General features: G+C 39.7%; 1 pseudogene; it reads right to left on the bottom strand.

Moving 5' to 3' along the window:
- Positions 1–31,369: 31,369 nt before the first annotated feature.
- LOC149207927 (protein ASPARTIC PROTEASE IN GUARD CELL 2-like) lies at positions 31,370–85,951 on the bottom strand (annotated as a pseudogene).
- Between the last annotated feature and the right edge of the window lie 58,228 nt (positions 85,952–144,179).

Genomic DNA, 144,179 nt, shown 5'->3' with positions numbered 1-144,179 from the left:
TTTTTCTCTATAGAGTTGATTTTACTGGGTGTACAATGTATGCATCTCAAAATTTTTCTTTAGGAAATCCTATTTTTATTATTTCAAAGAAAAACTCTCTGGGGAATCCCAATGGATGTTTCTCCACATTCATGGATGGCATCCCTGGTAAACCCATTGGCATTGACTAGTGCACCTCACCCAAGGGATTTCGAACAGGACACCAGTTAGCACAGAACTAGCCAAATACCCAGTAACTTTAATGATATTCTGTTGGGCTAACCCCTTCGGCTCAATAAATCATAATCAAGTACACTATTTCCTATATTAACATATTGATCCTATTTAACATTTTGTTAGAGTAACGATAACAATCCAAGTCTGTTGCCCACGGGGCTTTGGATTGATGGTGAATGGGTGCATTGTTAAGGCACTCCTTGCGATAGGTCACCGGTTCAAATCCCCCGTGGGTACTTAGGTTAGTCTTAACTAGAAAAAAAAACAATCCAAGTCTGTTCCTATTTTTATTTTGGTTTTTAATTCCTTTTTTGGTGTGGTAACAACTTTAAGTGACTGTATAGATGTTTATTTTTGTCAGAGTATGTGTTGAAAAGTATATACTCTCTTACATTCTACCTTGTCTGTTATGTATTGATGGAGTTCAGTTTCATTAGTCGTGACCAAAGAACTGTGTCAGGCATGTATACAAGGATTCTTGTATCACTATTTATAAATTGAACATTGTCCTTAAACAAGCAAAGTAGATCCCTAATGCTATATGTTTGCATCTTAGGGAGCTTCCAGTCCTAATAAATGAGGTGAAATTTAAGTGTTTCCAAAATCCCAATCTCAGGTTTTGTGAATTCACTCATATATGGTCCTGGAAAAGCTAAGTGAAATTTAATTATTTCCAAATCTTAAGTTTTGTGATTTCACTCATATTTTGTGGATTCTTTGAGCAAACGGGAAGAATTTATTTTAGTTGCATTCAAATTTTCCAAAAATAATACTAAATTTCTCCTTGACTAAAATTCTCCCTAAAATGGCTTTGGGATTGAAAATTTTGTAAATATTTTTAGGGAAACAACCCAAAATACTTTTTCCAGATTAGAGTTTTATAACACTAGGTACTAAAATAGTCTTCTATTTTCTGCTGCAAATGTCTGATAGAGTATGCCCAAAAATTGATCAGAAAATTAGGTAGATGCGCTGGACGGACTAAATAATTTTGAATGAATAATCACTTAACATAAATGATATATTAGGTTCCATAAATATATAACTTAGAAGCATGAACTGAAGAATAAATCTCAACGAGATTGACATATTCTTAATTGAGTTGAATGAGGCCAAGAATAACTTTGACTAGAGGGTGTTGAAAATGGCAGAATTTTGTTCTGGTTAGATAGATTTAGAACTAAAAATGAGCAGTTTTCTTTCTTGCATAACTTGGGAAGATTTTTGTATCTCAAGTCTCAACCTTACTGAATAGTATGATGTATGCCTTGCAATGTTGAGATATGATGTGATACCACTTGCTAGTAACATAAACACTTTGGATGAAAATTTAGTTGTGAATTTTACTTGCAAAAGATATAACTAAAAATATAGATTAATTGTCCCTTGTGTAGAATTTCCTTGAAATTTTGCTACTGCTTGAATGAATAAATCTGAAACTAATTGTTGCACCAAGACAAAAAATATCTCTACCAATTTGTAGTGGAATAGAATAGAAATAAAACATAGTCACACTATAACAAAAAAAAAAAAAAAAACAAAATTTTCTAGGGAACCCAACTGGGAAAACCCTCTGCTAGATATAGAAATTTAAAATACTATCCATATTAGACTTTGAGAAACCTTCTTCAAGACCAGGTTCATCGATGCTTATTGATTTCCATATTCATTTTCATAAGCATTAGGGTTGTTGTCCATCAAATTAGAGTAGCTAGAAAGTGTCCCTTTGATTTCAGAAAGCAGATCAAGATCAACTTCATCCAAGAATCCCCTTGAAGGCTCATCAGTAGCAAGAATAAAGGTCTTTTTTTATTTTATTTCATCATATGCATCCATCATAATCATTGATTTTTCTTCATTTCTTTCACAACCATTTTCAATGTTAGATGCAAAAGGTAATTTAGTATGATATAATCCTTAGGTTGTTGGTTAATTTATGTTGTTTGAAGTTTATTGAGTTTGAGTTTTATCATGAAACTACTAGAAGCGTACGAGCATGGGTGAGTTGATTATCTTGGTAACAATGTTATGGTTTGATCTAATCCTTAAAACTAAATTATAGTTGATGGTCAAAATTTCACATTCCTTTCATTTTTTTTATCTTCACATATAACAAATATCTTTATGTTATAGCCTCTAGCTAGATATATACAGTAATTTCCACTCAGAAGTTGGATGCCATCATTTTGGACCTTGAGCTTAATCAACTTACGTTTGTTTGAGTTGAAAATGTCATTAGATCTCATTATATTGTCTATTGCAGAGCATGAATCCAATTTACCTTTGTTTCAGTTTAAAATGTAATTAGATCTCGCTATATCATCTTTTGTAGAGAATGAATCCAATTTCTCATAGTCCATTTGCTTGAGGTATAACAAAGCTACTTTAATTCATTAAACTTACTTTTCATATTCTATTTATTGATTGTGATTCTGCAGGCCACATCTGCATTGGAAAAGGGGCATATTTAATGAAGTGTGGAAGGAGAGGGAAGCTTCAGTTATGTCCTTTCAAACTTTCTAAGGTATGTAATAAATTTTTTTAAAAATTCTCCATATAATGTTGTGCTTTAACTTTTTCTTTTGATAATGGATTATTTATGTGATCTCCCCTCTCTTACACACAACCAGAGTCTAGACATACATGGTTTTTTGGGATATGTGGACAATGGACAGATTTACGCTAGCCATTTATCTAGAAATTTACATTGTAGAAGATCAAGCATTTACAATTGAATATTTCCTTGCCACTAAATTAGAGTTGAAGAGTCGGACTCCTATTTTTTAGGAATATACCTCACTTTTAAATCAATTTATTGTTGAATCTGTATAGACCTTCCATGGGAGGGCAAAGAGTGATCACTACCATTGCTTAATCTTTCTATAGACCAAGTAAAGATTCCACATGTGTATAAACTAGTGGCTCCTTGGAGAATCCCAAGAGTGGCGCCATTGTAGCAACAATAAATTTGTTTATTTTGAGTTCTTCATTAGTGCATTGATAGTATATTGTTTATTCCATACAATACCTCAACAGTGTATGATCAAATTACAGTTAAGGTTGTCATAATATTTTGACTTACTCTCTTTTAGAGGGAAACTAGAGTGTGTGTCAAGCTTGCACGTCACAATTGTATCATGGAAAGTTTACCTAGGACAAGTTTTGTGGATCTAAGTAGCAAGATACATGTTGGAATTCAAGAGGCAACAATACTACAAAGAGGGAAAGAGGTTTAATAGTTAACCTGGCTTTCACATTATGGTTGGAGTCGGTTTGTTGGCAAGATGCTGGATACCCCAACTTCCTTTTTATGGCTGATTGCAAGATTGAATCCTTCGACATATTCCTCACTCAATTATCATTAATTGATGGGTTTTCTTAGAAGTGCTTCATAGCTATAAGCTTTACTAGAGTTGTTCTTGAGTCTTTGGAGGTGGTTAGCTTTTCAAAGCACACACGTACAAGAAGAGGAGAAATAATATGCCTGGCTAATTTGAAGTTATCTACCTATGAATAGGGTGTTCCCATTCATAAACCTGACGACTCTCTCTACTTATTTCTACTGAACAAATTTGGGACTTTCCATGAATCGTGAGACAATTTCAACCCCATAACTATAAATTTTTTATTTAAATCTATACCCAATATATTAGAATCTGCACAAGGAGAACTCCATTCTTGTTTCGAAAGAACTTGCAATCAACTTGTACCATGTTATTTAATCTTTTCTATATTTATTTGCATCCTTGGTCTATGACATAAAGATGCAATAGACTACCCTGAATTTTCTATACTAACACTCCTAAAAAATAATAAAGTTTGCCCAAATCTATCATTTCAAATGATCTATGTAGCTCACCTTTTGGTTTTTCAATTATCGAAGTTGTTACCTATATTGATGAGATATTATACAACCGATACCACAGTGGCAATATATGTTATAGTTTATCCATTTTTCTTTGAAGGTGTTTCTCCTTCAGTAGAGCAGTAATACACTGCAGTTTCCATTTAGGGGAGAAGTGTACCTAGTAGCAACCTTGGCCTGTTTGGAGATGGGTTGAATGCACATTAGTCTCTATCTGTTGTGTTGAAGGTGTTTCTCCTTCAACAATACTTCATCTCAGTAGATTCTTTCGGTCTACACCTTTAGTAGATGCATCCAGCCTTGGGATACATGTTGTAGATTATAGTTTTCCTATGAGGTTGTAGCAGCAATGAAAGAAGTGCATCAATTTTAGGCATCTTGTGGTTGTTGTATGAAAGCATGTTTGTTTAGTGTTTCCCAAACTTAGATACAACCATATTTAGTATGCTTTTATAGTTTGACTTAGATGCTCACTTTTCTTAATTTAGGTGTTTTTCTTAGTTCTGTTTTATGCACAGATTTATCTTTAAGAAAAGTGCACAGTAGAGAAGGGTTCTATATTTTGAGTAGGGGACACACTTCTAGGTAGGAGGTACCCTATTCTGAAAAGATTTTTCCATGCAGGTTAGGTGCTTTATCCAAGAATCCCAAGAGGCGCTATTGTAGCAATAATAAATTCATTTATTTTGAATTCTTCATTAGTGCATTGATAGTATATTGTTTATTCCATGCAATACCTCAATAGTATATGATCAAATTGTAGTTAATATTGTCATAATATTTTGAATTACCCTCTTTTAGAGGGAAACTAGAGCGTGTGTCAAACTTGCACGTCACAATTGTATCATGAGGAGTTTACCTGGCATGAGTTTTGTGGATCTAAGCAGCCAGATACCTATTGGAATTCAAGAGGGAACAATACTACAAAGTGGGAAAGAGGTTTCGCAGTTAACCTACCTTTCACATTATGGTTGGAGTGGCAAGACTCTGGATACCCCAACTTCTTTTTTATGACTGAGTGCAAGATTGAATCCTTCGACATATTCCTCTCTCAATTGTCATTAAGCGATGGATTTTCTCATAAGTGCTTTACATCCATAAACTTTACCAAAGTTGTTATTGAGTCTTTGGATGTGGTTATCTTTTGGAAGCACACACGTACAAGAAGACGAGAAATAATATGCCCAACTGATTTCAAGTTATCTTCCTACGAATAGGGTGTTCCCTTCCATAAACCTGACGACTCGCTCTGCTTCTTTCTAGTGAACCAATTTGGGACTTTTCATGAATTGTGAGACAATTTCAACCCCATAACTATTAGTTTCTTATTTAAAGTTATAACCAATAGATTATAACCCGCACAAGGAGAATTCCATTCTCGTTTCAAAAGAACCTGCAATCAACTTATACCATGCTATTTAATATTTTATGTATTTCTTCGCATTCTTGGCCTGTGACATAAAGACGAAATAGGATACCTTGCATTTTCTATACTAACACTCCTAAACAATAATAAAGTATGCCCAAATCTATCATTTCAATTGATCTATGCATCTCACCTTTTGGTTTTTCAATTATCGAAGTTGTTACCTATATTGATGATATCATCGATAACCGAGGCCACAGTGACAATATCTGTTAGAGTTTTATCCGTGTTGCATTAAAGGTGTTTTTTCTTTAGCAACACTACAATACATTGCAATTTCCATTCAGTGGAGAAGTGTACCCAGTAGCATCCTTGGTATGTGTGGAAATGGGTTGAATTCATAGTAGACTTTATATATTGTTTTGAAGGTGTTTCTCCTTCAATAATACTTCATCTCAATAGATCCTTTCAATCTATACCTTCAGCAGATGCACACAGCCTTGGGGTACATGCTATAGATTCCAGTTTTGTTGTGAGGTTATAGCAACGTTGAAAGAATCGCATCGATTTTAGGCATCTTATTGTTGTTTTATGAAATCATGCTTGTCTAGTATTTCCCAAAATAATATAATCCATATTTATTATACTTTTATAGTTTGACTTAGATGCTCACTTTTCTTAATTTAGGTGTTTTTCTTAGTACTATTTTATGCACAAATTTATCTTTAAGAAAAGTGCACAGTAGAGAAGGGTTCTATATTTTGAGCAGGGGACACTCTTCTAGGTAGGAGGTACTCTATTCTAGGGAGCTTCTGTCATGCATGTTAGTTGCTTTATCCTAGACAGAGTTCCAAGTCCTTACCTCCTTGAAAAAGTCCCTACCAGACAAGACGCCGGTGGATAGAGTTCTAAGTCGATAAATTTTCCAAAAACCCACCTGAGCCTAGCTATCTAGCCTAGAATCCTTTACATTCCAGTCATCTCTTGGTTGTGATTTCATAGAGAGCGCCCTCTCTAGTTTGCTAGGTCTAACTACCAAACTAAAAGCTTGTTCCGTGGTTACCTTCGTTGATCTCCTCATTAGCCTGGGACATTATGGAGGATAACAAAGGGCATGACAACTAGGGAGTGCTAAGGTGTTCTAATGAATGTAAGGTTCCTAAGTCATGGAAAAATGAAATGCTAGTTGTGAGGTCATGACTACCAAGGTGTGTTAGGGAATGCTAGGGCATGCTAATATGTGCCAGAGAGTACGAAGACATGTCAAACAAGCTAAGATGTGCCAAGTGCTAAGGCATGCCAAGATGTACAAGGGTTCCAAGTCCCTGCCTCCTCTTCTTCCATATGTTATCCACTTATGACATTTCCTTTGCAATCTTTGGTGCATTTCATAGTTATAGGTCATTTATAGGTTATAAATGTCTTGAGAGTTTCACTTCTAATTGAGTATTCAATTGAACATATTGATTCTCTTATACATAACCATTTTTCCCTCCACCCAATTTTCATAACTTCAATAACCATTAGGTAGGGACCTACAACTTCGATGTTTCTTTGCTTTTTTAGTAAAATATTGCCTAGACTTTAATTTATTGAAAGTAGTAGAATTTACAATTTATGAAGTTTCAAGGTCTAATTTTTAAAAATATAATTCTTTAAAGGGTGCTAGCTCAATGGAAGAGCACCTGCTTTACAAGTAGGAGGTTGGTGGTTCAATTCCATCGTGCCTTGACATCCATATGGAATGGCGACGATCAATTTTTGGTGACAAAGGCTCTTTTGACCATCACCAATGAGCTTTGGTGACATTTTTCGACCCTCACCAAAAATATGAAATGGTGACGGTCAACGAATGCCACCATATATACGCATCAATAATGACGACCCTCAAAGGTCCGTAACCATAAATCGTTGTTGTTGATATGAAATGGTGACGGTCGTTGTCCATCATTATAGTCATTATTCATGACAGACCTTGAATGTCACCACAAAATCAATACTTCTAGCAATGTAGCTTTTCATGACGGCCAATGAGCGTCACCATATATATGCACCAATAGTGACAGTCATCAAAGATCCATTACAATAAATCATTATGGTTCATATGAAATGGTGACGGTCACTATCTGTAATTGTGACGGACCTTGAATGTCACCATAACACCTATACTTTTGGCAATGCCACCTTTGGTGATGTTCAATTTTTGGTGACTGAGGCTATGGTTCATCACCATTTCTCATACGCAATGCTGACGGTCGCTATATGTCATTATAAATCATTATTGGTGACAAACTTTGAATGTCACTACAACATCTATACTTTTGGCGACGCCACCTTTGGTGACGTTCAGTTTTTGGTGATGGAGGCTATGGTCCATCACCATTGCTCATATGAAATGGTGACGGTCGCTATTGGTCATTATAAATCATTATTGGTGACGAAATTTATATGTCACTACAACACCTATACTTTTGGTGATGCCACCTTTGGTGACGTTCAGTTTTTGGTGACGAATGCTCTTTTGATAGTCACTAATGAGCTTATGGTGACATTTTTTGCCCCTCACCAATGTCCTTTTTTCTTGTAGTGCCACATGAAGCTCCAACCACTAATTACACTTTGAGTGATGTGATTGACAAAATTGGGAGACTCAATATTGATTCATCCCCAACTAAGTCAACAGAGAAGCCTGAGCCATCTCAAAAAGGTCCTCCAAAATGGCTGACATAGGCACTTGAAAGTGTTCATCTTGATGAGGTTGGAAAGACAGGAACAAGGAGCTTTACTAGAAAGAATGGAGATGATGGAAATGATTCTCATTCACTTGTTAATATGGATGTTTCTTATGATTGTGAACTGAATTTATCTTCAGATTTTGAACCAACTTCCTTCAAAGAAGTCGCTTATCATGATGAATGGAAAGAAGCGATCAAGGATAATTTTAGGGGCGAATGTTCGCCCTTTGGCGAAATTAAGGGGTTTTAAATTTTTAGTGGGCGAATATTTTGTATCATAGTACATTTTTACAAATCACCTCAAATAGCCCACCTTATTTTAAGGGAGAGGGTAAAAAAGGTAAATTTAGCCCTTGAAATTAGGACTTACAACCTTCCATTCGCCCATTTTCAAGAATAGGTTTTATTTAAGTGAATCCATTCGCCCATTTTCAAGAATAGGTTTTATTTAACTGAATCCTATGGGCCAAATACCATATTTATAAAAGAGGTATGGTAAATAAATAAAACATTTTTTATATTTACTCCATAAGTCACCTTATATACATGTAAGGGTGTAAACAAATAAAAATATAAGTAAAGTTGAGGTATGGTAAATAAATAAAACGTCTTTTTATACTTACTCAAAAGGTATGGTAAATAAATAAAAATATAAATAAACTAGACGTATCGTAAATAAATAAAACCTCTTTTTATATTTAGTCCATAACCCTCGTTCTATTTATGAAGGCTCAAGAAAGAGGTTTTATTTAAGTGAATCCTATGGGCCAAATACCATATTTGTAAAAGAGGTATGGTAAATTAATAAAAATATAAATAAACCAAAGGTATGGTAAACAAATAAAATATTTTTTTATATTTACTCCATAAGTCACCTTATATTTACCAACACTCAAAAAATGGGTTATATTTAGGTGAAACCTATGGCCAAAATACTATGGGACAAATACCATGGACTAGTTTGTTATTAATACCATGCAAAAACCATTATTAACCCTAATATTAGAAATAATAAAAATAAAAATGGCACATGGTATTGACCCATGGTATTTACCAAAATGGCACATGGTATTGACCCATGGTATTCACCTGGAATGTAGCCTATTTAAATGGGGGAATTAAACCAACATGTAGCCTATGCTAAGATTCACTAGGACTTAACAATGTTTTATTATTTAGTGAAAGACTCGCCAAGATCTTACAAGATTTTATAATTGAGTAAAATATTCGCCATGCCTGGTGAGAGATTCACCAAAAAATTATATATACATATTATATTATTGATAAAATCGCCTTCCATTTTTCCTATATACCATGGAGATTCGCCCATTTATTATATTTATAAATTTAGGGGGGGTTCTTAAAATTTTCCCTGGAAGCGATGCAAAAAGAGTATGATGCCTTGATAAAGAATAACACTTGGAAGCTGGTTGATCCTCCATTGGAAACCAAACCAATAGGTTGCAAGTGGGTATACAAGAACAAGTATAAAGCTGATGGCTCAGTGGCTCACTTGAAAAGCACAAAGTCGGGCTTGTGGAAAAAGGTTTTGCATAGAAGGAAGGGGGCGACTATTAGGAGACTATTTCCCCCACAACGAAATGGGATACCATCCGAACACTCTTTGCCTTGGCATCTCAGAATGGTTGGAATTCCATCAAATGGATGTAAAAAATTCTTTCTTGAATGGAGATCTGAAAGAGAATGTTTTTATGTCCTAGCCAGAAGTATTTTTTGTGAAGGGTTAAGAACATAAAGTATGCAAGATTGTAAAATCCTTTTATTGCCTCAAGCAAGCACCACGAGCCTAGTACGAGAAGTTAACTGAGCATCTTCTGAAACTAAAATAAAACATTATGATCTTGATGATGAAATTTTTTTTGTCAATAAAGTTGGCTAAACATTTGTATATATTATGGTGTATGTAGAAGATATTTTGATGACAGGGAACAATGATAACTATATTGCATCCATAAATAAGGAATTGAGGAAAGGTTTTCGAATGACAGGCTTGGGGTATGTTCACTACTATCTTGGTATTGAAGTAACTCAACATCCGAAGTTTATATTCCTCTCTCAGAAGAAGTACATTGGAGATTTGTTGAACAAGTTTGGCATGGCTGAGTGCAATCCTTTGACTACTCTAATGGAATAGAACTTAAAGCTCACATCCATTGAAGGAAAATAATTTGAGGATGCAAAAAAGTATAAACAGCTTGTAGGAAGTCTCAACTACTTGACTACTACAAGACTAGACATTTCATTTGTTGTTGGAATCCTCTCCAGGTTTATGCAAAATCCTTGTGAGGGACATTGATCTACTGCGAAAAGAGTTCTAAAGTACTTGAAGGGAACTCAAGACTTTGGACTTAAGTATAAACAGGTAGGTGACTTCAGCTTGATTGGATACTCTGATTCAAACTTCGATGGAGATAAATAAATTGGGGTATCTTCTTCAGGTTATGCTATGAGTCTTGTATCAGGATCTGTCTCCTGGAGGTCACCGAAACAATCAGTTCCAATAGGTTCCACAACTGAGGCAAAATATGTGGTAGTAGCTCAAGAAACAAAGGAAATTGTGTGGCTCAGGATAATTCTGGAAGATTTGTAGGTGAAACAAGTGCATTCAACTCCACTCATGATTGAAAAATGATCTGAAAATCACCCTTTAGTGACCTCAGTTAAATAATTTATGAATGAAGGTATTACAGACTCCTGTGCTGGTGTGTGTCTATGTTATTTTAGGCAATGGATTGATCATACTGCAAAATACACAGACACTAGAAATATGGAAAACAACAAGAGAAACACAGTAAGCAAATACAAGAACACAACAAATTAATAAGGAGTTCACCCTATCCTCCAGGGCTACGTCTTCGGTCCAGCTTTCAGTGATGGCCTTCTTTTATTGTGTCTTTAAAGCAGAGATTTACAATGAGGAGCTTGATCTGAGTCTCCTGAAACATAATTGCTTGGTAGGGTGGTCACTGGATTCCCCAAGCCACTAGAGTGCATAGACTCTTTTCCTTACTAGCTCTTGACCTCTCTAGTCTTCAATGGGAGGAGCCCAATGTGGTGCTCAATTCCTGATAGATCCTCTTAGGGATTGCTCGATGTTTCCTTATGTTGCAGGTCAGCTCGACCCTTTGTCTTTCTGCTTCTTGCTTCACTGTCTTTTCTTCGCTCTTGCTTTTCTTCCTTCTCTCCGTGTTTTGTTCTCTGTTTGTACATGGCTAAAAGCCAGTCTGTCTCATGACTACTTGCTTCCTCTTCCACCCCCATCGGATTGCCTGCTGCTGCTCGCTTGGAGTTCCTTGTCTCTGCATCTTCATCAACAGCTCACAGGGAGTGGCCACTTGTCCTCTTACGAACTACGCCAACTCTTCCTCGTCAGTTCGGTTTTCCAGTTTCACCGTGGAATGACTCATCCGCCACCTCAGCAGTCAAATCGGACATCAAACTTCTCTCTGTTGCAGCTTAATCCCATGTCAAATTTGGTTTCTCCATCGGGTGCGATCTCAGCCGTTAGATCTGGAGCCCCCAGATCCTACGAAATTCGCTCATTTCACGCGGTTGACTTGCTTGATCGTTAGCGCGCGATGAGCGGTGGTTTTCTCTCTCCTCTGCCTGCCACGCATCGGGCGCTGAGTGGAATCACTCATTTTTCTCCAAATCCACTTACCACCCGAGGGTGCCCCCCGATATACTGCCGGTTTTTGAGTGCGGGTCTCGCCTTTAGCCTTCAGCGCTTCCCCCATGGTTTTCCCGTCTTCCATGCAACTGAGCGCTCGGGGCCTTTCCTTCTCGAGGGGTTTTTCCCAGTTTAGCGTGATAGCGCTAAGCGCTAATCGCGCAACAGAAATTCTCTCTGTTTCCCGATTCGGGCTTCCCAATGGCCAGTTTTTCCTCCTGCGCGGTCTCCATGGGCCTCGGTCAGCGTGCTTTGACCGAGGTCCTCGTCGTTCCTCGTTGGCTGCAAACTGCCACTGTCAGAGGTCTTCCTGATCACTCTGTGTTCATAAATTTTGAAGTCTGTCCTATTTTGATACAGTCATGGCTCTCTGATTATTTTCATGGATCTAATTCGGATCACGGCCTTCCCACTGAAAAAGCTTTTGGACCACCAAAAGTTGGTTTTCAAGCATCGACTAAGTGAGGGTACAATTGTCTCACTTGTCCAATCTCTATCCACTTTGCACTGCTCGGCTTTGAACCTTTGAGCCCAATTCTGAGGTACTCAACATCTCTTCTGTGTGTCGTCCTCACCTTCCTGTCCAAAACTATGTCTTCCTGCAATTCATTAAGATATTTAGGTAGAAGGTCATCAATAGAAGGCAATTGACTTTGCTCTTCGGGATCTTCAATTAGAGAAGGTTCAAACAATCTCAAGCAATCTGCATTTACGACTGAGTAGATGTGCATGTAAGCTGGTAGATCAAGGAGAAAAGCATTTTCACCAATCTTCTCAAGTATTTTGAAAGGTCCATACTTGATAGGCTTTAGCTTTTTACCTTCACCTTGCATCCTATCCTTGCTGATATACAGCCAGACTTGGTCACCAATTTGGAAACTATGCTCCATTCGATGCTTGTCATGCCTTGCCTTGTATTTGGCTTGGCTCTTTTCCAGCTATTCCTGTAGTGCCTGATGGATCTCCTAGATTTGTTCAATGAACCTAGTTGCCCTGTCCACATCACTATGTCCCTCAACTGTGGTATCTTTACCAAAGACAAAATCCAAAGGAGACCTTGGTGTGAAACCAAAACACGTCTCAAAAGGAGATCTCTGTGTAGAAGAATGTTTTGCTCTGTTGTAAGCATGATGCACATAACACAAGTGTTCATCCCAAAGCTTAGGATGTTTGCTGCAATATCCTCGAAGTAACTGGATCACTGTCCTGTTAACTACTTCTGTCTGGCCATCAGTTTGTGGATGAAAAGCGATGCTTTTCTTCAGTTTGGTGTCCATCAGTTCCCACAGATTTGACCAAAACTTTCCCACAAATCGGATGTCTTAGTCAGATACAATGGAAGTGGGTAATCCAAAATGAACCCATACATGTTCAAAGAACAATTTTGTAGTTTGTTCAGCTATAATCTATTTATTACAAGGTATCAAAATACACATTTTGTTGAACCTATCCACAACAACATATAGATAATCATAACCTTTCCTAGATTTAGGCAGTCCTCCAACAAAATCCATGGAAACACTTTCCCAAGGGTGAGAAAGAACTGGTAATGGAGAGTACAAGCCTAGTTTTGTATTGTTGGTCTTGATTTTAGCACACATAGTACACTCTCTTACATATCTAAAAACTGTCTCATTCATTTTTTGCCAATAACAAAATCTTTGCAGCTGTGCAACTGTTTTACTTACCCCAAAGTGACCTGATATTAGAGAAGTGTGTGCTTCTTGAATTATCTTTACTCTTTTAGTTTGTGGAATGCATAACTTCCCACAATGGTATAAGAGTCGATCCTTTACATGATAGTCCAATTCTTCTACTCTTCTGCCTTGACTTAAAGTTGCATATACATCTTTAAAGTCTATGTCTTGAGCATATTGTTCCATGTAACTTTCATGTAACACAGAATTATGCTTAAGTATAGTAGATGCACTTATAATGGGTCTTGATAACATGTCTGCAACTTTGTTATGTATGCCCTTTTTATATCTGATGAGTAAATGAAACTGTTGTAGAAAACCCATCCATATGTAGTGTCTTGATTGCTGCAACTTAGTTTGGGAGTGTAGATATTGAAGTGGTTGATGATCAATATGTATTATTGTCTCTTTGCCCATTAAGTAATGTTTCCACTTTTTCACACTCTGAACTAATGCATACAATTCTTTATCATATGTAGGATAATTAACTACTGCGGGATTAAAAGTCTTAGAATGATAACATATGGTTTTACCGTGTTGTGTCAACACTGCTTCCATGGCATAGTCATTGGCATCTGTTTGGATCTCAAATGGCCTTTGAAGATCAGGTAGTGCTAGTACAGGTGTTGTACTAATCTTTTCTTTCAAGGTGTCGAAGGCTTTCTGATGTTTGCCTCCCCACTGAAACACTTTGTTCAATCCTATTAAAGCATGTAAGGGAGCTACAATTGAGGAAAAGTTAGAAATAAACTTTCTCCAATATTGTGCTGCCCCTAAGAAGCTTCTCACTTCTGTAGCAGACTTGGATTTAGGCTAGTTTACAATGACTGCCACCTTAGAGGGATTTATCTTCAATTCACCACCCCCTACTATATGACCCAAATAATTCAGAGATGTTTTGCCAATTTCACATTTTGAGAGTTTAACATAAAGGTTTTCTCTTTTCAAAACATCTAGTGTCTGCTTAACATGCTTTAAGTGTTCTTCCCATGTTTTGCTAAATATCATAATGTCATCTAGATACATAATAACAAAATCATCAAGAAAAGGTCTAAGTACATCATTCATTAATCTCATGAAAGTAGCAGGAGCATTAGTTAAGCCAAAAGGCATAACCAACCACTCATACAATCCCTGCTTTGCTTTGAAACCAGTCTTTCATGCATCTTGTTCTGCACTTCTGACCTGATGGTATCCACTGTGCAAGTCTAGCTTGGAGAAATAAACAGCTTCCTTCAATTGATCCAAAAGATCATCTATGCAAGGAAGGGGATAACGATTTTTTATTGTTATCTTATTCAGTGCTCGGTAATCAATGCGCATTCTCCACGATCCATCTTTCTTTCTCACCAAAATGATTGGTGACCCACATGGTGATGTGCTAGGTCTGATGAACTCTTTCTCGAGCAACTCATGCACTTGCTTCTTGATTTCAACATTCTCTAAAGCAGACAACCTGTACATTCCAATGTTAGGCAATGGAGCATCTTGCTGCAAAATAATATCATGCACTATTTCCTTTTTGGGTGGCAGACCTTTAGGTTCTTGAAACAAGATATCATACTCTGAAACAACCTTTTCTAAATCAACTTGCCGTTTAGCATTACAGCCCTCAAATACATTGGTTTTTTTAGGTTTCTTTTCCTTTACAACCATCAGTAAGAATTGTCTGCATGAATTTATCATTCTTTTCATTTGCCCTGAGTTTATGAGAGTATAATTATTCTTGAGCTTATGAGCTCTTACAAAGTATTCGATTCCATCTTTGACAAGAAGATACTTGTTCTTAACTCTATAGAAAATAGCTTTCCTATCATACAAGTAAGGACTTCCTAAAACAATTCCACATATATCCAAAGGAATTATGTCTAACTCAACCTCATCTACAAATGTTGACCCAAAAGAAAACTTGAGTTTGCACTGTCTAGTCACTTGTAGTTGTGCTTTATCATTCAACCATCCTAATGGGTATGGTTCCTTGTGAGGTGTAGTTGCTAATCCCAACTTCTTTACAATTGCTTCAGAAATTAAATTTACTTGTGAGCCACTATCAAACAAAGTATCAATATTTTGATGTTTGAAAATAACTTGAATATGGAAAAGCTCATGTCTTTTTCTCTCATTTTCTTCATCAATAATAGATTGTGCATAATTACTAGTAGATGCTTCAGAATTCTTACCTTTTATACCTGTGGCTGCAATGGTTGTTTCATCTCCTGAGTCTGACCCCAAATCTTTCTGAATGGCTGCAGCAGTCTTCTTCTTCTTGCCTTCGAACTTCTTAGGTCTCAGCTCTGGATGCAGAACCAACAATGCTCATCATCATGACCATCCTTTTTACAGTGAGTGCATGAAGCTTTGCTCTTTTGTGAAATGTTAGCCTTCCTTGCCTTCCACTTCTGCTTTCTTTTCTCCTTGCTCTTGCTTGCAGTGGGTTGGGATGGTCCCCCAACTTCTGGATTTCCATTCTTTCCTCTAGCTTCTAGATGAGTAGCTTGTATAGATACCTCATCTATACTAGCAGGATTAAACATGATGATAGTGTGCCTCATGTCGCTGTGTAGACCACCAATGTACTTCAACAGAGTCTCAGGTGAGTCTAGTGAAATTCCTAGAATCAATGCTCTCTTTCTAAATTCTTGAGTATACCCTTGCACACTTTGCCCTTTCAACTGTCGAAGAGTTTGCCAACTCATCATGGCTTGTTGCATGTAGGCCAATGGATAGAATTGCTTTTTGATTACAGAAACAAATTCACTCCAGACAGAGATAGTCTTACCATGTCTTTTCATGTCAACTTGGGTCCTGCCTTCCCACCAAAGCAAGGCAGTGCCTCCTAGGCGTAGGCTTGCCAGCTGAATCTTGCTCTTGTCCGAGTCGATGTTCTGTACTCTGCAATAAACATCAATTTGTCTAATCCAATTGTCCAACTTTTCTGCATTCAACTCTCTATCATATCTAGGTAAATCAAATTTAACATCTAGTTTGATCAAAGATGCTTTCTTTTTGTGTTCAGGGCTATTAGGAGGTGTGAGAAAGCTTTCCTCTTTCCCTTTTCCTTTTGAGTGGTCATGGAAGTGAGACTCATCTTCTCCTTTGTCTTGCTTGAAGCCTGATGAATCTTCCTCCTTATGTTTTCTAAAGTCCCTATACATTTCTTCTACCATGGACTTTATGGCTAGGAAACTATCTATGAATTGAGGGTCTGGTCCTACAAAACCTTCTTCTGACATTGTCTTCTGAGGATAGACTCTCCCAATTTCAGGATTAGTTTCAACCAACTCTCCTTCTCCTAACTTGAGCTTTGATCTAGTTAGCATTCAACAACTAAACCAACACAAGCTTGTCTAACCTTAACAACCTAGAGCTCTGATACCACTTGATCTAAAAATCACCCTTGAGTGACCTCAGTTAAATAATTTATGAATGAAGGTATTACAGACTCATGTGTTGGTGTGTGTCTATGTTATTTTAGGCAACGGATCGATCAGATTGCAAAATACATAAACACTGGAAATATGGAAAACAGCAAGAGAAACACAGTAAGCAAATACAAGAACACAACAAATTAATAAGGAGTTCACCCTATCCTCTAGGACTATGTCTCCGGTCCAGCTTTCAATAGTGGCCTTCTTTTATTGTGTCTTTAAAGCAGAGATTTACAATGAGGAGCTCGATCTGAGTCTCCTGAAATAGAATTGCTTCGCAGGGTGGTCCTTGGATTCCCCAAGCCACTAGAGTGCACAGACTCTTTTCCTTACTAGCTCTTGACCTCTCTAGTCTTCAATGGGAGGAGCCCAATGTGGTGCTCAATTCCTGATAGATCCTCTCAGGGATTGTTTGATGCTGCCTTATGCTGTAGGTCAGCACAACCCTCTATCTTTCTGCTCTTGCTTCATTGTCTTTTCTTCACTCTTGCTTTTCTTCCTTCTCTCCTTGTTCTGTTCTCTGTCTGTACATGGCTAAAAGCTAGTCTGTCTCATGACTGCTCGCTTCCTCTCCTGCCCCCATCAGATCGCCTGCTGCTACTCGCTTGGAGTTCCCTGTCTCTGCGTCTTCATCAACGGCTCACAGGGAGTGGCCACTTGTCCTCCTACGAACTGCGCCAGCTCTTCCTCGTCGGTTCGGTTTTCCAGTTTCACTGTGGAATGACTCATCCGCCACCTCAGTGGTCAAATCGGACATCAAACTTCTCTCTATCGTGGCTTAATCCCCTGTCAAATTTGGTTTCTCCATTGGGCGTGATCTCAGTCATTAGATCTGGAGCCCCCAGATCCTACGACATTTTCTCATTTCACGCGGTTGACTTGCTTGACCGTTAGCGCACGATGAGTGGTGGTTTTCTCTCTCCTCTGCCTGCCATGCATCGGGCGCTGAGTGGAATCACTCATTTTTCTCCAAATCCACTTACTGCCCAAGGGTGCCCCCGATATACTGCCGGTTTTGGAGCGCGGGTCTTGCCTTTAGCCTTCAGTGCTATCCCCACGGTTTTCCCGGCTTCCATGCAACCGAGCGCTCGGGGCCTTTCCTTCTCGAGGGGTTTTGCCCAGCTTAGCGCGACCAGAAATGCCTTCTTTTTCCTGATCCACGCTTCCCAATGGCCAGTTTTGCCTCTTGCACGGTCTCCATGGGCCTCGGTCAGTGTTTTTGACCGAGGTCCTCGTCGTTCCTCACTGGCTACAAACTGCCACTGCCAGAGGTCTTCTTGATCGCTCTATGTTCATAAATTTTGAAGTCTATCCTATTTTGATACAGTCATGACTCTCTGATTATTTTCATGGATCCAATTCATATCAAAAACATTTCTGCAATAAAGTTGGCCAAGAACCCAAAATTCCATGATCGAACGAAGCATATCAATAAAAAATATCGTATGATTCGACATCATGTTGAGGCCAATACAATCCATCTATGCCATTGTTCCACAACTGAGGAAATTGTAGACATATTCACCAAAGTGCTTGGAAGAGAAAATTTCGAAAGATTCAGAACAATGCTTAGACTCACAAACATCCCCTCATATTAAGGGGGGGGATTTTGACACCTAATCATTGGGATTGGGTGAATATATGTAAAATAGTGTAAATAGAAAATAAGGAGAATAGGAATATGAAGAGACACTGGGAGATGAAGTCTAAGAGTCTCTCCCTCCATGTATATATCTATGATCAGCCTCAATGGAAAATCACAATCCATTTGAGGAGTTACCTCTTGGCCTGACACATTATGAGAGTTAAACCCAAAGTATGTCATAAACCATGCTTATAACCAACATACTAACAATGATAAAACAACCATTAAAATCACATAGTAACAAGCACATTTACTTATAAAACTTAAGAGAAAATATGCTTATTATTCATATGCAAAAGCCAACCAAGTTAGGGACTTCCACGTACCACTCGACCATATATGGGGTTGAACCAAATATTTCTTTTAGCCAATCACCCCCATGCCATATTCCAGGCATGAATGTGGGACTCGTAACAAAAACTACCATGCTTATCAGGATTTACCGCATATCCTGCCAAATTGTTCAAGGAGTTATAGGCCCGGAACAAGCACCAATACAACCAAGATTTACTGTATATCCCGCCAAGGGATTCCTAAGCCCAAACAAGAAACATATGCTACCAGGATTTACAACAATCCCACCATATACGAGTCCAGGGATCACTAGGCCTACACAAGCATGGATGCCTCTGGATCTCTCTACCTAATCTATGAGGAATTTGTTCACCTCCCCCCTTTAGGATTTAACATATATCCCACCATTTACTTGTGAAGGATTCCTAGGCCTAACGAGCGTATACACAACCAGTATTTACTGCAATCCCATCTTTACCGCTCTAGGGATGCCTAGGCCTTGTGATTTTTCCCGAGACCAGACTTAGTTTCGAAACCATCTGACAATCGAACTCGACCAAGTAAGAGGAAACCCCATCACACCATGACTATTCGAAAATGGCAAGGAAACGCTGAAAACCACTGTCACACTTGGAAAAGCCCATGCCACTGACAAGAAGAGAACCAAATACAAACATGCGCGTGCCATGCATGCCAAAACTAGCAAGGAAATCATACATGCAACTCGATAACTGCAAGTAATCCCATTGTAGCCGCTTGATCCAACTATTCCTTGCTTGATCTTTACTACCCTTTGATTTCTTGCCATCCCTTTGCTTTCCTTCCTCCAATGCTAGAGTGCTCAAGGAAGAGTATGAGAGAATGGAGAGAATGCTCCAAGCTAAAAAAGACAAAAGGTCATGAAGTGATCCTCAAAAGCCTTTTTATTAATGAGGCCTCTATTTTCTTCAATTTCCTTTAACTTTCCTTCATTTTTCTCCTCACATGCGACATGTGACCTTTCACATTCCTTTTCTCCTAATTTCCTTTATTTTCATAAACAAAATTCCAATTAATGCCTATTGTCTTTCCAAAGCCTTTGTCAATTTCCCTTAGCCATAATAAACCAAATGAACACCCACTAGGATGTTTTTCCTAACATTAAGCATGGAATACGTGTCCCATGACCTTGGTCTTATTTTGCCTTTATTAATTTTATTTCATGGTTTTTTAACCCGGGGTTGTTATAAGAAATTAGCTCAAGGTTGTCGAGATGTGGTCATAAAGAGCATTGGCAGTGAGGATTCAATGCTAGTGAGAAGAGTTGACAAAATGTGGGCCAAATTTAGTCCACACATGGAGGTAGTCAACCAATTGTTGCCAGAGGATTGAAGTCCTGATGATTTCTAGAGTATCTTTCTTTTTGCATTCTTCTTGACTATTGTATAGAGACATGCATTTTTTTCCACTGTTTTTTAATTTTCAAGAACTATACATATATTCTTAATCTTTACAAGCATTATGCATTTACAAGAATTTCTAAATAAAATATGGAAACATTTTGTGTAAATGTTTATTGAAAAGAATTATGTTTACAATTGTATCTTCAAAAATTATGTATACATTCACTTTATATCTTTATCTATGAGAATTAGTTTTTAATCTTCTTACATTTCAATTTATATTATTTCTTTACAAGCCTTTTCTTAACAAAATAATATTCCAGCCATGTTTTATTTAGTAAATAATTTTAATCCTCAAAATTCTTCGTTTAATTTTAGGTTATCTAATTCATTTTTTTAAATAAATAATTTAATGAGAGATCCTCTTTATCTAATTTTCAGTTTTTTATTTTATTTTATTTTATTTCTTAATAGTTTTTAATTGTTACAAATATTTTTTTGTAACATGAACCGACTTTTTATATATTTTAAAATTTGCAAGCAACTTTTAAGTAGGTTCATGATTTGAATGGAGATTTTGTTTGTACTGGTATTCACTAGAATTTATGAACTTTCTTGACTCAAATTTCTATATATTTTCCTTCTCCTTGAGCACATTTTTTTTGGTTCTCTTTTCATGTATGGACTACTTAATTTAATTTAATTTTCAAGAAATTTTTTATTTTCTTCGGATGTAAAAGAATTTTCTCATTGTTAAAGTGTTTATATGAAAAACATTTCTTGTTTGTAGTTTGTAACATGTGGTAACTTTTATATGGGTGATATATCTAGCGAAACAAGTTTCTTGAGGCCTTTTGTGTTTGTCACCCTAGAAAGGGTGTTGGAAAAATACACTCCTGAGACTAGAATGGACACAACATCTATTGTGGAAGAGTTGGAAAATGATAGAAATTATGCCCGAGTAATTAGATCAAGAGAAGGAATCACAAATAGATTACCAAAGTTGTTTCAAGAGGAAGGAATTATTTCATTTGTGTACCGTGCATAAGAATAGAGCCAAGGTGGCGAAAGTAGGCATCGTTCCTAATTTGATTGAGATTCTTCAAGTGTATACACAAACATGGTAGAGAAATCTTTGGTGATTTTGGAGGCACTATCCATCATTTCGTAAGGCTAGTCTTCCATAGTTGGCCATGCCCTAACCATACCCATTGTTGCTAGAAGTTTGTCGGTCGTGTCTGATATTGCAATGTTATGTAGTTGGGATTCTATTGGGAATTTTCTACTAAGAAATTTTTTGAAGATGGGCACCCTTGAAAGACTAAATTTGTAGTTGTAGATGGAGTGTTCACCAACGACGAAGCAGAAAGCTAGATGGAGTGTTTCACTTTAGCTTTTTCATTTATATAAACTTAATAGGCACGGTGTTTGTTTCATCTAACATCACTTCTTCCTCTCTTTCCAAAATATCTAGCTTTCTTTTGGATAGTATACATCCACATTTAATGTTCTGATAATTAACTTTATTTATTATTTTCATAAATATTTTTTTTTCAATTTAATTTATTATTTATTTTTATTATGTTGTAAATTCATTTAGTTATTATAGGTGTGATAAAAGAATTATTATTTTCATTTGCCAAACTTAAATTTGTGTTAGGGAAAATAACAATTATTCATTGTTATTATCGTTATTATAAGTGTGATAAAAAATATAGAAATAAATAAAGATAATTATTATTTTCATTTGAGAAAACTAAATTTGTGCAGGGAAGATAACAATTATTCATGTATTGATCGTCCTAACAAGACAAGAAAGTTCAACATTTTGAAACTACTTGTGCCAGCAAGACTAGAGCTTCTTCTTTTTGAAAGGGACTGGCACCTTAAAATCAATCGAAGCAATTGGCTTTACAAGCTAATAATCACATTCATGCTTGAACGAACGAAAACTTGCAGACTGGATTTGGAATGTAACATTGTTTTACGATAAATTACGGATGGGACAAATCTAAATTAATGTAACGCATGCGTTTGCGGAGATATAAATATGCACGCTATTTTTATTATGAAATTTTATTTAATAGTATGTTGCAGACTGATGAGCCCCATAAATGGGTAATTATATGGGCTCATTTGGCTTCCTAAATTAGCTTAATCCACCATTATCATTAGTTTATTGCATGTTTTTTATTATATTTATGCTAATAGATTGAATGGGGTTAGTCATTATGCCATGAAGTCTAATGTGTGCTTTATGTAGATTTTTTGTCAATTTTGAGACAAAGTCAAAGGTTTAATGAGCATTTGGCAGCCAATATTCGAGGAAAAAAAGGGAGAGGATTTGTAGGAGGGTGTCCCCCTCATTTATGACCCCCTACCTTGAATCCTCCTTCAGAAAGCTCGGAGCACAAGCAGCCACATCAATGCATCAATGGGGTAGTCAAGAAAGTGAAGAAGAACTGTTGTCTATCTCTAGTCTTGGGAGCCAAGCCTCCTTGATTTTAGGAGAGCTGTTGGAGGCTCCAGTTGTATAAATAGGAGAGCTTAGGTGCTCAGTAGTTTAGTTGGTGGTTAGTCAAATTTTCACACTTTTGTTGCAGCTCTTGCTCAACTCATTTTCGAGCTTACTTTTGTGAACAATTTATGTAATGTGACTTTTATTTTGATAATGAAGATGAAATATTTTATGAGCCAGCACTAATTTCTTTTAGAGGGCTGAAGCTCTTGGGTTAGGGCCCAAACCAAGTAGCCCAGCACCTCTTGCTTTGTACTTATATGTTTTTTTTCTTCAGTTCATGAATTAATTTACGTTAGATAGATTCATTTTTCCTTAGTAGAATAGGTTTCTTTTGGTGGTTTACATAGCTGTTTCCATTTCAGTTGTTGAAGTAGGTTAAATAGTGGTAAGAGAAAGATACAAAAAGGCCATCAATAGAGCCTGACCTCCTTTCCTCCTTTGGGGACCATGAATTGAGGTCAAGATCTGTTTGCTGCCATAAAAACACAGTTTTGCTTTCCCCATGCAATTTCTAGTGTTATAGTTTGATTCAAAGGTTAATGTTTTGCTTCAGATCTAGTTTTCCATGCTCATTTATGTTTCTACAATAGGTCTCTTTACATGCTTTCCTTTTCATATAGCATTGTTCAACATTTTATGTTTCTAGGTCAGAATTTAGGTTAACATGAGTTAATTCTATCTTTTGGTACAACTAGCTCTTTTCTTGCTCAGTTTCAGTGTTTTGACTTGCAGCTCTCTTACAATACATATCTTCTCTTAATAAATCAATAAATCAGCCATCACCATCTCCTTTGCTACATGTTTCACAGGTCATTCACAACCCTTCACAAATCTCCCCTAATTTCTGCATTTTTCTCATAAGCTCTCCTCTTGTCTCTTGAACAAATCCAACCATCATTTTCCTTCCTAATCACCCTTGATGAACTTAAAACACCTTAACACCTCCCTCTAATCTTCAGTTACCATTTCCCACCATTTTTCCACCTTTCAAACCTCTAAGAACAACTCTCGACATCCTTCTTTAGATCCTCCTGTAGATCCCTGTAGCCTCTTGTAGAATTTCGTGAAAGTGACTTTTTGAAGTCCAATTGTAGAGAAAGCATCCAGAAGGTTACCAGAGGCTTCTTGGGACTCCCCCACACCTTCCTACACCTTTGCAAACTCAAAGGTCACCTTCCATCACCACCAAATCTCTGCCACAACCACAAAACAGATAAATTGCAAGCATAACAATTCCACATAAAATACACAAAAATCCAAAAAAGATGTTTTTTTCTCATTTCCTTTCAAAAGTAGCTTGAATAGATGTAATTTACCTTCTCAGTAGTCAATGGAACTCATTTCATCAGTTTTCATCTCTCTTTCTGCAAAAGTAGGGTTAGTTGGAAGAATTAGGGTTTGCTAGGGTTTGCTTTACACTCCAGTCTCCTTTCTCTTTCTGCAAGTAGAATAGCCATTTTAGAGTTAGTTTTCTTTCATCATAGCTAAAAGATTCTTCTGAGAATTCATAAAATTTGGCTTAAGCTCATAGTGATCTTGTGCCAGCTGACCAAGTGATAGCCTGCAGTAAGAGCTAGTACTTGTGCATACAGCGTCGTCGCTTCCAAGTTTGTTACGAACTACCGGGTTGATAAAAGTAAAGTAGGAAGCCCCAAGAGTTGCAGCATTCTTGCTGCAATACTGGTGCTCACCAATTTTTGGCACCGTTGTCGGGGAAGCGTCAGAGTATTTTGTGATTACTGTTTTTCTTCTATTTTCTACTGCAACATTCTGCTAAGTAGTTCATTTAAGCAAAAGTAGAGTAGTTGTTTCTTTCAATTTCTGCATTTCCTTACTTTCATTTCAATTTTGCAATTTCCATTTCAGCAAAAGTAGATTAGACCTTTCAATTCTGCAATTTCCATTTCCGCAAAAGTAGATTAGTCCTTTCAATTCTACAATTTTCATTCCAGATTAGTCATTTCCTTGCTTTCATTTCAATTTTGCAATTTCCTTTCAACAAGTTCATTCCAGTAGTTGTAATGTGTTTGTTCAATCAATTTCAATTTTGCAGGTACAAGCAGAAGAAAACAAAAACCAACCAAAAAGGTTTCCTTTCATGCCTCGTAGGAATAGAGATAATTCAGGAAAATTCTTGCCCAACACCCCCACTACTTCACACAACCAACCTTCTCTCTTCTTCGGTGGCTGTGATCAAGAAGAACCCTTAGGTGAACAACAAGACATATTTGAAGAACTTATAGGGGAAGAAGAAGAAGAAAATGTTCCTCTGGAGCCAATGGCTGAAAACAGAAATGTTGGGAGCAGTACCTTTTCTCCCAACTCATCCATTAAAGGTGAAATTGGAAACATGCTGGAAGACTTCAAGAGTGATATGCTACAGATTCTTGCCATGCATATCAAAAGAAAACAAGAGGAAGCAGAGAGGGCTTTGGCCATTTTTTGCCCTAGATGCACCAAGAGGCATCCTAGGAATGAATGCCCATTGAACTCTATAGAGGTTCGTTCAATATGTGAAGAAAATCATTCTACAGACAAGTGCCCTTCCTTACCCAGACTTAAAGCTGTATACCAAGGGGCCGCAAGAGTCACTGAACAAATCTGTTACATAAACCAAAGGGGGTCACAAGGACCTAGACCATACCAGCAGGGGATGCAAGGGACATCTTAGGCATACTACAACTCCAACCAAGTCACATCCATACCTTCTTGGGGCCTCCCTGCTCATCCTTCCTGGTCTACACCTCCTCCTTGGTCATTCACATCTCCATATCATGCCCAACCAGCCATCCATTCATTTCAACCCTATGCTCAGCCACAACTTCAATGGAATGCATCTCATCAGGGGTGGAGGCCCCAATACATCTCTCTTACCGCTCTTCTGCCTCCACCACCTACCCAACCACAACCCCATCCACATCCATCTCAAATATACACTCCCACTCAACTACCCGTACCACCATTTCCAAACCCACATGTTGAAGTAGCTCAACCCAATTACAATGATGAGGTACAACACTTCCAAACAACTCCTCTTGAGCTCAATGATATTCACCATAGGTCAGGAAGAGTATTGCAAAAAAGAAATTATATTGATATCATTGAAGGACCACATCCAGCAGAAGAAGATTCAAAAGAGAAGATCAAAGAACTATGGGCTGCACTTGATGAAGAGAAGACATCAAAATCAGAGATCAAGAGAGCTCTCTCATGGTTACCATCAAATCCTCCATGTATTCAAGAGAAAAATGAGCAAAAATAGGAAGATATGAAGGTCATGGTAGAAGAAGACATGAAGAATGATCCAGATAAGCAAAAGGGCCAAGGACATGACAGCTATATTGAGATATCGTTCTAGGCAGTCACTAAGTTGCAGCATCACTGTCTTCCTCAACTATGCTTGATCCCTTCAAAGTCAAATCATTTGGTCTCTGAAATCTGGATAGATGTCAAAGCATACATTTCCAGCCTCCACATCATTTTGTCTATCATCCCGATGTGCACATGGATCCATTGGAAGTATTTTTATACATGAAAGTGATATTGTTTTTCAAGTAGGGTAGGGTAGAAAAAAGAAAATGAAAAATAAGAGAAAAAATAAAAATCTAAGGTGAAAACCTCCTTGCAAGCGCCTCATATTAGCTCATTGATTGAAAACCTCCATGAGGTGGTCAATGGGTTGGAAAGAAGAGAAAAGGAAAAAATAATAAGATCCTTGGGTGAAAACCTCCCTTGGAGGTGCCCAGGGTAGGAAATTAGGGTGAAAACCTCTATGAGGCGCCCTAGTTGTTGTAAAAAAAAAAAAAAAAGAGAGAAAAAAAAGAAAAATGAATTTCCAGTTGTATTCCAGGTTTGAAGGAGAACTTCAGGAAGCAGCAGCAGGTGCCAAGAAAGCTCTGAAACCAATAACAACACCTATCCTACATTCCCTCACCTTTCTCCATCATTCTTGACATTCTTTTCACCTCACTGTGCTTCTTTTCTGAAAACTGTGTTTTCTACAGGAGGCTCCTGTAGAAATTACAGAGAGCTAGAAATGGAATTTAAAAGCAGTTTGGGGAATAGGGAAGCTTCATAAAGGGTTTATGAATCCTCCTATGGTCTTGAAACCTCTCTTCCATCATTTCCAATTCTGCATTACAGCCCGAGCTCATTTTTTTTTACTGTCCAAAAACTGCAGGATGCTTTGATACAAAAATACATAGAGCATAAATTTGTTTCTTCTCTAACTTGAAAACCGTGCGTCCATTTAAAAAACAATTTCATGGGAAGTTGCATATGGATGATGGTAACATGCTCAAGTAATTTCAGCAAATTCCAGTGCACGGTTACCAAGAAATTGGCCTCCATCACCTTCAGCCATTTTTGCATTTTCTCCATATTTGTGAATCCATTTAAAATACTATTTCATGGGGAGATGCATATGGATGATGGTAACATGCCCAAGCAATTTCAGCCAACTCTAGTGCACAGTTTCCAAGAAATCGGCCTCCATCACCTTCAACCATTTTTAGTTTTTCTCGAAATCCATGCATCCATTGACCAAATTTTTTCTATGGGAGGTGCATAATGATTATGGAAACATACTCAAAAAATTTCAGGTCAATCCAGTCTACCATTTGGGAGATATGGACAAACCAAGTCATTGTCCCATTAAAATCTAGCATCAGCAGCATGAGGGTGCAAATCTGAAGGTTGAAGAAGACTCCTGCAGCTTAGATCCAACCAGAGGATACCTGCACAAGAAAAAAAGCCACAAATCAGACAACAAAAAACATACAGCAGAAGGGATACAGGCATGCAGAAATTGAGTATGAGCATGCAGAAGCAAAAGAACCAAGCAGCACTATAGCACAAGGATTCGACTTGCAGGTAAGTGTCTAACCCGTTCCTCTATCGCATCTGTATAATTCGAAACTGCATAAATGAATGGAATGGTTGGGATTAAACCAGAAAGGTGGCAAATTAACTGGCCACCCTCGTCCAGTTCGATTGCACTCATCCGGAGATCACACTGTACTTGTTTCTAGTAAACTCACGGAAAATCTAAAAAGACAGGTAGTGGCGGATGTTTTGAACTCCAGCACCAATGATGGGAAGTGATTGCGGGAAGAAATCATAAAGTCTCATGATGACATTGTAGTGGGGACCAATGGTCTGAATAATGGTAACGTACCCTTTCCGCCACCTCACCTCGTCACCGGAAACCTCTCCCATAAGCATAAGTACGCTCTCTTGAGCTTATTCACCACCTTTGTTTCCATTTTTATCGTCATGCCCTCGACTGCAGCGAGCTTCCTACCACCTCCAGAGCCTCGAAACCATCGCTCTCTGTCATTTTCAAAACTCCTCTGCTTATTGGGTTCTACAGGAACATTATCGGGTTCTACAAGAGCAGTAACAGGTCCTACAAGAGCGCCTACAACCAGTTCTACAGGAGGGCCAGTAAGCTGTTTTGGAGAGGAAAAACACAGTTTTTAGCACAATTCTTGGGCTGTAGAGGTAGGTTCTTGGCATACCTCTATTGAATACAAAAATATGATGATAGTGGTTTAGTTTTTGAGGAGAAAATAGAACTGTTGTGTGGAGGAAATTCATAAAAAAATTGTTGCTTATTGTTAAAAAACAAAAAAAAAACACAGTCTCTGTCTCTCTGTTTTTCTTCAAAAAAAAAATTCTCTATTTCCATAGTTGGTTTTCCAAGGAAGCATAAACAAAATCACAGGAGTTTTTATGAGAAGGTGAAGCAACTGATGACTTAGCAGGACAAGAAAAGGAGGAGGAAGAAACTAAGATAGAAGAGGAGGAGGATGAAGAGACAGAAAAGGAAGAAACAGAGCAAACAGAGATAAAAAAAAAAAGAAGAAGAAGAAAAAAGAAGGTGGAAGCTACAGAGCCACAAGAACCTGATCCCCAACCTAGCACACTAGATGCTTGCAAATAATCCTCAAATTGCCCCTAGATATATAAGTGATCAAGCACAGGCCATTGCACATTTTTAGGATATGGAAAGATTACTTGGGGATAACTGTATTCATGCTTGTATGAGGAGTTGGAATACCTTACCACATAGCTTGCAAAGCAAGGAATATCACTCCCCAATAGGATGAAAGAAGCATTGAGGAGAGTGCCTCTGTACAAGCACTTTATGCAGAGTTTGAAGGCAAACTAGATTGGCCTCAAATTTAGTCCCCCACTGCTGCTAGGACTGCTAGAGGGCACAAAGGAGGAAGAAGAAAGACAACAGTGGGAAGAGGTGGATAGAAAGGTTGGATTCCATGATAGGGAAGAGGATCTCACATCAGAGGCATGGGATGTCAGGGATACCATCAGGACCATCAAGGATGAGGAAATAGACTAGTTGCTTAGAGGATGAGCAACACATTCAGTAGGGGGGTGATGATGAGCCCCATAAATGGGTAATTATATGGGCTCATTTGGCCTCCTAAATTAGCTTAATCCACCATTCTCATTAGTTTATTGCATGTTTTTTATTATATTTATGTTAATAGAGTGAATTGGGTTAGTCATTATGCCATGAAATCTAATGTGTGCTTTATGTAGATTTTTGGTTAATTTTGAGACAAACTCAAAGGTTTAATGAGCATTTGGCAGCCAATATTCTAGGAAAACAAGGGAGAGGATTTGTAGGAGGGTGTCCCCTTCATTTATGACACCCTACCTCGAATCCTCCTTCAGAAAGCTCGGAGCACAAGCAGCCACATCAATGCATCAAAGGGGCAGCCAAGCAAGTGAAGAAGAATTGTTGTCTATCTCTAGTCTTGGGAGCCAAGCCTCCTTGATTTTAGGAGAGCTATTGGAGGCTCCAGTTGTATAAATAGGAGGGCTTAGGTGCTCAGTAGTTTAGCTGGTGGTTAGTGAAATTTCGCACTTTTGTTGCAGCGCTTGCTCAACTCATTTCGAGCTTACTTTTGTGAACAGTTTATGTAATGTGACTTTTATTTTGATAATGGAGATGAAATATTTTCTGAGCCAGCACTGATTTCTTTCAGAGGGCTGAAGCTCTTGGGTTAGGGCCCAACCCAAGCTTCCCAACACCTCTTGCTTTGTACTTATATGTTTTTTTGCTTCAGTTCATGAATTAATTTATGTTAGATAGATTCATTTTTCCTTAGTAGAATAGGTTGCTTTTGGTGGTTTACATAGATGTTTCCATTTCAGTTGCTGAAGTAGGTTAAATAGTGGTAAGAGAAAGATACAAAAAGGCCATCAATAGAGCTTGACCTCCTTTCCTCCTTTGGGGACCATGAATTGAGGTCAAGATCTGTTTGCTGCCATAAAAACACAATTTTTCTTTCCCCATGCAATTTCTAGTGTTATAGTTTGATTCAGAGGTTAATGTTTTGCTTCAGATCCAGTTTTCCATGCTCATTTATGTTTCTGCAATAGGTCTCTTTACATGCTTTCTTGTTCATATAACACTCTTTAGCATTTTATGTTTCTAGTTCAGAATTTAGGATAACATGAGTTAATTCTGTCTTTTGGTACAACGAGCTCTTTTCTTGCTCAGTTTTAGTATTTTCACTTGCAGCTCTCTTACAGTACATATTTGCTCATAATAAATCAATAAATCAGCCATCACCATCCCCTCTGTTACATGTTTCACAGGTCATTCATAGCCCTTCACAAATCTACCCTAATTTATGCATTTTTCTCATAAGCTCTCCTCTTGTCTCTTGAACAAATCCACCATAATTGTCTTTCCTAATCATCCTTTATGAACTTCAGACACCTTAACACCTCCCTCTAATCTTTAGTTACCCTTTCCCACCATTTTTCCACCTTTCAAACCTCTAAAAATAGCTCTCGGCATCCTCCTGTAGATCCCCTGCAGCCTCCTATAGAATTTCCTGAAAGTGACTTTTTGAAGTCCGATTGTGGAGAATGTCTCTAGAAGGTTACCGGAGGCTTCTTGGGACTCCCCCAAACCTTCATACACCTTTTCAAACCCCAAGGTCGCCTTCCATCACCACCAAATCTCTGCCACAACCACAAACAGATAAATTGCAAGCATAACAATTCCACATAAAATACACAAAAATCCAAAAAAGATGTTTTTTTCTCATTTCTTTTCAGAAGTAGCTTGAATAGATGTATTTTACCTTCTCAGTAGTCAATGGAACTTATTTCATCAGTTTTCATCTCTCTTTCTGCAAAAGTAGGGTTAGTTGGAAGAATTAGGGTTTGCTAGGGTTTGCTTTACACTCCAGTCTCCTTTCTCTTTCAGCAAGTAGAATAGCCTCTTTAGAGTTAGCTTTCTTTCATCACAGCTAAAAGCTTCTTCTAAGAATTCATAAAATTTGGCTTAATCTCCTAGCGATCTTGTGCCAGCTGACCAAGTGACAGCCTGCAGTAAAAGCTAGTACTTGTGCATACAACATCGTCACTTCCAAGTTTGTTATGAACTACTGGGTTGATAAAGTAAAGTAGGAAGCCCTAGGAGTTACAACATTCTTGTTGCAATACTGGTGCTCACCACAGACTTTGCAGGGTGTTAGAGAGCCATTATCAACATTGGTGGGGAGCAAAACTAATGAGAGAGTCAGCGAAATCGAAGGAAACACGAACTCCCTGCTGCTGAATATTCCCCATGATAGATAGATCCAAGGTGGCTGGTGCAAAGGCAAAGCAAAACGTGCCCATGAGGTCCACGGGTATCATATAGTTTTTACCCGGAAGAATTAAGCTCGCTCAGTTTGAAAAATGGAACCCCATGGTTGGAACCATCACGTACGGTTGGCCTAACAGATCGTAGCAGGTGTGGAAGATGGAGACGTCGTTGGCTCTTAGAAGTTAACAAGTGCCCGTGACGAAGGCATCCCTTGCGGCGTCATAGGCGGCTATCGGAAGGCATGTGACAGTGGTGCCGAAGTCGACTGTGAACCCTCTGCGACCTGATGTTTCATCGATGCGGAAGACGTCGAGTGGAACGGAGTCGAGGAGTGCGCCACTGACACTGATCATGTCAATCCCACATGTTGAGCGTGCTGGGCAGGCACATTTAATCGACGGGTCAGCGGGAGTTGGCATGGGCAAACGGTGCGATGAGCCGACTGAACGAAGGAAACGTGTGACGTGAAAGTCATCTTGTGAAAATGACTAAGTGTTGGGCGGTGGAAAGTTATATGTGGGGGTGGTCCCGCACATGGGTGCCCACACCATGGGCCAACACGAAGTTGGGGCGAATTGGATGAAATGGTGGGTTGGCTTGGTGAGTCAACGCCCCGAACGATGGGCAAATCACCATATAAGTAAAGCGTTGGGATGGTGGCAAAAATCATTGAAGGAAGTTTCCAAGTGTTCATGTGAGCTGGAGGGTGAGCTAACTTGGAGAAGACTGAAATTTGGCAAGGTGTAGGCGGACTCTTGGGCTGAAACAATGAGCCAGGAAAACCCAAAAAATAGAGTCGCAGGTCATTCGAAGGCGTGCGAAGGCATTAGGCCGAACAACCGTGCAAGGGCGTGTGAGGGTGTCAGGCCGAACGACCGGGCGAGGGCATCCCAGGGTGTTTGTCTGAATGACCGTGCGAGGTCGTGTGAAGGCGTTTGGGCAAGGATGTGCGAGGGTGTCGGGCCGAACGACCGAATGAGTGAACGTTCAGGTAAAGCCATTCAAAGGTGGTTGGGCGAGGGCGTCAGGCCGAACAAGCGAATGGGCGAGGGCATGTAAGGGCACCGGGCCGAACGAGCAAACGAGCAAGGGCGTGCAAGGACGCCGAGCCGAATGAGTGAACAGGTGAAGGTGTACGAGGGTGTTGGGCAGAACGAGTGAATGGGCGAGGGCATGCGAGGGTGTCGGGGTGAACGACTGAATGGGTGAGGGCGTTCGAATGAACGAGTTGAGGCCGTTCGACTGAACGAGCTGCAAGTGAACAACGAGATGAACAATGTGATGGTGAACGAGGTGCAACGGACGGAAGTATCTATTAACACCTATATTTACCTCAAGCTGAAGGGAGGCAACTTCGAGGGTAACCAAAAACCAAGCTTAGCCTTGTAGCTAGCCCTACAAGGCCGGGAGAGGGCTCTATCCTTTAGAATCTTAGTCGAAATGACTAGATCATTTAAGGATTTTAGGCTAGGTATAGTAGCACGGGGGTTTTTGATTGGATTTGTTGGTGTTTTTCTAGATCAGATGAAGCTGGGCAGTTTAGATCTCGGAAATTAGGTCAAAAATGCAGGGTGTTCTATGGGGAAAGGTAGGCATAGGCTTTAGCACTCTAGGCTTAATGGTGTGACGTGTTCAAGACCAATGAGGAGCTGAGGAGGGCATGTGACAATCATGGATCCTTCTCAAACAGTAGAAAACATGAAATATTGAATGATTTCCCAAGGTAGAGCACTGTTACAATGGATTCTACCTATCTAACTTGATAACATTCAATAAGAAGCAATGAAATGGATGATGGCATACATAAAACATGTAAACAAATGATTACAAAAGAAGAAACTGTGCTAAAACTCCATACCACAGGGATCCCATAAAAATAGCTGCAAATCCTATTAATCTCCTTGCCAAACTGCTTACAATGATTTACAATCAAGCTCTAAGCATCCAAGTGAGTCCAACCCTTACAAATGACTAAGAAAACACATGATATAGGCATCAAAACAACCCACTCTAGCCTTAGGGGTCGAATCCATGAGAAGAGGAGCTGATCTAACTGATACTAAACAAGGAACAGGAATATAGGCATTATCAACAACTTGCCTCCAAAAGTGAAAAACTGATTCATTTGACTTCAAACTAACTCCTAAAGCAATGAATCTACCCTCTACAACTTTTTAACCATCATATTTACAAGCCATGACATCATTTACAATAGTAAATCATCCACCATGAGAGAGAATCCGTGATCATAGTCAAAAACTGGAAAAATAGGCATCCTGAGCAAAATTTGCTCTACGCGCAACGCCACTGGCTCAACGCATAGCGCCACTTTCAGGTCCCTTTTGAAGGCCTTCTTGACATCCAAATTGAGCCCATGATAGCTCATTGGAAAGGTCTTCAAGTCTATTTTCTAGAACACCTAGAATTTCTGCATTTGGAGCTCATTTTTCCCCTCAAAACTTGATTTTCCCAAGACTGCTTCTGTGTGTCAAAAAAGTGGCAGAATTGTCATTTTTAGGGTGTTTTTGGACCTTTTGGTGGACCAGTTCTGCTCCAAAACTTTTGAAACTTGCTAGGGTGCATGTCCTCACTACCCTGAGTCCAAAAATGTAAGCCATTCCTCCATTGTATGCCCCTAGGAAAAGTGCAGCGCCACCTAAAATTCAAAATTTGCAGATGACAAAATTTGCCCAAAACTTACCCAAAATTTGTGTGAAGCACCACCATCATGTGCTTTGATGAGCCAAGGAGGATTCAGCCAACATCCTAAGCCTATCTTCCTCTTTCTTTCCCTTCAAGGCCCGCCTTAACCTAGCTTTCAACTTCTTTACTCTTATGTTCCAAATCCTATTGCGAGTCATGTAATGATAGGCCATGTGTCTTAGCATCTGATTGTCTCTGTTGGCCTTCTGTAGCAGCTTCTCAAGGTGTAGATTGACTCTCTCAAGCTAAGTCTCCCTATCATTTTCAATATCCTGCTCAATAGGAGTCAACATGACTTGTGCCTCTTTGCCACTTTGTCGTTTCATTTTGAGCATTTCTAGCTACATGAGGACTTGTTTGTCAGTAAATTGCTTGTTTTCTTTCTCCAAATATGTGATGACATATTTGGCCCTCTCCAAATTGTCTGCCAAAGCTTGTATTTGAGCTTCCCTTTCCTGTATGATGATGTCCTTTATTGTTTCCCTCTCCTGAGCCTCTAAGTCAATGGTCTCAATGTCATGCTGCTCAGGTTCATCATGTTCTGCCAACTCAAAGTCCCTTTCCTCCTCATCATCATCTGGCATCTTTTCCTTTCCCTTGTGCAACTATTGTACCTGTACCTGCTGTGTCGATGAAGAAGGCAAAGCCCCTTCCACATCCTGTGGAGCTAGCATTTGCCTATGGGCTGATGAAGAAGGCAAGGTCCCTTCCACATCCCGTGGAGCAAACACTTGCCTAGCAGCTGCAAACAATCTCCTTGTGCCTCTCTGATATGTCAAGTAAACTGGCACCTCAATAGTTCTTGTCTCCTTGATCTCTTTCCCATTTCCACATGACTAGAAGGCCCACCTGTTTCTTGAAACACTGATGGAGGAATCTGGGGACCCCTAAACATGTCATGAGCAATAAATGTCTCCCAAGGGATGTTGAGGAGACTGAGATGATGAAGAACAATAATTTTGATCAAGGAGTAGTGATAGATGTTGCTCATCTGCTGAGGGTATGGCTTCTTCTACACAAGGTAAGCCATTTTCTCAATGTTTCTAAACAAAAAGTATGGGAGGTTTAACATATTCACCCTTGTAAAATGCATGAGGAGCCTGATGTGGTAAGTGTACAACCTGGAAAATCTGCCCTCACAAGTGAAGTATTTGATGATGATTCTCATCAAGGGGACATACTTGTTCTCAAGAAATTTGAAAGGAAAAAGCCTCTTCACCTGATTTCTGTACTGAGGTTTAATGTAAGGCTCATAATAATGTTCATCAAGATCTTGGGCCTTATACCACTTTTCACCAACATTTGGAATCCTGGTGGCATTTGAAATGATGGATGGTGACACTGTGAAAGTTACCCCAGCAAGAGTCACTTTATTGTTTTGAAGATGAGCTACAAAGAGTCTAGTGAGCTCTGGGTGAAATTGTACTCTCTCCACTTGTTCACAAAATTCATATCATCCCTAATATATAAAACATGAAAAAGCCAATTGAAAACCCTGCAATTCCCTTAGATTTCTTGGCTCTTCTCCTGTGATCTTGCCTCCCTTATGAGGTTTTTTGTGCTGCCTGGCTCCATCTGCTGAATTGTCACTAGCTATGTTTTCCTCTTCATATTCATGATCTTCTCTATCCATGTTTACAAGATTTTTAGTTGCACACCTTTAGAAAGGGTTGAAGGGAATGAGTGGGAGTCTTTAGGATTGTAGGGATGTGTTTAGGGTAGATTTAGACAAAATATGAATTATGAGAGTGAGGGAAAGGGTTTTTAGGATGAGGGGACAGGTAATGATGTAAAGAGGGTTTTTAATTCTAGTGATGGGTAATGGGAAACAAAGCAGTTAGGGTTTTGTAGAAGAAACTAGGGTTTGATTTTAAGTGTGAAGAGAATGTCTATAACTTTCATTGTGCAAGCTAAAAATAAAGTAGAGAAGGGAAACTTACTTGTAAAAGAGGAAATAGTAGAGAATTTGGTGAATTTTGTGGTGTTATGGACGATTTGGTGGCTTACTGCCCAACGTGCAGTGCCTTCACCTAGACGCGCAGCGCCTAGTCCTATGCGCAGCGCCTTTGTAATTTTGAACTACTGAAAATATCTAGGAGTGCAGCACCCTGCACTACATGCAATGCCTTATCCCCTACGCACAATGTCGGTCTATTTTCTCCAAAAGTGCAGCGCCTTACTCCCTACGCACAACGCCTATTTTCTTCTGCCCAAACTCACTTGAATTTCACCTTTTGCTCTTACCTTTGGACTTCTTTGCTTGCAAGATGAGCATAATGACTTAGAAAATGGAATGTGAGGGTTTATATATGAGTACAAATTTGATTTTTCACTTTAGAAAAACCCACTTTCAAATGTTCCTTGTCTTTTTCAAAACTCTGTTTTTTTAATGCCTTTTCTCATTTTGTCTTTACAGGTGGATCAATGCTCATGCTGACTTGATTTTTGTTATAGACATTTTTGTGCCTTACAGCATTGAGCATGAAATGTCCATAATCTAAGGGATCCAAAGTCCCTAAACATGTTGTTCCTACCCCTAGAGGAACAAGGCTAACAAACCACAGAAATTCACAGAAGTTCTCCACCAGAAACTGCTCAAAAACAAGTCAATTCAGGATCATGTCAATGGCTCCACTGGCTGTCTGCGCTGAATGTCAAAGCCAACATTGGCTACCTGCGCTGAATGTCAAAGCCAACACTAGCTACCTGCGCTGAGCGAGAGTGGACATGTGGCAAGCTCATTTCTCAAGGTGTCAAAACCCAAGAAGCTTCCAAAATGACACTTGCCTCAGGGAATTCGACTGGTGATGAGTAAGAGGTTCCAAATCTCCAAGTGGAAGCAAGAACCTCCAAGTGGAATCAAGAACTGACAGAGGGAGAGGACACTAGTCAGATCTCAAGCTGACTCATCCTCTCTCCAAACATCTATATATGGATCTCTCCTCCATGAGATCTAGAGGCTGGAATTTTGTTATTGCAAAGAATTGTTGTTGGTTTGAGATTGGAATCATTGGGTGCTTAATGCTTTGAAGGGAGGTGAAGATAGGAATTCCATTTTGCTGGGAAGGAGATGCTGGATTGGAGCCCTCTGGGTTGTATCTCTTCCTGAACCTTGTTATTCATCAATAAAGCTATCTTGGTTTCTCCTATATACTGATGTATCTTTGATGTATGATTGCATTAGTATGTTTAGTTTACTTCTAATCCTGAACTAGTTATGATTATGAATCTATGTCTTTGTGTAGTGTTCTTCTCTCGTAATCTTGCAGAGACCTGTTGAAGCTGGGCGAGCGAGAAGACAAGTAGCTGTGAACTCCCAAAGAGAAGAAAAACTGGATCGAGGGACAAACGGAAGACACCGGTTAGTCCATCCATCTCTCTTCATTCTTAATTCATAAAGGAAGAATACTAGAATAGCTGTCTCTGTTTGTTGCTAAGGCACTGTCACACCTTAGGTGTATAGGATCGTCCTGCATAGGCATTTTTCCCCACAACAAATTGGTGACTCCACTGAATACTTTCAGTTGGAGACACTCCAAGGCGTGCTGCACATAGGATCTGTTGGCAACATGAAGAGATGCGCTACCGGCCATCCTACCGATAGTATACAGAATGGACCTGAGAGACCTGTCAGTAATCTCACGGATAACGACCTTGCCGTCTCTGCTCGGCTGAGATCCTTCCCTGCAATACTGGCGGACATAATCTCTCGCGGAGTCATTCCCTCGGGCCGAACCTTACAAAGAAATGGGGGCACCCCGCCTTGACAACCCAGTCAAGAAGTAAATGTCTACTATGGTCAAGGGGATGGATTTGCCCCTAATCTGAAATACTTGGTTGATAGGATCCCAAGCATCAAGCATATACTGCAGTAAGGAGATCTGCGCTCTCATACTAGAGATACGAAAGAACTTCAGCAGGCCACAGTTCCGCAGCGCGTTCACCGTGACAGGATCATGGAGGGCAATCATATCCTCTTCTTCATGTTCTCGTTCTCGCCATGTAAGGGTCATTTTGCTCAAAGGTCCCTGCAAAGCAGACAAGAGAAGGAGTAAGATCCTGGATTTGATGAGAAACTGGCGAAATTTTCATCAAAAACTGTGCAACAAAACCAGTTTTTTGTGCCCAACGCAGCTAGCCAGTGTTCCACCTGCGTTGAAGGTCAAACTGCCTTAAGGCAGCTTGACATTCAACGCAGGTTTCGAGTGAACCAGCTGCGCTGATGGCAGAGTGCCCTAACAAAACCCCAGGGGCTCAGGGAAGTAGGAAAACGGGCACAGAATGGAAAAAGGAAACCATGAAAAGAAAGAGCTAGGGTTTAGCTCCTACCTGGTCCAGACGGTGCCGAAAATCGTCCGCAGAATCTTCCGGAATCAGCTGATGAAAATCAAGGGGGAAGAGGCACCTCCAAAGCTCCAACAAACCAAGTTCAAATGAAATGGTAAAATGAGAGGTAAAAACACTTTTTAATTGATTTTTACGTAGTTCAAAGAAAAATATTAGGGTTTTATCTCATTTTCAAACAAATGTTATTCATTTCTAACTAGTTTGATGCAGCAATTGAGAATACAGTACTATCTTTGAAAAGGGCAAAGTTAGTTATGGTAAAAAAATAAAAAATTGACCATATAATCGAGCAGTTTTAGCACACAGTTCATGCTCGTTAAAAAATAAATGCAAGATCCGAGCAGTTTTAGTGCATAGTTCATGCTCGTTAAAAAATAAACATAAGATCGAGCAAATGTTTCAATCCGCGTTTAAGCTCGTTAAAAAATGAACTACCCGGTAAATAACCACTGCGAATGTAAATTATCAGCCATTAAAGCCTTGGTCGTGTTTGCACCATCACCTCCATTTGATTGTTTACCCATTTTGAGGAACAACTGCGAAGAGTGATTTCACCTGGCCATCCTTGTGACACTGCCGTGATTGGAAAATTCCAACCTGTACCTGGAATCAGCTGCTAACCCTGTTTATCACTCGTTCCTCAAAAGACGAGTCTTCTTTAAGCTCTTTTCAACTGACTCGTAAAATATGAAAAGATTGCCGAGTTTTGGCCTTCCAGCTCGTTAAAGCGACAGGAAGTGCTATCCCTCCTCTAGATTTTAATCTTTTTGGACCTGAGGGGTTATTGCACAAAATGATCGAGCGCTTGTTTTGTTCGGCTCGTTAAAACTATCGAAAACTCATCCCTTCTGTATTGTTTTATACTTTTTCAGACTTAAGGGATTAGATGACAAAAAAGGAACTTTGGAGTTATCTTTACGTACCTTTTCAGACTCTCTAAAAATGAAAAGGGACCGAGTTGTCTTTGTCGTTAGACTCGTTAAAATCATTAAATAGCGACAAACTTGTCTTTAGACGAGAACGAGTTTCACTATCGCTAGGCTCGTTAAAACATAGCGATGGGCTTGCCCGAAGGGCAGGTTATAGAACAAGCATATGTTATCCTCCTCAAGCTTGACAAAAATAAAGAGGTACTGGTCAGCAATGACTGGGGAAAAATTGGGAGAAACTAAAGAAAACTTTGATGGTAGCAAGTCGCTCTTGAACATGACACTTTTCCTCCGTACCACAATCGGGTTGGGTTGTTTCATTCACCGGTCACATCACCATGGTCTCGCCATACCATCCATATTTGGGGTAATGCTACCGATCCATCGCATCAGTGTCGCCATATGTTCAAGAGAAGTCGTTCAGAAAAAGTCAACCGTGTCCCATCCACTGCCATACATTATCCTTCATCCTTTCATGACCACCACCCCGAATCATATGTCACAGATCGTTTTCACCTCCATCAAGATGATTAGCTCCGTTCCGTGTCACTGATGTGGGATTCATTAAGGCCCTCCTTTGACGGATCGCTTCTTGTCGACATCAGCTCATTATCCAAGAAGTTGATCTAGGAACAACCCCTTCAGTACTTTGAAGCTTGCATCCTCAATGGCAAGTTTCTCACTTCCGGCGACAGGTACACATCAATGACCTTCGACCGAAAGATTTTGTGTGGTGTTCGACGCCAAGTCCTTCATTCACACCACGTGAATTGTACTGCAGTACCTTGAGGGTCATTATCATTATCGGTGATTCCTCTCGCGCTTTTTAATGGTTTACCTCATTGACCGGTAATCAAGCGATGTCTTTCCATGTTCGACTTCAGAACATTTCTCACATGGATCGACTTGTACTTAGAGTGAAGATCGAACGAGTTTGAAGACCCCGGATCTAGTGTCATCCATCCGGGCTGCGATATATATTCAGGAAAAATAAAGACATTGACATGTACATCATTGCAGCAGATAATCATCCTACTCAAAGGATGATAATTTCATCAAAATTATCAGTCTACCATCAGACGATTGTCTGTTCTATGTACAAAAAAATGAATTTATAAAGCTGAGCATGGGAATGCCCGCCTCAGCTAGATCATGAAAACAGTATGAAAAATAATGTGTTGTATTGTATCTTATTACAGGTCTCCTCCCAGCATTGGATGAACTTCGGACCCTCCTGGATAAAGCATTTCACCCGATAAACGGCCTCATACTTTAGGGGTCAACTGTTATAGACATTTTTGTGCCTTACAGCATTGAGCATGAAATGTCCATAATCTAAGGGATCCAAAGTCCCTAAACATGTTGTTCCTACCCCTAGAGGAACAAGGCTAACTAACCACAACAATTCACAGAAGTTCTCCACCAGAAACTGCTCAAAAACAAGTCAATTCAGGATCATGTCAATGGCTCCACTGGCTGTCTGTGCTGAATGTCAAAGCCAACACTAGCTACCTGCGCTGAATGTCAAAGCCAACACTGGCTACTTGCGCTGAGCGAGAGTGGACATGTGGCAAGCTCATTTCTCAAGGTGTCAAAACCCAGGAAGCTTCCAAAATGACACTTGCCTCAGGGAATTCGACTGGTGATGAGTAAGAGGTTCCAAATCTCCAAGTGGAAGCAAGAACCTCCAAGTGGAATCAAGAACTGACAGAGGGAGAGGACACTAGTCAGATCTCAAGCTGACTCATCCTCTCTCCAAACATCTATATATGGATCTCTCCTCCATGAGATCTAGAGGCTGGAATTTTGTTATTGCAAAGAATTGCTGTTGGTTTGAGATTGGAATCATTGGGTGCTTAATGCTTTGAAGGGAGGTGAAGATAGGAATTCCATTTTGCTGGGAAGGAGATGCTGGATTGGAGCCCTCTGGGTTGTATCTCTTCCTGAACCTTGTTATTCATCAATAAAGCTATCTTGGTTTCTCCTATATACTGATGTATCTTTGATGTATGATTGCATTAGTATGTTTAGTTTACTTCTAATCCTGAACTAGTTATGATTATGAATCTATGTCTTTGTGTAGTGTTCTTCTCTCGTAATCTTGCAGAGACCTGTTGAAGCTGGGCGAGCGAGAAGACAAGTAGCTGTGAACTCCCAAAGAGAAGAAAAACTGGATTGAGGGACAAACGGAAGACACCGGTTAGTCCATCCATCTCTCTTCATTCTTAATTCATAAAGGAAGAATACTAGAATAGCTGTCTCTGTTTGTTGCTAAGGCACTATCACACCTTAGGTGGATAGGATCGTCCTGCATAGGCATTTTTCCCCACAACAATTTTTGCAATGCTTTTTTTGTTAGGTAGTAGGAACAGATACTTAGGAGTAGCTGGGAACCATTATTACATATAGAAACTTAAAATTACATAAGAAATATAAACAAATTCAAAATACTCTGTTTTCACCTCAAAAACATGTTTTTGAGGTGAAAATTACATTAGGTTACAAAAATAATGTTTTCAGTAGGTTATGACTTCCAAGCCATCATATTTGATTTATTGATCATCCTCATACCCTTGCTGACCTTTATTCACATTTGAAAATCAGTTTCTTGACCTTGGTAATGAAACCCTAGACCTAATGAAATGAACTGTAGAAGAACCATGACTGAAAACAATATGATGGAGGATCAGCAAGTACAGTCTATGAGGGAGGAGCTGAAGAGAAAACAACCATTGGTGGATACATATATCATGACCTAATGGAGTGATGAAAAATTTATAGTATGGGACTCCTACTATGAAAATGCAAAAGAGCAGATTTTGATCCCTGATGGAAGTATGAAAAGACTGACACTAACATTGGCTCCAATGGGGATGGTAGCTCCTTGGAGGTGCCAAGAACACCATAGACCTAGTAGCCTTATCCATTGGGAAATATGGTCAACAAATTTGAAGACTAAAACTGACTCAATGCAAACTGAGACTGACTCATGACTCCAAACTTTAATTATAAACCAAATCAAAAAAACCAAACTTTGCACAGATCATTCAAGCTTTATAGCCTTCACTTCAGGCCCCAAGCTTCAATGATTGTGTACTTGAAATCTTGCAAGGAAAATGAAAATGGTATATACAATGAAAGTGACATAATTTCAGAGAACCACCTCAAAAGTAGTAGTGCTTCAGGAGCCTACCATTCACTGGCCCTCCTAGACAATCCTGACCATCCATCTCCTTGAGCAGAAAAGCATTCTGTCCTCTGTATGCTGAAATATTATATGGCCCTTTCCATAGATTATCGAACTTACCATGCTTTCCTTTGTCCTCATTTCGTGCATCCCACCGCAACACTACATCCTCTAGCTGAAATTTTTCCGCTTTGGTTTTGCAGTCATAGATCTTCTTTATCTTTTCTTGCAACCGGAAAGTGTTTTGAGAAACTTCTTCCCTTGTTTGCTGAAGGTGGATCATTTGATTAATCCTTCGCTGAATATCATCCTCTTCACTGCCAACTTCCTGTAGTAATCTCATGACCGGGACTGCAAGTGACGTAGGAAATACTGTATCAGTGCCATAAACCAATTCCTATGGATTTCTTGGTGCTCACTCTGTCGGCCCACAACGCATTAACGAGCTTCTGATGCCAATTATTCTTATTTGCCTCCAACATTTTCTTGATTATATTCACCAAGGACTTATTTGATGACTCTGCTAATCCGTTTCCCTGTGGGTAATATGTTGTTGAATGGCCCAGTGTAATATTGTACTTATTGCGGAAATCCACCATCCTTTTGGACTTAAATGCCACTGCATTATCTGTTATGATCTTGTGAGGGCAACCAAAATGAGACAAGATATTAGATTCTAAAAATTCAATAATTACCATATCCGTAGCATGCCTTGTTAGAATGGCCTCAATCCACTTGGTGAAGTAATCAGTAGCTGTCAAGATCCATCGATGTTGTGTTGATGATTTAGGATGGATTTCCCCTATGAAATCAAGTCCCCACTGCTGAAAGGGTGCATTTACTTCAATTGGTTTCAAAGGAAGAGGAAGCAACTTCCTTTTTCCTTGAAAAACTTGGCACTCATGGCAGCTCATCACTGTTTTATACAAATCTGAAAATAAAGTCGGCCAATAGTATCCTGCTCTCAACACTTTGTTAGCTGTTGTTTTCCAAAACAAATGACCACCACAATCACCTTTATGAAAATCATGCATCACCTGCTGAGCTTCGTCTTCAACCAAACAGTTAAGTAGAACACCTCCCGGATCTTTCCAATAAAGAGCATTATTTAGAATGCAGAATTTTGTAGATTTGAGTTTTAGTGATCTACCTTTGCTTCTAGACATTCCTGGAGGTGGTGAAAGATGTTGAAGAACATAAACTATGTCTGAATACCATGGTGATTGAAGAAACATTTCTGAAACTGGAATGAGCGAGCCATCATCCTCATCTTCCGACATTGCTGCAATAAGATTTATGTCCAGAGCATGCAGATTTGATTCTGCCATCAGTTTTGCTAAGCCTTGTCCCTTGATCAGCTTTGTGGGTTTAATCTCCAAATCATATTCCAACATTGCTGCTATCCACTTACCTCTTCTTCCCTCCGGATCAGTTTGCATCAGAACATCCTTTACTGCTACATTAGGAACATATGCTATGGTATGTGAATGCAGAATGTACACTCTAAAATCCTTCAATGCTTTTATGAGAGCCAATGCTTGTTTTTCAATGATATTATATTGCAAGGCAGCATCTCGAATAGTCATACTGAAAAAAGCAATGGGTTGTTCAATTTGATCTCTCTTTTGCATCAATACCGCAGCCATGGTATGCTCGGATGCAAATGAAAATATAATGAAATCTTGAGTGTAATCAAAACTAATTAAGACTGGAGTTGTGGTCAAATCAAACTTTACCAAATTGAATGACTTCATGGCATCCTCGGTCCATTTTATAGTGTTGTCCTTTTTCAACATATTAGTCATTTCTCATAAATGTTCCGCCAAATTGGGTATAAATCTATGTAAGAAATTCATCTTACCATTGAAAGCCTGGATCTCTTTTTTGTTGCGCGGAAAATATATATGTTGAATTGCCTCCACCCTTGAAGGATCAATGCAGATACCGTCTTTAGAAATGATATGACCAAGGAGCTTGCCCTCGTCCATGGCAAAAAGACTTTTCTTCGGGTTGAGAGAAATCCTGAACTTTCTACATCTCTGAAAGACAATCCTCAAGTGGTGCAAGTGTTCATCATCAGAACCAGAAAATACTGTCAAATCATCTAAATAAACAACTAAGAAAACATCCTTCTCATTAGCAAAAGTGATGTCCATTGCTCGCTGAAAGGTGGCTCCAACATTCTTCAATCTGAATGGCATTTTAGCGTACTGAAAAGTTCCCCAAGGTGTTGTGAAAGCAGTTTTGTCTTGGTCTTTTTCATGCACCAAGATCTGATTGTAGCCCAAGTAACCATTGAGTAGTGACATCTGTGATGCTCCAACTACTCTTTGCAGAATATGATCCATATTTGGAAGTGGATAGTTATCCTTTAAGGATACTTTCTTGAGGTTCCGGAAATCTATGCACAACCTTATTTCTCCAGTCTTCTTACATACTGGGACTAAATTCGAAATCCAATCAGAAAATCTGATCAGAACAATGATGCCAGCTTTGAACAATCTGTTTACCTCTTTTTCGACAGATGGCAGCAAATTCGGATTGATCCTTCTCAACTTTTGTTTGAAAGGCTTCTGATCCGGCTTGATAGGAATGGTACGCTAAATTATATCTTTGTCATACACCTTCACATCTGAATAATCCCATGCAAACACATCAGAAAATTCAAAAAGTAGTTTAACATATTGGGCCTTTACCTCGGGAGACAATGCTTTTGATAACTTTACAAGCTTGGGCTTGTCAGCTGTTCCAAGATTGACATCTTCAACTCCTTTTTCAGTAGGGACCAAGCTTGGTTTCTTAGCCACATCATCTTGATCGAAAAGCTCCTCTAAAGGTATGAGACCTCTAGGAATAATATTATCTTTAAGCTGCAATACATCAACTATGGAAGCATCCTTGAATTTTCCTTCATTTTGCAAAAAAGCATTCATTTCGTTATCATCCCAAAACACTTGCCAATACCTTAAATTATCCGGAACAGTAGGCCGGTGTTTGATATGAATTTCAAACTTGTTGCTGGAGTTCATTGGGATCTTCAAATGGCTTGCAGCAGTGGCGAGTGAATCTGCAATAATGTTTTGAGTTCGGTGTACTACTATCAAGGTATATTAAGGAAACATTCTCAAAATATCTAAGACTGCATTTCTATATGCTCTCATCCATGGATGCTTTGCTTGATACTCTCCCTTCACCTGTTTGATGACGAGCTATGAATCAACATAGATAGAAATCACACTCAGAATGAACCTCAAGGCTAAGAAGAAGCAATTCCGAGAAAACCACAGACCAAGCTTTCGATCCGGCATCTAGCCCTACCAGACTAGAGAGGGCTCTCTCTTTGCCAACAAGATGTGGCTGCAATAAATGAAATTTTAGGCCAGCTATGGAGTGCGGGGATTTGTTTAAAAGGTTTTTGGGTCGAAAACAACAAGAGAAAGGACCATTGGACTATGGAGTCGATGCCAGTTTCTGCCGGCAAACTTGGGGAAAAGTAAGTGCAACGTTCAGCCAAATAAAATATTGTAAATGTGAGAAGAATAGGAGAGAAAGCCCGCTGCCCTGCAGGCATCAAATAGGGGATGGATCTACAGTAGTAGTGTTAGACGAAAGAGAAACACAGGGTTACTCAGCAAACCATCTAACAAAGGATGGATTCTGCAAAGATAACCACTACATTTGACAACAAAATCATTGTGAAAGAAGCATCATGCGTTGATGGATTCCTAACACTTCCCTTAGATAATGTTGTAACAAGAATTAGCAGAAAAAACAAAGTATGTAAGTGAATTTATGAGAAAAACTAAACACATGCTGGACATTAAACACCGTGATGGATCCCAAATCTAAAAGACAAACTACTCCATTAAAAATAATATTCAAAAGAAACTTTGCACAGTCCAAGGCAACCTTCCTCTGCTCAAAAAATTGAACCTCTATCTTTTAAAAATAATCCTATATATACTAAATTACAAATCTATTTTGATTCCTATTACATAGGAATCAAAAATAAATAAATAAAATAAAATGTTTTTTTTTTTGTAAAAATAAATTAAATTACAATTTAGGAATTAAATTAAATCTAAAAAAAATCAAATCTGCTTTCACAAGTCGAATTGCCTGCCAAAATTAGTTTGGAACTATCGCTGGAAATCTGGAATGTTTAACAGCTGTTGATTTCAAGCCTACAAACTCTGCCACTGGTTCCTAAAAAGATTTGAATAATGCCACATCTCTTTCAAAAATTCGATTGACTGCCAGAAGTCCTTTAATTGCCCATGAAATCTCCTTATTATTGCCCTAAATCTCTGCACAAGAAACATAATATCACCACTGAAGATTTCTTTCGCTAGTTCATTTTCTACATGCTACTAAATCACTTTTATTGACTTTGCACCTTAACCTGGATCATAACCCATACTACCTAACTACCAATGATTTTAAGGGCGATTCTCCTGTCTCTTAACCTTTGTTTGAACATGATCTAGCTTTCATTGGACTATACACTAGACCAGGAAAATTTTAAAATGATGGCCCTACGTGCAGCGCTCCTTGGAGATGGCTATACACGCAACGTATAACATGTCCATCCAATTCCTGGACGAGATTCAACTGCTGGTCAACATTCCACAACCTCAAAAGCCTTATGAAATGGTTCCTTGCCAAGCAATCAGAACCATCTTGGAAGAGGGTTTATGGTACCATCCTATGTTGATGAAGCAACCAACTTCAATGGAATTCCAGTTGAGCTTTGAAAGATTGAATCGTTGATGTACAGACTGACTGCCAGTAGTATGCTCGCCATGCTGTTTTGTGGAGAATCTCACAATCTCTGAAAATGCAGCAGCAACTCTTCCTCTTCCCCGGCGCTTGGTGACATAATTGCAAGGCATGGGAAAAAAGAATGTGACAGCATCTCCCCAATTAAGTCTCCTGCCGTTACAAGTGAAAAAACCAATTATTTCATAGTAACCCACAAGCCACCACTCATCTTCTATCTCGTAGGTTGGAAAACCTCCATCGCCATTATCAAAGGGACAAATGACTTCCCTTGACATATTTGATTCAAGCTGCTAGAGAGGAACCAACATAATGAAGCTCTGAATCTTCGGATCCCATGGTGAGCTCCATCAGATTGATTGAAGAAACATGGTTGTCAGTAATTGAAACTCGAGCTCCATCGCCTGGTGTGGTTCGTTTAATATTGAACTTGTCTAGATTATGTTTATAGCCTTATTTATATCATTTTTTGCAAGGTGAAGAGCGCGTATGATATTCATATCTGATTTCTTAGAGCCCAGAACTACTGTGATGGCTTTAATCCTCTTAGCCCTTTCCTGATTTTCCATTTGTTGAACCAAAATTACCATCTCCTCTTCATTTTCGATAAGCATTGACAATAGGTGCATTGACAAAACGTAAATCCCATCTCGACACACAGGTTCTACGCACAGCGCCAAAGGGCTACGTGTAGCGCCACACTTCCAGAAGCGCAGTGCCATAGCTAGGAGTGCAGTGCCACACTCTAGATTGGCTTGACTATTGATTTTTTGAATTGGCTTCAATTTTTTGACTTGTGTGTGTTGTTGATGCAGGGGCACTTGGAATTTGGAGCATATCGAGGGGGCAAAAGGAACCTTCCCACCTGATCTTCCTACTGTGAATATATTATTTCTAGATTGAACTCTTGCACATATGTCTGTCCTGTAGCTACCTTCGACTTTACCTTTCTCTTTTTTGATTCTATCTTGTTAGGATTTCCCCTCTAGTGTAATGGTCTATTTGGGTGCATTTTAAAACGATTCCCATTCTATAACCGCAATCTGGTTGATTGCATTTTGCAAGGACTCCCATTCTGCAATGTTGATTTTTCCTGTGATGAAATGATTTCTTACAAAAGTGTTCTATACAACATTGTAGTTTCTTGGATTGACATTCTCATCATTAAGCTCCAAGCCAATGGCTACACTTCGGGGATTCCTAATTTTTAATTCCATTTGGTTTTCAACCCTTCTGAGACTAGAAAAACTAAGATTCTTGAACCAATGCCACAATATTATTTACCACCACTGGTTGGTATCATTTATCTTGCTCTTTTTCTCCTTATGCCTTCTATGACAAAACCACTTGTGGACTTGCTATTCTAATAACATTAACTCTACTGCAAGTTTTCCTTTCATAGCTTCTGTCGGATATTTTTCCTCCTGAGTAGCTACAACCTTTTGTGAGTGGACTTTGATCTTGGAACACTGGAAAGATAATGACATCTACCTCCTCATCAATTGCAACCTCCCCAAGATTCATACTTATAATTCTCCAAGTAATTCCTCTTAAGAACCATGAGACCAGTAGCTGTAAACCTTTCACCAGCGATATCCCTGTCAATAATGTACAGTGCCCTCTGCACAGGACATCTCTTTCAATCAAAGCAGAGAAACGAGCTCGCCATATGTTGAGATGAGGATTAGCAGCACGATAATATACCTAAAATGCTATGTTCTCTCCTTCTCTATCAATATCCAGCCACAAAACTAGCTACTGACATCTCTTAGCTTCCTCTGGATCATTTAATACATGAACTGCAGCATGGGAGATCTTTGAGTCATTTATTCATTCAGTCATATCTTTTGATCCAGGAGCCGGTTTTGGGAGTGTGATATACCGCTAGAAAGATTTTTCCGAGCTTCTCCTGATGAACATGCTTATGACATGTTTTGCGTTGAAGATCATGTGCAAAACATATAACAAAATAGACATAATAAGAGGCCCATTTTGATCACTAAAGGAAGGCCAAAGGACTGACTCTAACAGTGGTGCCATCTAGGATGGTAACTCCTTGGAGATGCCAAGAACTGTAGATATCTGGGAACATGTAGATTAGTGCCTCATCCATTGGGTAATATGGTCAAATAGCTGCAAACCCAAAACAACTTATACCAAGCCATAAAATATACACATACAGCAACCTGTACATAAAAAAATACTGGAAACTGAAATGTTGCCTTGGGCAGCTTATTTATACACAAACCTACCCTACTTTGCAGAAAAATCAATAGATAAAGTTATGTTGTATGCCAGATCAACCAATCAAGTAACCGTGACAAGGATGTTGCTTGGAAGTGCTTGAACCAGGACACAAATGTAAATGCTGACAGCCATACATGCACATAATGAGTCTAGTTGTGTAAAAGACAATCTGATCTATCATTCAAACTGAAAAAGTTTCCATGTACGCTGCAATAGGATTGAAGAAACCAGACTCTGTTTGCTGCCCCAACTCCTAAATACATGCTTCCAGCTACAAACGATCAATGCAAATATCCACGGGCAGCCCTATTGTTTCTTGTTTTGAAGGAGGGAGAGTTTCCAAAAACATTTTGGGATCTCGGAATTCATGTGATTTAATTTGAACATCCAATAGTTCAATTTGATTTTCTAATCTTTCAGCAACTAAGCCAAGAAAATAATATTTACTTTTAGGTGTGAGTCGGCTAGATTTCAAACAAAGAAACATTGATGTTAAGAAATTCGGATCAATCTGAAATTTTGCTAACTCATCCCTTAAAGTCAATAACATTTCACTAGATAATGGATTTGCCACATACCTTGTCATTGGTGATTACCATCAACATTCTGAAATCTAGATTCTGGATTCGTTGGTAGTGAAGTCACTTTGAAACTTTGAAGCTTGGGATCTTGAACAATGGAATCATCATGTGGATGATTTTAGCCTTCATATGTGTCTGACTGCTATCCACCATCAGCAACCAGATTTTCAGCTTGAACGATCTTTCCCAGAGAAGATATGTCACCTCGTCCCAGGCAACGGCGCCAAAATGTTAGCACTCAGAATGAACCTCAAGGTTGAGAAGAGGAAATTCCTAGGTAACCACAAACTAAGATTTTGATCTGGCATCTAGCCCTGCCAGACCAGAGAGGGCTCTCTCTTTCCCAACAATATTTGGCTGCAATAAATGGAATTTAAGGCTAGCTATGGAGTACGGGGATTTGTTTAAAAGGTTTTTGGGTCGAAAACAACAAGAGAAAGGACCATTGGACTATGGAGTCGATGCCAGTTTCTGCCTGCAAACTTGGGGCAAATTAAGTGAAATTTTCAACCAGATAAAATATTGCAAATGTGAGAAGAATAGGAGAGAGAGACCGCTGCCCTGCAGGCATCAAATAGGGGATGGATCTATAGTAGCAGTGTTAGATGAAAGAGAAACACAGGGTTACTCAGTAGACCATCTAATAGAGGATGGATTCTATAAAGATAACCACTACATTTAACAACAAAATCATTGTGAAAGGAGCATCATGCATCAATGGATTCCTAACACTTCCCTTAGATAATGTTGTAACAAGAATTAGCAGAAAAAACAAAGTATGTAAGTGAATTTACGAGAAAAATAAACACATGCTAGACATTAAACACTGTGATGGATCCCAAATCTAAAAGACAAACTGCTCCATTAAAAATAATATTCAGAAGAAACTTTGCACAGTCCAAGGCAACCTTCCTCTGCTGAAAAATCGAACCTCTATCTTTTAAAAATAATCCTATATATACTAAATTACAAATCTATTTTGATTCCTATTACATAGGAATAAAAAATAAATAAATAAAATAAAATGTATTTTTTTTTGTAAAAATAAATTAAATTACAATTTAGGAATTAAATTGAATCTAAAAAAAATCAAATCTGCGTTCACAAATCGAATTGCCCTCCAAAATTAGTTTGGAACTATTGCTGGAAATCTGAAATTTTTAACAGCTGTTGATTTCAAGCCTACAAACTCTGCCACTGGTTCCTAAAAAGATTCGAATAATGCCACATCTCTTTCAAAAATTCGATTGACTACCAGAAGTCCTTTAATTGCCCATGAAATCTCCTTATTATTTCCCTAAATCTCTGCACAAGAAACATAATATCACCACTGAAGATTTCTTTCGCCAGTTCATTTTCTACATGCTGCTAAATCACTTTTATTGACTTTGCACCATAAATAGGATCATAACCCATACTGCCTAACTACCAGTGATTTTAAGGGCGATTCTCCTGTCTCTTAACCTTTGTTTGAACATGATCTAGCTTTCATTGGACTATACACTAGACGAAGAAAATTTTAAAATGATGGCCCTACGTGCAACGCCCCTTGGAGATAGCTATACACGCAACGTATAACATGTCCATCCAATTCCTGGACGAGATTCAATTGCTGGTCAACATTCCACAACCTCAAAAGCCTTATGAAATGGTTCCTTGCCAAGCAATCAGAACCATGTTGGAAGAGGGTTTATGGTACCATCCTATGTTGATGAAGCAACCAACTTCAGTGGAATTCCAGTTGAGCTTTGAAAGATTGAACCGTTGATGTACAAACTGACTGCCAATAGTATGCTCGCTATGTTGTTTTGTGGAGAATCTCACAATCTCTGAAAATGTAGCAGCAGCTCTTCCTCTTCCTCGACGCTTGGTGACATAATTGCAAGGCATGGGAAAATAGAATGTGACAGCATCTCCCCAATTAAGTCTCCTCCCCTTACAAGTGAAAAAAGAAATTATTTCATAGCAACCCACAAGCCACCACTCATCTTCTATCTCGTAGTTTCGAAAACCTCCATCGCCATTATCAAAGGGACAAATGACTTCCCTTGACATATTTTATTTAGGCTGCTAGAGAGGAACCAACATAATCTAGCTCTGAATCTTCAGATCCCATGGTGAGCTCCATCAGATTGCTTGAAGAAACATGGTTGTCAGTAATTGAAACTCGAGCTCCATCCCCTGGTGTGGTTTGTTTAATATTGAACTTGTCTAGATTATTTTTATAGCCTTATTTATATCATTTTTTGCAAGGTGAAGAGCGCGTATGATATTCATATCTGATTGCTTAGAGCCCAGAACTACTCTGATGGCTTTAATCCTCTCAGCCCTTTCCTGATTTTCCATTTGCTGAACCAAAATTACCATCTCCTCTTCATTTTCGATAAGCATTGACAACAGGTGCATTGACAAAATGTAAATCCCATCTTGACACACAGGTTCTATGCGCAGCGCCAAAGGGCTACACACAGTGCCATAGCCAGGAGCGTAGCACCACACTCCAGATTGGCTTGAATTTTGAATTTTTGACTTGGCTTCAATTTTTTGACTTGTGTGTGTTGTTGATGCAGGGGCACTTGGAATTTGGAGCATATCGAGGGGGTAAAAGGAACCTTCCCACCTGATCTTCCTGCTATGAATTTATTATGTCCAGATTGAACTCTTGCACATATGTCTGTCCTGTAGCTACCTCTGACTTTATCTTTCTCTTCTTTGATTCTATCTTGTTAGGATTTACCCTCTGGTGTAATGGTCTATTTGGGTGCATTTTAAAACGATTCCCATTCTGTAATCACAATCTGGTTGATTGCATTTTACAAGGACTCCCATTCTGCAATGTTGATTTTTCCTATGATGAAATGATTTCTTACAAAAGTGTTCTCTATAGCATTGTAGTTTCCTGGATTGACATTCTCATCATTAAGCTCCATGCCAACGGCTACTCTTCGCGGATTCCTAATGTTTAATGCCATTTGGTTTTCAACCCTTCTGAGACTAGAAAAACTGAGATTCTTGAACCAATGCCACAATATTATTTACCACCACTGGTTGGTATCATTTATCTTTCTATTTTTCTCCTCCTGCCTTCTACGACAAAACCACTTGTGGACTTGCTGTTCTGATAACATTAACTCTACTGCAAGTTTTCCTTTCATAGCTTCTGCCGGATATTTTTCCTCATGAGTAGCTACAAGATTTTGTGAGCGGACTTTGATCTTGGAACACTTGAAAGGTAATGACATCTACCTCCTTATCAATTGCAACCTCCCCAAGATTCATACTTATAATTCTCCAAGTAATTCCTCTTAAGAACCATGAGACTAGCAGCTGTAAACCTTTCACCTGCAATATCCCTGTCAACAATGTACAATGCCCTCTGCATAGGATATCTCTTTCAATCAAAGCAAAGAAACAAGCTTGCCATATATTGAGATGAGGATTAGCAGCACGGTAATAGACCTAAAATGATATGTTCTCTCCTTCTCTATCAAAATCCAACCACAAAACCAACTATTGACATCTCCTAGCTTCCTCTGGATCATTCAATACATGAACTGCTGCACGGGAGATCTTTGAGTCATTTATTCATTCAGTCATATCTTCTAATCTGGAAGCCGGTTTTGGGAGTGTGATATACTGCTAGAAAGATTTTTTCGAGTTGCTCCTGATGAACATGCTTATGACATGTTTTGTGCTGAAGATCATGTGCAAAATATCTAACAAAATAGACATAATAAGAGGCACAATTTGATCATTGAAGGAAGGCCAAAGGACTGACTCTAACAGTGGCGCCATTTGGGATGGTAGCTCCTTGGAGGTGCCAAGAACCGTAGCTCTCTGGGAACATGTAGATTAGTGCCTCATCCATTGGGCAATACGGTCAAATAGCTGCAAACCCAAAACAACTTATATCAATCCATAAAACATACACATACTGCAACCTGTACATAAACAAATACTAGAAACTGAAATGCTACCTTGGGCAGCTTATTTATACACAAACCTACCCTACTTTGCAGAAAAATCAATAGATCAAGTGATGTTGTAATGCCAGATCAACCAATCAAGTAACTGTGACAAGGATGTTGCTTGGAAGTGCTTGAACTAGGACACAAATGTAAATGCTGACAGCCATACATGCACATAATGAGACTGGTTGTGTAAAAGACAATCTGATCTATCATTCAAACTGAAAAAAATTTCCATGTACGCTACAATAGGATTGAAGAAACCAGACTCTGTTTGCTGCCCCAACTCCTCAATATATGCTTCCAGCTACAAAATATCAATGCAAATATCCACGGGCAGCCCTATTGTTTCTTGTTTTGAAGGAGGCAGAGTTTCCAAGAACTTTTTGGGATCTCGGAATTCATGTGATTTAATTTGAACATCCAATAGTTCAATTTCATTTTCTAATCTTTCAGCAACTAAGCCAAGAGAACAATATTTACTTTTAGGTGTGAGTCGGCTAGATTTCAAACAAAGAAACATTGATGTTGAGAAATTCGGATCAATCTGAAATTTTGCTAACTCATCCCTTAAAGGCAATAACATTTCACTAGATAACAGATTTACCACATACCCTGTCATCGGTGATTACCATCAACATTCTAAAATCTAGATTATGGATTCATTGGTAGTGAAGTCGCTTTGAAGCTTTGAAGCTTGGGATCTTGAACAATGGAATCATGATGTAGATGATTTCAGCCTTCATATGTGTCTGACTGCTGTCCACCATCAGCAACCAGATCTACAAATTGAACGATCTTTCCTAGAGAAGATCTGTCACCTCGTCCCCGGCAACGATGCCAAAATGTTAGCACTCAGAATGAACCTCAAGGCTGAGAAGAGGCAATTCCGAGGTAACCACAGACCAAGATTTTGATCTGGCATCTAGCCCTACCAAACCAGAGAGGGCTCTCTCTTTGCCAACAAGATGTGGCAGAAATAAATGAAATTTTAGCTAGCTATGGAGTTCGGGGATTTGTTTAAAAGGTTTTTGGGTCGAAAACAACAAGAGAAGGGACCATTCGACTATGGAGTCGATGCCAGTTTCTGCTGGAAAACTTGGGGCAAAGTAAGTGCAATGTTCAGCCAGATAAAAATATTTCAAATGTGATAATAATAGGAGAGAAAGCCCGCTACCCTGCAGGCATGAAACACGGGATGGATCTACAGTAGTTGCGTTAGACGAAAGAGAAACACAGGGTTACTTAGTAGAGCATCTAACAGAGGATGGATTCTACAAAGATAACCACTACATTTAACAACAAAATCATTGCGAAAGGAGCATCATGCATCAATGTATTCCTAACACTTCCCTTAGATAATGTTGTAACAAGAATTAGCAAAAAAAACAAATTATGTAAGTGAATCTATGAGAAAAACAAACACATGCTGGACATTAAACATTGTGATGGATCCCAAATCTAAAAGACAGAAACTGCTCCATTAAAAATAATATTTAGAAGAAACTTTGCACAGTCCAAGGCAGCCTTCCTTTGCTGAAAAAATCGAACCTCTATCTTTTAAAAATAATCCTATATATACTAAATTACAAAGCTATTTTGATTCCTATTACATAGGAATAAAAAATAAATAAATAGAATAAAATGTATTTTTTTTTTGTAAAAATAAAATAAATTACAATTTAGGAGTTAAATTAAATCCAAAAAAAATCAAATCTACTGCCACAAGTCGAATTGCCTGCCAAAATTAGTTTGGAACTCTCGCTAGAAATCTGGAATGTTTAACAGCTGTTGATTTCAAGCCTACAAACTCTACCATCAATTCCTAAAAATATTTGAATAATGCCACATCTCTTTCAAAAATTTGATTGACTTCCAAAAGTCCTTTAATTTCCTATGAAATCTCCTTATTATCGCCCTAAATCTTTGCACAAGAAACATAATATCACCGCTAAATATTTCCTTCGCCAGTTCATTTTCTACATGCTACTAAATCACTTTTACCAACTTTGAACCATAACCTGGATCATAACCCATACTACCTAGCTATCAGTCATTTTAAGGGCGATTATCCTATCTCTTAACCTTTTTTTGAACATGATCTAGCTTTCTTTGGACTATACATTAGACCAGGAAAATTTTAAAATGATGGCCCTACGCGCAGTGCCAAATGACTACGCGTAGCGCCCCTTAAAGATGGCTATACACGCAACGTATAACATGTCCATCCAATTCCTAGATGAGCTTCAACTACTGGTCATCATTCCACAACCTCAACAGCCTTCTAAAATGGTTCCTTGCCAAGCAATCAGAACCACGTTGGAAGAGGGTTTATGGTACCATCCTTCGTTGATGAAGAAACCAACTTCAGTGGAAGTCTAGTTGAGCTTTGAAAGATTGAATTGTTGATGTATAGCCTAACTGCCAGTAGTATGCTCGCCATGCTATTTTGTGGAGAATCTCACAATCTCTGAAAATGCAGCAACAACTCTTCCTCTTCCCCAACGCTTGGTGACAGAACTGCAAGGCACAGGAAAAGAGAATGTGACAGCATCTCCCCAATTAAGTCTCCTACTCTTACAAGTGAAAAAACCAATTATTTCAGAGCAACCCACAAGCCACCACTCATATTCTATCTTGTAGGTTGGAAAACCTCCATCGCCATTATCAAGGGACAAATGACTTCCCTTTACATATTTGATTCAACATGCTCGAAAGGAACCAACAGAATCAGGCTCTGAATCTTCGGATCCCGTGGTGAGCTCCATCAGATTTCTTGAAGAAACATGGTTGTCAATAATTGAAAATCGAGCTCCATCCCCTGGTGTGGTTCATTTAATATTGAACTTGTCTATATTATATTTATAGCCTTATTTATATCATTTTTTGCAAGGTGAAGAGCGCATATCATATTCATATCTGATTTCTTAGAGCCCAGAACTACTCTGATGGCTTTAATCCTCTCGGCCCTTTCCCGATTTTCCATTTGTTGAACCAGAATTCCCATCTCCTTTTCCTTTTCGATAAGCATTGACAACATGTGCATTGACAAAATGTAAATCCCATATTGACACACAGGTTCTATGCGCAGTGCCAAAGGGCTACGTCCAGCGCCACACTTCTAGAAACACAGGGCCACAGCCAGGAGCACAGCGCCACACTCCAGGTTGGCTTGACTTTTGATTTTTTGACTTGTGTGTGTTGTTGATGCAGGGGCACTTGGAATTTGGAGCATATCGAGGGGGAAAAAGGAACCTTCCCACCTGATCTTCCTGCTGTGAATTTATTATGTCCAGATTGAACTCTTGCACATATGTCTGTCCTGTAGCTACCTCCGACTTTATCTTTCTCTTCTTTGATTCTATCTTGTTAGGATTTCCCCTCTGGTGTAATGGTCTATTTGGCTGCATTTTAAAACAATTCCCATTCTGTAACCACAATCTGGTTGATTGCATTTTGCAAGGACTCCCATTCTGCAATGTTGATTTTTCCTGTGATGAAATAATTTCTTACAAAAGTGTTCTCTATAGCATTGTAGTTTCCTGGATTGACATTCTCATCATTAAGCTCCAAGCCAATGGCTGCACTTCGGGGATTCCTAATGTTTAATGCCATTTGGTTTTCAACCCTTCTGAGACTAGAAAAACTGGGATTCTTGAACCAATGCCACAATAATATTTACCACCACTGGTTGGTATCATTTATCTTGCTCTTTTTGTCCTTCTGCCTTCTACGACAAAACCACTTGTGGACTTGCTGTTCTGATAACATTAACTCTACTGGAAGTTTGATTTTCATAGCTTCTGCTAGATATTTTTCCTCCTGAGTAGCTACAACCTTCTTGAGTGGGCTTTGATCTTGGAACACTCGAAAGATAATGACATCTACCTCCTCATCAATTGCAACCTCCCCAAGATTCATACTTATAATTCTCCAAGTAATTCCTCTTAAGAACCATGAGACCAGCAGCTGTAAACCTTTCACTAGCAATATCCCTGTCAACAATGTACAGTGCCCTCTGCACAGGATATCTCTTTCAATCAAAGCAGAGAAACGAGCTCGCCATATGTTGAGATGAGGATTAGTAGCACGATAATAGACCTCAAATGCTATGTTCTCTCCTTCTCTATCACAATCCAGCCACAAAACTAGCTACTGACATCTCCTAGCTTCCTCTGGATCATTCAATACATGAACTGCTTCACGAGAGATCTTTGAGTCATTTATTCATTCGGTCATATCTTTTGAGCCAGGAGCTGGTTTTGGGAGTGTGATATACCGCTAGAAAGCTTTTTCCAAGCTGCTCTTGATGAACATGCTTATGACATGTTTTGTGCTGAAGATCATGTGCAAAAAATCTAACAAAATAGACATAATAAAAGGCCCATTTTGATCACTAAAGGAAGGCCAAAAGACTGACTCTAACAATATCCTTGGGCACTCCAAACAGTGGTTCGAGCAGTGTGAATGGTGCTGGCCGACTTGCACGATTTGACAGATATTGTACCAAGGAAACTTGGGGTTTCCTACAAAGACTGTAAAACTTAATATTTGTGAAGTATTGATATTATCGGGTAGACTCATATTTGAAGGAGTTGCCCCTCTTGGTTTATTATCTATTGTGCATATATGTGTAAAATATAATAATGATGAATGATGTAAGAAATTTTCCACTGTGTTAATGAAATTATACATAGGAAAGTTGAAAAATAAACTAAGTATAGAAAGTAGGTGTAGTCCACGATCGCAAGTATTGTTAAAAAGAAAGTGGTTGGTGGTGCCACACCTCCTATAGTGCGGTTGGAAGAGTACCACTAGTGTAGGGCTGTGACAGTTGGTATTAGAGCCTTGATACAGAGAATCGAATTCGTAGAAAAGATGGTCCCACTGCACTTCGTGACAGTTGGTATCAGAGGTCTGTATTTCACAGGTTTTGGTGATTTAGAATTGCAGATTGAAGTGCTACACTTCGTGACAGGTTTATATGGGGTGAAGCTTCGTGCTTGGGCCAAGTTGAACGACAAGACATGGTAGGTTTGGAAGAATGTCAAGGGAGGCTCTTGCTGACCTTATACAGGTTGAAGCGGATGAAAGAGGAGAACCCACGAATTCGAGATGAACTTGAAGTCTTGGAAAGGAATGTTGAAGATGAACTTCTTCAATTTGGTTGGGCAATGGAGCAAGTTGCAGTTGCAGATTGCAATGACAAAGAACAGGAAGTCGTGATGTTTGAGGATGTTGTAGATATGATAGCGATGGAGGATGAACTTTAAATTGATCAAGTTGGACCAAGATCGTGCAGTTTGCAGACATTGGTTAATGATGATACTCTCATGGAGGAGCCTCATGATGAAGTAAGTACTACTGATACTTGTGTTTCATTTGAGATTTTGGTAGATGGGCCATATGTAGAGAAGAGAAAAATCAGTTTGCCAATGCGATGGAGGATCGTACCATGGATGTTTACGATGAGACCTTGTATGGAAAGGCAAGGACCATTGATTGTTGTAGGAGTTGTTGGGGTTGTTTGTGACCTTATGGTAGAAGGTGCAAATGCCCATGACAAGGGAGGAACGTGATGATCATTGCGAAAGAATGGGTCATGCTTTAGCCATATGGAGAAATTGGCTAAGTGCCTGGCATGACTCATGGATAGAATGGAGGAGGACACACACTTGAGATTGATGATACTTGGGTGGATGTTGGGTCCCTATAATACTAGTGATTACCCCATTACTATTGTAGTTGCATCCCTTATTAATATTTATGTGCCCCTATTATCCCCATATTGTTATTACTATGCCCCATAGAATCCCTCTATTGTTATTTTTGTGGCTTTATATTATTATTGTTAGGTCGGCTGGGTTATATTGTGACTCCTTAGACTCCTATATATAGAAAGGAGGTTTTGTCATTTGAATCATTGAAGAATTGTTCATTTATGTAATGTAAAGGAGGTTGCCCCCTCGAAGAGGCTGAATTCTAAGGCGTTGATCTATCTTTTCTATCTTTTCTTGAGCTAGTTTCATAACATTTGGTATCAGAGCTTTGGATTCTAGGGTTTCACTGCTCCAAATAGGTCATCGTGGAATTTTTGCTATAACTTTTTTCCTGCGACGTTTCAGAAGTTAAAAAAAAAAACCCATTTGAGAAGAAATCACACTGAACCTCGAGTCTGAATTTCAGAGCTTTTCACACTATATTTGCGGAGATATGATCTGAAGAAGTTGGTATTTTTGCAGACTCCTGAATTACATTCCAAACAGGTGACCTGGGAAAATCTTCATAACTTTCTCTCTGAGAATTGGATTGAAATTTCGTAAGAAGGTACAGAAAGACGACGGACTGTGGTTTTTTGTATATATTTTTCAGGGCCAAAGGTCGAAACAATGACTCATGGCACGTCGTACAATTTCGCTCTACTAAACTAGTCTATAATCAGGTCACTGTGGGAGATTTCGCATAACTCTTCATTGGAGAATCCAATTTGAATCAGACTGGTGGCATTGGAGAGAGGACACAGAGGGCTACTACAGATTGCAATTTCAGAACTGAATGATCTGAAAGTACAGAGATACATCAGAGGCAATATCAAGCTCCTACAAAGTGAAAAAAGGTGTGTAGATTCTTTTAAATTGTTGCTTAAGATTGGTTTGAAAATTTATTTTGAAGGAATTCAAAGGGCATAGTAGAGAATTATTATCGGTATTTGATGCCCCGAGGAAAGAAAATTCAAACACCTAGTAAGCGACCTGAAAGCTCTAGCATGACTCATGAAGAAGATGAAGAAATGCTACATGATATATCAAAATTACAAGAACAAGTGAAACAAATGTCACTCTCACAAAAGCTAACAGAAGCTAAGATAAATGGCGTGGAATCTAAGATAAAGGGCATGGAAGCTAAGATGAACGATTTGAAGATAGATTTGAAGACAGATTTGAAGAGAGACATGGCAGATTTGAAGACAGATTTGACAAATTTTCTACAAGAAATACTTACTAATGGTGAAAAGGTAGTATAGGAAACTCATGATGAGAACAAAAGAAATGTTAATCATGATTTCATAGACCCTAATGTGGGATCGAAGACCCACCATATTCCAAAAATCAATATGAGGAAGTTTGATGGCAAGGATCTCGCAACATGGATATTACAGATGGAGCAATTTTTCGATCTCAATAATGTGCAAAACACACAAAAGGTACGTATTGCAACTTTATATTTGGAGCCAAATTAGTTTTTATGGTATCAATGGCTTTGCTCTCATAAACGAATTATCACTTGGGCAATTTTTACGGAAGAATTGACAGCACATTATGAGGATACAAAAAGCAACACTTTTTTTAGCCAATTGATAAGTCTCAAACAAAAGGGTTCAACAATGGAGCACATTGAGGAGTTCCAAAAATTGAACATAAGGGTGAAAAATATTCCAGAGGAGCACAGAATTGATGTGTTCATAGGGACTTTAAAGGATAATATCCAACATGGTGTTCGCCTTTGGGAACCTGATTCATTAGAGAAGGCATTCAGGTTAGCAAGAAAAATGGAAAGCAAAATTATGGCAACTAGGAAGCATACCACTCACAACTATAAAGATGGAAGTGTTGTTGCCCCTAGTCTTCCACAACCTATAAGGTTGACACCACAACAATTGGAAGAAAAAAGAGCAAAATGGCTTTGTTACAATTGTGATAGCAAATACACTAAAAGTCATAAGTGTGCTGAGAAGAAATTATTCTACATCGATTGCGAAGAGGAAGAAGAAAAGGAGCAAGAAAGGTCAAAAGAAGAGGATATACTCCATGAACAAAGCCTAGATAAAGAAGAAATGAATCCAACCATATCTTTTAATGCATTGGTGGGAATTACCACTCTTCAAACCATCAAGATAGAAGGACAAATCGAGAAGAAAAAGGTAATAGTGTTGTTTGATTCAGGAAGTACCCACAATTTTATTCATTATGAGGTAGCAAAAGAATTGAATTGCTTCTTATATCCAACACCAGAGTGTCAAGTGATGGTTGCAAATTGAGGAATAATAATTTGCTCTGGAAAGTGCCAAAATATCAAGCTATCGATGGGAGAATATGTATTGACTAGCCCAATGCTTTCCATTCCAATGGGAGATGCTGATGTTGTACTAGGAGTCCAATGGCTACAATCTTTGGGTACAATAGCTTTTAGTTTTCAAGAACTTTTCATGAAATTTTCTGTGGAAGGAAAGGAAGTTGAATTAAGGGGTATTGCAGGGAAACCGGGAAGGATAATCAGCTCTAACGGTATGACAAAGCTTCTAAAAAAGGAACAAAGGGGTGTAATTGCACAATTATGTTCGCTAGATGTTTCCACATTGGAATCATCTATTTCTCCAGATCTCCAAAAAGTCTTGGACAATCATTCTAAGGTATTTGAGACTCCCAAAGTTCTCCCACCTATTCATGATCATGATCATGCTATTCATCTGATTCCAGGAAGTGTTCCTCCAAACATCAGGCCGTACAGATATCCCTATGCCCGAAAGAGTGAAATTGAACGTATGGTTGCAGAAATGCTAGAGGCTGGTATAATTCAACTGAGTCAAAGTTCTTTCTCTGCTCCAGTAGTATTAGTGCACAAGAAGGATGGATCATGACGCATGGATCCGGATTATAGGGAGCTCAACAAGCTCACTATTAAAGATAAGTTTCCCATTCCTGTCATTGATGAATTACTGGATGAATTGCATGGATCAATTTACTTCACCAAGTTGGATCTTCGTTCAGGATATCATCAAATTAGAATGAAGACTGAAGACATTCCGAAAACAACATTCAGAACTCATGAGGGTCATTATGAATTTTTGGTCATGCATTTTGGCCTTACCAATGCACCTTCAACATTTCAAGGTTTGATGAATACCATTTTCAAACCATTCCTTAGAAAATTTGTGTTAGTATTTTTTAATGATATACTAATCTACAGCAAGTCTTGGAAGGATCATGTTGAACGTGTTGACAGGGTGCTACAACTATTGGAGGAGAAACAATTATATGCAAAAAGATCCAAATGTTTCTTTGGAGTACAAGAGGTGGAATATCTGAGTCATATTGTATCTCATGAAGGAGTTAAGGTAGACCTTAGCAAAATTAAAGCCATTAAGGAATCCCCACATCCATAAAGCATCTACGAGGATTTATCGGGTTGACAGGGTATTATCGCAAGTTTGTTAAGAATTATGGGAGAATAGCAGCACCTCTGACAACATTATTGAAGAGAGATGCATTTTCATGGACTCCGGAAACAACAAAGGCCTTCGAACATCTTAAATAGGCAATGTGCCAAGCACCGGTCTTAGCTACACCAGACTTCACAAAAAACCTTTATTATGGAATGTGATGCTTCAGGAAATGGAATTGGTGCTGTTTTAATGCAAGATGAATGGTCCATTGCTTTTGAAAGTCATCCAATCAAGGGAAAACTTTTACACAAAGCTATTTATGAGAAGGAAATGTTGGCAATACTCCATGCACTTAAGAAATGGCGACCCTACCTAATGGGAAGACACTTCAAGGTAAAAACAGATCATGATAGCCTTAAATACTTTTTAGAACAAAGATTATCCTCTGAAGAGCAACAAAAGTGGGTCACAAAGATGTTGGGTTATGACTTTGAAATCATCTACAAAAAAGGGAAGAAAAATGTGGTGGCAGATGCACTCTCAAGAAAGGATGAGGATGAGGAAGCATTGTTGTGCGCCATTTCTATTATCCAACCAAATTGGATAAACGAAGCAAGGTAGGAATGGAAGAATGACGAAGAAGTTTGGGCACTTATTCGAAAGTTACAACAAGATTCCAGTACGTCTAATAAATTTAGCTGGAAAAATGATTCTTTATGGTACAAAGATCGCTTATACCTTTGTAATAATTCCCAACTAAAACAAAAGATTCTTATGGAGTTGCACACTTCTCCCTTAGGAGGGCACTCAAGATTTTTAAAGACTTACCACAGGGTTAAGAAGGAATTTTTTTGGGATGGCCTTAAATCGGATATTCAAAAATTTGTGGCGAAATGTTTGGTTTGCCAACAAAATAAAGTTGAAACAATTAAGACACCGGGTCTATTACAACCTTTGCCCATTCCAAGCCAACGTTGGGAGGAGGTTTCAATGGATTTTATCACAGGTTTACCCAAGTTTGAGAGGAAGAGTGTCATCATGGTGGTAGTTGACAAACTTACCAAGTATGCACATTTTTGTGCATTATCACATCCATTTAAAGCCAGTACAGTTTCTACTGCATTTATGGAAACAATTCAAAAGCTACATGGAAACCCAAAGATTATTGTAAGTGATAGAGATCCCATTTTCACTGGAAATTTTTGGACATAATTATTTTCTTGTCTTGGTACTCAGTTAGCTCATAGCTCATATTATCATCCTCAATCTGATGGTGTTACAGGGAAAAGTGTCTATGCAGAACTGCTAATCCCACTAAGGTGTGGTAGATACCTTAGAAACAAACAAAGTAAAACTACTTTCATTTTCCTTTATGAAAGATAGACGAGAGAAGAATAAAGGAGACCAACCTTTGTCTTGCGCTTGGCTTCTAGTTCGATTCCTCTCTCTTCTGATAGTCCTTTGCTACTCTATTCCTTGTACACCCAGCTTCATAGAGTACCTGTAGAATCAAAGTAGCATAACACTATACAAGAACATGGATCTATTATTGTAAACAATCTAGGATCAGATGTAAATTGACCATACAAATGCATAAAACATAAATGACACAAGAGTATGGAGGAAAACTTGAATAGCTTTATTGATAATTAAGAAAGAGCCAAGAGAGTTACAACCAGTTGTTCTGACCCAGCATCGTCCTCTTAGCAAGTAAGCCCTTCTTCACCTCATGCAAAGCTTAGATCACCCAACACTATGATGTTGCCTCAAGAAACCAATAGCAATTCCTTACAAGATGCAAAATTCCAACCTCTGGATCTCTGGGATGAGGGATCCATATATAGATATCTGTAAGGGAGATGAGTCAGCTTGTGATTTGATTAGTGTCTTCCCTCTGATAGTTCTTGCTTCCACTTGGAGATTGATGATCTCTTACTCATCCTTGGTTGAATTCAGAGAGGCAAATGTCACAGGAGAATTTTCTGGAAGATTCCATGCCTCTCCACCTCGCGGATTGACACTGCCATTTGTCACTTCTCGCCCATTGCACCCCATAGAAGGGATTTTTTAAATGAAACGCACCCACAGAGTGTACTTAGGTGAGATGCAACGCACTTTGCCTATGGAGCAGGTGAAATGATCCTGTTTTGACCAGTTCTGAGTGGTTTTTTATGGAGAACTTCTGGGAGAAGCTGTAATCAGTTGACCTTGTTCCTTTAGGGTTTGGAACAACACTTTTAGGGACTTAGGAGCCCTTGTTTTATGGACATTTTATGCTTGGGGTTGTAGTGCCCAAAAATTTCTATAACAGTTTCCCCCTAAAGCATGAGGTCGTTAATCTTTTTTGATGTCGGGTGAAATGCTTTATCATGAGGGTCCGAAGTTCTTTCAAGCTGGGAGGAGACCTGTAATAAGATACAATACAATACATTATCTTCATAATATTTTCATGATCTAGATGAGGCGGGCATTCCCATGCTCAGCTTTATAAATTCATTTTCATGTACATAGGACAGACAATCGTCTGAGTGTAGACTGATGATTCTAGTAGAGCCATCATCCCTTTGATTGGATGATTATCTGTGCAGCAACGATGTACATTTGATGCCTTTACTTCCCTGAATATATATTGCAGCCTGGATGGATAAAACTAGATCTGGGGTCTTCAATCTCGTTCAATCTTCACTCGAAGTACAAGTCGATCCATGTGAGAGATGTTCTGGAGTCGAACATGGAAAGACATCGCCTGATTACCAGCCAATGATGTAAGTTGTTAACAGGCGCGAGAGGAATCACTGATAATGATAATGACCCTCAAGGTACTGCAGTACAATTCACGTGGTGTGAATAAAGGACTTGGCGTCGAACACCACGCAAAATCTTTCGGTCGAAGGCCATTGATGTAAACCTGTCGCCGGAAGTGAGAAACTTGCCATTGAGGCATGCAAGCTTCAAAGTACTGAAAGGGGTGTCCCTAGATCGACTTCTTGGATAATGAGCTGATGTCGACAAGAAGCGATCCGTCATAGGAGGGCCTTAATGAATCCCACATCAATGACATGGAATGGAGCAAATGATTTTAATGGAGGTGAAAACGATCTGGTGATATAAGGTTCAGGGTGGCGGTCATGAAAGAATGGAGCGTAAATGTATTGCAGCGGGTGAGACACAGGTGAATTCTCTGAGTGACTTCTCTTGAACATATCGGCGACACTGATGTGATGGATTGGTAGCATTAACCCCAAATGTGGATGGTGTGATGGGACCATGGTGATGTGACCGGTGAATGAAACAACCCAACCCGACTTGGATGCGGAGTGAAAGTGTCATGTTCAAGAGCAACTTGCTACCAACAAAGTTTCTTCAAGTTTTCTTCCCAATTTTTCCCCAGTCATTGCTGACCAGTACCTCTTTATTTTTGTCAAGCTTGAGGAGGATAACATATGCTTGTTCTATAATTTTCCCTTTGGGCAAACCCATCGCTATGTTTTAACGAGCCTAGCGATAGTGAAACTCGTTCTTGTCTGCTATGGACAAGTTTGTCGCTATTAGGTTTTAACGAGTTTAACGACAAAGATAACTCGGTCCTTTTCAATTTTAGAGAGTCTGAAAAGGGACATAAAGGAAACTCCAAAATTCCTTTTTCATCATCTAATCCCTTAAGTCCAAAAAAGTATAAAACAATACAAAAGGGATGAATTTTCGATACTTTTAACGAGCCGAACAAAACAAGCGCTCGATCTTTTTGTGTAATAATCCCTCAGGTCCAAAAAGATTAAAAACTAAAGGAGGGATAGCACTTTCGGTCCCTTTAACGAGCTGGAGAGGCCAATGGCTCGGCAATCTTTCATATTTTATGAGTCAGTTGAAAAGAGCTTAAAGGAGACTCGTCTTTGAGGAACGAGTGATAAAATTGGGTAGCAGCTGATTCCAGGTAAGGTTTGGAATTTTCCAATCACGGTAGTGTTACAAGGATGGCTAGCGGGATCACCCTTCGCAGCTGTTCCTCAAAAGGGATAAACAATCAAATGGAGGTGAATGATCGGCCAATACAGAGTGGAGGTGATGATGGGAACACGACCAAGGCTTTAAAGGCTGAAGTACTACATTCACGATGATTATTTACCGGAAATTGGTTCATTTTTTATTGAGCTTAAAAGCTGGGGGAAACATTTGCTCATTGCTTATGTTTATTTTTTAATGAGCATGAAGTCTGCGTTAAAACTGCTCGATTAATCCAGTCGTATAATAAGAATGTCTCATATATGAAAATGACAATTTTTAGAGTTTTGCCCCACATCCTTTCTTTATGCAAGTTAGGAAACGACCAATCCTACGAGTTTAGAGGGTTAGAGGACCTACAAATTTAAAAAATAAATGGTCGCTCTTCGCTTGCATGCCAAAAGGTTTGCATGCCCCCAAGTATAAAATAAAGCTTCAAGGTCACCTTTTATTCTACCGACAAAACATTTGTTGTATCAGGAAAGGCCTACCTCTTTCAGGTTACCAAAGATTGTTTTATCTGGACCGCAAACAAAACACTTCTTCGGCGATGCCTACCGAAATAGACAAAGGCGAGCAGTGCAGACGCCTCCACTCACATAACTTTGACGAGGGAATCTTATTCCAGTCTAACCCCGTTTTCCAATCACGGACGGGAGTACAGACTAGTCATATATCCCTTGCGGAAACCTAACCTACACCCGAAGTTTTCCTGTCGAAGCAGACCAGGGTGCATGCCCCCTGGGTTTCAGTCATGTCCCCCAAATCACTCGCGCTCATCAGGTGGATGGACTGGGGATTGATGAGACATTCCTTGTGTGAAAAGACCATTCAGGGATGGTATATGACTATTTGCTATGTGTGATCCAGGAAATGAAAGCTGGTCTACGAGCTTGACCACTCTTCCTTCGTGCGGAAAACACATTACTCTAAAGAGTGATGAGACAATGGCTCCCATGCAATAAATATAGTCTCATCCAAGGAGTAGATTATAATCCAGGGGTCCTTGGACTACCATTACGTTCATATGAACGGTTTTCCCTCTCAATGTTATGGGCACATTGGGAAGGATCCCTAACGGTCGACTGGTTCCTTTGTCAAAGCCTGTTAGATTTCTCATCTCAGGCAAAAGCGATGGCGAACCAAGCGCTTTCCAAGCAGTCGAGGAAAGGATACTCATAGAAGCCCCTTCATCTATGATGGTACCGGCCATAACCATTCTATATATTTGAGCAATGATTCGGAATGGTACACTAGCCGGTAAACGGGGTCTGCCTAGTTGATTCCAGTCAAAGGAAACAACTAGGTTGCTTGGAGGTGGGACCGAATAAATGGCCGGGTACAACTCTGACGAACTTCCTTCCTGCGGTAAAGGAATGGGTAAATTGCCCCCATGATCATCGGAGTCTGTGCTTATGAAAAGAATTTGGAAGGTGTCATCCTTGTTCTCTTCGGTGACTGTATCATCTGAAGATGGAACCTCTGAAGGCAAGATCGGGTCAACTGTCGTCTCGACCTTTTGACTTTCGTCTGGTATGGGTTCAGATGGTTCGTCTTCAACGATAGATGCTTCGGCCGACCACCTGGGCGGGTCAGCCGGATTTTCAACTAGTGACGGACTCGGCAAGAGTTTTTTATATCCAGGAGGAAGTCGTAACGGTGAAACCGAACGATCGTCCAAAACTCTTTTAGCCTTGTCTAAGAAGGGACAATGGTGGATGGCATGATCGCCTTCACACAGTTTACAAGGAAATCTATATTTTCCTTTTTTTCCTGGAGCTTCACTTTCACTAGTCGACGGTGTGTTTTCAACATGATCATCAGAGGTTGACGACACCGGGTTGTGCAAACGAGGAGACCAGTCCCTTAAGATCCGAGGGATGCAGGGACAATCTCTATGATAGTGGTCTCCTTTGCAAATGACACATGGCGATTTAGGCCTGGTCGGTGCAGTGTGTGGATTTTCGCTAGACGATGCTTGGTTGCCCCCTTTCATTTTTGGCTCCTTCTTCTTCTTCTTCTCTTTCTTCTTCTTTTCCTTCTTCTTCTCAGGTACCTGATTTTTGGCTTTACCAGCCCCATCAAGCGAAGAGGAAGGAGGAGAGGAAGAATTGGAGGAAGTAGAAGGTTGGGGGGTAACTCTGGAATCATCTAGTTGCTGACTCGATTGTTCAGGAATTGCGGTGTTCTGAATGACAAAGGTTGACAAGAGCCATATGGGCAAGCCGATTGTAAATCCTGGAAGCGGCAATGTGGCCATATGGGGTGCACCAACATCTCCCCAAGAGGAGAAGGGACTAGGATTTCCTCCAAGGGGAATTCCTTGGTTGGTGGACTCCATTCTCTCAACCTATGACCAACGAAGGAAAGGTGATGATTATTCCGTTTAAAATAAATTTTAGATGCTTTGACACAACTTGTTTTTTCAATTTTAAAGAGTCGAGAAAAAACAAAAGATGACTCTAGTCGCCTTCGATTTTTAATGAGCCTGAAGTGACAAGTGCTCAGATGGACCTTTTCCGTTAAGGAGTCTGAAAAGGAACGAAAGGGACTGCTCTGGAAATATAGGCAGAGGGATTACCAAACCAATCACAAAACTGCAGAATACTTTTTACGGTACGGCAGTCAATCTTCCTGAATGTTGTGTTCAGTGCATTGCGATCGATAGGGTGGCAGACACGGCTTCCTATGGATAAATGATTAAGCCTATTGTGGTCTCCCAAAATATACTCGATGGTACGTGGGAGCACAAGTCTAACTGGCACTTATCGTCTCAAAGTGGAGGAATCACCCAACCAACAGTGAGAACAACAGTTACCAGGCTTTACGACGCCGGAATACGTCTCTAGCCTAGACTTCTAGATGTTGTGCGTTAGGTTCCAAAGCGTTTTTAGATTCATTAAATTTATTTTATAGTTGATCTTGATTAAGAAATTTGCCTTTCAGGTTCACCGCGTGATGTAGATGTACAATTCCTAAAATGCAATCTAAGATGATAAACAGTCTTTTATCTTCTTTGTGCAATGAAAATCCTAGCTACTAAGGAAAGAAAGACAGAATTCTTTCAACAAAGAGCAAAGAGCACACACTATATGCATTGTCCTAAATCAAACCAATCAAACAGTCTAAATGCAAATGCACATGCATGTATTTGTTTTCAGCCTTCTTAATATGTGAATGATAAAAAGGAAGCTAATGTGCAAATCTGAATTACTTTTCAAGTGACAATTACTAACAAGTTTCTTTCCAAAATCAAAAATGAAGACAATGATAACACTTTGCAATTTGGAAATGAAGACTTGCTTTCGACACTAGAAAAACCACAAATTCAGATCAAATACAATAGTAACAGGGTAATCAACTATCAAGAGCAATCAGACTCTCTTCTATGACTAAAGACGACACTTGCGACACTTTCAAATCAAGAAACGACAGTACAATTACGTTACTTTTTTGCAAAAGAGAACTAAAAATGACTCAACAAATACACAAAAACATTTACAGTTCTTTGCACAATGGAGGCAGAATATCAGCAAGGAAAGGGGTTTCAAACAGAGGTATACTGATTACAGGTAGCAAAATTCTTGAATAGATCTGAAAAGAGTGAACACAGAAACCAACATTCAGGGACAATGCCTAGTCTGATCAACGCACCTGTAACACAGTGAATTTGAAATGCAGCGCACCTACTACACTCGGGAAGTGCGCTGAATTTCAGATTCACAGAACAGAGACTGCGCTGGGCCAGAGACGAGACTTTGCTTGGGTTCCGGGTCACAGTTTGTAGTTCAGTTCAGGGATTTTGGCCGAGCAAGTGGTAATCAGTAAATCAACAACAGGGGTAGATCTAAGGAGGTTACTAGAGCCACCACAAGGGCAATTAGAGAGTTTGTAAATCAGTTGTTTAATTCATAAACAAAACCCGAAGATTGACTGAAGCGGCATTTATCTACTTTGCAAATGCAGTTCGAAAGCTACCTGGCTCAACTTCAGGCTCCGTCTGTAAGTTTATAAAGTAAACAAAAATGTAGATAAACAAACAACCTAGTCGCTCCCCAGCGGAGTCGCCATTTTGTTACAGGGAAAAGTGTCTATGCAGAACTGCTAATCCCACTAAGGTGTGGTAGCTACCTTAGAAACAAACAAAGTAAAACTACTTTCGTTTTCCTTTATGAAAGATAGATGAGAGAAGAATAAAGGAGACCAACCTCTGTCTTGCGCTTGGCTCCTAGTTCGATTCCTCTCTCTTCTGATAGTCCTTTGCTACTTGCTTCCTTGTACACCCAGCTTCACAGAGTACCTGTAGAATCAAAGTAGCATAACACTATACAAGAACATGGATCTATTATCATAAACAATCTAGGATCAGATGTAAATTGACCACACAAATTCATAAAACATAAACGACACAAGAGTATGGAGGAAAACTTGAATAGCTTTATTGATAATCAAGAAAGAGCCAAGAGAGTTACAACCAGTTGTTCTGACCCAGCATCGTCCTCTTAGCAAGTAAGCCCTTCTTCACCTCATGCAAAGCTTAGATCACCCAACACTATGATGTTGCCTCAAGAAACCAATAGCAATTCCTTACAAGAAGCAAAATTTCAGCCTCTAGATCTCTGGGATGAGGGATCCATATATAGATATCTGTAAGGGAGATGAGTCAGCTTGTGATTTGATTAGTGTCTTCCCTCTGATAGTTCTTGCTTCCACTTGGAGATTGATGATCTCTTACTCATCCTTGGTCGAATTCAGAGAGGCAAGTGTCACAGGAGAAGTTTCTGGAAGATTCCATGCCTCTCCACCTCACAGATTGACACTGCCATTTGTCACTTCTCGCCCATCGCACCCCATAGAAGGGATTTTTGAAATGCAACGCACCCACAGAGTGTACTTAGGTGAGATGCAACGCACTTTGCCTATGGAGCAGGTGAAATGCTTCTGTTTTGACCAGTTCTTAGTGGTTTTTTATGGAGAACTTCTGGGAGAAGCTGTAATCAGTTGACCTTGTTCCTTTAGGGGTTGGAACAACACTTTTAGGGACTTAGGAGCCCTTGGTTTATGGACATTTTATGCTTGGGGTTGCAGTGCCCAAAAATGTCTATAACAGATGGGAAAACTGAGATAGTAAACAAATGTTTGGAAGGATATCTTCGTTGCTTTGTATCTAATAAACAGACACAATGGGTCAAATGGTTGCCTCTGGCTGAATGGTGGTATAACACTTCCTTCCATACAGCGACAAAAATGACCCCATTTATGGCACTTTATGGATATCAGCCACCATCCATCACATCATATTTAAGAGAAAATTTTAAGGTTCAAGCAGTGGAACATCACATCAAACATCAACAAAAAGTCCTCCAACTCTTAAAGGATAACCTCGTGTTGGCACAAAATAGAATGAAACAACAGGCAGATCAACATCGCAGTAAAAGAAGTTTTGATGTAGTTGATTGGGTATTCCTACGGCTACAAACATATAAGCAAATGTCCCTTAAGCAAGCTAAGAAGGATAATAAATTATCACCAAAGTATTATGGTCCATACAAGGTGTTGCAAAAGATTGGTACTATGGCATACAAATTGGAGTTTCCTGCAGCTTCTCGATTGCACCCAGTTTTCCATGTTTCATGTTTAAAGAAGGTTATAGGAGACAAGCTCCTAGTTCAAACAATATTGCCAAAACTTGATGAGGAAGGAAAAATTATATTGGAACCGGAAGCAGTGACAGAAACTAGAACTCGACAGCTACGAAATCGATCAATTTCGAAGTATCTTATCATGTGGAAGAACTTACCCGCTGAAGATTCCACATGGGAGGATGAGAATTTTATACAGAAGCATCAAAAACTACTCAAGCATTGAGGACAACATTTTTTTGAAGGAAAGGGGCATGTTGGGTCCCTATAATACTAGTGATTACCCCATTACTATTGTAGTTGCATCCCTTATTAATATTGTTGTGCCCCTATTATCCCCATATTGTTATTACTATGCCCCATAGAATCCCTCTATTGTTATTTTTGTGGCTTTATATTATTATTGTTAGGTCAGCTGGGTTATATTGTGACTCCTTAGACTCCTATATATAGAAATGAGGTTTTGTCATTTGAATCATTGAAGAATTGTTCATTTATGTAATGTAATGGAGGTTGTCCCCTCGAAGAGGCTAAATTCTAAGGCATTGATCTATCTTTTCTATCTTTTCTTGAGCCAGTTTCATAACAGTGGACTTCTCATGGCCGAGACCAAGAGGATGTCTTGGTGGAACCTTCAGTGGGGGAGCCATGCTGGAAGAGATTCATGTGATGATGATATGGTTTGGGTGACTACGGGCACAAGACCGGATTGCAGGCTTGGATGAGGATGACCGATTGTTGTGATGGGTCTACTTAGTTGGACAACATGGGCAACTTGGGTCATGGACATCGAGTTGGGGACATGGAGCATAGCAGTCTTATGTAGGGACATTATGTAGGAGCACTTGTAGAGGTGTCACTTATGGGCATCCAATGAGGAGTGCCAAGGCAGGGATGTCATACGGGTGGATTTGTTGATGTGACATAGAGATGTTTTACTTATGAGCCAATGGAGAGGTTGTGCACTCTTGTACAACGAGCCCATGGACTTGGTTGGATTTGTGAGCAACTATGGAGCATTCCTACTACATGGAGAGCCGAGTCATCTTGCAGGGACCTTTGGGCTGAGACATGTATGCTTGCTAGGATGTTGATTGGAGATGACTCATGGAGCTCATGATGACATGAGGTTGTGACTTTTAGGGACTTCATATTATGGTGGACTTGGAGGATCTGATGCATTGAGGAGCTGAGGTCAGGGACTTTGATGCAGGATGGGGTGCATACTTTTGAGTACATGTATGGGTGTGCTTGAGAGAGTGACTTGATGTGGAGGATCGATATGAGACACTTTGGAGTGATGGAGTTACAACGATGATGATGCCTTGGTGGTAACACTTGGGCATGGGTTGAGCCGAGACTTGACCACTTTTGATACATGGGAGAAGAGACAAGTGTATACTTGTTTCCTTGGCAGACTTGAGGGATGGCACATTGCAGATATGATGGAGGTTGCTTCATGGACCTGGATGTGGCACATCGAGAGTCTGGTTTGATGAGAGGATCTCTTCATTTTCAAGAGATGGATTTTACACATATGGATGATAATGTTGGGATAGATGTGGCTGATTTCATGCAGCACACAACACCAAACATCATGGACAGCATGTTGCAAACGAGATGGAGTTTACTTCATGGACCTGGGCATGGCTTACTTAGATGGAGATGGATTCTTGATCGAGTTGATGTTGTGACAGGAGTCTAAGAAATGACTGATGATGGCATGAGGATGTTCATTCTCATGCTTTGAGCGTGACCATTAGACTAGCTACCCGACTACTTCAAATCATGGGGTACGGATGTGTACAAAAATGTGTTAGCATTATGATGGAGTATCATGGTAGTAGTTCACATGATAGCGATACATGATGGTCGACACGATATGTTGTAGTAAGAATGTAGATTGAGTTGGAGGGACCAACCTTCCACAGTGGGAGTAGCATGTGGGGATTACAACGGATATGGTTGATGATCATGGATTGAGGAGACTTTCCGATTCATGGAGACATGAGCCTTTATGGTTTCTGGAATGGAAGAGCAGAGGCAAGCAACATGGGCATCTTTGGATGTTGGAGCTAGCAAACACTTTGCGATGTCATATGATGGTGTTGTTGAGGATGACAACCGTTTAAAGTGGAGGAGTATGTCAAGCCCACGAGTCGGGTGCGTGCGTTTAACTGACGGTTCGGTGGGAGTTGGCACAGGCGAACAGTGCGACACGAAAGTCATCTTGTGAAAATGACTAAGTGTTGGGCGGTGGAAAGTTACATGTGGGGGCAGTCCCGCACATGGGCGCCCACACCATGGGCCAACGCGAAGTTGGGGCAAGTTGGATGAAATGGTGGGTCAGCTTGGTGAGTTGACGCCCCAAACAATGGGCCAATCACCATATAAGTAAAGCATTGGGATGGTGGAAAAAATCATTGAAGGAAGTTTCCAAGTGTTCATGTGAGCTAGAGAGTGAGCTAACTTGGAGAAGACTGAAATTTAACAAGATGTAGGCGAACTCTTGGGCCAAAACACTGAGCCGGGGCAAACGCAGAAAGCATAGCTATAGGTCGTGCGAAGGCGTGCTGGGCGTCGAGCCGAACGACCGTGCGAGGGTGTTGAGCTGAACGACTGGGCGAGGGCGTTTTTCTGAACGACCAGGCGAGGTTCAAATGCGTTCGGGCAAGGGCATGTGAGGGCGTCAGTCCGAATGAGCGAATGGGTGAGGGCGTGCAAGGGCGTCAGGCCGAACGAGCGAACGGGCGAGGGCATGCGAGGGCACCAGGCCAAACGAGTGAACAGGAAAGGGCGTGCGAGGGCACCGGGCTGAACGACTGAACGAGAGAGGGTGTGCAAGGGCGTCCACCTGAACGAGTTGAGGGCATTCAACTAAATGAGCTGCAGATGAATGACGAGCTGAACAGTGTGAAGATGAACGAGGTGTGACAAGTGGAAGTATCCTTGGGCACTCTGAATAGTGGTTCGGGCAATGTGAACGGTGCAGGCCGACTTGAACGATTTGATAGATATTGTACCAAGGAAACTTGGGGTTTCCTACAAAGACTATAAAACTGAATATTTGTGAAGTATTGATATTATCGGGTAGACTCATATTTCAGGGAGTTTCCCCTCCCGATTTATTATCTGTTGTGCATATATGTGTAAAAGATAATAATGATGAATGATGTAAGAAAGTTTCCATTGTGTTAATGAAAGTATACTTAAGAAAGTTGAAAAATAAACTAAGTATAGAAAGTAGGCGTAGTCCACGATCGCAAGTATTGTTGAGAAGAAAGTGGTCGGTGGTGCCGCACCTCCTATAGTGAAGTTGGAAGAATACCGCCAGTGTAGGGGCATAACAGTTGGTATCAAAGCCCTGATTCAGAGAATCAGATTTGCAGAAAAGATGATCCCACTACACTTCATGACAGTTGGTATCAGAGGTCCGTATTCCGCAGGCTTTGGTGATTCAGAATTGTAGATTGAAGTGCTACACTTCGTGACAGGTTTAGCAGGGGTGAAGCTTCGTGCTTGGGCCAAGCTGAACGACTAGACATGGCAGGTTTGGAAGAATGTCAAGGGAGGCTCTTGCTGACCTTATACAAGTTGAAGTGGATGAAAGAGGAGAACCCATGGATTCGAGATGAACTTGAAGTCTTGGAAAGGAATGTTGAAGACGAACTTCTTTGACTTGGTTGAGCAATGGAGTAGGTTGCAGCTGCAGATTGCGATGACAAAAAAGAGGAAGTCGTGATGTTTGAGGATGTTGTAGATATGACAACGATGGAGGATGAACTTTAAATTGATCAAGTTGGACCAGGATTGTGCAGTTTGCAGACATTGGTGAATGAGGATACTCTCATGGAGGAGCCTCATGATGAAGTAAGTACTACTGATACTTGTGTTTCAATTGAGCTTTTGGTAGATGGGCCATATGCAGAGAAGAGCAAAATCAGTTTGCCAATGCGATGGAGGATCATACCATGGATGTCAACGATGAGACCTTGCATGGAAAGGCAAGGACCATTGACTATTGCAGGATTTGTTGGGGTTATTTGTGACCTTATGGCAGAAGGTGCAAATGCCCGTGACAAGGGAGGAACGTGATGATCATTGCGAAAGAATGGGTCATGCTTTAGCCATATGGAGAAATTGGCTAAATGCCCGGCATGACTCATGGATAGAATGGAGGAAGGCACACACTTGAGTTTGATGATACTTGGGTGGACTTCTCATGGCTGAGGCCAAGAGGAAGTCTTGGTGGAACCTTCAATGGGGGAGCCATGGTGGAAGAGACTCATGTGATGATGATATGGTTTGGGTGACTATGGGCACTAGACCAGATTGCAGGCTTGGATGAGAATGACAGATTATTGTGATGGGTCTACTTAGTTGGACAACATGGGCAACTTGAGTCATGGACATCGAGTTGGGGACATGGAGCATGGTAGTCTTATGCAGGGACATTATGCAGGAGCACTTGTAGAGGTGTCACTTATGGGCATCCAACGAGGAGTGCCAAGGCAGGGATGTTATGCGGGTGGATTTGCTGATGTGACATGGAGATGTTTTACTTATGCGCTGATGGAGAGATTGTGCACTCTTGTACATCAAGCCCATGGACTTGGTTGGATTTGTGAGCAGACTATGGAGCATTCCTACTACATGGAGAGCCGAGGCATTTTGCAGTGACCTTTGGGCCGAGACATGTATGCTTGCTAGGATGTTAATTGGAGATGACTAATGGAGCTCATGATGACATGAGGTTGTGACTCTTAGGGACTTCATATTTTGGTGGACTTGGAGGATCTGATGCATTGAGGAGCTGAGGTCAGGGAATTTGATGCAGGATGGGGTGCATACTTTTGAGTACATGTATGGGTGTGCTTGAGAGAGTGACTTGATGTGGAGGATCGATATGAGACACTTTGGAGTGATGGAGTTACAACGATGATGATGCCTTGGTGGCAACACTTGGGCATGGGTTGAGCCGAGACTTGACCACTTTTGATACATGGGAGATGAGACAAGTGTATACTTGTTTCCTTGGCAGACTTGAGGGATGGTACATTGCAGATATGATGAAGGTTGCTTCATGGACCTGGATGTGGCACATCGAGAGTCGTGTTTGATGAGAGGATCTCTTCATTTTGAAGAGATGGATTTTACACATATGGATGATGATGTTGGGATAGATGTGGCTTATTTCATGCAGCGCATTGACACCAAACATCATGGACAACATGTTGCAGATGAGATGGAGTTTACTTCATGGACCTGGGCATGGCTTACTTAGATGGAGATGGATTCTTCATCGATATGATGTAGTGACAGGAGTCTGAGAAATGACTAATGATGGCATGAGGATGTTCATTTTCATCATTTGAGCGTGACCTTTGGGATAGCTACCCGACTACTTCAAATCATGGGGTCCGAAAGTGTACAAAAATGTGTTAGCATTGTGTTGGAGTATCATGGCAACAGTTGACACGATGGCAATACATGATGAGGTCGACACGATATGTTGTAGTAAGCATGTAGCTTGAGTTGGAGGGACCAACCTTCCACAGTGAGAGCAGCATGTGGGGATTGCGACGGATATGGTTGATGATCATGGATTGAGGAGACTTTTCGATTCATGGAGACATGAGCGTTTATGGTTTGTGCAATGGAAGAGCAAAGGCAGACAGCATGGTTATCTTTGGATGTTGGAGCTAGCAAACACTTTGCGATGTCGTATGATGGTGTTGTTGAGGACGACAACTGTTTAGAGTGGGGGAGTATGTCAAGCCCACGAGTCGGGTGTGCCGAGCAGGCATGTTTAACCGATGGGTTGACGGGAGTTTGCACAGGCGAACGGTGCGACGAGCCGACCAAACAAAAGAAACGTGCGATGCGAAAGTCATCTTGTGAAAATGACTAAGTGTTGGGCGATGGAAAGTTATATGTGAGGACGGCCCTGCACATGGGTGCCCACACCATGGGCCAACGCGAAGTTGGGGCGAGTTGGACGAAACGGTGGGTCAGCTTGGTGAGTTGACGCCCCAAACGATGGGCCAACCGCCATATAAGTAAAGCGTTGGGATGGTGGCAAAAATCATTGAAGGAAGTTTCCAACTGTTCATGTGAGCTGGAGGGCGAGCTAACTTGGAGAAGACTGAAATTTGGCAAGGTGTAGGCAGACTCTTGGGCCGAACCATTGAGCCAGGGCAAAGGCAGAAAACGAAGCTGCAGGTCGTGTGAAGACATGCAAGGGCGTTGGGCCGAATGACCATGCGAGGGCGTTGGGCCGAATGACCGGGTGAGGGCATCCAAGGGCATTTGTCTGAACGACTGGGCGAGGTCGTGTGAAGGCGTTTGGGCGAGGGCGTGCGAGGGCGCCGGGCTAAACGACCGAACGAGTGAACCTTTGGGCGAAGTTGTTCAAAGGCATTCGGGCGAGGGCGTCAAGCTGAATGAGCAAACGGGCGAGGGTGTGCGAGGGCGTCGTGCTGAACGAGCGAACAGCCGATGGCGCCGGGCCGAACAAGCGAACGGGGGAAGGCGTGAGAGGGCACTGGGCCGAACGAGTGAATAGGCGAGGGCGCCGGGCTGAACCACTGAACGTGCGAGGGCATCCGCCTGAATGAGTTGAGGGCGTTCGGCTGAATGAGCTGTAGGCGAACGACGTGCTGAACAATGCGACGGTGAACGAGGTGCGATGGGTGGTAGTATCCTTGGGCACTCCGGATGGTGGTTCGCGCAGTGTGAATGGTGTAGGCTGACTTGCACGATTTGACAAATATTGTACCAAGGAAACTTGGGGTTTCCTACAAGGACTGTAAAACTAAATATTTGTGAAGTATTGATATTATTGGGCAGACTCATATTTCAGGGAGTTGCCCCTCCCGGTTTATTATCTATTGTGCATACATGTGTAAAAGATAATAATGATGAATGATGTAAGAAAGTTTCCGCTGTGTTAATGAAAATATACTCAAGAAAGTTGAAAAATACACTAAGTATAGAAAGTAAGCGTAGTCCATGATCGCAAGTATTGTTAAAAAAAAGTGGTCGGCGGTGCCGCACCTCCTATAGTGTGGTTGGAAGAGTACCGCCAGTATAAGCGTGTGACACATCGGCATGAGGAAGACATAGTAAAAAGTTGGAAGAATGGGATTCGTCTGTAGAGGCGTAAAAATTGACTCGCCCGAAATGGATTTCACGCCAAATTCGAGAGTACTCGAATATTTTGATCGCCGGGCGACAAGGCAGTAGGAGAAGGCGCGTCCTGTCTGGGTGCCAAGCTGTCCGGGGAAGGAGAGCAGCCTGGCTCCTAGGCCGAGCAACCCGGTGGCCCCAGTGAAGAGACCGATGTTGTCGTGGCCGCAGCCGATGGCGACAGTACGGACAGACGTGGCACCGAATGTCAACATCTCGGTGGCGAAGCTCCCAATGGTGTAAGAGTTGTCGCTGTAAGAGACCTTGTATTTGCAGCCGCCACTGTGGCAATTGTAGGCACCGAGTTGGCTACAGACTGCGGAGTCACAGCCGACGGTGGAAAAGGAAGCGGAGAAAGCGGGGTTGAATATGGGATCCACCTGCGAGTAGCACTCGCTGCACAGTTCGCACTGAATCCAGACCAGGTCGTTGCCTGTGTCGAGCACCATGAATTGCTCCCTTGTCGGTGTCCCAACACCTATACGAGTAAAGTATTCGGGACTCCCTTGCTTCAACCCCGACACGACCTCGCTCCCGAACTCGACAGTGATCTCAGCTACGTTCTCATAGCTCCCCGTCGGGTTCTTCAATCTGAGTTTCCTCTCTATCCGTTGCTCAAGCGCACGGACCCGTCTGGCATCCCTCGTTAGCTTTTCCTCCAACCGGCACTCCTAGGACGCTGTAGCATTGGGGGTGTCCTTGACCAATAGACTATCCCTGTGCATCACTTGCACGCTCCAGGCTATCCTTCTCGGCTTCGTCTCTCCTTTTTCATATTCAACTCTGCCCGGCACGGATGCCATCTTGGTCTCAATGAGCCAAGCCGCGACATCCAGAGAATGATACTCCAGCAACTCTGGGGCAGAAAACAGTCTCGACTCTGCAGATTGGAGGAACAATAGCAAGTGTATACACGAGGAATTCGAAGCAACTCCATCTCCTTGTCATTTGTTTGCACGATAATGTAAGAATGGAAAGCTATAAGGGTGAAGCCAAGCCAACTGAGCGTGAGGGAGTGTGTCAGATCTGTGCAGGTGAATAAACGAATTACGAGAAAATGGATCTATTTAATGGGGTGATCAGAGACCCGAGATATGAGGGACATTAGAAAAGGCGTTCGTTCCTTTCTACACTTCAATTACAATTCCTTTCTTTACCCTCCCACTCCTTGGCGTGGAATTAATGGTTGATCATCCCTTGAATTTGTCGTTGTCACCTCCTGAATTCCTCTCCTTACTTTCCACTTTCCCAACCCAGCCATTTCTTTGTCGTTTCGTTTGCAAATTATCATTATCAATCTATGTCATTGCCACCCCATGTTTGTAGCTAACACATTCACCGAACATATGGAGAAAAAAACGTTTTAACGACTAAGTTCACGGGAAAAATAAATAAGAGAGAATTAAATGCTCAGATGGGACAAATAATAACTATTGCTCAACTGAATGTCATATATGGAATGTTCAATGTGTTTCACAGTGGTGCTACATTCAATAATACAATTTTATTGGGCAAAGGCTGTAATCACTTCACAAGTCGAGACAAATATTTCTGTCTCGCATTAAGTAGTGGTTTGAAAAAGCGTAATAGGTTGGGCAAAAAATATTTGGTGAGAGATACATATTTTCCTGTACCTTCCCTCGTCTGGTTAATTCACTCATGTTCTTAATCAGGTGCCTTGCATGCTCAATTCTCAATGGGTTGCCATGCATTTGCACGCGTATGAATAACGTACATCACTTACTAATAATTTATATAATAAATCATAGAAAAAAGTAACTTGCCTCAATTACTAATCTTTTACATATCTAATTGGATTAACAAAATTCGAGAAGTTTATGAGTTTTTGTTTGAGTTTTATATCAACTTAGAATATTATTCTTTTTATTATATGAAGTCACTAATAAATAAATGAAATATTTTTTAATTTATTAATAATTCAAATTTCAACTAAAAATTAGTTAACAAAGGAGAATAACAATAAAAATGATAAGCCCCCAAAGGGGTGATTACACAAATGTAAAAGTGTCTTATGCAAGGCCGTCGAGGCCTACTACTTTTTCACGTGGGTATTAACTTCCTTTGATGTATTGTCTTTGCATTCATTCTTTATGTGCGATAATCTCCCTCACGCAATCTGTGGTTAAATTGAGAGTTGGCTAGCAGTCTGCTTCAATTTGGCTGGGAAACGAATTTGGGTTGGAAGGAGAGTGAAGGTGTTGGGGTTTGGGTCTATGGTGCTTTATTGGGTTTCGGCCTTGGTTGAGGAGTGTAGATGACCACTGCAATTTTTGGGTGTGGGTTGGGTCTTGTCTTCTTGTCTTCCCTTGGGATCCAGTGATCCGGACAGTCGCGGTTTTGTATAGTTTCCACGCCTTCACAAGCTATATTCCCTCTTCGTACCTGCGGCAACTTTTGGTTTCACCTCTGTCCGCGAGGGATCTTTTTGGTCTTCATAGGTGTGTGGGTATTATTCATGTCTCTCATAAATTGTGTTATTGGCTTGGGTCTCCTCTCTGGTCCGAAGGTAACAATATTCTCCTCTTCTGTAATTGGGGTAGCATTCTCTGTTTGCATCAAGCTTTGGGGTTGTATATGGGAGTTGCTCTACCTTGCTCTCTGGTCTGGGTGAACTCTTCCCGTCCGACCCCTCTGGTCGTGGTGTCGGTTTGGTGGTTCATATTCGTTCGGGGCAATGGTTTTGTGGTATTGGGCATTGTTGTATTTTTTGCAAGGTTAAACAAAGGACTCTTTATGGACTCTCCCTGTAATTGGTTGTCATCCGCTCTCAATTTCTACATGCCCCACCAATAGGGTTGTCCTCGCCGAGGGAGGGGGCCGCATGCCCACATTGGGCGTCCTGAGCTAGATCACAATTCATCCTTAGCCAACTAGCCCAGTCAAGAAATAGAGGATGTTAAGGCTCTCTCTCCAATTAGCTCGCAAAACAACCTTGTGGCCCCCGCTTCCATGGAATCCATCGCAGACCATAGTCAGGGACCACAGGTACGAAGACCATAATGAGATAATGTCATATCTTACTGATATCCAATATAGCCAAAATGCAATTCTGGAGCATTTGGACAACCTCTGGTGTAGTCATCGTCGCACAAATGACCACCTTCGCAGCTTGCAAGCGTGGGTGGAACACATTGACTTCCATATTCATGATCATGTTGGTTACTTTGCAGCTCCCCCTGTAATGCCCCCTCATCCCCCTCCTTGATATGTTGTTGTCAGTTCATGTCTCTTTTTGTGTTACTCCTAGTATGCTAAGGCCACAACACCTTACAAAAATAATGTATGCAAATTGTCTTCCCTGGTATTCTCCAATCCCCAATCTCAAAAACTCTAGTCAGAATGAGAGAGTGGAGACTGCTGAGATCATTTTTGTATGCTATGCTATTTTGAAAATCTAATGAAAGCCATTTTGAACGACAAAAAAAAACAATAAAAATGATAAGCCCCATGAGATAGCTCAATTAGTCAAGTTCTCATTACTAAGTACCTTTCTAATTGGCAGGTCATGGGGTCAAATCTCCTCGACACCCTTGGGGTTAGGCCCGACTAGATAAGTGGGCAAGTAGTAAGTAGATCCCTTCGGGTGAATCAGACACCGGATTATTACTCGTGAATGTGAATCACAATTAAAAAAACAATAAAAATAATAAAGATAAATTTGATTCACAAATCAACATAATATTGTTTCATCTTTTTATACTTAGAATTATCGAATTTCACTTTTTTTATGTAAAAAATATTAAATTTTAGATATTAAAGAAAAAGTTTTTAAAATTTAAATAAACATTATTGTGAAAAAAATAATATGATAAATAAATACTAATTATAATTTTAACACAAAAAGGAATTCCATCATTTTTCCAATCCTTCTATATATTTATATAAATAAATATAATAATATTTAGAATATATATATATATGATAGGGTTCGTTATTGACCTTAATATTTTTATTACAACAATTATTAAAATTTCCATAAAAAATTTAAAGATTTCAAGTAATTTTACAAAATTGTTGAATCAATATGTTATAAATTTTTACTTTTCTACTTTTTAGAGTTATTCTATGTCAGAGATAGAAATGAAAATTTAGTATATTTTTTAAATTTTTAGGGAAAATGTTATCCATAAAGGAAATTTAGAAAAGTATGGAAAATGAAAACTAATTATAGTATACTTGTTAGAAAGAGTGGCATTTTCTTCTTATTTTTCCCCATATTTATACAAATAAAATATAACAAATTTTAGATATAAACACATATATTAAGATGAATACAACATAATTCATTGTTGTTTTTTTATAATAGATGATATTTTTTTTTTACAAAAATTATTGATATTATTTTTTTTATAAAAATTATTGAATTTTTTCATAAAAAAATTGGAGATTTTATTACTATTATTATTAACTAAACTAAATATTAATTATGATACTTAAATTTATGAAAAAAATTTATCTTTCAATTAGCTATGATAATAATGTCCCTCCATAGATGTTTTCTCATAAGTATTTATATATTGGTTTCCATTCTTGTTAGATGTTGTCGCAAAAGTATTTATATATTGGTTTCAATTGTTATTTAAACTAGAATCATAATGTTACAAAGAGAATAGTAGATGGTTAGAAAACTTATTAGGCTCTCCAAAGTAAATATAAAAATAATCAACTATCTAAGATATGAAAAAATTATTTAATACATATTTATCATAGTTGTCAAGTGTGTACTTGTAATATTCTTTCTGAGATAAAATAAGATTAAGTAGATTAAAAAATATTTTAAAATTTATTATTTTAAATTAAAATTTAATGCTCTATACCTTATTCTTAAGAGTGGTCTTAGTGGTTAAGAGCATGTGTTTCCTCCTAAGAGGTCATAGGTTCAAAACGAGCTAGGTAGAGTGTGTATTCCTACCTAAACTTAGGTATTCCTTCCTAAAAATAATAATTTACTTAAAAATAGATGCACTTTCATAATGTGTAAAATCATAATTAAATACTTAAATTATAATATAAAATTCTCTAATTCAAAAAAAGATGAGGTGGATAGTAGTTATTTTAGAATGACCCACCATATCTTTAAAAGTAAGTGAATTAGAATGTCCGACCATATATTTAAAAGTAAGTGAATTAGAGATATTGAGGTTTTTCTTAACTATTAAAAGATAGAAAAATAACCAGAAATTTATATTTATAATATTAAATCTCCAATTAATATATAAGTAAGTGAATTAGAGATATTGAGGTTTTTCTTAACTATTAAAAGATAGAAAAAATAACCAGAAATTTATATTTATAATATTAAATATCCAATTAATATGATGTAGAAATATTATCCAAATTGCATAAATATTAATTAAATAGTCATGAATATTCTTTTAACATCATAAATATGAATTAAATAGTCATAACTATTTTTTGATCATCATAAGAATTTTCAAAATAAAACAGGTTAATGAATTTATTTGTGATAAAAAAAGGTTGATGATGAAAATTATTTCCCTTTAACTTTTGATTCTTCCACTCATCTAAAACATAGCTTTACTCGATTTTATAAATTATTTTGTTTTTAAAAAATTCTTATTTATAAAAATCTAATTGACTTAAGTGATGTTGAAGACCTTGCTTTTGGAAAAAATATCATTGATGTAATCATAACGAAAGAATTTGTGAGTTATATAAATATTAATAATTGTGGCACTTTCTTTTTCTTTATTGAATCCATTTGCTTAACAAATGCTCCCATCTATAAACTCATTTCAAAGTGTTCTAACATGGTAAGGAGTATAGGAGGTGAAGTGAAACATTCTAAATTGTGGTGATAAGCTTAGGAAATGGTTTGGAAGTAGCCATAGTGAGAAATCATTAGTTTGGGAATCAATCTCCAAAAGTGGGACCCTGTACAAGCTCCCTCACTACTGGGAAGAGTCCACATGTCACATATTCCCATGTATGCAAGGATAGAATCTAACAAAATTTTCTTACTTTTGACATCAAAATGACAACTAAAACCATGGATAATATACAACTCAATTATTTTGGTATGTTTGATGATCCATGTTATGTGAGTGACCTTTGTTAGTGTGAGGTGTTCTATGCTGAGAGGTGATTTATAGATAAATTTTTATTCTCATTCAATTTTTAGGCCTCCAGTTTGATTAGAGGAATACATAAAAGTTTGTTACATATTTTTTATAGTGTGTATCCGCATTTGGTGTTAAAAAATATTGTTATGATGATTAATTTTATTTTTTTAAATTTAGTTTATTATGTATTTATGTTATGCTATAAATTCATTTCGTTATTGTATATGTGATAAAAGATACATAAATAAATATGGATAATTATTCTTTTGATTTGTCAAAATTGAACTTGCGTTGGGAGGATAATTATCATTCCTCCCAATAAAATTAGTTATAATTAGACTTTTTTTAATTGAATTATTCAAATCACATGTTATATTTAAGGATTCTATATGTCTATTATTCCTTTCTTGTGAAAAGATCTAGATGTCAGCTTGGGTATTTTCGATAGTGTGCATCCACATATAATGTTTAAAAATATTGTTATGATGATTAACTTTATTTTTTCATTTTCATAAATTTAATTTTTTACAATTTATCTTATTGTATATATCTATTATGTTCTAAACACATTTGGTTACTATCAGTGTGATAAAACATACATAAATAAATATATATGATTATTATTTTCATTTGTCAAAATTGAACTTGTTAAGAGAGGATAACAATAATTCAGCCCAACAAACATAGTTATATTGAACTTGTTTTATTTGAAATGTTTGAATCATATGTTATATTTATGGATTTTACATGTCTTATTTTCATTTCTTTTGAAAAATATAGATCTTGGCTTCAAATATCTTGGCTTTTTTCATTAGCCTAATGGGTTCATGGTTGTAGGTTAGTTGGGGATTCTCAATAAGGTTGAGGCTAGAATTGTGTTGAGGGTTAGTAGACTCCTTTCCATTGATGGGAGCGTGGTTCTACATAAATTGGACCTTGAGAGCATTTTTATCTTTCGGACCTCCATCATCTAAAATCTAATAAGTATTTTGTCCTAGGTCAGGCTCACATAATATGGGGATTAATTTTTTTAAGTCGAGCGAGTTGGATACTCCAAAATTGTAGGGGGATTGGGGTATAAAAAATATCTTTATTTTTGTGAATATGGTAGCTAGAAGTTTGTGGAGGCTCACTCATAATGAGGCCCCATCAAGCAAAGTGATGTAACCCAAATGATTACAAAATCGGTCAGTCAAATATTGGTAGAGGTGTTTTAGTAATCCCTCAAAATGTTCTATCATGTTGAAGGATTTGGCTGAATCTTTTCCTCTTGTTCATGACTAGATGTTTTGGAGAATTAGTAATGGCCAAATAGGTAAGATAAAGGAGGATCCTTGGATAGTAGTTAAGGGAAATTTCAGGCTCTTTGGGGTTTTAATCTAATCACTAAATGAAGGTAGGATTCATTGTTTAGAATATGCTAAAGTCTAGTACCATTATGTGAGTGGTCATGTAGGTTCGAAGTTGGTGGAGAACCTTGGCTTGATGGGAAGAGAGTATGAAAACCCCTGTAGCTAACCCTCTGGAAAATATCATTATGAATTCTAATTCATGTAAATTATGTGGAATTGTGAAACATTGAGTGGCTGAGAAATGGACACAGATTCAGAGGACTGAGGAGGAGGATATTTCTTGTAAACCCAAACCTTACATTTATTTCATCACCTAAATCTTTGTTGGTTTAATGAAACTATTGTGCAAACATTGAGAGGAGGAGATGGGCCTCCTGAGTGGAGGAAGAGTCAACGTACTTACTCTCATGAATCTTGCTAACAGGGTCAACATGCAAGAAAAAACTTGGGCAAGAAAATCTTGGTGTGGAGATAAGAGAGGACTGATTGTTGATCATTATCATTAGGAGTTGATCATTGGAAGTCGAGAATTTGAGGATGGGGGCGAGTTATTGGATGGATGCTCATGTATTGAGAGAGAGTTCCCCATAATAGTAGGAAGAACACAAAGTAGCTCTGGTAGTTGGTGTGGCTACTTGGAAGACTCAGAATTCGTGAGAACCTATGTTCTACACTCGAGAAATAAATTCCCTGAGTTTACAAAGTCCTATTTTGTACCTGTGTATGTCCTTATGTGCTTTTTTACTAAGGCCAGTGTAGGTTCTTGTGTGATGTGTGTCACGAAGATTTTAGTGGGTTGGTGACACTTAGGTGCTTGTTGAGTTGATAAACCCATGAGGGCTCACTAATAGACCACCTAAACAATAGTTTGCCTTAGGGATGATAAACCACTAGGAAATTGTTTGGTTGAAAAACAACTAGCTAGGTTGAGGCACTCTAGCACTAGCTGGGGCTAATAAACATCGGGTGTAGCCTTGGGGTGGATAGTGCTTGGGTTAGAACCCACTGATAAACTACCTAGATGAGTATTCTCTTTAGTAATACCATAGCTAATCCAATTGATAAAACTCCCATTGTGCTTATGTCACCCATCTCCAAATCTGAACCAAGACTCTTTGTGCCTTTGTTGAGACCTATTAGTTGTTGTGTGATTGGTTGAGGTCACTATGGTGTTTTAGTTGGGAGATATATAGAGATATCACATGAGAAATTGACCCTTGCGAGGTATGAATAGTTGAGAACTCCTGAAAAATTTACCTCCTCAGACTCTGAATCTAGCTTGAGGGTGGTCAACTGTAAGAAAGATTGAAGTGGAATTAGTCTATGGTTGGGTGGAGAGATGAAGTCCCACTCTTATTTACTAGTCATTTGAAGATAATAAGATAAGTTTCTTACTTGTGTACTTGGTGCATTAAAAATATGAGTATTGTTTCTATGTCATATATGTGTGTGTGTGTGTGTGTGTGTCAGTAATGCTAATAGAGGACTATGTTATTCTTGTCTATCTATGGTCAGATGTTTTATGTATATGTATAACTCTCGTGATTAAGAGGGGACTTAGAGGAGTTTTTGTTAGTTATTACATTCATGAAGAACACAACTATTATTTTAATCATGTATGACTGCATAATGTTGTTGACTATTATGTGACAATGTGTGAATTCGATTAGTTGGAGAGCTATAAATATTTCAACTCTCGGAATTTTTGAGACCGTGAATGTCTTTTTTGAGTAGGACTGAGTATAATGCATCAAATGGTATATTAGTCAGATCTCATCAATAGGGATCCATTCAATGAGAAAGTAAATTCAATGTTTGGCTGAGAGGGTTGGTTGTTACATTGTCAGATGTTGATGGAAGGAGGCTAGGCACACATTGACATTGGGGAAAGCTAACGTAGATTCAATGTAAGTCTGCTAAATGGAACTCTAATTTTATGGTCAATTGAAGTTCAAGTTGAGTCGATGAGTGTAACAACCTCGGGTTAAAAGTTCATGTAATAAAGTTAATAAAGGAAAAAATAACACCAAGGTCATGAGACATGTATTCCAAGCTAAATTTTAGGTAAAACATAGTGATGGGGTATCAATGGTGATTAATTAATGGCTAAGGAAATTGGAAAAAGGCGAAGTGGTATTAATTGGCATTTATTATGAAAATAATGGAAAATAGGATAAAAGGAAGGTGAAAGGTCACATAATTTCATGTGAGCGAAATTGAAGGAAAAATAGATGAAATTGAAGAAAATGGAGGCCTCAATGATAAAAATTCTTCTGAGGATCAGTTCACAACTTTTTTTGGTCTATCTTTTGTCAGTTCAGTTTTGGAGCTCTCTCTCTCTCTCTATTCTCTCACACTCTCATACTCTTGCACAATTAGAGTTTTCTTGGAGAATTTTGGCATACTTTGGATTTGAGGAAAGAAGGAAAAGAAAAGCAGGAAAGTGCAAGGGAAAAGGTGGATCAACAACTACAGCTAGATTTATTTGTAGGTAACAGGTTGCATGTGTAGTTTCCTTACTAATTTATGGATGCATGGTATATGCATGTGATTATTTGGTTATGATCCATCATACGCATATAGGATTGCCTAGATTGACAATGATTTTATCTTACCTTGTCATTTCCTGGATAGCCATGGTGTTGTGGGTTTTTCCACTTGATTATTATCTTGTTGGTGCTCATAACTCCTTATGGTTGTGGGTTGGAACAAATGCTCTGGAGCCCTGAAAAAAAACTTGGGTTGAGTTACTATCCTGGAGCCTAGGTTGGATAAATTCTCTAGAGCCTTTGGTGGGTTGATTTAGTGGCCCTGGATTCGGGTTGGAAAAATGATTTGGAGCTTGTTGATGGTGTTGGACCCACCAACATGTAAGGGTATCTCCCTGGTAAGAAGTCCCAATTAGACCTCAGACCATATGGTGTAGGAGTCCCAGCAGTGGGTTGTACGGTAATGCCTTGATTGCGATTTCACATAGATGCAAGTAAGATGTCCCTGTTGGTAGCAAGGGTGTGACAGCTGCAGTAAGTCAAGGAAGGTGCATGAGAGGTTCCAACACACTGAGGGTGAAGTGAGTGCATCCCTTTGAAACCTGTAATAGTACGTGGCTTGGAAGGGAACACATGAGCGAAGATGCATCACAAGATGGAAAGCAAGTTAGCAAGCAATCCAAAGTGATGGTTAAACCAATAACACATTTTAGAAAGATTCATACATACTTATACATAATATTCCATACATGCATGTGTAAGAAAACAAATACATACATCATTTAGAGTAAACTAGATAGCATAGAATAGAATACAACATATGCATGAAATGTGTCGGCTCCGTTATATTATGAAGTATAAGTTCTAGTCATTCAATACATCCATATCCAACCACTAGTTCCGACAACGGAACATTACAGCCACAACCGCCTGCTCTAAAGAGATGTACTAGCTCTACGCAGTGAGAAGCCAAGGCTCATTACAACACTGTCCAAGCTTTCTTTAAGATAGTCCTATCGGAAGTTTGGCTGACCAAAAGCCTTTACAATGAGTTATGAGGTTCTATTTATAGCAAAGGGTGGGGTGACCCTTGACACTCCCCTTTGTGACAATTCATCTACCCTCATGGCTCTTCATCTACTCTATGACTGTTACATCTAACTATCGACACTTGAACTCCCACTTGACAACACGTTACATTACAATGCACATGTGCTCATGTGAGACAAAATTGCTTCAGCAAGCCATGCAAGACATCACTGACATTCGGACCATTGTGGTGAGACCAAATCTTTGACATGCTTGTGATGGTTGAAGGTGGTGAGATGATGCCAAGCTTGGTTGTCCGCGGTGGAGTTCGTGTGCTCAATGGTGACATCTTGTTGAAGCGAACTCTTGCCTTTGTTGCATCCAGGTGCACTGATATGGCTACTCTGTTCAACTTGTTTGATATCATGCACATGGTCATCCCTTTTCGACCAGACCGACAACATGTTGATGCATAGTGTCTACAATGTTTTCCAAGCATGCGCTGGTGGTCGTGCACATCAACTTGTTAGATTAGATATCCAGCTCCAGTCAGACTTGCTTCTTGTCTTCACCTTGGTGAGTGTATCGAATAGGTGGGATCACATACATGCACACATTGTCATGCATGCTCCTGTATTCCCTTGCATGCAACCAACAACACTGCTCACCTTGTCTACTCTGTGCCAGCTGTTGGGATGGATCTATAACTTGTACTGGGATGGATCTATAACTCGATGTCTTCATGGGTAGGAAAGTTCATAGACACTTGATCGACTGCATCCCCAAGTGTGCTTTGAATGGTGTCTTCAACTCTGCTCTCCAGGAAACCGTTATACCCGTGCTGCTGAGAGGCAGATGAACACTTGCGATACTTGGAGACATGGCAACACTAATGGAAAGCAATCCGTCGGTTGAAAACCAAAACGAACTTGAGAATTGACTTGCAACATACCTATGTGACTAATCATGAAGGTTACACAATTTCCACTGAGAGGTCGGGAGACTGACTTCCAAAACTGTGCAAGGCACAATCTGGGCTGTTAGTAGGTTGACTGACTGCTGGAACTTTGCAATGCAAAGTCCAGTCTGGTTTGCTGAGGACTAAAACTGCGCAATGCACAATTTCAGTCAGCAGTAGTATGCAACCAACAAACTGCATTGCCCAACTTCTGGGCCAGCAGGACACTGCCTCCAAGAATTTTGGAATGCAAGCCTAGAGTTTAGTAACTCACTAAACTTGTGCAATTTTTGAAGGGAAGGAAGATCCTTTTCTTTCGGAAATGCGTAGTGTTAGCCGGGCAAGGCACAGTCCAGGCGAAGGCAGCCTAGTCTGGCCGACGGGTGACTGAAAACATGAAAAGTGTGAATGCATGATGAGATGAGTGCAAACAAGAGTGAATGATCATTGATGCAAGCAACAGGTGCAGGATTTAGGAAATGGGAAAGCATGCAAGTGTGTGAAGCGAGTCGCCCCAACAGCGACTATCCATGAAAAAGAGTATCATGCATGCGACAATAGTGAGATGTCAATGAAAACAAAAACGATCCTAGTACAAGATAGTATGTATCAAAACAATAGCAAGTGCTCACTGAAATCGAGCAGACAACATTCATACGAAATGAAACACAAGAAGTGCCATAAATGTAGTGTGAGACATGAAAAGTGGGCTTACCTCAAAACAACTAAGATGAATGTGCTGACAACTCCTAGATGCAATATGGGATGTTAGAGCTGCAAGATAAATGTGAGGAATGAGATCTGTAGCATCCGGTTGATGAGTTTCGATAAAATTGAGGTTGCGACGTGCATGCCACAAATCTAGGGAAAACGACACTTGGTGGGAGGTTTATGAAATTATCCTTGCATGTAACCTCCAAATGCTAGAAATAGATCCATGAATTAAGGGATTCCTTTGCATGCTACCTTGGGAGGATCAGCTCATGCATGCAAAACAATTGTTTGTGGTCCCAGAGGGAGTCAATCAACTCAACTGCACATGCAATAGTTTGCTCAGCTAGGAGGAAAAAATGCGCATTTCTGGGAGGGAGTTGGGTTGGCTGCCTAGAGGGATTGCGTAATTTTTGGGCAGAGTAGCTCACTACTACCCAGGATTGCACAATTTATGGGCTGAGCAGTCCTGTTGGGAGGAATTGCACAATTTTTCCAGTGAACAGTGACAAGCAGACTTGTGCAATTCTGGAGCCCAGCAGGCTACCAGATAGAATTGTGAAATTTCTGGAGGGAAGGCTAGTTTCCCTCTAGAATTGTGCAATTTCTTGAGGGAGTTTCTCAACCTGCAACTGGTCTAAGTCCAGTGAAACAACCTATGAGGGGGATGCAACAAGATTTGATGGACAGGCTGTCATTATGCAAGAAAATCACTGAAGCTTGTGTACTTGACAAGACAAGACATGTTGCTATGAAAGGTTGGTAGGGAGGCTCCAAAAAAAAGCTAAGGAAAAATTTTGGAGGGTGGTTGTAGCCGCTACAACACTTGGTGACACACTGGTAGAACTCCAGCTCTCTGAATGGACCTTGTTCATGAAAATCAAGTCTAACACCTCCGGAAGTATTGTTCAGTTCTTAGTTCATCTTGGTTTCCACACTTTCTTGATTGTAAGATGTAGCATATACCAAGCCTTGGTTGGTCAACACACATTCCAAGCCAAGCCAATACAGTTGTTTCGATTGGGGTTGAGGAGTATATGATGCACAAGCAGTATAGTCGTCAGAGTCTTAGTTTCATCTCTAGTGTTGCTCTGCTGCTAGCAGGCCTGGACAGTACCCCGGCGGAGTGACGCAGGAACACAAGCATGGCTCTGCTAGCAGCGAGCCTGGTCAATACCCCGACGGATTTACTTGCATCACCTCTCTGCATAGGAAGCCTTTCTCTTCTTTCGCCTTATTCATTTTTCATTTTTTTTCAAACTTTTTTCACTTTTTCACTTTTTTCATTTTTCATCTTCATAACTGTGCATAACACTTATTCATTTCAGAGGCAGAAGAGGGATCTCGACTTATTGAGAGTAGAAGAGGTTTTTCCTTCAGAGAAGTAGTTTATTTATACCTCTGACGTGCTTGTTAAGGTTTTCCCCCTCACCTTACTCTACTTGATTGAGCTGACAAGGATTAACCCAAAAACAACCGACTAGAGCAGGTGATACTAGTTAGCGCGCAAGTGTTGTGTTTTCACCAAGGCTCACTTTAAACAATACATATTTTCCATTGATGTATCATGGACTGAAGACAACAAGTTATTACATAAGAAAGTGGAAAAAAGATAACCAAATGTTGATAGTTGTACAAGTCCTCTTGTACTTTACCCAGCTTGTTTCAAGAGTTGCGCAAGGTCCATGCAAAAGTAACCCATGGACAATAACAAGAAAACAAAACAAAAAGAAAAGAAAGAAGCAGAAGCAAATGTGCAAGAAAATCGAGTAAGAAAACAAATAAGCAAGAAAACAAACACACAAAGAAAGAAGCAAACATGCATGCAAGAAAACAAATCAAAAGCAAACACTTCTCCTACTCCTAAGCTAACAGTGCATGGGTCATCTCACATGAATTGATACTTCCAATGCAGCCACTGGCACATTGGTTGACCCATGTTGGTGAAGGCACGATTTGAAAACATCGCAGTTGCACAAACCAGCAAGCATGAAAGATATAACGATGAAGACGAACACACTCCGAGCTTACAAGCGACCACATAACAAAGATGAGTGAAAGTGCATGAAATGCACTCTGTGGAGCTGACATGGTGATGTGATACACTTCCTGCAGATGTCGAGTGTATGAATTATCTTGACTGTGACATGCAAGCAAACATGAGAAAGTTAGACCACTTAAGTTGTGCATGTGTGCTTGCTGTGTAAGATTCCTCCAATGCATGAGTGATGGGATCGTGTAGCTCGAGTGGAGGAAGAGAAATCTGGGTGTTTAGTTGATCTTCAATGCAAAGCAGAGAGTGATGAGGAGCCTTGAGTGTTTCAACAATTTCCTGGTCGGAAGTGAAACCAACCTTAGGACAGCGAGGGCCTGGCATAACCATCAACTCAGGCTGAAGTGCCTCAACAGTCTGTGGGTTTTGACTTCGTTGACAGATAGATCAATGTAGACCAGTGTCACAGACATATTAACAACGATTGAATCAACATTGTGATCAGATGAAGAGGTAGAGAGATCACGACAAACAAGATCAGAAAATTAAAGATGTTTTTCGGCATCCTCATGATCTGATGAATTGGGCAGAGGGGTAGATGAGAAGCAAAGATTTTCACCCTATGTGTTTTCAGAAATGACATATGACATATTGGATGGATTTTCGGAGGAAGATGTGTCCTCTCCACACTGTAATGAAAAACTGACATCTGACGTGTCCTGTGAATGATCGGAAGTAGAAACATCTGGAAATGGGTTTTCACAGGGGAAATCAGCAATGGCAAAATCACAAGGGATGTCAAAAGCAGATGAGGCATAGCTGAAAGGGAGTCATCCTTCACTACGGTTCTTCTTTAGATTCCTGCACAGACTCATCATGAATGATGGCACAGGTTGGCTGCATAACACCAACTCTGTCGACAACTTGATCCTCGTTCACAACAGGTGAGAAGTCCAGAATGGGAGAACACAAGATAGTACAATTCAGAGGATAAATAGAATGCAAGGACGGAGGTTGAGGGAGTGAATCCACGTGACAACCAACAGGCTTGCATGCCAAATCTATGTAGATATCAAGAGAAGGTGGGGTGGGAGGATGTGATAGTTCAACAGATGTGTGTCCATGTTCTCCCACATCACTCTGCGGTGGTGGAGCTATTTGATGAGGTGAAGGCAAACAATCACTTGTGACAGCAACTGTGCCTACCTATGATTGTGCAGCTCCATCACTGAAGTGTGCTGAGTGGGGTTTGAAGATGTGAAGAAGATACTCAAATCTTCCATCGAGAAATTCCCAATCAATATCATCTTTGGGGAATCGGTATGCAATATTACAAAAGCGTGTGTAAAACTAATCAACGGATTCATTGGGTGCTTTCCATAATTTCAGAATTTCTTTGTTGGGTGCTTTACAGTCAAGGTGATTCAAAGCATGGTCTATCTTTGCGCCCAGATGAGCAAGAGAATGAATAGATTTTTCGAGTAGCATGGCACACCAGTGCATTGGGTTCCCTCGAAGTGTGTAGATGAACAACGCGTAACTCATTTATTATTTAAAGATTCCATGTCTTTCGCATGAGCCTACAAAACTGACCGTGTGCCTAACCAAGGCTACATGGCCTTCACCATCATGTGTTTTATGTGACAAGTTATCCGAGAGATCTTCCTAGATAATGAAGTCGTTTCCATAAGACATACAGTCTGGAAGAGGAACTTGGTAGTTATTCATAATAGATATGTAGAGATTCAAAATGGATGTGAGGACTCAACGTGTCATCTGGCCCTCCTTCTAGTGCCAAAATGTTGATGGTGCTAGACCCGCCAACATGTAAGGGGATCTCCCGGGTAAGAAGTCCCAATTAGATCTCAGACCATTTGGTGTAAGTCCTAGCAGTGGGTCATATGGTAATGCCTTGACCGCGATTTCTCATAGAGGCAAGAAAGATTTCCCTGTTGGTAGCAAGGGTGTGACAACTGCAGTAAGTCAAGGAAGGTGCATGAGAGGTTCTAACACATTGAGGGTGAAGTGAGTGCGCCCCTTGGAAACCTGTAATAGTACGTGGCTTGGAAGGGAACACATGAGTGAAGATGCATCACAAGCTGGAAAGCAAGTTAGCGAGCAATCCAAAGTGATGGTTAAACCAACAACACATTTAAGAAATATTCATACAGACTTATACAGAATAGTCCATACATGCATGCGTAAGCAAACAAATACATACATCATTTAGAGTAAACCAGATAGCATAGAATATAATACAACATATGCATGAAACGTGTTGGCTCCGTTATATTAAGAAGTGTAAGTTCCATTCATACAATACAACCATGTCCAACCACTAGTTCCGACATCAGAACATTACAACCACAACCGCTTGCTCCTCCAAAGAGATGTACTAGCAATGTGCAGTGGAGAAGCCAAGGCTCATTACAACATTGTCCAAGATTTCTCTAAGATAGTCCTATCAAAAGCATGGCTGACCAAAAGCCTTTACAATGAGTTATGAGGTTCTATTTATAGCAAAGGGTGGGGTGACCCTTGACATTCCCATTTGTGACAGTTCATCTACCCTCATGACTCTTCATATACTCTATGATTATTACATCTAATTATCAACACTTGAACTTCCACTTGACAAGACGTTACATTACAATGCACATGTACTCATGTGAGAAAAAATGGCTTGAGGAAGCCATGCAAGACATCATTGACACTCGGACCATTGTGGTGAGACCAACTCTTTGACATGCTTGTGATGGTCGAAGGTGGTGAGCTGATGCCAATCGCGGTTGTCTGTGATGGTGTTCGTGCACTCAATGGTGACATCTTGCTTAAGCGAACTCTTGCCTTCATTGCATCTGGGTGCACTGATATGGCTTCTCTATCCAACTCATCTGATAGCATGCACATGGTCATCCTGGTACGACTGGACATGCAACATGTTGATGGATAATGTCTACGTTGCTTTCCAGCCATGTGCTGGTGGCCGTGTGCATCAACTTGTTGGAGTACATGTTCAGCTCTAGTCGAAATTGATTCTTGTCTTCGCCTCAGTGAGTGTGTCGAATGGGTGGGATCACATGCATGTGCACAATGACATGCATGCTGATGTATTCCCTTGCATGTGACCAACAACACTACTCACCTTGTTTGCTTTGTGCCAACTTCTGGGATGGATCTATAACTTGTATGGGCACAATTTCATCCGTGAGTGCATGTTGTGCCCCCTGTTGTACCTATTCCTACTGCAAATCCTTCTATTGTCTATGTAGCCCATGTTCTATAGGTTTTAACCCCGTACAGAAATTACCTGCATACGAATTCTAAAACACAGAAAATAAATAATGCGAGAGCAGAACACATAAAACACATATACACAGAGATTTTCCCCTTGATCCCAAAACCGAGACTACCAGCTTGATTTTTCATTATGTTCCTTTCAATGTTATAATACATATTTATACATGCCAAAGCATCCAATACCATGGAACGAAAACCATCGCGTCCAAAAAACATGTGCGAAAATCATGCACAAAACCATAGGTGGGTCCGCCCAACCTAACATAGGGTCCAAAACCAAAATTTTCTAGGGCGCTGCCCCGGACCCCATAAAGTTGGGTTACGGGTGCCCCTCAAAACAACTGTTAACTACGTGGAAAGAATATAACACAACCCAACATTCTCCCACTTGTTGTTTTCTTTCCACAAGGGGCCATAAGAGAGCTTAGTCATTTTTCCAGTCCTGAAATGCCCATTGTCTCTCTACACCAAGAGAACTTCTCAGAGCTCACAGATTTTGTCAATGCATCTGCAGTATTCTTCGAAGTGTTCACCTTTACCAGCAACACCTTTTGTCTTTTATCATATCCCTCACAAAGTGATATTGAACATCAATGTGCTTTGTCTTTGAATGATATGCGGGGTTCTTTGCCAAGAAAATTGCACTTTGGCTGTCACAGTTTATCCTTATAGCTTCCTATACTAACCCCATTCTTGAACACAATCTCTACAACCAAACTACTTCCTTGCTTGCATGAGTGGCTGCCATGTATTCTGCCTTTGTAGTTGATAGTGCCACTACAGATTGTTTCTTACTCATCCAACTGACTACACCTCGAAATAGGTTAAACACATACCCACTTGTAGATCTTCTCTGATCCAGATCTCTAGCCCAGTCTGCATCAACAAAGCCATGAATATCCAATAGTCTGTCCAATCTTGGTCTTCCTTGGTAGCACAAACCATAATCACTAGTGCCACGAAAATACTTGAAAACCCGCTTCACTACTGTCCAGTTCTCCTTCCTTGGTTTTGACATAAACCTGCTCAATACTCCCACTGCATGTGCAATGTCTGGTCTAGTACAGACCATTGCATACATCAGGCTACCGACTGCACTTGCATATGGAACACGGGACATGTCCTCTTCCTTTTCTTATGTCTTGGGACACTGTTCAGCAGATAACCTCACACCTAAAGGAATAGGAACCTTCACTGTTTTACTATCCTGCATATTAAACCTCTGCAATATTGTCTCGACATACTTCCTCTGGTTTAACTAGAGCTTCCTCTTTGCCCGATCTCTTTTAATTTCCATGCCCAAAATATAGTTTGCAGCACCAATATCTTTCATGTCGAATTTGGAGGACAATTGGGTCTTCAAATCCTAGATAACTTCTTTGTCATTTCCAACCAACAACATATCATCCACATACAAGACCAGATAAATAACACGGTCACCAATTAATTTAAAATACACACAGTGATCTGCTTTGCTTCTGGTGAAGCCAAGTCCCCGTATAAATGTATCAAATTTCTGATACCACATCCTTGGTGACTGTTTTAACCCATATAGAGACTTCTTTAACTTACATACTAGTTATTTCTTACCCTTCACCGCAAAGCCTTCAGGTTGCTTCATGTAGATCTCCTCTTCCAGATCCCTGTGAAGAAATGTTGTCTTCACATCCATCTGTTCTACCTCAAAATCAAAATAAGCAGTAATAGATAAAAGTAATCTAGTAGAAGTTACCTTGGCAACAGGAGAAAAAATATCACCAAAATCAATTCCTGGCACTTGGGAATAACCTTTTGCTACCAACCAAGCTTTGTATTTCTCCACTTTTCCTTCTGCATTTTTCTTCTTTATGAACACCCATTTGCTGCCAATGGGTTTCCTTCCAGCCGGAAACCCCACCAGATCCCAAGCCTCATTTTTGTGCAAAGATGCCATTTCATCAACCATGGCCTGTTTCCAGAGTTTTCCATCCTCTGAATCCACTACTTCCTTCATAGTTCTGGGATCATCATCAGTAACAGACAAAGCAAAATTTGAACAGAAAGTAGATGGACTATACCTTTCTGGCTGCCTTCTTTCTCGAACTGATCTTCTCACAGCCGGAGTTTGTGGCTCTTCATCTTCTGATTCCTCCTCTGCTGTAGAGTCTGATTCTTCCTTCTTTAGCTCAAATTCTATCTTCTCAGGTTCCTTTGGTTGGTCATCATGTTTAATAACATCTTTCACCTCTCTGAACACCACATCTCGGCTGTACCTAACCTTCCTTGTTACTGGGTTCCAAAGTTTATAACCCTTTAAACCATCCTTATACCCAATAAAGATGCACTTTTCAGATTTACTATCCAACTTTGTTCTTTTCTCCTTTGGAACATGTACATATGCATCACATCCAAATACCCTCAGATGTGAAAGGGAGGGTTTCTTACCAGTCCATACCTCTTGTGGAGTCTTATCCTCCAACAGAGATGAAGGTGACCTATTGACCAGATAACATGCAGTATCCATCGCCTCTGCCCAGAATTGCTGTCCTAACCCGACACCACTGAGCAATTGCTTCTTGCCCTTTCCATCAACGTCTTGTTCATTCTTTATGCAACTCCATTTTGCTGAGGTGTATATGGAGTAGTATTCTACCGTGCTATACCACACTTCTTGTAGAATTCTTCAAATTCCTTATTGCAAAACTCTCCACCATTATTTGTCCTCAGCACCTTTATCTTCCTCTCTATCTGGTTTTCCACTAGAGCCTTAAATTATTTAAACTTATCAAAGACTTCAGATTTCTTCTTAAGGAAATATATCCATGTATTCCTTGAGAAGTCATCTATAAATGATACATAGTACACAGACTTACCTAGTGATGGAACCTTCACAGGTCCAAACACATCACTGTGCACAAGCTCTAATATATGTTTTGCCCTCTTACCACTAGAGGGGAAACTCACCCGATTCTGCTTCCCGTATACACAATTTTCACAGAAATCAAAATCCAGAGAGCTATTACTCATACCTTCTACCATACCTTTACCATGAAGTATTCGAAGGCCCTTCTCTCCAATATGTCCAAGCTTTTGATGCCACAACATGGTCTTTTCTCCAGAGACCACTAGATTTTCTGCTCCACTTTTAGGAACCACGGAACTGTTGCACCCATCGTCAATAGTGCTACCTTGTAGCTTGTACAGAGTTCCAATCCGAACTCCCCACATCAATACCAGTGCTCCACGAACCATCTTGCAGGTATCCTTCTCGAACACTATTTTTACACCTGCATCATCCAGCTTACTAATAGAAATCAGATTTCTAGCTAATGCAGGAATATGCAGAACACCCGAAAGTGTTCTAACCCTTCCAACTTGCAGCTTCAACTTTAATTTTCCACGACCAATGATTCTAGCCTTCTTGTCATCCCCAAAGAAGACATCACCACCGTCATATTTCTCATACTCACAGAACCACTCTCTATGGGGAGTGAAGTGAAAGGATGCACCTGAGTCAATTAACCATGCCTCATGATCTACATGTGTACTTGAAGAAGCCAAGTACACATCTCCACCTTCATCTGAGGTGGTTTTCAACTCTGCAGAAGGAGCCTCATCAGATCCCTTTCCTTTGTCAGGAGCTTTAGATTTACAATCCCTTTTGAAGTGGCCTTCCTTTCCGCATTTCTAGCACACCACCTTTACAGGTTTTCCTGGAGATTTAGATCTCCCTCTAGATTTAGATCTCCCACTCGATGACTTATTTTTGTTTCTGTTCTGGGACCGTCTTCGTATAGACAAGGCATCACCATTTTGGCTCTCCATGTTTTTCCATCTCATCTCCTCCGTTAGCAAGGCTGAGACTATTTCATCAAACTGCAAGATAGTTGCATTGCTACCTATTGCAATAACCAGACTATCCCATGGATCTGGTAGAGAACACAACAAAATGATGCACTTATCTTCATCTGAAATTTTAATATCAACAGATGCTAACTGACTTACCACAATATTAAATGCGTTCGGATGCTCTGTCACCAAGTCTCCATCTTTCATCCTCAAGTTATACAGCCTTTTCCGCAGGAACAGTTTATTCACCAGAGACTTAGATTGGTACAAAGTCCCTAACTTGTCCCACAAAGCCTTTGCTGTAGCTTCCCCTGATATATTCAGCAATACTGAATCTAAGACACACAATCTTATTGTGCTCTTTGCCTTTTGATCCAACTTCTTCCATTCTTCATCGAACACTCCCGTTGGTTTAGTACCCGGATCTACAGCGATCCACTGATCTTTATTCACCAATAGATCCTCCATCTTGAGTTTCCACAACTCAAAACTTCGACCATTAAATTTCTAAATCTCTATCTTTCCACTGCTCGCCATCTTTTTTCACCACTAGAATCGATCTTGCAGATCTCCCACTGAACAGGGTCTACCACAGGCTCGAGCAAAACCCCTCAGCAATAAAGGCGTCCCCTTGAAGCCAAATCTGCTTTGATACCAAATGTAGGTTTTAACCCCGTACAGAAATTACCTGCATACAAATTCTAAAACACAGAAAATAAATAATGCGAGAGCAGAACAAATAAAACACATATACACAGAGATTTTCCCCTGGATCTCAAAACCGGGACTATCAGCTTGATTTTTCATTATGTTCCTTTCAATGTTATAATACATATTTATACATGCCGAAGCATCCAATACCATGGACCGAAAACCATCATGTCCAATACCATGGACCAAAAAACCATCGCGTCCAAAAAACATGTGCAAAAATCATGCACAAAACCATATGTGGGTCCGCCTAACCTAACATAGGGTCCAAAACCAAAATTTTCCAGGGCGCTGCCCCGGACCCCATAAAGTGGGGTTATGGGTGCCCCTCAAACCCCATGTTAACTACGTGGAAAGAATATAACACAACCCAACATGTTTGTCCTTGGGTTGCTTCTTCAACACATGCAACTCCTTCTCTGTTCCGTTCTCTACCTTCGCGCAATCCTCATGTCGTACTGTCACCTCATGGCCTCAGTCTCCAAAGTTTCTTTCTCACAAGTGGATCTACTTAAGTTTGCAACTTTGTTTCGCCTCTCTGTTGTCAACAACCTTCCTTCGGAGTTCGTTGCATCCGGTATGCTACCTTCAGCTGTTGGATGGTGCTGCTTGCTGTGATGATGTTGCCGTCATATCTTGATGTCCTTTTCTACGAACAACTCGATGTATTTGTAAGTAGGAAAGTTCATATACACTTGATCGACTACATCCCCAAGTGTGCTCTGAATGGTGTCTTTAACTCCGCTCTCCTGGAAGGCATTATACCTGTGCTGCCGAGAGGTAGATGAACACTTGCGATACCTGGAGACAGGGAAACACTGATGGAAAACAATCTGTCAGTCGAAAACCAAAATGAACTTTGGAACTGACTTGCAACATACCTATGTGCTTGATCATGAAGGTTGTGCAATTTCCGCCGGGAGGTCAGGAGACTAACTGCCAAAACTGCACAAGGCACAGTCCGAGCTGTCAGTAGGCTAACTGACTGCTGGAACTACGCAATGCATAGTCCAACCTAGCCTGCTAAGGACTGAAATTGTGCAATGCGTAATTTCAGTCAACAGTGACAGGCAACCAGCAAACTGCATTGCGTAATTTATGGGGCCAACACAACATTGCCTCCAAGAATTTTGCAATGCAAGCCTGTAGTCTAGTCCCAGGCTAGACTTGCACAATTTCTAGAGGGAAGGCATGGTCTGGGCCAAGGCAGCCCAATATGGATGATGGGTGACTGAAAACATGAGAAGTGTGAATGCATGATGAGATGAGTGCAAACAAGAGTGAATGATCATTCATGCAAAAAACAAGCACATGATTCAAGAAATGGGAAAACAAGCAAGAGTTTGAATCGGGTCGCCCCAACGACGACCGTATGTGCAAAATAGTGTCATACATGCAAAAAATGTGAGATGTTAATGAAAAATGAAACGGTGCTAGTACAAGCCAGTATGTATCAAAACGACAACAAGCGCTCACTGAAATAAAGTAGACAACATTCATATGAAGCGAAACATAAGAAGCGTAAAAAACGCAGCGCGAGATGTGAAAAGTGGGCTTACCCCAAAACAACTGAGCTGAATTTGCCAACGACTCATAGTGTAGGGTTGATGAGTTTTGATAAAAGCCAGGTTGTGACACGCATGCCACAAATCTAGGGAAAGCGACACTTGGTGGGAGGTTTCTGAAATGATACTTGCATGTAACCTCCAACTGCTAGAAATAAATCCCTAAATCAAGGGATGCCTTTGTATGCTTCCTTGGGAGGAGCAGATCATGCATAAAAAACAATTTTTCTCGGTCTTGGAGGGAGCCGATCAACTCAACTACACATGAAACAATTTGCTTGGCTGGAAGGAAAAAATGTGCATTTCTAGGAGGGAGATGGGTTGTATGTCTAGAGGGATTGCACAATTTCTGGGCAGAGCAGCTTACTGCTGCCCAGGATTGCGCAATTTCTGGGTTGAGTAGTCCTGTTGGGAGGAATTGTACAATTTTTCGAGTGAACAGTGATAGGCATATTTGTGAAATTCTAGAGCCCAGCAGGCTTCCAGACAGAATCACACAATTTCTGGAGGAAAGGCTGGTTTCCCTCAAAAATTGCACAATTTCTTGAGGGAGCTGCTCAGCCTGTAGTTGGCCTAAGTTCGATGAAACAACCTATGAGGGGGATGAAACAAGCTTTGATGGACAGGCTGTCATTCTGCAAGAAAATCATTGAAGCTTATGTACTTGACAAGACAAGACATGTTGATGTGAAAGGTTGGTAGGGAGGCTCCAAAACGAAGCTAAGGAAAAATTTTGGAGGGTGTTTGTAGCCTCTACAACAGAGCCCTAAAAGGTTGTAGGTTTAGTTACTAGTTCCTTGAGCCTTGGATAACTTGGGTATAGATTGATCTGGTTGGTGTTGGTGATGTCCGACCATGAGGTGGAATCACTAGTTAAGGGTTGAGGTGGTTTTGCCTTTGGAATCCATGGTTTTTTTCTGCCTGTTTTATTCCATGAGATGCCACATTCATGCTTGGAATATGATGTTAGGGTGATTAGCTAAACGAGAGATTTGGTTAAGCCCAATCTATGTTTGGGTGGTACATGGAAGTCCCTGGCTTGGTTGGTTTTGCATATTTTAATAAGATCTAATCTCCTATTGTATTTTATGAGTACTTGTACTTGAGATTATGTGGGTTTTATGGTTTTTATGTTGTTAATTTGTTTGTGAATATGTTGGTTATATGATTTTTAAAATCTATGGATCTTAATATATTCTGATTAGTTGATAAATGTTTAATGAATGCATGAGATAATAGATGTTATTACTACTATTATGAGAGGGCATTAGGCCTTCTTAGTGATCCTCAGATAAGTTTCATACCCCTGTTTTTAGATATGCATTCATGACCTATAGATTACATGTTTGGCGAAATGACTATCATGGTTAGGCTTTGATAAGTCTAGTATTTAATCAAGTTTTGTATGAATGGCTTTTTCTTGATGTCAATTACCATTCTAGAATGTCTCATTGATTTCTTAGAAGTGATCTGGAGGTTGACCTAGAATTTAGGGTCAGAATCTAGGATCACACCCACTGAATTAGAGAAATTTGGTTGCAACCACATGGATGCAGTGTTGTGCATGTAGTTGGAGGCTCCCAACTACATGGATTCCTTGTTGTGGGTGTGGTTATGGGCCTAGGGCTAAGAAAAATAGGTATAGCTTAGGGTTTGGCCACCTGGGGTAGTTTTTCAGCCTCTTAGTGATCTATAGCCCTTGTAGGATGTGGTGAGTTGTCATTTTGTTGTCAATAGTTGGCCCCACTTCCTTAATTGGATCTAGGAGGTTGGGTCAGGTCATAGTAGCTCTTCCTCTCATATTTACCCGACAAGCCGGTGAATTTCGGTAATGTGGGAGGGGTGGTTATAGGTTGGTATGAGAGTAGGTTTTGTTCTCTTTGGGTGATATCTAATACCAACTGATTGGTACCAGAGCTCCCAAGTTCAATAACTTGGACTAGATGGGCGTAATGCATTCGTCATGCATGCATGTCCATTGTCTATGTATTCATTATGCATGCATTGTGATAGTCATTGTTTTAGTAGTGTCATATTGTAGAATTTGATTATGTTGATGTTGAGATGATTGATATGTTGATTTTATTATATATACATGTGTCATGCTAATCTGGATTAACTAAGGAGATGAGATAACCTCCCTTGAACTTCCTGAGGTATGTTTGATCATGTCTATATTTGGTTATCTGAAATGATATGTTTGTAAGAAGTAGAGTATCAAAGACGATAACAAAAATGGTGGAATACAGTTCACATGACTCCCTATCGATCATATGATCAATATGGTGATGAGTACTCCCTTGACATACCAGATATATTGAGAATTTTGAAAGGAGAGATCAGAAGTTGTAAGGCAGATAATGACAGAATCATTCAGTCACAGGAAAGACTTTCTAGGGCACATGAGAAGCAATTAGAGGTTAATATAATCATCCTTTAGAGTTTATCAAATTTGCAGAGACATGGACCACTTAGGATCAGTCATGGACAATGGGGTATATGGCAGTAGGTCTCAATCAGTATACAAGTTTGACAGGGATGATACAGTTAGAGATGGTAGGTTTTGGGACACACCTGACAAGAGGGGCAATTACCATGGATTTATTCTAGTTCTGGTTCAGAGAGACAACATCATTATCACTGCCACCATATGTATAGGAGGAGTGACAAACAATGCTTTCCGTAGGAGTTCAATAAAGAAAAGCCTCCTACATTTGATGGAGAAATGAAAAAGTCAGGGGATGGAGAAGCTTAGTTGCTTACGATGAATAAGTTTTTCAAATTTCATGTTTACTCAAAGAATATGAAAGTTGAGATAGCTACTTTCAGTCTTAAAGGAAAAGCAAACATCTCATGGGAAGATGTAAAGAATGTCAAAGGGATTTGGGAAGAGGAGTTGACTTGGAGTGAGTTCAAGAGACTTCTCAGGAAGAAGTATCTATTTGAGATATATTATGATGACAGGGAAAATAAATTCTAATAGTTGATGATGGGATCTATGACCGATGCGGAATATACTAGAATATTCTTAGAGTTGTTAAGAAATATGCCTTATCTTAAGGAGGAGAAATAAAATATTCAGAGATTCATCAATGGGTTGTCGCTATCATTCAAAGAAAAAATTGAGTTTGATGAGCCTAGATCACTATAGGAATCCATCAGAAAGTTAAAGCATTGTTATGAACAATTGAAGCACAAGATTGAGTCTAAGCATGATTAGAAAGGTAATGAGAAGAATAAAGGGGAGTGGGATAAGAAAATACTTCATCAAAGGGTAAGATCTTATCCAATTGAGTTGAACAGTATGTCTACATCAATGCATCTAAATGTGCTTCTGTTGATATCATACAGTATGTTTTTGGGTATGGATTGGTTGTACATTCTCAGGACTAAGGTAGATTTCTATGATAAGGATATTGAGTGTTTGGATAATAATGGAGAGAAGAGAATCTTACAGGGTAATAATACGCCTACATCAGAGAGGATGGTTAAAGATATGCAGGCCAAGTGTAGTAGTAGTAAATGATGTGTATTGTTTTCAGTTCATATTTCTAGTGACAAAGGCAAGGATGTTGAGGATGCTAAAGTCTTGAAGAGGTATCTAGTTTTGTAGCAATTTTAGGATGTATTTCCAGCAGATATTTCAGAGTTACTGCCTCACAGGGAAGTGGAATTTTCTATTGAGTTGATGCTAGGAGAAACACCAACATAGAAGGCACCTTACATGATGAGCACTTTGGAGTCAGTGGAACTAAAGATACAATTGAAGGAGATGCTTGAAAACGGATACATAAGGCCAAGTGTGTCACCTTGGGGTGCACCTGTGTTGTTTGTGAAGAAGAAGGATGGTACTCTCAGGTTATGCATTGATTACAGGTAGTTGAATAAGGTGATGATTAATAATAGGTACCCTTTGACATGAATTGATGACTTGTTTGACTAGTTGAAGGGAGAAACAATGTTCTCAAAGATCGACTTGAGATCAGGATATCATCAGGTACGCATCAAAGAAGAGGACATCTATAAGACTTCTTTCTAGACCAGGTATGGGCATTATGAGTTTATTGTGGTTCCTTTTTCTTTGACTAATGATCCATCTACTTTCATTTGTTTGATGAATAATGTGTTATGTCCTTATCTAGCCAAGTTTGTGATTGTATTCATTGATGACATATTGATATATTCTAAGAATGAAGAATAACACGTCAAACACTTAGAAATTGTATTGAGATTACTAAGAGAGCATTAGTTTCATTCCAGGATTCATAAATGTAGTTTCTTTCAGACAAAGGTACATTACTTGGGACATTTTTTTTCCAAGGAAGGCATAGCAGTGGATTTGGAAAAGATCGGAGCTATCATGGAATGGGCAGCTCCTAGAAATGTGGATGAGGTCATATCATTCATGGGATTAGCAGGTTACTATAGGAGGTTCGTTAGGAACTTCTCATGGATTTCCTATCATATTACATCCTTGCAGAGAAAGGGAGGGAAATTTGAATGGATAGAGGAATGTGTAGAGAGTTTTGAGAAGTTGAAGCAATTGCTTACACATTCTCTAGTCTTGAATATTGCAAATCTAGTCAAAGAGTTTGTGGTATGTATAGGTTCTTGCAAGAGAGAAGTTGGTGGATTTTTGATGTAGGAAGGAAAGGTAGTATGCTACATGTAAAAGAAATTGAATGAGCATGACCAGAAGTATGTGACGCATGATCTTCAATTGGCAACGATCATCCATACATTAAATATGTGGAGGCAATATATTCTTGACGCGAGGCTCATTTTGAAGGGTGATCACAATGGGTTGAGATACTTGTTTTACCAACCTAATATGAATTCTAGGGAAGCTAGATGGTTGATCAGTGAGTTTGACTTTGAGATCAAGTACATTAATGGAAAATAGAATAGGGTTGAAGATGCTCTTAGCAGGAGAGTGTAGGTAAATCAAATTGCAACTATGAGTTCATATGGGATAGATTTATAGGATCAACTCTTGGAGGGAGGAAAATGAGTTTATAGGTACCAATAGCTTAGGCATGGGTTAGAGCAGCAGGGTACAGATGAACAAGATGTGGACTATCATTTCATGGCAGATGGTTTGGTCAGATTTAGGGACAAGATCTATGTGCCAGACAACAATATACCAAGAAGCATATATCAGGTTATAATTTCATGTCAACCCATATTCAGTTCATCTGGGATATTAAAAGACATTGAGACTGGTTAAGAGGTTATACCATTAGCCAAACTTGAAGAAAGAGGTGGCAGATTTCGTTGTTAGGTGCTTGGATTGTCAATAGGTAAAAGTAGAGTGTAAGCATCCAGATGGTTTATTGAACTGGATTCCGATTCCAGAGTGGAAATGGGATGTCATTTCCATGGATTTCATTACAAGTTTTCTAAGGACATCTATAAAGCATGATTCTATTATTGTTGTGGTTGACAAGTTGAAAGGGTAGCTCCCTTCATTCTATTGAAGTCTATGAATTCATCTAGTGAGGTATCTCAGGTGTTTATTAGGGATATAGTGAGATTGCATGATATTCCTATGAATATTGTATTAGACAAAGATGCCAAGTTCACTTCCAGGTTTTGGAAGGAGTTTTTTGTAGGATTGGGTATAGAGTTGACATTTAGTACAACTTATCATCTACAGATGGATTGATAGACAAAGAAGTTAATAGGATTTTGGAGGACATGCTGAAGATGTATGATATGCACTAGCAAAGGAGGTGGGAGGAGTACCTTCCACTAGTTGAGTTTGCTTATAATAATGGGTAATGGAGTCACTAAGGATGAGTCTATTATAGGCACTTTATGGGCAGAGTTGTAATACTCCTATCAGTTGGAGTGATCAAGTGAATAGGCTATTGATTGGACCAGACATGTTGGCATAAATGGAACATGAAATGCAAGTTATCAAGAAGAATATAAAGGAAACACAGGACAAGAAGAAGAGTTATGTAGAACAACACAATGAATTTAAGGAGTTTTAGGTTGGGGAACATGTGTAATTGCACATAAATTCCAAGAAGATCTCCTTAAGGATTGGGTCATGTGCCAAGTTGACACCTTAGTATTGCGGGCCTTTTGAGACCCTTGATAGGATTGAACCAGTGGCCTATCGACTTGCACTACCTCTGACAGTGAAATTATATAATGTCTTCCATGTGTCATTTCTTAAGAAGTATGTGAAATATGTTGATAATGTGATTGATTGGTTTGTATTGCTTGTGGAGCCAGAAGGAGAATTCTAGCTAGAACCTCAGTTCATTTTGTAGCGAAATATGTGCATGCTGCGGAATCAAGAAATAAAGCAAGTTAAAGTGCAGTGCAAGCACTTTGGGCCCAATGAAGCTGCATGGGATATGTCTGGTCAAATGCAAGTTATGTATCCTTCATTGTTTGTCAATTGAGGAAAAGGAGTTTTGGTATATATATGCATGTGTGTGTGTGGTTGTTATTGTAAATACCATAATCAGTTCTGTTATAAATATCCAATAAGTGGTATGGTTGTTATGTTGTCATGTTGTTATGTCAGTTATTATTTTCAGCAGGATGTTCATTGTAAATACTGCATCAAGTTGTGTTATAAAGCTCCATGGGAAGTATGTTTTGGTTTCAACGTTCTTGTTGGTCATAGGTGTCATTGAACACCAAGGACTATGTTCCCCTAAGGGGGAGGGGTATGTAATAACCCATGGTTAAACTTTCATGTAATAGTGTTAATAATGGAAAAAATAAAACCAAGGTCATGGGACATGTATTCCAAAATGAATGTTGGGAAAAACATAATGATGGGTTATCGCTGACAATTAATTAATGGCTAAGGAAATTGGCAAAGGCATTGGAAAAAGGAAAAGTGGCATTAGTTGACATTTATTTATCAAAATAATGGAAAGTAGGAGAAAAGGAAGGTGAAAGGTCACATAATTTCATGTGAGAAAAATTGAAGGAAAAATAGTGGAAATTGAAGAAAACAGAGGCCTCAATAATAAAATGGCTTATGAGGATTAGTTCACAAGTTATTTTGGTCTATATTTTTCCAGTTCAGTTTTGGATCTCTCTCTATATTCTCTCATAATCTTGCACACTTAGAGTTTTCATGGAGCACTCTTGAAGCATTTTGGCATACTTTGGATTTGAAGAAAGAAAGAAAAGAAAAGCATGAAAGCGTAAGGGAACAGGTGGATAATTAACTACAACTGGCTTGTTTTGTAGGTAACAAATTGCATCTGTTATTTTCTTTCTGATTTATAGATGCATGATATATGCATGTGATTATTTGGTTATGATTTGTCATTGGCGTAGATGATTTCTTGGATTGAAAATGGTTTTAGCCTTGCCTTGCCATTTCCTAGATAGCCATGGTGTTGTGGGTTTCTACACTTGATTGTTTTCTAGTTGCTGCTCATAATTACTTATGGCTGTGGGTTGGAACAAACACTCTAGAGCCTTGTGACAATTTGGGTTGAGTTACCAGCTCTGGAGACTGGATTGGACAAACGATCTAGAGCCCTGGAAGGTTGTGGGTTGAGTTACTAGTTCTTGGAACTCTGGAAAACTTGGCTAGAGACCGATATGGTTGGTGTTGATGATGTCCGCTAGTGAGGTGGAATCACTAGTTGAGGGATGAGGTGGTTTGGCCTCTGGAAGTCTTGGTTTGGTTCTACTTGGTTTATTCCATGAGATCCAACATTCATGCTTGGAATATAGCGTGGGGGTGATTCACTAAAAGAGAGATTTGGTTCAACCCAATCTATGGTCAGGTGGTATGTGGAAGTCTCCAACTTGGTAGGATTTTGCATATGTTAATAAGAGATCTTTTCGTATTGTATTTTATGAGTACTTGTACTTGAGATTATGTGACTTTGATGGTTGTTCTATCCTAGTTTATATGTTGTTCATTTTTGGGTTAATATGTTGTTTATATGATGTATATTGTCTATGACTCTTGATACATTATGATTAGTTGATAAATGGTTAATGAATACATGAACTAAAAAATGTTATTGCAGCTATTATGAGAGGTCATTAGACCTTCTTGGTGATTCTCGGATAATTTTTAGACCCTTATGTTTGTATATGCATTCATGACCTATAGATTACATGTTCATTATATGTTTGACAAAATGACTATAATGGTTAGGCCAGGATAGGTCAAGTATTTGATCAAGTTTTGTCTTGATGTCAATTATCATTTTGGAAAGTCTCACTGAGTTCTGGGAAGTGGTCTGGAGGCTGACCTGGAATTTAGGCTTAGAATCTAGGACCGCACCCTTTGAATTGGAGAAATTGGGTTGCAGCCACATGGATGCAGTGTTGCACATGTGGTTGGAGGCTCCCTACCACATCGATGCCTTGTTGTGGGTGTGTTTATGGGCGTGAAGATGAGAAAAAGAGGTATAACTCAGGGTTTGGCCACTTGGGGTGTTTTTTCAACCTCTGAGTGACTTGTAGCCCTTATAGGATGTGGTGAGTTGTTATTTTTTCATCAGTAGTTAGCCCCACTTCCTTAATTGGATCTAGGAGGTCAGGTCATGTCATATTAGCTCTTCCTCTCATCTTTACTGATCCAGATTTAAGCAGGAACACAATAAAATACAGAGATACAATGAAAATAATACTTCATTTCATTACTGTAAAATACTGAAATATGCTTACACAAAAAAATGGAAATAAACCAGCAAGGGCGATGGTAGCTTATCTCTGAGAAGAGATGTGGCAGCTACATGCCTCTGAAATCTGTTACAATGAGGCTCGAAGGCCTATTTATTGTTGAGAAACAATGGATAACCCTAAACATCCAAAAACCTAACCCTAGAAGATGAAATGCCAAACTGTGGGTCCCGTTTGGGTAAATTGGTACATCAACTTCCCGGGGTCATAACTTTGGCATACGATCTTCGTTTGACGCGCACAATATCTCATTAGAAATATCTATTCGAGAACTACAACTTTGGGAAGAGTAACATTGGACCATGGACCCATGTTGCTCCCAGTTTTCCAAAAAAATGTCGTTTAGGGCCTCAAAATGGCTTGGGAAGTTCAGGACCCGAAAAACTGCTAAAAATAGTAAATTGTGCTACAATTAAGGAAACTGAAAAGCTGAAAGAAACAATGGTGGGGGTCAAAGTGGACTTGGTGGGTGGCCACCAATATCCACCTAGATCATTCCTCCCCCCTTAGGAAGTAATGGTACCCATTGCGTTGAGTTCCCCCATGAGATGAGGAAACTTCTCTTGAACTTGGTCTGTGGTGAGCCACTTGACCCAGTGAAGGAGTTGGCCTACTTTGACAATTCGATACAATTGGATATTCTATTGGCAAGTGTGCTTGATCTATGTGTCCATGATCTGATAAGTTGCAACTTGTTCCATGCAATATAGATTTAACTCTGTGGGTGTGAGTTGTTCTACAATGTCGGATGTGTCCAGTAATGGTGGAAAGTATGGCCGAAGGTGGTCCACATTGAACACTGGGTGCAGGCCAAGGAATGGGGGAATGCTAAGCTCAAATGCATTGTCTCGCACAACTCTGGTAATGGTGTAAGGACCATATCAGAGTGGTCTGAGTTTTTGATAGGCTCTGGTAAGGCGTTCCTATTGCAAATGCAACCAAACTTTGTCACCCACCTGAAACTTGTGTGGCACCCGATGTTGATCATGTTGCTTCTTGTACTTGGCATTTGATTTCTCCAGAATGTCATGGAACTACTGGCGACTATGTTGGATGTGCTCAATGAAGCTGTTTGCCTTATCTATTTTAGACTGGACATGAGCCGAATCTACGTGAGTAGCTGCAAATGGCATGGCCACATCAATGCAACATAGTGGCTAGAATCCCAAGCCCACCTGAAAAGTGTTGTGGCCAGTCGAGCTATGGAGAGCTCAGTTGTAGTTGTGCTAAACATAGGGGAGGCTCTCATCCCATGTGCGTGGATGCTTTGAGTTGTACATGCATAGAATGTGTATGATCATCATGTTCACAACCTCTGGCTGGCCATCAATTTGAGGATGGAAGGTTGTGGACTTAGTGAGTTTGGTGTCCAGCATCAACCAGAGGCTAGACCAAAATGTACTAAGGAACTTGCTGTCCCGATCTAAGATGATAGGCTATGGGATCCCAAAGTGTACGCACACTTGTTCAAAGAAGAGTTTAGTAGTGGCTTCTGCTGTGATATTCTTCTTACAGGTCACCATAATGACCATCTTCAAGAACCTGTTGACGACCACAAAAACACAGTCATTTCCATGCTTAGTAGAAGGAAGGCCCGACATGTAATCCATGGAGATGGATTCCCAAAGTCGACTAGGGGTAGGCAGCGAGGTATAGAGGCCTTGCTTCTTGATGGTTGGTTTGGAAATGGCACAAGCAGTGCATGATCTGATGTACTTCTTGACATCCTGTCGAAGATTCGGCCAATAAAAATACTTTTGCAGTACTGTCACTGTTTTCTCGACCCTGAAATGCCCAACAACCCAACTGTAGTGTGCTTCCCAAATCATCTTGGCATGCTCACTTGAAGGAACACAAAGGTGACCCTTGTGGCATAACAGGGCATCCTGGAGGTGAAAATCTAGAACATGCTGACCCTCCAAGAGTGTCTGGTATGCGTGGCCAAATTATGTGTCGCTTTTGTAGAGAAGTGACCAATCAGAAGTCTCGTGCCCACAAGAGTTGAGCACAGCGGTTAACGCCATGATTGGTGGTCAACTAAGACAATATGCAACATTATTGGTGTTGCCCTTCTAAACTTGATATTCAAATGGAATTGTTGCAGGTATGTGGACCACTTCTGGTGGGGATCATTATGGAATTTCCCTTGGGTCTGTATGAACTGCACGGGTCAGTGGTCTATTTGGATGACCGTTTCCTTCCCCAAAATGTAATGATTCCATTATTGACGGGCCTGTACAATGGAATACATCTCTTTGCCCTAAGTGGGATACTTCCAGACTATGTCTAAAAGTGTCTCACTGTGATATGCCACTAGATGCTCATGTTGACTAAGGACTGCCTCAATAGCATAGTCAGAGGCATTTGTCTCGACCTCAAATGGTTGTTTCAAGTCTGGTAATGCGAGCATTGTTGTTGAGCAGAGGCGATCTTTCAACTCTATGAATGCCTTCTGTTGAGACTTAGACCAAAAGAATTTTGCTTTCGCTCCTCCCTTGGTGACTTGACTCAAGGGCCAAGTGATATAAGAAAATCCCAACACGAACCTGCGGTAGAAGTTGGAAAGACCTAGAACGCTGCGGAGCTCTGTCAGAGTGGTTGGAGATGGCCAATCCCGAATGACTTGGATCTTGGTTGGATCCACATGCACCCCCCGGTCATCAATAATGTATCCCAGATACTGAACCTGGGTCATGCCGAAAGTGTATTTCTCCAAATTGGCACATAACTTGTGTTGCCGCAATGTTTGGAGAACCTATTGGATGTGGTGTAGGTGCTCTTCCCAACTCTAGCTGAAGATTAGGATGTCATATAAGTATACCACTACAAATGAGTTGGTGAATGGCCACAAGGTGTCATCCATTAGCCTCATGAAGGTTGCAGGAGAATTCGTCAATCCGAAAGGCATAACCAACCATTCAAAAAGGCCCTCCTTGGCTTTGAAGGCAATCTTCCACACATCGGAGGGTTCGATTGGTACTTGGTGATATCCTGAATTCAAATCGATCTTGCTGAAATATTTTGTCCCCCTTAATTTGGTCCACGAGGTCATCAATCCATGGGATCGGGTACCTGTTACGGACAATGATCTTTTTCAGCACCCGATAGTCAATATAGAGTCTCCAAGTCCCATCCTTCTTCTGTACCAACATGATTGGGCTCCCACAAGGCGATGAACTCGAACGGATGTGACCTTTCTACAACAACTCCTGAATCTGCCTCTTGATTTCATCGTTCTCCAGAACGGAGCACTGATAGATTGGTCCATTAGGCAGCGGTGCACCTGGGGTCATATTGATGGAGTGTTTGACCTGACAGTGTAGAGGAACCCCTGCGGGGGACGTGAAGATGTCCTCATACTCCTCCACGGCCTTGTCCATCTGTAGTTGTCATGTGGAGGGGCCCTATCTAGAGGTCGTGGCCACTGTCTTCTTCTTTCCTTGAGGGCGTATCATTAGGAAAACAAATTTCCCAGTTTTGGAAATGAGCTTACTGCATTGTTTTACAGTAACCAAAGAGATGATGGTAGGCGGTGCTACCTCCGGTATCCTGTACAACTTATTTCCCAAAGTAACAATAACAGCACGGGGCCTTGATTCATACATAACATGCCGCTTCCACAAGTATGGTTTTCCTAATAACACATCACAAACATCAAGGGGAGCAACATCACACAATACCTCATCCGTGAAGGGCTTGATGTTGTATGGAAGGCGACACTACTGGCTTACGTGAAGATCCCGTCCTTGGTGAAGCCACCCGATGGTGTACGGTAGTGGATATGCTGTGGTTGGTAAGCCTAGCTGCTTCACGACCTCTGCCGAAATGAGGTTCTTTTGGCTCCCGCTGTCGACAATGAATTGTAGCGGGGAGCCCTTTACCCACTTCTAGGAGTGGAAGAGATGCTCCTCCTCCTATGGATCTTCGAGTTCCTCCTTCTGGATCTTTGTGGTGGCAACGGTGGCATTGGGCTCTGCATTGATAATCTTCTTCCCTTTGTCATTCCCCTTGTTGGGTTCTAACTCAGATTCAGAACATGCATCTGATTCTGAAACCCTTAGCTCGGCCACCAGTGACTGCTTGGCCCGAAACTCACTTGTGTTGTGAGTGGAGCTCTTATGGAACTCACACCACTTTCCCGTGTCCTTTTTCGGCTTCGCGATGTTGTTCTTTGCTTGCAGCTTTGGCAGGTTGTCTTGGGCCGCCCCGCCTTGGCTTTGTCCTTTGTTCTACGGTTTGGGGGCACCTTTCCCTTACTTCGGATTCGCAGATCCAAAGTCTCGCTTCTTTTGTTTAAACTTTTGCTTGACCTTGACGGCATATCGGTATGTCGTGCCGAGTGAGGAGATGTTCAGGAATTTTATTTCTTCCTGGATGTACTTGTGCAGGAAACTGTGGTATTTGAGTACCAAATGCTGCTTTGAATCCTTGATACCCAACTTTGTGCGAAGGGTATGGAAAATATTGGTAAACTCTTGCACGTCTTGGTCCCTTCCCTGTCGTAGCGTGGTCCACTTTATGTATTGATCCTCATAGCTTCCGACAGGGTAGTACTGCTCCTTAATGGTAGCTCAGAATGAATTCCAAGTGGGTGTGGCTCAAGATAGTGAGCCCGTACTTTCATCCTTCTGCTCGCAGTAGGTTTCCCACCACTGATCCAGATTTAAGCAGGAACGTAATAAAACATAGAGATAACCATAAATATAGAGATGCAATGGAAATAATACTTCATTTCATTACTGCAAAATACTGAAATATGCTTACAAACAGAAATGGAAATAAACCAACGAGGGCGATGGTAGCTTATCTCTAAGAAGAGATGTGGCGGCTACATGCCTCTGAACTCTGTTACAATGAGGCTTGAAGGCCTATTTATTGTTGAGAAACAATGTAAAACCCTAAACATCCAAAAACCTAACCTTAGAAGATGAAATGCCAAACTGTGGGCCCCATTTAGGTAAATTGTTACATCAACTTCCCGGGGTCATAATTTTGGCATACGATCTCTGTTTGATGTGCACAATATCTCGTTAGAAAGATCTATCCGAGAACTACAACTTTGTGAAGAGAAACATCAATCCATGGACCCATGTTCCTCCTAGTTTTCCCAAAAAACGTCGTTTAGGGTCTCAAAACGACTTTGGAAGTTCAGGACCCGAAAAACTGCTAAAAATAGTAAATTGTGCTACAATTAAGGAAACTAAAAAGCTGAAAGAAATAATGGTGGGGGTCCAAGTGGACTTGGCGGGTGGCCACCAATATCCACCTGGATCATTTACCTCGACAGGTCGGTGAATTTGGGTAAATGTGGGAGGGGTGGTTACAATGAGTCACCCCTTGTTCATCATTAGGAAGTAGTTTTATTTCGATGATGAGTGCTCAATAGCCAGCATGGGACCCATTATGGGTAGACCCAAATTTTTGGGGACCCAATTCATGTGACGTTACCAACCGACGATGGTGTGGCTTTTTCGTTACTTACATGTATAAAGATGTCAACGTAGGGTAGGGGTGCCTGAAGAGCGTGGGACATCTTCAATGTTGTTATCCTAGACCGACATTATGAGGGTTTTATTCAATTATATGCATTAATATTACTGATTGTCAGCCTAGGCAAAGGTTTCGACTCATTGTCAGCATTAAGTTTTCATCGACCCAAATTAGGGGTTTGACTAGTCATGTCAAGTCAACTACTTGTGTTAGGTCAGATAGTCATGGTAATTCAATTGGTTGGGACATTTCAACTAATCCTATATGGTCATAGTAAGTCAATTGGGTGGGCCATTTTAATTGATGATATCTATTTGTGCAAAGTTGGTTGTTTGTGGTAATTCCACTGGGCGTGTTTGGTTTATTAATTGGGTGATTTCGAAAAGCACTTAACTAGTTGAGTATGGTGATGTAATCCAAAGTTAATTCCACAAGCTTTGAAGAAGTAGGAATTTTATTACCCCATTTCCATAATGAGACCATGGATTTCAGGTTAGGATAAAGTAACACCTCCCATTCAGCCTAGAAGGAACTAGGGGGTGGCAGGGGGTGTTACAAAGAAGCAGAGGAATGGAGGCAATATGTAGGCAAGCTAGATTTAAAATTTATTAACTTAAAGGAAGATGAGGTTGATATTATTTGTGGGTCTAGCTTGGTGCAAATCACAATTCTTTGATTATGTGTAGTATTAGTGAAGCTCTCTTTGGAAGTTTCATTCCCCATTGAAATGCAACATATCTTTATGGCTTTCTTGGAACAACAATTTGCTAGTCTAGTACAATGTTGTAAAGAGGGGATGGGTTGATCTTAGTCATCACGCATTGTGTAAGTCCCATGAGAATTCCTCCTCTCATATCTTTATTTCATTTCCTTATGTTGTTAAGTTGTTTTATTTGCAAGAGTTCAAGAAAATTTCTTTCACTCTTAGTGAGTGTATGTGGGAATGTATTTTATATAAGGTTGTTTCTCTAGTTGAAGATTCCTGGTATTTTTTTTGTTCTTCATTTGACGGGATAGGAACTCTAACATTTTTGTAAGCTTTGAAATTCCCCTAGAAGCTACATCAACTTCGGTTATTATATTAGCTACGAACATATGGTTGAGCCCAAAAATAAGATGCAATGTTTCCCTTTCATAGCTGTTTAGGTGGAAGAATTCCCTAGGAAATGTTTGATGGTCCAAGCCAGGGCCATCCTCTAAATTGTGGTGTAAGAGTGGTCATATTTCTCTCTCAGTCTCATTATTTTAATGTAAGATATTCTTTGAGTATGGGCTCTAACGGTAAGGTTAAATTTATGGACTTCAAGTTCATGGTGAATTTTAACTTATTATTTAATAGGCTTATAAGAGAATTTCGATGTGAAATTTGCTTCTTGTCTCTCCATTACATATCATACCATGACCTTACATGTTTTTTTATTTCCTTTCTTTTAAGCATATATACAAGGAATTAAACTTGATGGATGATGACCTTTCTAAAGAATCTTTTTGAATTCCTTAGGCTCCTTTGGGATGATAGAATTAATCAATGGAGAAGTCCATAAGTTTATGAAACGCTATAAAGTAACTATGTTTTAATATGATTATCATAATTACATCACATCAGTTGAATGGAAAAACAATTCCTAACTTTAAAAACACATTTAAAAATTACAATTTGATTTTATATAACATTTTCTTCATTTTTAGTCCCTGCCGTCTAACGGCATGGGACTATGGTAATCGATATGGTGCCGTAGCATTAGTTCAGGTCACAATTAACCAAAGTTTCAATTTCATATTTTATAAAATATTGTGGTTCAACCTATCAGAAAGTTGTACTAATTTTCCCAGCCAATAAGATTTTTAGTCATCTTATTTGGCCTTTTTCCCAGGCAGTGCTCTATATTCTTCATAGAATTTATTTATATCAAAGGATTTATGTCTTTCGTATTTTTCTATTGGAAAGTAATGTTGACATTAGTCTCTTAACAGTAAATATTTGGTTTGGGTTTGAGAATGTTTGGTTTGGAAATGTATATATTGACTTGCCACTTGAGCCACACGGCTATCTGTGGCTATATGCATGCATGAACTGACATTGCTTGGCCACCTGTCAAGACAAACGACTATCTGTTGCTATCTGCATGAACTGATCTTTGCAACTCGCAATTTCTGTGGCGTGAAAGAATCAAGAGGTTGTTATATACGTGAAAATACATCTGGACCGGATGGAGGGTTGGCTCCCCTGATCTCTAAGTCAGCAAGCTAGACCCAGCTTCCATTCCTCGATTGAATTAGGAGTAGAGGTGCTTTCGCTTCTGGCTTTGCCACTAATGCTGCTGGTGGTTCCAGATAAACTTCAATGAGCGCAGATGCTACCTTTGCTTCCCCAGTGTTGGCTCCTGCCCCTGCCTTCGCTTCTTATAATGATAGGCGGTATGCAGCGGTCTACGGATCTAGAAGCTATTTTACAGGTATTGGAGAAAATACAACTGCTGCTCGATCTAAATTTGTCACCGGGGGTAAACGATGCATTATGTGCACTTGGTGGGAGCGTATGAGCCAGACCGATCAGAAAAAGCAAAATGATACGTATTCGGCCTGCTCATTCATTTCTTCTTAGCGTGTCATTCATTTCTTCTCAGCATGTCGGTACCTTCAAGCCCTTGTAACAAGTATTACTCTTCTCAGCATGTCGGTACCTTCAAGCCCTTGTAACAAGTATGGTAATGCTATCATGCTCAAGTTGTTCTCGGCATGTCGGTACCTTCAAGCCCTTGTAATAGGTATGGTGATGCTATCCTGCTCAATCTGTTCAAGTGTTTTGTCAGGAATGGATGGCAATAATGAATTCCAAGAGAGACGTTGGCTCAGACACTTGTAAGTCACCACCTCATTCCTGGGCAAGTGGTATCATCAGGAAACTAGTTGGCAATAATGAATTCCAAGAGAGACGTTGCCTCGGACACTTGTAAGTCACCACCTCATTCTTGGGCACGTGGTATAATCAAGAAACTGGTGGGAAAATAGATGTAACTATGCTATGACTTATGTCACGAAGTGTACACCAAGGTCTTCAAAATGAAAATGGTAATTCTCACATTCGTAAATGCTTTGAACATGATGACTATGTAAATATATTTCATGAAACTATTAATGGTGTATTACATGAAAACTCTGGCACTGGTTTTGATTTGAAACAGATTTGATGTTGCAGTTGTTTAAATTTTCATTTGAACCTGGGCTCTAAACAATAGATAAATCATGTGATAAATTCTCTTAATGCACTGGATGAATAACTATTTTTGCATTGTTATGAGTATGCGTGCAAATTTATGTTCTCAAGCCTTTACAAATTCCATGATTTCAACCCTTTGTCTGAACCTTTCGGACTTCTGTTTAAATCCTGAACCTTGCCGAGCTTTGCGAATTTAATGGCGAGTTTTATCATCTTCTTTTGCACTGGCTAATTTATTCAGAATTTCATTTTGCCAATATCTAACATAAACACAAATCAGGGGACTTGGAATTTACTAAGTACAGGAGGCAGCCCGAAATCGATTAGAATTATATATAAAATAATTGTATTTAGGACAAAGGCTTTAAGATCTTATCTTCGTCCCCATAGAATTCCCTGACCAACAATCTGGAATCTTGAACGAGGGCTTCACTCTTTCTCCTTATGACATCAAATAGTTTATGCCTCGTAGCCGGCTTCAGCTTCGATACATATTTAAGTTCGTCAGTAGCACGAAGTCTTCTGGCAGGCTGTACGTGTTGAAACCAAAAGTCGCTCAATGCAGGCATTATAAGCTCCCAATAGTGTGCATCCCTCTGCACCCTGAACAGGCTGCTGCCCTTAGGGGTCCAGACGTAGAAATCAATCCAACTTCTAAGCCTGCTGATACAACCTGTTGCTTGCCAAAAAAGGTAGGTCACGCTCCGGTGCTCCTATCTTTGCTATGTATCGCTCACTCCTATTTGAGTGTACTAGTGCTCAACCGGGTACTTAAGACCATGCACAGATTCTCTCTTCTACCTGAAATAAATGAGACTGGTGGGCATCCTCTGGAGGAGAAGCATTTCTGGAACTAAAGCAGGTACTGGTGGGCATCCTCTGGAGAAGACGCTTTCCTGGAACTAAAGCAAGTAGTCTCTATGGGCTATAATTAAAGCAGAAAGTCTCGCTGTAACTAAAGCAGGAAGTCTCGATCGGGTTCTGGTGTTATTCCTTGGGTCAAATTGGGTAAAAAAGAATAAAAGTAAGAGCCAGTAAGTATACTTTAAAAACCAGGTTACACTTTTGTTAAATGTCAATGTCAAACATAAAATGGCAAAAGTAGCATTCCCTTTGATCATTCCCTTATGCCATCGGTGGCCCGGCAAACTTACAGGTAGCACGCTGCACAAAAATACATACCTTATCTCGTCATGAAAACTTAACCTCTTCGCCACTGAGTTCTGTAAATACATGGGTCTGTTAGCGCTTGGAATTCACCTAGGCTGAGATAGACAAACTCTCAAGGCTACATCAAACCATTTCACCTCGTAGCTAGCCCTACGAGGTATGAGAAGGCTCTCTCGGGTCAGATTTGATAGATCTTTCAATATGATAAGCTGACCAATTAGGATCAAAGATATTAGGCTAGTAAATTGATAAGGGGGGTTGATTTAAAGATTTTTTTTGGGTTTTTGGTGGCAATTGGAGGGAGTGCAATTTAGGGTGCGGGGATTGAGCTCAGTTTTTGCAGGTGGGTCTTTGGGGCAAGGTAGGAGTCTATGCTGATGCCTTTAACTAAAAGAGATGATCAGGGAAGAAAGAAGAGAGGCTAAAGAGGGCAAACAATTAATTCGAATCCTCTCTAGATAGTGGAAAACATAAATTTTAAACAAAATTGAAAGCTGAGCATGGCATGCATGAATTCAAACTTTATCACTTCTTTTGTTTAAATAGCAGCAAGAGATTAAGAAATGGAACACATAAACACACTTACAATAACAATAGGAGACACACCATCAACATAATAATCCACAAGAATCCACAATGAAGTCTGCAAAACCCTGGCCTTCCTTTTCCTCAAATTGCAGAAAATACAAGTCAAAAATACAATAGCACTTCTCCCTCTAGAGTCCAACCATCAAAATGAGAAAGAGAAGGCATAATATAGAAGGTCAAACCTCTTTCCCCACCTCTAGGGGTCGAGCTCAGCTTCCTAAGAGCTGTTGCAACTAATTCTAAATCAGTCACTAGATAATAGACCAGCTCAACAACTTACCTCTAAAACTTAGGAAGCTTATCTATGCATTAAATATTCACTATTTACATCAAAGAAGCTTCTAGAAGTGGTAAAGAAGAGTAAAAGTATCTAATGCCATGAAATTTACACGATAATCCATCATTTACATGCCCAAATAGTCAACCAAAGTGAAAATAGTGCTTTTCTGGCCGAACTAGTCAAAAAATGGCAAATCTGGAAGTTCTGGTCGCGCCCCTGGAAGTTCTGGTCGCGCCCCTTTGCAGCTACTTTTGAGTGGGTTCCACTGATCAAAATCAGGTGCAAGATGGCTCATTGGAAAGCTTTGCCTGTCTACTTTCCATCCCAAGTAAAATTTATGAATTTGGTGTATATTTGACCCCTCAAAAACCATTTCTCCCAAGGTCACTTTCTGCAACTCAAAAAGTGGGCAGAAAGTCATTTTTTTGATGTATTTTGAGCTTTTGGAGGCTCAAATCTCAAAATTAGGCTGCTCCCAAGTACTGGTAATTTTTCTTTTTACATACCCTTTCCAAAAATGCCAAGTTTGCAAAATTCCGAGCAGCCCTTCAAAATGGTCTCACCCGGGGTGAGACCAAACCGTGGGCAAAACCTGTAATTTTACCAAAAATTTGCAAAATGCTCCAAAATTCTCAAAATTTTCAGATTTTGATGCTAGATCAAGGCTGATCAGTACCATGATGAGTGAGGGATGCCTCAGCCAAGATGCGGAGTGGATTTGTCCTTTTCTTCCTCTTCCGGGCCTCCGATAGCTTTCTTTGGAGAATTTTCATTCTCGCCTTGCAAACATGTAATCTGGCGTAGTAATGTGTCCTCATGTTTCGGAGCAGCTCTTTGTCATGGTTTGCCTTCTCCAACAATCTCTCCAAACGAGTAATCTCATGAATGTACCAAGTCTCCCGGTCACCGGGCAATGGGTCACCAGGCCTCCTGCGGTTTAAGCCTCTGTCACCGCGGATTCTCCATAGTTCATCCAGCTCTTTCTCCGTCTCTAGCTGTCGGTTGCGCTGCTCTAAATAAGTGATGGTCCACTGAGCCATCTCAAGCTTCCGCTGCAACACAAGGTTCTCCTCATCTCTCCGCCGGATGATCTCATCAAAATCTGAAGAGGGAGAGTGGGCATCGCGACCAGCGCGACCAGTGAAATCATCATGTGCCTCTCCAACTGCCTCATCCTCAACCATGGGCTGCTTGCCCTCTCGTACTGCCTGTGCCGATGAAGAAAGCGAGGCCCCTTCCACCTGGTGTGGAGATAACACTCGCTGCTCTGATGATGAAAACGAGACCCCTTCCACTGGCTGTAGAGAAAGTACTCGTCGGGCTGCTGCAAATAAGGTCCTGTGACCTCTCTGATATGTGACCCGAGGAGAAGAAGCCATGTGTCTCGGGATGCTGGTCTCGGGCTGACGTGATGGCCCTCCCTCCTCATGAACTGCCTCCGGCCCTGAATGTGACTGTGTGAAAACATCTCGGGAGATGAAATCCGCCCAAGGGATGCCCTGCTGGCTCAGCTGATGGGAAACTACTAGCTGAATAAGACCATGATGGCATAGGCTCCGGAGCTGCTGTACTGGGGTCTGTCTCCGAAAGGTAGTGGCTATCCTCTGAATGTCGTGAAATAAGTACGCCGAGATGTTCATCATCCTCACTCTGGTGAAGTGCATCATCATGCGGATATGACAAGAAAATACTCGTGAGAATCTCCCCTCGCATGTGAAGTAGTGCATAATGAGTCTCATGGTGTCTATATACTCTGCTCAGAGGAACTTGATAGGAAAGTTCCTTGTCAAGTGATGCACATAGGCAGGCCTAACATATGGCTCATAGTATACCAGGTCCACCCACTTGCGCTTTGGCCATACCTCACCCACATTGGGTATCCCGGTAGCATTTGTGATAGCCTCTGGAGAAAACACAAAATTCACCCCTGCAAGGGTGACCTGCCTGTCATGGAGATGGAGGACAAACAACCGGGCCAAGTCTCTGTGATGCTGGATATGTGACAGCCTCTCACAAAACTGAAAACAAGCCATATGCTGAAAGCAAGATACTGCCAATGGGCAAGCTTGCAACTCTGTCAGTGATGTAGGCTCTTCCCTCTTGTGGTGACCACCCTTGCCTCCCCTATGAGGCCTCTGCTGTATCTCAATCTCAGTAGATGATGATCGGTCATCACCTTGCTCATTAGTCTCAGTGGTTGACATAGTGTTATTGAGCAAGGTGGAATAAATAAGTCAAAATGACCGCTGCCCTGCCTACAAAATGCTGTGAAGTATGCTGTTTTCAAGGGGAAACATCATGAGGGATATGTTAAGGGAGGGAATTTACATATAGGAAAGGGAAAATATATATATATAAGCAGGGAATTCTGAAGGAAAACATCACATAATGTTAAACATGCCATCTCATCTTTCATCATTTGCAAATTAATACTTTATTTAGGGAAACTGTGATTTTTAATCACCAAGGGAAAGGACAATATAGAATTTTCATCATGATGGAAGGAAGGATGTCATGGGCATAGGGGGATAAGGCAGCATCAACTATCAACATTTAACCGGCTGCTCATTTCATTTTGTCTTTGAATGTCTATTAAGAGCATACTCTGTTTTTTATAACTTTTAAAATGGTCATTGATGCTTTTGGGGAACAGGGACTTTGTATGCTTGATCACCAAGGGAGGGAAGGGTTACTGTAATAAATTTGCAAGAAAAATGGGATATGATGTGTCAATGGTATTTAGGAAGATGAGGGTGAAAGGGAATTAGGGTTTAAGGGAACAATGAAACCCCTCAACAAAGTCTGCCAACTAATTTTCATGACAGCAGTTCATTTAAAACAGAGGCAGCTTCATCATGCTTTTGCCATGAGTGAATTAGGATTTCACTGTATGTTTTGACATTGGGGATGGAAATTCAATTGCATAGGGAGTTTTGCATGAAGGGAAATGCAATTTGAATTAGGTTTTCATATGGGGAATGGATAGGGAAAAACAGAGTTTTATGGATAGAGAGATGATACCATGCTAATGAGAAACCCTAACACAGCAAAACTGTTTCCTTTGACAATTATGCAGCTGTATTTTTGATGAATTTTGTGATGACTTTAACACAGCTTTGAATCTTTGACATATACACAGCAAGATGACACTTTTCTTTGTTTTTTTTTTATAAGGCTATGCAAATGACATTTTCACTGTTTTTACAATTTCTTGTGTGCATGCCTTGTCATCACTTTTCTTTTTGTTTTTTATAATTTTTTTTCTTTTTTAATTTGCTGTGTATTAACGTATGCAAATTTGCTGTGTAGAGAGGGTAGGGTTTTAATCATATAACATGGGGAAAAGGTAGGGTTTATAGGGTTTGAAAGGACTAGGGTTTGCACATGATTTAGGGGTAGGATTTGATAGGATTTAAGGGGCAGGTTTTGGTATGACTAATTTGCAAATGAGATTAACAAATATAACATGTTAACATATGTAATTTAATTTTGGGAAAATGAATGGAGGGATATAAGGAAAAAACTGCCTTGAAAAACAAACAAACTGCCTAACATATGCATGCAAAACAACTATCATTTCAACCTATCTTCTATTAATTTCTTGTATGAAATTGTGACCATAATCCTCTTTTGCCACCATTAACATCATCACACAACACTTGGAGGAGACATACCTTGAAAAAATTGAGTGAATTTGAGGGAGATTGATCGTTTGGGTGAGTTTTTATGTGGGCGGACTGTTTGGTCGCGCACCACCTTGGAATGGTCGCGCACCTCCGTTTGGTCGCGCCTGTGTAATTTAACACAGCGCGTTGGCCTTTGTTTGGTCGCGCACACCTGTGGAATGGTCGCGCACCCTCAGAAAGCCCAGAATTTGCTGCAAATTGCCCAGATCGCTCTCTTGCTTCTCTCCTTGTAATTTCTTGCTCCCAAATGCACAATGAGGGTCTTCAAAGAGGGAATTTACCTTTATATGCTTTCATTTGAAAAAATTTAACTCAAAAACCCACTTTATAATGTTTCCACTTTGACATTCTTTTTTAACACTGTTTTGGAGTCATTTTGTCCTGAAATGAGCCTTCTGATGCGTTTGACTCCTTTCTTTTTGCAGGTTGACCGCCTGATGGACTGTAGTGAAGGAACCAGGGTTGTTGCCGGCACTTTTACCAATTTTTGAAAATTTCTTTATTTTTACAAATTCCTCATGACCTTGGATTTAAAAACAGGGTTTTTTAAATCCAAGGCATAAAGTGAGCTGTAGCTGAAGAAAATGATAATGAAACATATGTACAAAACTCCTTCTGGCTTGCTGGGCACCTACTGACCATGACTCATGACCTTGAAATGATTTTGACATCATAACCCTAGACCTAAGACCATGGGACCTCAAGACAAAAACAAGAACAAGCCTGACTCAATTACATTGTTGTATGACCTGATCCAGCAAAGCCAAGAAGGGAACAAAGACCAGCTCCTCCATTCAGTGTTATGGAATGCCTAGCGAGATGCAAAACTGACACTGATGAGACACCTATAAATGCATATGCAAAGAGTTATTGATCACTGATGGAGGGCTCAAGACCGACACTAACAGGGTCTTTGTGGGCCCCTATAGATCTTTCTCATCAGTTCGATCACACGTGGTAGCGTTGTCATGTTCATGAGGAGATTGGTGACTATTGAATAGCACACCAGCTGGTCATATCGAGGTCTATGTGAGCTGGTATGAAATTGAACGGCTTTTACTCATGTTTCCAGACTATGAATATGTTGGTTGTGCAGTATACCGCTCGTTGTGAGTATCTAGTGCGCACAAGGTCAATTAGCAAGGTCAATTAGTAGGGACTTGCTGCCTTGCAGCCCTTCTTGTTATATTTATAAATTTACATGTGAAAATGCCACAGTAATAGCAGTTTCGTGGTTATCGTGTTTATAAATTTATGCTAGTGCAAATGTCACAATTTATTGAGTTGCTTCCATGATGTCGACCGACCATTTTCCTTGTCATTTTGTAATGCACTTTTTGTGGATCCTAAATTAATTAAATTAAAATTCTAATTTTTCATAAAATTTAAAACTCTCCCATGCATTTATATATCTATTTGGTAAAGAACATATGAATTATTGTTAATAGTAGGTGACTTCATGAATAGAGATGATGATTGTGTAACATGACCTCATGAACAGAGGTAATGATTGTATAACATGAGTTGTCATGGGACATGTAATAAAGTTTTTCAAGTGGAAAATAAAAATTTCTCACTAATATTAATATTCTTAGAAACATCTTTAAATATATTTTTTATATAAAAAAAATCATATTATTCTAACCAAATTGTTAATTTTTAATGGTATTGGAAGATTGTTTTTTCCACTGTTATGTCAATTGAACTTTCCCTTTTACTAATAAAAATTTATATATATCAAATTTGGTGGTGCATGCTTACTTTATTTTTTAATAATAAAAGTTTATATATATCAAAGTTGGAGGTGCATGCTTGCATTTTCTTTTTGGTTCCCAACACAATCTCTATTTCCCTATTGTAGTTTATAGTTTGTTTATTTCTTTATGTTGTGGATGCTTTTTGTTTTTCTAATTTCTTTTCATTGTGGATGATTTTTGGTTTATATTTATTTGACTAATTTTCTTTCTTAATGTTGTCTATCTTTTTTATTATGGATTTTTTGGTTTTTATTTTATTTAGTTTGTTTTTTGCCATAATTTTTTTCTATATGTTTTGGATGCTTTGTCATTTGTATTAGATTGACATAGATTTTTTTTAGCGTCTTTTAGTATGGTATGTCTCTCCATATTATGGATGCTTTGTAATTTATACGTGTTTAACCTAATTTTTTTCTCTTTGTGATCTACACATATTTGTGTTGCTTCTTCATTTTTACTCAGTCTCTACATGCTTCCCTCGAGACTAATTCCTTATTTTAGTTGTTCATGTTTGGGTATCTCCTTGTTTGGCATAGAATCACTTATTAATTTTGTTGTGTACCTCTCTCTTTGTCTCAAGGCTCAACATTGTCTACTTAGTACACCCACTCCATAAACTACTATAATTCATTTTCTATGAAAGGAAGAAGAGGAAGATTGTTTTATCATTATAATTGTAAAATAAAATATGATTATTAGATGAGCGCATAAAAAATACCATATAGTATATTTTGTAGGAAAAAATTTAAAGAAAATGACAGAGTTGAAAAAAAGGATGGATTTTGTATAGGATTTATGTGCCCTAACAATATCATGTCCCCATTTTGATCCAATAATTAATTGTAATTTATTATGTTTAGCATCGTCTTATTTCAACATGAATATTTCATTACATGCGAAGTTGAACTAGGCAAGTCAAAACATTGTATGTATCTAAATTTTCAATTAATGAAAAATATAATCAATTGACTGAGGCACAAACACTTATAGGGGCCATGTTACCATAACGGAATAATGAGGGAGGAAATAAGGGGGTTCTACATGTCTATTAGATCCCAAGCCACCTTTCTAGATCAATTTTTTTAATTTCCCTTTATTTTTCTTTTATCGACAATCCAAGCGAATCATTCAATGGGTGTAAGGAGGTTGGTGGAAGTCGTCACCTCCCAAAACTATGAAAGCATTCACTGGTATTTGAGAGAGTCCTATCAATAAAAAATATAATGAATGGGTTTACGACATTCTTGAGGGAATGTGGATGACCAAACTTTCAAGGGAGAAGGAAAATTATAATTTGGTTGGGTTGCATGTGAGAATGGTGGGCGGATTAGAGTTTCCATGTTGGAAAGGAGCCAAGTGGTGAGAAATTTGACTAGTGATGGAACCTAGTCAACGACCCTTGGTTTTCTACCTTAATCCATGTGGGAAAATTCTCATAAATATATTGAGTGTTAGCAATGGTTGAAGCTTTGGTAAGCCTGAATGATAAGGAAAATGAAGAGGAACTTGTAGTTTTGAAGTTTATGTGGTTCAAGTTATTTATTGATGAAGGAATATCCACAAATGTAAGTATTTTCATGGACATTTTAGAGCCACCAACAAGGTCCATTATTAAGACATGAGAAATAATGAAGATTGGGAGAGAAATAAATAGTTAACTAGTCATTGAATAGTGAAGTTTGAAACCCTATATCTAGCTAGAGATAGAATGTAGCTGAGTTAGTTCGTCTACATAAAAAGATGAGAATTAAAATTAGAAGAAGAATTGTAGATTTCAAATTCTTGAAAGCCTACAGGGACAAGCATGTCATTCCAAAATTCATTAGCATCTAGCATAAACCTAAAATCATTCTAACTCAACTACATGTTGTCTCTAGTGAGCAATAAGGTTTCATACTACGCTATTATTGGTGGCTAGTTAAATATTTATTCTACCCTTGCTCTTTATTCTTTGTCATGTTTAACAATGGACTTGGTTGGTGGCTATAAATTGTCGAAGACAATACTCACATCTATTTATATTCCTTCCTTAATAAAGAAATTCAACCACACAAACTTAAAAATTGCAATTAGAGCTCGATATGTAATGGGAATTCATGGGGAAGTTCATTTACTTGAAAATATGAGAATTAATATTAGAAGAAGACTTGAGGATCTTGAATTCTTAAAATATTATAGGGACAACTATGTCATTCTCAAATACGTTAATGTTAAACATAAACTCGAAAAAAAAATATAGATCAACTAAACCCTCGCTCTAGTCAAGTATAGTATTTCAAACTGCACTATTTTTTGTGACTAGTTAACTATCCATTATGTCCTTGACCTTCATTCTTTCTCATGTATTGACAATAAACCTGGTTAACCTGGTTTCTGGATCTGAAAAGTCAAAAAAATACTCACATCCATGGATCTTCCTTCCTTAATAAACAATTCCAACCATAAAACTTAAAAACTGTGATCACAGTTTGATATGGAAGGTGCATTTATAAGGAAGTTCATTTACTTGAAAACACGAGAATTAAAATTAAAAGAAGAGTTGTGGATATTTACTTCTTGAAATCCTTTAGTAACAAGTGTGTCATTCCCAAATGCATTAGTATGAAACATAAACTTCGAAATCATTCAAACCCAACGACATTCTATCTCTAGTCAACCATAAGGTTTTCAAACTACGTTATTCTCGGTGGCTAGTTAACTATTTATTTCACCCATGCTCTTAATTCTTTCTCATGTCTTCACAATGGAAATAGTTGGTGGATATGAAACATCAATGAAAATACTCACATCTATGGATATTGCTTCTAAAAAATAACTCCAACCATAAAAACTTTAAAAAATGCAACTATAGCTTGATATGGAAGAGGAATTCAAAGGGAATCTTATTTACTTAAAAACATAAGAATTGGAATTACAAGAAGAATTGTGGATCTCGACTTCTTGAAATACTACAGGGACACACGTGTCATTCTCAAATGTGTTAGTGTGTGGCATAAAATCTGAAATCACTCTAACTCAGCTACATTCTATCTCTAGTTGACTATAGGGTCTCAGATTGTGTTATTCTTGGTGGCTACTTAACTATTTATTATTCCTAGGCTCTTCATTATTTCTCATGTATTGATAATGGACTTTCTTGGTAGCTCCAAAACATCAATAAGAATACTCACATATGTGGATCTTCATTCCTTAATAAACATCCTCAACAAGAGAAACTTAAAAATTGCAATCACATACCGATATGGAAGGGGCGTTCGTTGGGAAGTTCGTTTACTTGAGAATATGAGAATTAAAATTAGAATAAAATATACAAATCTTGGCTTATTGAAAAACTATAAGGACAAGGACATAATTTCCAATTAAAATTAGAATAAAATCTACAAATCTTGGCTTATTGAAAAACTATAAGGATAAGGACATAATTTCCAAACGCTTTAGCGAGCAGCGTAAACTCTGAAATCATTCTAACTCAGCTACATTTTATCTCTAGTTGGCTATAGGGTTTTAGACTATGCCATTATTGGTGGCTAGTTAACCATTTATTCCAGCTTTGCTCTTGATTCTATCTCATGTCTTGGCAATGGACCTAGTTGGTGGCTCTAAAACATCAACAACAATACTTGTGTCTGAAGGGGACACTCTCAAGGGATTGTGTAGTAGGGAAGAAATATCGTTCTTGATCCATGTAGGGCAAATAGAGGGGGAATTAAATAGTCATGGGATCCTTGTGAAGTTATTGGTGAGATTTTCTTGAATAATTTTACCTATGAAAGACTATAAATTCCCCCCAAAAATCTAATTGTTGCTATAATTTTCCCTTGTTGTATCATCACATAGTTAACTGATGGTTATTTGTATAAAATCAAAGTGGTACTATGCCTATGGTTTTGTGGAAAATTTCTCACCCCTAGTTAGTAGGTTGGAAAACCATTCTATATAGATAAGTGTTTGAAATTCTATGTTATCACATGTATAGTTTATCCCTAGTAAATGTGAAAGAATTCAAGCATGACTTTGAGGCAAGGAATTCATTTGGGGGAATTTATTATGAAAGCTTGGAAAAGGGTAAAATATGTTTTACTACATTTTAGGAATTAAGTTTATTTTCCTAAGCTTGTATCTTGTAGGAATCATGCTTCAAAATAGTGTTATATTATGATTTCTCAATTGATATAATCTTGTGATGTTATTATATTTAGAATTTGAATTTTAAGGGATCAATTGGTGTTATAGTGTGAAGTATGAATGATTTAAGCTTAGTTTTCCATCATACTCAATCGGAATGCCTTAAGTTTTAGATGTTTCTCTAACCAGAAATAAGAATGTTATAAATTTGATTTCTAATATAATGATATGGAACGAGACAATTAATTATTTGTTAGAGACCTAAAGTTACTCGAAAATAGATATTCTATGTCTAAGAATTTTTATTATGTATTAAGAGGTTTAGGTGGACCCTATATTTGGTTAATTTTTGAAGAACTATTCCCTATAAAATTAATTGAATGATCCATACTACCTAGAAAGTGGGATCTATCTCTATTAAAAGAAAGAGACTCTTGCAAACCTTTATCAAATTATGTATTATAATACTATAAACAATGATTTAAAATCCTCGGGGTCTAGGGGTCATAATATCCAAGTCTTTCTTCTTAAGGAAATGTAAGTTGAACCTTGGAATTTTACTTTATGTTGTTGAAAGGAAGCACACATATATCAATATGGACTTAGTATATTTTGGCCAGAAAGCCTTAGAAAAATTTGAACCTAATAGTTAGGTAGTCCATACTTTTATGAAGATAACATGACTTAAAAGATGTCCCCCCGCCTTTGATTAACTTGGGGTAAAATCACATAGCTTTTGGAAAGGAAAACATAGAACTTTTACCAAGGAAAACTTAGAAAAAATTTGTGTTGCACAAAAAATATCGCCATGTAATAAAGCACATTTTGAATGAAAATATTCCTTCTGTTATATAATTCTTATTATACAAATAAAATATTTGTGTGATACAACAAAGACACTAACTAAGAGAGAAAAGGAAGACGAAGAAAAATGAAGCTAAAGGGAGAAAAATACTTAAAATTTTCAAAGGAAAAATAAAATTTAAAGATTGATGATGAATTGTATTAGAACAATATACTTCTAGTGTGATACACTGCACATATTAAATTTATGTAGTGTTATAAATAATAATGAATAATTATTTGGTGTGATAAAGTCACTGCAATTGAAAATGTAAAGTGTGACATGCCATGGAAAAATAAATCATGAAGGTTTGATACATATGAGGATTAAATTTTGGAGGAATGATATGGAAATGAAAGGAAAGAGGAGGAATTGGAGAAATTTAGCATATGAAACAAGGATAATCTATGTAATATATTGTTTTTTACACAACTAAAAATAATATTTGTGTGATATAGATAAGGTGCCCACGAAGTGGAGGGTTCTCTTCATCACACAAGAGGAAAATTTCACGTTGTGTGGCTTATCGTGCAAAAAACATTTGTGGCACGATACACCATAAGAAGACAAGTGATATGGTAATGGATGATGGTGAAGTGCATCCTTTATGCAAGGAAATAAACTTTTATACAATGTGATAAATGGCGAAAGGATTCATTTATTTTTGGAAAGATATTTTTGTAGGTTTTATATGTTTCACCATAAAATTCTATAGTGTGACATGGCATAGAAGGAAATATTTATGCTGTGAATAAATGTTTCTCAAGAAGAGAATATTTGTGTGATATGACAAGAGGGACTCCAAAAAAATGAAAGGAGTGACATGTCATGGTATTATTCTAATTTAGTTCAAGTTCCATGTAGGAATGATGATGTCATCAAGTGAATAAGGTGAAAGTCATTATAAGGCCGTAATTTCTTATTTGGAGCTTACATTTCAGAAAGTGTATAGTTTTTAGGAAGCTCTTGATGAGCATAAGGCATCCATGAGCTTAGATGTGGCCTTGCAATCATGTTAGGAAGATGGTTTACTAAAATAGAGATTAATTACCTCGCCTCCTTAATAGTGATTATGGCATTGGTTATGTCACAGGTGGCATTAGAGTGAAGTTCTGATGAAAGGAAAAATTGCCCTAAGGCAATATCCCTTTCATTTCTATATATCAATCATGGACATGTGGGTTATGGGTCCACATTTCTATCGGAAGCATTATTTGGTGCTTTTGCCTTAAAAACCGGGACAACAATAGTCAGCACAAATACATAGAAACACATGGAAACCCCACCATGAACGCCTAAGGCTAGATCTGAAATAGAATAAAACCGCATCTATAAACTTCTCGGATCCACTCTTTCTAAGCCTTTCTATTGTTCTTCAATCTTCATTGTTGATCAGCTTCACGATCCAAAAGTCGACGCTTCATCGCATTCTTGGCTCATCGCACATCACACATCACAGTTTCCCCTACGAGATGCGAGAGTTAACCTTCACAATTCGATCAACCCTTTGATCTAATGGTCCATAGTCCTGTTAACACCCAGGTTGTTCCCTATGACTCCCAAGGGAATACGGCCGGGGTAACCACTAACCAATCTTTGGATCACTGTTTCTAGCCTAACAGTGATCAGAGAGGGCTCTCTCTTTATGATATGTAGCTGTTTGTTGTAGGGTTTTAGGCTAGCTATTATGCACTGTGTTTTGTTTGTGTTTGGTTGGTGAAATTCCCTTAGACTTCAGTGATGTAGTTTCCAGATATGTTGAATATCATTGGGCAATGGAGTCTGTGGCTTAATGTGTTTGAATCTGTGAGATGAAAGATGGAACTTACAGGGCCTGTTGAGTGCTTTATTAAAACCTATTTTGGCTAAATGGCAGGAAACACGCAGCAAGAAGTGAAAGCATTTAAGAATTTCCACTTATTGCTTACATATTTCCAAGTGACAGAATTTGGAGGAGAAAACAGAGGTCACAGGGGCAATAATTTGAATCCCTGGGAACAGTCGGTTACAGCAAAGAGACAGTTTGAAGTGCAGCAGTTAAGAATTGCAATTTCTATTACTGTTTCTGAAGAAAACATAGATGACAGTTCAGGTTTGAGTTCAGGGTAATGCTTGATTAAATCCTGAAACTATTCTTTCACCATACTATCAAGAGTAAGACATTTAAGCAACCAAAGAGAACAAAAGACTCTAAAAACACATAACAGAAGATTTGAAAATACTTATAGTTTTAAAGCAACACCCATGGAATCCTGTAACAGGCATCATTCACCACAAGACATCAAATGCACCAAGCTTCTGGAAGTTCCATTCCTCCTTTGTATTAATCTCTGAAAATATTACAGCAGATGGAAGTTCTCCAAGAGAAAATTACAGCAACCCCTTCAGTATCTGTGAAGGGTGTATATATACTAGCGGTGGTTTACAAAATATCTGAGTTCTGCGTTATCTCAGTCTTTACATTCTCACCAACTTTTAAAGATATTATGTCAAAAAATTTATTACACATTTAATACATAGTACAGGCATTTAAATGCTCTGTCAGGAGATATTTAGCTTTGTAAGAATAGCTAAGTCGGTCTGAACATTTGGAGTTAATGCATAGAAAACCCGACTGTAGGCTGGTACACTGTGTCTCGGACCTGTCAGCTGTGACTTTGACTGCTGCTGGTGGTGAGTGACTGGTCTGGCTGAGTTGGCTCAGCCTCTTGTCCTTTCCTGTGGGTATTGATTCCCAAAATTGTCGCTGTATGTACCTGTCTCTTTCCTTCTGCACTATTGGTTCTGTCCCATCAAAATTGCTGTCACTGTTAGTGATGTAGCACATTTTAAATATTTTCCAGTCACTTGACCACTTTATACTTGTCTTGTGGTGACCTGAGCTGGCTTTTGACCTGGAGCTTTGCAACTACCGTGGCAGTATCTGGAGCATGGCTTGCCACCAGTCCTCCTTGGGCATTTGATGCCTTCGCATTTTAATCAACGTCTCATCAAGCTCTGTGTATTTGAAAAAACTGGGAGGAGTTTCAAAAAGATGATTAACTTCAGTTTCAATGAAAAATGGCCCTTCAAGCTGGGTGTATACACTTTGTCCTGTGGGAGGAATAGTTTCTTCAGAAGCACTGCTGGATGCAGTGATTTGATTTTCTATGTAGGCGGCCATCCTATTTGTAAATTGATCCCTGCTGATCAATTTCCCTGTACCACTCAACAAGCTAGGCATTCCTCTCGCCTGTAGCATTCCCATTCTGAGCTTGAAGTCTTCAACTTCAGTCTGTATCTCGTAGCTCCTCCTTTCTGCTGTCTGCACATATCCTCTGAGTGTTAGCACCTTTTTGGTCATGAGGATGGCCTCCGTTCTGTTGGTGATTCCAACTGCTGCCAGCTCATCTTTGTCTTGTCTGTTCAGAAAATCAATCAGTTGGCTTGCCTGTTCAGGCCTATTTCCTAGTGCTGTCTTAGCCTTCTGGATATCTATCTGAGCTTGCACAATTAAATCCATATGTTCATGGATTGTTTTGAGTGATTTCCACTGCTTAGTCATGCTTTTGGTGATCTTGTTCCATAAGATCCTCTTGATCTCAGCCATGGTGTTTTTTAGATCAAGCTCTTTCTCCAGGGCTTTGATTCTGTCCCTTTGGGTTTTGATCTGTCTGCCCTGCTCTGCCACTGTCATTTTGGACTGGTCATACTTGGCATCTATCTCTGCCAGTTTTTCTTTTGCCTTCCTTATCTCATCTGCTTGTAGCTCCATTTGCTTAACAGCCTCAGTTAGTTCTTCTACACTGGGCTGGTCATCTGTATTTGCTGTTGTAGGGGCCACTGTAGCTCCAGAACCTGTTGCTGCTGTAGAATCTGTTGGAGGAGTTGTTAGTGTAGATGCTCCCTGTTTGTCTTGATATGATTTCTCCAGCTCCTTCTCTAGCTCTTGGATCCTTTGATCCTGCTGCAATAGTAGATCAAGTTGTTGATCAACTTGTTTTTCTTTTTGGAGTTCAGATGTTTGAGGATGTTCTGTAGGTGACAGTTTCAATCTCCTCTTCATGGCATTGAGGTCATCCTCCTTTTTCTTCAAGAGGGCTTTCACCCCGGTTGGGTCACTAGGGTTATGCCCTAGATCAACAATAATCTCTTCAAGAGATTTTATCCTGTTATCCTTGGCCTTGGAGGACAATCTCTCAAAATCCAGTTGAGTATTTGTGTTCTTCAAGGATTCTTTCAGCTCATGAGCTAATGTGGCCTTATCTACCAAGGTGGCATAGACCATTTCTCCAGTCTGCTTATGGAGCTCAATTTGGTCCATAGGATGTATGTCTTTGGCCAATACCTCCACCCTTGTTTTGATGAAATCAGCAGTGGACATTGGGTTGGGCCCCTTAGGTTTAAAATGGCTGAATATCATCTTATCCTCTTTGATGTCGTAGACCGACATCAATCTTTCTTGTTGGGCTGGAGTAGCATCTATGAATTGTTTGTAAACCTCAGCCCTCAATAGTTCATTAGCTGCCTTGATTTCTTTGAAGGTGGCCTTGGGACCTTTGAGCTTCTGGATTTGTTTGGAAGAAGATGATACCTCCATGCCAAGTTGTAGATTCTGCTCCTGCTGAAAGGAACTAGTCCCTGTGTGTTGGCTGCCCTCCTTATCCTTGGCTGTATCCTTTAAGACATCTTCAGTAATGTCTTCTACTTCTGGGGAGTCTGCCCTCTGTCTTTTGGCCTCTGGCTGATGGGAGGATCCACTGAGGGGAGTGGACTCTTCTCTTTGTCTTTTGGTTCCCCTTTCTTCATGTGCCGGGGTCTGTAAAATTGAAGTGGTTATGGGCTCCACTTGAGGGGGTGGTGTATGCAGTAAGGGGGTTTTTGGCAGCCCAGTTTGTGGCAGACCAGTTTGTTCTTCTTGCTGCCCTGTTTCTTGCTTCTGTTGTTGCTCTTGTTGTTGCTCTTCTTGTTGCTCTTCTTCCTCTTGTTGTTTTTCCTGCTCAGACTGCTGCTTCTTTGCTTCATCTTCAGCATCCATCTTTCCCTTTCCCTTATCTAAGCCTGGTGCTGTTGTTGGTGGCGCTGTCCTGGTAACCGAGGTTCCTCCTTCTGATGTTCGAGGCAGCTTGAACGGTACCTGGATCACATAGTCCAGGTCAATAGTTTTTTCAAGTTCTTTCATATTCTTAGCTATTCTTTCCTCTTCAGACAAGCTCTCAACAAGGGTATCCAACTGCCATTCTTGTGAGTTTGCATACTGCTCTAGATGGGGATAGTGGCAGTGTTTGATGGCTAGGAGTCTGTACTTTATTCTCCTAGCAGTGATGAAACCTTGAGGGTCATATGGGACCCATCGGAAACTGTAAGACAACTTATATTTGTCTTTTAGAATCAGATCTGCAGCCTCCCATCCTTCCTTCTTATTCATGATAAAAGGGCCCAGCTCATTTTTGAAGTTAAGGTGTGCTTTTTTCTTTGAGCTGTGGAAGTGAGTGAGGTCTGACTGGATTAATTGCCTGTAATATTCCAAGGCAAATAGTCTCATGGGAACATACTTGGGTAGTCTGTATGGACAGAGCTCACACCCATACACTCTGAACACAGTGTGGTGTTCATATAGGTACCAATCACCTACTTTGTATTTCTTAGAAAGCTGTAGAGCTTTCTTGATCTCATTTGATATTCTGGGGGGAGGAGATTTCATAAGTATGCTGGAGACAGGGTACACAAACTGATCTATAAATTCACAATAGCTATAGGGTGAATTTGTGATTTCATGATAGACTGAGGTCCAAAAAATGACTGATCTTCTCTCCCCTTTGTTGTTCAGCCTTCTGATGTAGCATGGGAAAGCTTCTGAGTGATGATACATGAACAGGTGGTAGATATATGCTGAATATCTAAAAACTCCTTGTCTGTCCAATTTGCACAATTGATCATGGATCTTATTGGCTATGAACTTGGCAAAGTTGAACTTTCGGGCAGGGGGTTGTCGTGGGCTGTAGGCAGATAGCATTACAAGCATGACTAGATCCACATGCTCGCTGCTCTGGTAGCCTAGCACATAGGCTATCATGTCCAAGAGCAGCCTGCCTGAGTCATTGAAGTGCTTATGTAGATAAGGAGGTGGCCCTGTAGGCTGGTTCTCAGGCCACATGTAGTTTCTGGTGATCTTCTGCAGTTCTTCACTGGTCATCTTCTCACCTTCTTCCACTAAAGATCTCATGGAGAAAGGGACTAATAGTTCTGTCTGTTCGAAGTGCAGCATTTTGTTGATGGTGTCAGCGTTTATGTAGAATAAAATCCTCCCTAGTTGAGTGTTGACAGCTTTGTGCTCCTGATCATAATTTTGAGCACATAAGTGAATGAGTTCAGGGAAAACATTCACAGCTGGGAGGCAGTAATAGGGCAGGTTTGACTCCCATATCCCATCTGTACCAAGTCCTGCTTTATAATCTTCCCTCAATGTGGTGAAGGTCTTCAAAAAGTCTCTTTTCCCCTCAAAATCATTTATGAGACAGTCTTTGTCAATTAACTGCATAGCTTCCAGTTCCTTATTGGTTTGACTCAGTGGAGTGATGTTGAGGGAGGAGGATTCAGATGCTGCCATGACACAGTATGAAAGGGTGCAGTAGGATGCAAAGCTTTGATGAATCTACTGAAGACTTTGAGCAGCAGGTAGATGCAATTGGTGCAATGTCTTCTCTTGGTGTGAAATTTTTCTGAAGCTGGCAAAATACTGGTGAATTTCAGGAATGTAGATTGTCTAAGGGAAGGCTTACCGAGGTATTGGCAGTTGTACAGGAAGAGTGTAAATAACCAGCAATTGGCAATAAAGAACAATGCCGGGCACTTCAGGGCGATTTCTGCGGTTTTAACCCGCAAGCTGTTTAGTACAGAGCTGAATTGGGGCTGATGGATGGTACAGGGTTGCTTGTGTCTGATTTGGGCGCTCAGGTGGAGACAAATTCAGAGTTTTTGCAGTCTTTAGAGGTGATTTTAGCAGAAAATTGGAATTCACGGGCAGAAATGGGAGAAAACGGCAAAATACCTGGCAAATCGCCCTGGAAGCCTGCTGGTTGGATTGCAAAGGCTTAATGCAGTCAAGCCTCGAACTTTGACCGGTTTACTTGTCGAATTTGATGGCTGGATGCAGGATTTCGCGGCAGCAGGCTTGACAACGGCTAGTTCAGCTTCGCATGTGAAATAATCAAAACTATGCGTTTAGCCGTTTAAAACGGTAAATTCGGCAAAATTATGAATTTGGCGCTTTTCCGCCGGTGACGTCAGCATGACGTTATGGCGGGGCCCGGGTGACGTGGATGCTGATGTGTTGGCCAGGTCGGCAGGACATGGTGGCGGGCGGGCGCAAAGGCGGGCCAGCGTGGAGGACCAAGGGACGATGGGAGCGGGCACCGGCGGGGTGACGTCAGAGCAGCGTGGATATGACGTGGGGTAGCGGTACACGGGATGGCGGTAAGTGGGTTCCCCGCACCACCTTTGGGCAAAGGCGGTAAGTGGGAGGAGGGCTCCGAACAACCTTAGCGCACGCCACGCGTCCATTGTACGGGACAGGGAAAACCACTTTCCCCGGACGCTAAAGGTCGGCATGTTGAGATCTGAAATCGACCGCCCACCCTTAGATCTAGGCGCTGGAGATCTGACGGCTGGCGGGCCTCCCGACAGGTCGAGCATGTTGGGGAAGGGTCCCGCCAGCGGAATAAAATATTGATTTTAATATTTGGGCGCAAAAACTATAGGTTAGTGGGTTTTGAACAATTTTTTCATCTTTTGGCTTAACCCGTAATGTGGTGGGATTGGGAAACGTGCCAGAGGCGGGTTTTTTACTTTGGGTAATTTTTGCAAAGGTTTTTTAGGGGTAAAAGAGGGTTTACAAGGGTTTTTCAATGCAAATGGTGGTTTGAAGAGCATTTTGACCTGCAGCAAGGGGGAATGGGATGGGATAGGCTCACCAAGGTGACCAGATGTCACTTTGGTCCCTTTTGAAGACCATATGGCTATAATGCCAAGGGGAGGGAGTATATATAAGATTTGGGGCTTTATACACCTCAGTGTTAGTATTTATTAGGGGTAGGGGTAAAATAGGGGAGCTATATAGTAAAATTAGAGGTTAATATGAATGAAGGGAGCAAATGAAAGGGATTTTACTGAGTTTATCTGAAATTGACTTGGTTTTGAGAGTAGATCAAAATGAAAAGATCTTAGACAAGAAATGTGGATTCTGAATGAACTAGAACCACCATAAAACCATGATCTCTCTTCATAAATCTCAGCTGAAAGAAAGGGAGTGTTAGTAATGGAACAAAGGGGAAGAGGGAAGTTAGTCATGCTCCTTGCTGTAATATGATGGAATTAACCACTTTTTGTATTGATAGATTTTGCCTTGGCAAAACACCTGTTGACATAGGTGTAATGGTGAAAACACCCTTTCTGCAACCACAACTGCCTACCCAACTATTTCACCTAACATTATTTTGTTTCTTCTTGGAGGGGCACTTGGACTTGCAACCCTCAATTGCCTTTTTCTTTTCTTTGGCTTTTCCCTTTTTCTCTCTATCTACTTCTGCCCTTATCTCCTCCAAGGTCCCAGATTAGACTTTTGGGAACCTTTGTTTCTCTACCTGAACTACTTGTCTGCCAAGATTAAGCTGTTTGGATAGACATCTTTCTCTATTCTACAACTCAAAATTGAAACATGGCATGATCCAGATTAGACTGTTGAATCATCCACAAAATATGTAATAAGGTCCTCAACATCTGAAGTAATTACACACACCTCTGATTACCTGGAAATATGGGATCTTTGTGCTAACAATGCAGAGCATATTTGGAAATTTAATAATCAATCATGAAAAATGAAACCTATTACTATAGGCATCCAACAGTGGCTCCACATGGGGATGGTTTTTCTTTTGAAAGACCAAGAACAGCAGGTCAGATTGCCTTGTTCCTTGGATGTCCATCTTGATCTTTGAGATCTTATGCATGTAACCTGTCAAAATGGTGTGTTTCTTTTTGGAGAAGCTCTGATATTAACTGCCTGTTGCTGCTAGTTGCAGCTCTTGGGAAAATTTCTTTATACAATGTAAATCAAAAGAGAATATGTACAATTGCATATATACAATGAGCCTTTGGATCCTTAACATATTGAACCATCATAATAGTGCTTCAGCATCCTGCCATTGACAGGACCTTCATCTTGTTCAGTCACAGTCAAGCTTTTAAGGAAATAAGTATTATTACCCTGTACTGCTTGGACGGCAAATGGTCCTTTCCATAAAGAATCAAACTTCCCATGTTTCCCTTTGTCTTCTCTTCTTGCATCCCACTTTAGAACTTTGTCTCCTAGATTGAAGTCTTCTGCTTTGGTTCTTCTGTCAAAGGCCTTTTTCAGTTTCTCCTGTAGTATCTGCACTCTGCTGAAGACTTGTTCTCTGGTCTGCTGTAAACAGATTATCTGGTTGATCCTTCTTTGCATGTCATTTGGCTCTGCTTGACTTTCTTGTAGAAGTTTCATAACTGGCACCCCTAGTGATGAGGGAAACCTGGCCTCTAATCCGTAGACTAACTCATATGGGCTGGTCCCAATTGATCTTTTGGTGGTTAATCTGTCTGCCCACAAAGCATTTACTAGTTTCTTATGCCAATTCTTTTTGTTTTCTTCCAGCACTTTCTTAATGATATTTATCAGGCTTTTGTTTGATGATTCAGCAAGACCATTTCCCTGAGGATAATAAGCTGTAGAATGGCCCAAAGTAATATGAAATTTATGGCAAAAGTTTACCATTTTCTTGGATCTGAAGGCAGCAGCATTGTCTGTTATTATCTTGTCTGGGCAGCCAAATCTGGCCAGTATATTGTTCTCTAAGAATTGAATGATCACTGAGTCATTTGCTTGTCTACATGGGGCAGCTTCAATCCACTTGGTGAAGTAGTCTGTTGCTGTTAGAATCCATCTGTGTTGTCCTGAAGATGAGGGGTGAATTTCTCCAATGAAATCCAAGCCCCATTGTTGAAAAGGTCTCTCTGTTGCAATGGGCCTCAAAGGAAGTGGCAGCAGCTGTCTTTTGCCTTCAAACAGTTGGCACTTGT

This window comes from Pinus tabuliformis, chromosome 1_2 (assembly GCF_031772625.1).
Source record: "Pinus tabuliformis cultivar Carrire ecotype Pingquan chromosome 1_2, CPIR1, whole genome shotgun sequence".
Classification (NCBI taxonomy): domain Eukaryota; kingdom Viridiplantae; phylum Streptophyta; class Pinopsida; order Pinales; family Pinaceae; genus Pinus; species Pinus tabuliformis.
The sequence above is the reverse complement of the archived record's forward strand: the minus strand, read 5'-3'. Positions and strand labels throughout refer to the sequence as shown.